This window comes from Natator depressus, chromosome 25, assembly GCF_965152275.1.
Source record: "Natator depressus isolate rNatDep1 chromosome 25, rNatDep2.hap1, whole genome shotgun sequence".
In the NCBI taxonomy this organism is placed as follows: domain Eukaryota; kingdom Metazoa; phylum Chordata; order Testudines; family Cheloniidae; genus Natator; species Natator depressus.
Window position 1 is genome coordinate 7,656,081 of NC_134258.1, and position 142,745 is coordinate 7,798,825.

The 142,745-nt window shown below is 50.3% G+C and overlaps 2 protein-coding genes across 3 annotated transcripts; one reads left to right on the plus strand and one right to left on the minus strand.

Annotated features, from left to right (window-relative positions):
• The first annotated feature begins 8,279 nt into the window (after window positions 1-8,279).
• NRTN (neurturin) lies at window positions 8,280-84,568 on the plus strand. 2 transcript variants are annotated; one of them, XM_074939722.1, is made up of 3 exons: window positions 8,280-8,663; window positions 72,530-72,764; window positions 83,135-84,568. In XM_074939722.1, exons 2-3 carry the CDS (start codon window positions 72,557-72,559, stop codon window positions 83,581-83,583), a joined length of 657 nt encoding a protein of 218 aa, XP_074795823.1. In that variant the 5' UTR covers window positions 8,280-8,663; window positions 72,530-72,556; the 3' UTR covers window positions 83,584-84,568. The 2 variants fall into 2 exon arrangements, with proteins under 2 accessions (XP_074795823.1, XP_074795822.1); XM_074939721.1 differs by lacking the exon at window positions 8,280-8,663 and adding an exon at window positions 71,707-71,840.
• A 41,636-nt stretch (window positions 84,569-126,204) lies between these two features.
• Window positions 126,205-127,293, minus strand: LOC141977761 (3-galactosyl-N-acetylglucosaminide 4-alpha-L-fucosyltransferase FUT3-like). Its single transcript, XM_074939423.1, has one exon. It carries the CDS (start codon window positions 127,291-127,293, stop codon window positions 126,205-126,207), a length of 1,089 nt encoding a protein of 362 aa, XP_074795524.1.
• Between the last annotated feature and the right edge of the window lie 15,452 nt (window positions 127,294-142,745).

Consider the following 142,745-nt stretch of genomic DNA (forward strand, 5'->3'; position numbering starts at 1 on the left):
TGACCATGGGCCTTCAAGACACAGGGGTTCCATTCCCAGCCTTGCACCTCACCTGCTGGGTAACTGTGGCCTAATCATTTTTGCTCTTGGTGCCTCTGTTTCCCCTCCCACCTCTTCTCTGTCTTGTCCATTTACACTGTAAGTTCTTTAGGGCAGAGATGTCTTCTTCTATGTGTATGTATGGAGCCCAGCCCAAGGGGTCTCTGAGCTCAGGATGGGGTAGTCTGGACATTCTGAAATAGTTTCATCCAAACTTTAAAATCCGAGTTTTCTCTTTAATTAAATAAGAACATGAATAACGCAGTCAGGACAGTAGCCGCTGATATTTATTTTGACATGCATCAGAAGTATTCTAACAGAGCTGATTATATCCCCTAGCAGTGCCCAAAGCACGGTGAAAAGCAGAGAGGTATATTTAGAGGTGTAGGGTGGGTTTGTGGCTGGAGCGCTACTGTAGCACTTGAGAGTGCTAGGTTCTAGCCTGCTCTTGAAAGATTAAGCCCGTCTAACTTTTATGGATGCAAATATAACCTTCAACATTCAAGCCAGTTAGGGCTGGTCAACATTTTTCTCCTTATGTTTGTGACAAATTTAAAAAAAATACAAAAATGTTTCGATTTCAAAGTTCTTGAAACAAATATCTTTTTGGGGTTTTTAGGATTTTTTTTTTCATGGTTGCCAAAAACCCCCCCCCCAAACTTTCCAACCTACAAAGAGACTCCTCTGTGAGACACGGGTGGAGGTGAGTGTACCAAGTATTTTTGTGAACACTCATGAAATCAGGAAAACATCACATGGCGACCCTGTACCCAATCAAAAATGTTAACCACGGCAAACCAAAAGGGAAAATAATTTGGGGAAAAAAAGGGCAATTTTTTTTGGAGAAAAAGAAAGCAGCAACAACATCTTGGGATCATTTTTGATGAGAGTTTTTGCACAACTGAAAAGATTTGTAAAAGCAAAAAAAAATTTTTTTTGCATTTTTGGGGGTGTTTTTAAGTATATATATTTTTTTCATTTGAATTTTGTCTGAAAAATGTTGGCCAGCTCAAAAACTGATGCAGCAATGTCTCTCTGCAGCTACAGACACCTGAAACAGAGGCATGAGCTGCCACCACATAAAGACCTGTTAACTCTGAAGCCTAATGTGATATATGTAAACATTGACACTAACTATTTCACTTCTGCTCAAAGCACGAAATGAAGAAAAATCAGCTATGATTTCCACTCCTCTTTGGACACAGAATCTCTTTGAACTAGAAAGTTTGTTCCTGTTGCTTGTTCAGCTCTTCAGTCAAGTCCTCCTAATCCATCCTACCTGCTTGTTTTGGGGAGAGGTAAGGGCTTTGACAACAGTAAAGGTCTTGTTTCCAGGCAGCATTAGAAAAATGGATCTTCTCATGTGACTCTCTTAATATTAAACATTTAGGTTGAGGCCAGTAGCTGCTACTGCAATCAGTTTGAGGCCCCATGATGGGACTTAACCCCCATCACCTGCATGGCTGGCAAATACACCAAATTAGTCATGTTTTCTGCCTGGAGAGGTGAGTAGTTAACTGGCTCCTGGCCAGAGGGGGCGGAGCTATTCTGTAATAAGAAGACTGAAGGAGCTCAGTTGGGGAAGAGACTGCAGGGGAGACAGGTCTGTGTTAGAGAGGAGCCCAGAGCTAGGGTTTAACAGGCAGACAAAGGGAGCAGTCCACTACTGGGGCAGGGTGGGCTCCTACTGGGGAAGCCCTGAGGTAGGGTTTGCGAGTAAAGAGGGAGGAGTTCAGTAGCTGAAAGGGGCAGAAGGATTATTCAGGTTCATTTGGTCTTGTTGGCAATCCCCTGAAAGGAGTTTGAACTTTGAGACCTGCCTGGCAGGCTGAGCCACAGAAGGTCTGGAGCCAGAGGCAGACAGCCAGCAGGAGGCACTGATGCTGAGACCTGTGACACTATGCCTGGAGGCAAGGGAGTGCTCCAGAGGTGAGTGTGTCCCACCACAGGCCCCATTGTGCTAGGGGCTGTACAAACTTATTGTAGATGACTGTACTCTCCCCAAAGAGCTCCTGATCTAAGATGAGAGACGACAGGTGGGTGAGACGGACAGGGTTACGAAAGTAGGATGTTTCAGCGCAAACTAGCTGTGTGCACTGGACTGAGACTTGGAGATCTGGATTCATCTCCCAGCACTGCCCCGAACTTCCTGTGGGGCCTTGGGCAAGTGCTCTGTGACTCAGTTTCCCTGTCTATGCAGTGGGGATAATGGTACTTCCCTGCCTCATGGGTGTTTTGTGAGGAGCTGGGACTCTCTGGTGCTGGGATGGGGGCATAGAAGAACCCCAGTAGAATTAGCTGGGTTTTAGCAAAGAGCAATCAAGGGGATTTGCCTGTCCCTAATTGTCTTCGGGGGGCTGACGCTCATTTATGGCTCATCTAGTAGCACTACCATCTAGAACCCACTAAGCTCCTGGCTGGAGTTGCAGGGTGCACAGGCAGACACAGCAAAGCCGGTCCCTAGACACAGGAAGTCCCACAAAAGAATTAAGTCCCCTCTGGAACCTGGCCACCATTTAGCAAATGCAGCTGGAACAACCCACGCCCTTTGAACTACTCTAAACCAACAGGGTCTGTCAGATTTCAAGAGGCCCAGATCCGACTTAAATTAAAAGTTGCTTCTTGCAGGATTTAAATTCCTTGACATCGGTCTGTACAGAGCTGACCTGGATGATTTATTATGAAAAATAACTTCTCCCAGCAGCGTGTCTTTGCCATATTAGAGCATCGTCGCAGTCTTGGTTTGGAGACCTGGAAAAATCTCTCAAGCTAGCATTTTGTACATGTCTGTCACCCTGGTATTTAGCATCATCTGACTTGGTCTTGCCCAAGCTGTGCCGTGGAAAGAGACTGTGAGGAGCTCTTGCTGCTAGAGACATTAATAAAACTGAGAACACACGGAGCTGCACATCGGGATTGAAAGTGCGAGCGGATTCCTGACCACTTCCTCTGTAATAGGCTAGCTCAGTTCATGGATTCATTCATATATATATATATATAAGGCCAGAAGGGATCACTGGATCATCTTGTCTGACCTTCTCCAGCTAGCGCAGGCCAGCAAACTTTACCCAGTTACTCCTGCACTGAGCCCAGTCACTTGTCTGACTAAAGCTCATCTTCCAGAAAAGCAGCCAGTTTTGATGGGAAGCCTTCAAGAGATGAAGACATCACCACTTGGGTTAAGGCACAAGCCTGGGACTTGAGAGGGCTGGGTTCAATTCCCTGCTCTGCCACAGATTACTGCTATGACCTTGGGCCCTACCAAATTCAGCGTCAATTTCACTGTCATAGGATTTTTTAAATAGTCAATTTCACGGTTTCAGATGTTTACATCCGAAATGTAATGGTGGTGTAACCGTGGGGGTCCCGACCCAAACGGGAGTTGTGGGGGGTGGCAAAGCTGTCGTAAGGGCGGGGTTGTGGGATTGCTCTGAAGGCTGCAGCTACGGAGCGTCCTGCAGCTGGGGGAGGTTCCCAGACGTGGGTCTGATCTCTTTCCCGCCCCCCCCTCCACAAAAGCGGCTGTGCAGGGGAAGAGGATGCCCCATCCTCCTCCAAGCATATGTTCATCAGCCACCTATGACTTGGGCCCAGATCCTCAAAAGCACTGAGGCTCCTAACTTCCATTGATTTCAATGGGACTTAGCCTCCTACATACGTCTGAGGATCTGGGGCTTTGTGTCTTAGTTCCCATCTCTACAATGGGGATAAAAGCATCTCCCTACCTGGCAGGGCTGTTGCAAGTCTAAGATTGTGAGACTCATGGGTACTTATCTGGCCCCTTACCATAATATCAGAGAGAATGGGGTGTTTGGTTTTTTTTTTTAAAGTAGCACTCTCCTTGGTAGTTTGTTCCAATCATTAATTGCCCTCTGTTCAAAGTTTGGGCCTTATTTCTAATTGCTATTTGGCTTTAATTTCCAGAAAATAGTAGACCATAAGGGCAGTTTTGCGCTGTGCACTGTCCCCCACTCCAATCACAATTCTGCATTTTTTTTCCCCCTTCCCTTCAAAGCTGCCCACAAAAACATCATGCCAAGAAAGATCACAACAGCCTCTCTCAGAGAGTTATGTGCTAAAGTGGCTCACAGGTTTGGTTCGGTTTGGATGAGTCTGCCAAACTGGGCTGGAAGAACAGGTTCTGCAGGGATGCTTCTAATCCTTCCACCTGTGCCAGTGATACCCTCTGAGCAGCCCACCACATGGTATTTTGATTGTGCCCCATGCTAAGGGCTAGGGTGTAACTTGAGCAACACGTCTGCACAAAGGATAAGAACCCCCCCACCCTTACCCAGCCATGTAAGGGTAACGGGCTACTGGCCTGCTTAGTGTTTCTTTGGAGAGACAGAGAGTGTGTAAGGCAGGAAATGGGTAGGCACATATCTGCAACCCTTACTCACCTGCCAGAGGAGCTGAGCCAGCATTGGGGGATGTAGGCCAGCAGTAATTACTATCCCCTGGGAGCACAGAGGAAGCAGGGAGGTGGTGTGACTCAAAAGGGGCATCTCTGAGTCATGGGGCCTGCTGAAGTGGAACAGTTCATGCACCACCCTTTGCTCAGGGCTGCCCCATCAAGCCAAAATGCCAGCAGAGTGGGAGAGCAGATGGAATACATGCTTGACACAAGGGGGAGCTGCAGGCGGGAGTCGGAAAGGAAAGCCAGGAGAGAGCTAGTGGATGCTTTAGACAACAAACTCCCCTGACTGCAACAGCGCCATTTCAACCCAACTGATTGCCTGCTTCCTTCGGAGAAAGGACCACAACGTCTGGCACTTCAGCTTCTGGCGCTGCTGGCTGCCAAGAAGAGCAGGGCCTGGAGCACAATGTGAAGTCCAATGTACGCAAATGTTCTCGACAGATTTCTTGAACTTCTAAGAGGCCGAAGGTTCGGCTCTGTTTTGAGTTTTGACCCCTGGTTCGGTTCAGTTTTGAGTCTGGCTGTCTACTTTGCTCCCAGTGAGACGTAGGACGTCAGCCAATGCCTGCTTCTCACAGCCCCTCACTTCCAGTACTCCAGAGAGGAGAAAGCAGCAGCCACCCCCCTTCCCACCTTGTCTCTCCTTTATCCCACTTCCACTGCTTACTTCCTTCACCTTTCACACCCATCACCTGGGCCTGGTAAGGTACCTGCCCCCATCTCCCTCCTTTAAGCAATATACACCTAAACATGGATGGCATCGAGGCCGAGTTTCAAATTTCAGCAATTTCTGCTGTTGACCTGTTTAAAAAAGTGTGGCAAGAATTTTAAAATATGTTCACTGCTCCTCACTTTTATTTAAAACAAAATAACCTGTGGGCAGATAAATCAAGACCCTACACCTGCAAACACTTGTACCCAGGAGTAACTTTAGGCATGTAAGGTAGCCTCATTGAAGTCAATGAGTAGGAACATATGAATTGCCAGACTGGATCAGAACCAGGGTCCACCCAGCCTTGAATCCTGCCAATTCTGACATTGACCAGCATCGGTGGAAGGTGTCAGAACCCCACAGTAGCAGATGTGGGATAAATCCGCCCCTCACATTCTGTCTCATCCTGATTGGCTTAAACCCTGAGGCATGACTCTGGATATTCTTTGTATTCATAAGTGTCCTGTCCTTTTAAAAATATTAAGTTTGTGGCCTCAATGACTTCCTGTGGCAGTGAGTTCCACAGTCTAATCATAAATTGTGTGAAAGGGCATGTCCTTTCATCACTCTTGAATTTCTCTCCTTTGGTTCTTGGGTCATGTGACAGGGAAAACAGAAGCTCCTGGTCTCCCTTCCCTATCCCATCCATTATTTTATACATTTTCATCATGTCCTTTCTTATTCATCTCCTGTCTAATGTAACCATCCCAATCTTTTCAGCCTCCCTCCACAGGAGGTTTTCCAGGCCCTTGATCATCCTCACTGCTCCCTTTGAACCACCTTTCATTCCGTAATATCATACAAGAACAGCCAGACTGGGTCAGTCCAATGGTCCATCTAGCCCAGTATCCTGGGCAATGGCAGTTGCTTCAGAGGGAATGAACAGAACAGGGAATCATCCAGTGATCCCTCCTCTGTCGTCCACGCCCAGCTTCTGGTAATGGGGTGCGGTGGCCAGCACTGCACCTGATATTCCAGCCTGATTCTCCACTGCCCTGAGCCTTGCTGTCATCAACACCTGTGCAAAATGGGCATCAAACGCTACCCAATCACAACGTTTGTATTCTGCATCCCCTGGCACAAGTGACTGCTCAGAGCACAGGGCCCCAGAGAATCAGGCCAGATGGAACTATTTATGAGCATACATCAAGTTAATCATCTTAAGCAGCGGGGGGAAGGATAGCTCAGTGGTTTGAGCAGTGGCCTGCTAAACTCAGGGTTGTGAGCTCAATCCTTGAGGGGGCCATTTGGGATCTGGGGCAAAAATTGGCGATTGGCCCTGCTTGGAGCAGGAGGTTGGACTAGATGACGTCCTGAGGTCCCTTCCAAGCCTGGTATTCTGTTTGTTAGACTGGGACCCCAAATATGGGAAATTTCAGGCCAACCACAGAAAGCACCTTCCAGACACTGCTGCTCCTCCATCTTTGTGGTTTTCAAACTTTTTGTACTGGTGACCCCCTGCACACAGCAAGCCTCTGCCTGTGACTCCCTCCCCCCTTATACATTAAAAATGGCAGGGCAATTTCATTTAATGGGGGCTCAGGGCTGTCAACCCCAGGGAGCTGGCAGCTCCTGACCCCCATGTAACCACCCTGCGACCCGCCGAGGGGTCCCAACCCCCGGTCTGAGAACCCCTTTATTCCAAAAAAACCTGTTTCCAAGTCTGCACGGAAATCAGAGGTCCAGAGAGACTGGACTGCATTTTTTTACGTCGATGAGCGAGTTATGAGGGCGGGAGGAAATGGGGGTGAGAAATAGGGCTCTCGCAACAGAATCGCTTTCCCTGAGAAGGCCTGGGGTGATCTCAGCTCCCCTAGTTTGCATCAGGCCTTTCGCACCTTTGCATTGCCCGGGGGTGGGGGGACGACCCTCGCTCCCTTCCCAGCCGTGAGCCGTGAGCAGTCAGACCAATACCCAGCCTGGGAAGAGATGGCAGGAGTGAAACACCCCAGCATGGCCCGGAAGCACCCGCGGGCTTGGCTAATCCACCTTGCTGGCAGATTGCCGCGGCCGCCGCGCTCCGGCTGGGAGCTGCGTCCGGACCAAGCCCAGCGCGTGGTTTCGGGGCTGGTTGCGGCAGGACGGGCTCAGCCGAGCTCCCCGCAGAGCGCTCTCCCTCGGCCCGGCGGCCCGGCGCTGCCCGGAGCCGTGCTGGGAGCTGCCCCGAGGACACGTTCCGGGGCTCGGCGGCGCTTTCCCGGGCGATGCGCCCTGCGCGCACGGCGCAACCGGGGCGCCAGCCTGCGGTGGCTGCGCGGCAGCAGGGGGAAGGCTGGAGCCGGCGCAGGGGGGCGGCCGGCTTGAGAGCGATGATCGCAGATAATCCCCCCTGGCTCTCCAGCGGGGGCCTGCGACTGGCTCCTCGCATTGCCCGTCTCGGTCCCTGCCTGGCTCTCCGAGCCCGCCCGCCCCGCAGCCAGGGCCCCATTAACCTATTTGGCAGATCGGGTAACCCGAGCCTGGGAGGAGCCCGCCCCAAACCCGCCACCCGGCTGCCTCCTTCGCTCCGGGCCCCGCCCCAGCCCGGCTCCTCCCTTCGCATCTTCTGCCGAGCCCGGAGAGTCGCTGTACCTTTCCCCAGTGCGCTCCCCCTCCTCCGTGCCCAGCGCAGCCACCGCACTTGGAGGGTCCTGCTCGGGGCGCAGAAGGGCAGGCGGGGGGTGCGGGGCAGAGGCTGCGGGGTCCGCCAGGGACTGAGCCGGGCCAGGAGGATCTGCCCGCAGGAAGAACTGGATCTGGAAGTGGGAGCCCAAGGAGGAGGCGCTCGGGGATCGCCTGCCGCTGTTGGGCTCCGGAGGGGAATTAGCCGGGCGGAGGGTAGGGCAGCTGCCCCGCTCCTAGGCAAGGAGGCGCCTGCGAAATCCGGGCAGAGCTAACCAGATCCCTGGGGCATCACCCCCCGCACCCAGGGGGCGAGGGGTCGGAGCGGCTGCCTGCGCTCGCCTCCCCCGGGGAGCCCTTCTGCCCAGCGGCCGCGGGGCTGGAGAGGGGTGGGTTGGATTTGCAGGGCAGCCAAGGGCACCGGAGAGCCGCCTGCCACCCTCTGGGTCTCCGCCTGGGCGGGGAGGGAGAGGCAGCCGGCTCCCAGCCACGTGCGCGGTGTTTGGGGTGCAGGACTCCGGGGGCCCCTCTCCCAGCCAGCCCGACCCTAGTCCGGGGAGGCGGGCGCCGGTCCCTGCCCTTGGCGGGCGGCTGCGATGCTCCTGACGCCTCTTGGATACTTGGAGCCCGGACGGGGCCGCGATGGGACTTCCCGGTGAGGATGCGCTGGACCCGAGCAGGAGGCCAGCCGGAGCCTGCCCGCTGCTCCAGCCTGGCGTGAGGAGTTAATCGGCCGTGTGGGGACTGGTCCTTGCGCTGCCTGGCTCCTTCGATGGAGGGCGTGGACCCGGGGGACTTGACCCTGCTCTTCATGGCTCGGGAGCGGAGAGATTTCTCTCCCTCGGGACCCAGCAGGAGACGCAATTGAGGAGTCTGGACTGGCCGGGCTTAAAGGTAGGGATAGCCTGCCTCCCTGGGCTGCTCCTTCAGCCCCAGTCTGGGGGGGGGGGGGGCATTGGAGGGATACATCCCCCCCGCTCTGAGCCCCTCCCTAGGCAAGCACAGGGTGGGTCCACCTGGACAGTCAAGGTTTGATTGACTAAGTCCGTCTGGCGAGGCTGCTTCTCATCCCCCCTCCCGCCTTTGAAAGATCATAAAGAAGCCAAAGGGATCTTAGCCCAGTTTCCCAGTTATGGGTGTTCCGGAGAGCAGGCTGGTAAATCAGAAGTTTCTGCTGCTTTTACATATGCGTGAAATAAACCATTCCCCTCTGGTCGCTTGGCTCAGCTGGTTTCCCTGGTGGCTCTTTTTAACCTCAGATCTCCAGATGGCTAGAAAATGTTTTATGCTTTTGGTTCATTGAAAGGGAAAGGGGGTGGATTTGTCCTGGGATCACTAGCCACTGTAAGGGCAGGTGGTGACCCTGCGGCAGGGGTGGGGGAACTGCTGGCTGCTTTTCCCGTGTTTCTACCTTTGCTTCGGGGGAGGGTGTGAGGGAGGGGTGTATTTATTTTTAAAAATACAAATGGGCGGGTGGTGTTGTCCCGGATCCGATCTCCGCTAGGTCCTAGTAGAGCAGGAGGAAAACCATCACAAGTCGTCCCTGTAAGAGTGCTGACCTGGGGCAAGGGGCCGGTGTCTGCCCCCTTTACTCAGGTGTGCCTGTCCTCCAGAGGAGGCCCCTTACAGTAGAACCTCAGAGTCGTGGACCCCTCGGGACTGGAGCTTGTTCGTACCTCTGAACCAACCATTAACGGTTGTGCTTTCAAATGTTGATACCTGAGCATTGGCTTAATACAGCTTCGAAACCGTTCTGGGCAGAAGAAAAAACTGCTGTTTTTCCTTTTCGCGTCCGAGTAGCTTACATTTTACACAGCACGGCACTGTGTTTGCTTTATTTTTTGGTCTCCGCTCCTGCCTGGTTGTGTGCTTCCGGTTCCCAATGGGGTTGACTGGCCAGGTCGTTACTCTGGTGTCCCTAACTCTCAGGTTCTTCTGTATCTTCGCGGACTTTGGATCTGGTCCCTAGCAAGATGCTGCTCAATGCGGGCAAAGGCAGCAGAGTTGGGCCTGTAACTTGGGGGCCAAATCCTGCAGCTCTTACTTGGGCAAAACCCGTATTGAAGTCAATGGGTCAAATTCAGGCCTTTCAGTTACACTTGCTGCATCCTCGGGGGACAGAATGTGGCCCGCTCAGAGCTTGGACTCAGGATCGTGCTCCCGTCTGTCTGCTGGAGCCTGTCCAGAATGAAGGACTCCTCTGTAGTGAAGTTTGGTAGAGAACGTTTCAAGTTTCCCAATCCACCATGGCTGGCTCTGACACCCCCTGAAGTCGATGGAGTCGATTCTCCCTCGCCCGGCACCCAGCATCAAGGGGGTGCAGCATGTCCCTAAATGGAGATGATCTTGTCATTTCATTAAGCGGGTTTATCACAAGAAGGTTTTACGGTGGGAGCCAGACCCATGCCTAGCACAGCTTCCCTTCCCACGTGTCCCCAGTACACACACGTCTCCCGCTTCCTATCATGCTGGAGGAAAACCCCCGTGCACGCGGCTGGGTTGGTGTCAAGAAGTCCTTTCCGTCTAGAGAGGGGAGTTTGTCTCCAAGTATGAAGCAATCCCATTGCACAGAAACACAAACACAGCCAGAGCTGGTCATGGCAGGGTTTGTTCGTGTTAGGGGGGAAAATGTGTCCTGTCTAAATATTATTTTAAGAAACGGAAGAATCTGCATCTGCACTTTGCCTGCCTTTGCAAACCTGTCACCTTCTTGCAAGTTTTATTAGCCAGTACTAAGCCCCCTCTGAATTCTCCTCATTGTATCCAGAGAGCTTAGCAGGGGCCGTCAGGTCAGTTTTACCTCTGCACGAAGGGAAGGGAAATTCCCAGTATTGCTGGGGCTGGGTGAAGGTTTAAAAATGTGAACCAGGGAAGTTTTTAAAGGCGTATGGTTGCAGTGATTCCTTACTAATTAATAGGCAGCAGGTTTAAAACAACCAGAAGCAAGTACTTCTTCAAACGATGCACAGTCAACCTCTGGAACTCATTGCCAGGGGATGCTGTGAAGGCCGAAAGTATGATAGGGTTCAAAAAAGAACTCGATATGTTCATGGCGAATAGGTCCATCAATGGCTATTAGCCAGGACGGGCAGGGATGCAACCCCATACCCTGAGAGTCCCTAAGCTCTGTTTGCCAGAAGCTGGGAGTGGATGACAGGGAATGGATCGCTCAATAAATTGCCCTGTTCTGTTCATTCCCTCTGATGCACCTGGCATTGGCCACTGTCGGAAGACAGGACACTGGGCTAGATGGACCATTGGTCTGACCCACTATGGCAGTTCTTATGTTCTTACCTATATATGGTAGTTGGTAGCCAAGGTGGGTTTAAATCATATTTTTGCTTCTGGATCCAACCCTCAATTAGAAAATGGGCTGAGTAGATATCCAATTTCCTTGTGATAAACTGACTACCAAGGAAACCGAAGTGGCAGTGAAGTGAGATTAGTCACAAATTGAAGCCTAGAAGTCGGCAGGTGGGAAGTTCTTTTCCCTGCTCCATCACTGCCTGCCTGGGTGACATTGGGTGAGTTGTTTATGGCCTGCTTTTTCAGAGGCCCAGGGCACCCGCAGTTCCCCTTATTCGGGCATCTAAATGTTCACAGATGGAAAGATTTTAAGGTCTGAAGGGACCATTATGATCATCTAGTTGGACCTCCTGCAAGACACAGGCCAGAGAATCTCATCCAGTGATTCCTGCCTCCAGCACTTGTGGTTTTAGGAGACTCCTGCTCCTACTTTTAGCCACCTACTTCACTAAAACATGGGAGTTGCAAAACATCTCTGAAAACCAGGCCTTGATCTTTGCTGAGTCTCTGGTTCCCTGTCTGTAAAATGGGGTTAGTGGGACCCACCACACAAGCAAGACCTGATTCACTAACTATTCACTGGAGCACTCCGTAACCAGCAGCTGGGAAGCTGTAGCAGAAGCCAGTTTTACTACTGCTACTATTCCAGTGTTAAATAAATGGCAGAACCTGAGGCCCTCGTTCCATTCTCAACTCATGCAAAATCCTGTTCGCGTCCGTGGCCCTCTTGCCTTGAATAAGGGCTGGGAAAAGACAGAGCAGAGAACTCAGAATATGATCCCCTTGGTCAGTAACTGGCAATTAGTATTCCAGCCTGATGAGCGTGGGTGGCTGAGGGCACCTGGCGGGTTTGACATTCCCAACCCCCTCTACAGAATGATCCCAGCAGAATGAAATGACTGAGTCGCCTTCAGAGTGACCCAGAGAGTCGGCTTATCTAAGGAAGGGCTTGATCCTGCAAATGTTTCGGACCGAGGACTGTGTTGTCCTCTGATGTGGAAGAAGCAGGGCCTGATTCTATAGTGGCCCTGTGCATTATGCAGCCATTTACACCAGGGAGCCTAAATCACTCCCCTTCTGCTCTGATGGCATTTCACACCCACTTTGCACAAGTGTAAATGACTTCATGAGGCTCAGGACCGTGAAGAATTAGGCTCAGTATGCTGTGAGCTTTATTCGCTAAAGCTCCAGTCTCTAGTCTAATCCTTTAGTCTGTAGGACGGTCGTCTTGTCAGAAAGGGTGTGTGTGATTGTGGCGGAATGTGAGATTCACATAAACTGTGATTTGTCTCTTCTTCCTCCCTTCCCTTGGGACAGAGACTCAGCCCTGCTGGTTCATCTCCACTGCAGGCAGGTGGATTGGCTGGTTGATTGATTGAACTCACCGTGAGTCAGAGGTTTTTTTGACTCTCTGGTTTTATTATATTTCTTTCAAGCAGCCCTGCTGAAACTGACCTTCCTAATACAACAATACCTCCCCGTTAAGCAAGGAGTAGGTTCTGGGAGATGGAATGACAAGCACAAAGAACTGGTATCAAGGAGCTGCTTCCTATCTCAGTGTGCTTCATGCTAGTGCCCGCTCTCACAGGTAATATGCACCACAGACGGTGATTGCAAGTGGCAGGCGTTTTGGTTACTTAACGTTTACAGTTAGGAAATGCCATCAGCATTAGGCACTGGGGCTGACTCACAGGGCAAGTGCCAAAGCTGATGGCTTTACGAGACCTGCAGGGTTCGGCATTTCAGGAGAAAGGTTTAAGGGGACAGTTGATCCAAAGCAGGGGGGTTTGAAGTCTGAGGGCCATATGCTCAGCCGGTGTAAATCAGCCTCGCTCCACTGACTTCATGGAGCTGTGTCAACCTCACGCCACCTGAAAAACTGTTCCCAAATCTCTCAGTGCATTGTAGTCATAAAGGGTCGGACAGATTATTTTCTAGCAGCTTTCCCAGGGTCAGCCAAGGAGAGCAAAGTCTTTTTATTGCATCTCAATCGATATTTCACTACCCCTGAGTGATCTGAGTGCCACACGTGTAATGGATCGTATGCGGCCTCGGTCGGGCAACCGGCAGTTCCAAAGCCTTGTAAGGTCTTCGGGGGTGGGGAGAGTCTTTTTCTTCTGTAATGACAGGTTTCAGAGTAACAGCCATGTTAGTCTGTATTCACAAAAAGAAAAGGAGGACTTGTGGCACCTTAGAGACTAACCAATTTATTTGAGCATAAGCTTTCGTGAGCCACAGCTCACTTCATCGGATGCATGCTGTGGAAAGTGTAGAAGATCTTATTATATACACACAAAAAGCATGAAAAAATACCTCCTCCCACCCCACTCTCCTGCTGGTAATAGCTTATCTAAAGTGATCACTCTCCTTACAATGTGTATGATAATCAAGTTGGGCCATTTCCAGCACAAATCCAGGTTTTCTCCCCCCCACACACACAAACTCACTCTCCTGCCACAAGTACTCCTTCTCTTTTTGCATGAAGTGAGCTGTAGCTCACGAAAGCTTATGCTCAAATAAATTGGTTAGTCTCTAAGGTGCCACAAGTCCTCCTTTTCTTTTTTCTTCTGTGTTTGTACTGCACCTAGCACAGTGGGGTCCTGGTCCATGACGGGCTCCTAGACGCTGCAATAATACACAAAATAAATCGCAGCCAAGAGTTTCAGCTGTATCCCCTTCTCTGGCTAGCCAGCTGAATGCTCTACAAAGTGAATCAGTCAGGCTACACTCGATATTTATCTCCAGCCGTGTCCGCAATGTGGAGAGGAAGAAAAGAGGGATTCCATAGAGGAGTGAGCCGGGGAGCGGAGCGAGTGCCGGGGAATGCCAGTAACTCACAGCCCAGATCCGAGCTGGGAGCAGGGCAGGAGGGAGCTGGCACAGACGGGGCCGTGCCTTGCAGCATAGGTGTGGTCAGACCTGCTATCTTAGTGCACTGCGGTCTCAGGACTTCCTGCCTAATTCTCTGAATGGGTTACAGAAATGGGGAGCGGGTTATGGATGTTCATAGGCTTTTCTATGATGCTCATCACCCCAGTATTGTGTGTGTTGATGTGTTTAGTCTCACACCGTCCCCTGCAGGGGCGGGGAACGTTATCCCCATTTCACAGGTGTGGAAACTGAGGCATGAAGAAGTGAAGCAGCTTGTTGTCTAGCAAGTCCGTGGGAGAGCCGAGAACAGACCCCCCAGTCATGACTTTCTGCCCAGGGCCCTAAGCACATGACCAACCTGCTTCCTTTTACCTATACGCTTTGGCCAAGGTTGCTGGGAGTGTCTAGTGCAGGGGTGGCCAACCTGAGTCGAGAAGGAGCCAGAATTTACCAATGTACATTGCCAAAGAGCCACAGTAACATGTCAGCAGCCCCCCATCAGCTCCCCCACTCCCCCTGCCTCCCACCCACTGACAGCCCCACCGATCAGCACCTCCCCCTCCCTCCCTGCACCTCCCGATCAGCTGTTTCATGGTGTGCAGGAGGATCGGAAGGGGAGGAGCGAGGGCACGGCAGGCTCAGGGGAGGGGGCGGAAAGGGGTGGAGTGGGGGCAGGGCAAAGCCAGGGGTTGAGCAGTGAGCGCCCCCCGGCACATTGGAAAGTTGGCACCTGTAGCTCCAGCCCCGGAGTCGGTGCCTAGACCAGGAGCCGCATCTTAACCTCTGAAGAGCCGCATGGGGCTCCGGAGCCACCGGTTGGCCGCCCCTGGTTTTGCGATTTGGAGTACCCAACCCGAGGCTCTTAAAGGGGCCTGACTTTCAGAAAGTGAGCTACAAGCCCCTCTGAAAATCTGTTCTCTTCAAATGTCTCCGATGAGGCACCCCAAACCACGAGCCCCTCCTGAGAATCCCGGCCCCCGTTGGCACTTATAACACAGATGCTGTCAGTGGGCTAAATTAACTGATTTCTGACGTCACCAGCTCCAGCCTCCTGTGCTAACGAGCATTCTTCATACTCTTTTGACCTCCTCATCTGCCTTTTGCCCACTAATCCACTCCTGCCACGGCTGCCTCTAACCTTCCAGCCCCCTGAGCGATTTTCAAACAGCTGCCGTTGTGAAAGCCTCATTAAAAATGCGTTTTTCTTTCCTCATAGTGCAATCCAGCCGAGAAAGACGTAAGGCGAACCAATGGCTGGAAGTTGAAGCGAGGCAAAGTCAGACTGGGAATAAGGTGTACATTTTGAACCAGGAGGGTAATTAACCATTAGCGCAATTTACCGAGGGTTGTGGTGGAGTCTCCATCTCTGGCAATTTTTAGATCAAGATTGGATGTTTCTTCTAAAAGATCTGCTCTGGGAATTATTGTGGGGCAGTTCTGTGGCTGGTGTTAGGCAGGAGGTCTTGAGCATCGTGATGGTTCCTTCTGGTCTAGCTTATGCCCAAATAAAGTTGTTAGTCTCTAAAGTGCCACAAGGACTCCTCCTTGTTTTTGCTGCTACAGACTAACATGGCTACCACTCTGAAACCTTCTGGTCTTGGCATCGGTGTCTCGGCCTCTGGATTGAAAACCGTACTTGTCCCATTCAGTGCTGGGCCTTGTCTATGTTGCATTCCCCAGCTAGCTTTGATCTAGCTAGCTTGGGCGCCAACAGCTGTGACAGTGGCGGCCTGCAGACCAGCTAGCTGCCCAAATACAAGCCCAGCGGGGAGCCTGGGTACCTACTAGAGAGAGTCTGGAGCTCTGAATGCTCAGCGCCCGGTGCCTGTGTCAGACAGAGAATGGGAGGAATATTATACCCAGGTGTAGAGATTTGGCTTGGGAAGCTGCCTCCAGCTTTAAGCCCCCTTTGGATTGGGTTTCTCTGTCTACCCCATACAAGGGAAGGGCCCCTGCATCTCAGTCCCTCTCATGAATACATCCCACTGTCCTGCTTCTGGCCCGCCTCAGTGAACAGCTAGCCCAAGGTCAGATTGGAAATGCAATTCCCATTTTCTCCTTCTCTTTGAGCAAAACGCTCCATTGAAACATACACCCAGGACACGGGTATCCACACCTTCTCCTCCTCCTAAGAATTCCAGCACAGATGGGCACCTATTTAACATTTAATTTCTAGATTGCACGAGATAGGACCTTAAATCTGCAAGCCCTTGTTGCCTATTGTTGTTATCTGGATTCTGGCCGTGCTTAGGGGCCCCAACTGAGATCAGGGCCCCATTGTGCTAGACGCTGTACGGAGACTTGGCCTGTTTGGATTTTGCACGCTTTTGGGGCTCTCCTACGGGTCTGTACAACCGGGCCCCTGATCTCAGTGGAGAGTTCCCGACGCTCCGGCGGTATAAATAAATAATTTGGGCAAAAAACATTTGAGGCCAACCGTCGGGATATTTAGTCTTTCTGTCTCACCCGGCGTATGCTGCTGGTTGAGGCTGGGGCGAGGAGAACGAAAGAGGTAAACAGTAGGACTCCACTGTTGACAAAGTCTCTGACACAGGGATTTGGGGCTACTGATGCACAATCCACAACAGTTGTGGTTTTGTCTCCCCCCCCCCCCCCCGTCCAGTGGCTGCAGGCTTTCATTACTTGTCTAACCCAAAACACATGTGCCGAATCCTTGCAGCCTGTTCCCATGTGGCCTGGCAGCATGTGTCCCTCAGCTCTGAGCCCTCCAATCTGCTTCAAAGCCACACACCAAGGGGAGGGTGCCAGGGGAAATCTGGCCAAGGGCTTCTCCTCCCTTTGCAGCAATGCTGGGCTCAGCTTGTTCATCTAAATAAACTTAATCCTTGGAGTGCTGCTGTCATTAATCAGGCTCCGTTTTTGAGACGCGGGACCTCCTTGCTTCTCTGCAAGGCAGTGCTGGAGGCTTTTGATATGCTAGTGCCATGCCGGAGACAGGGAAGAGAGGAGCAGGATTAGCCCTGACATGAAGGAGTTCCATGTTTAGGCTTGTAAGGATTAGATTTGTATCAGGAAATGTCAGTCAATGTCAATTTCATCCCCCCTCCATTGGCAATCATGGAAATTTACAGGCAGGCAAAAGAGGAAAAATGCTGTTTCGGAGATAATTACAGTCAAAATCCCGCCCTGAAGAAGATCTCTGTGTATCTCGAAAGCTTGTCTCTCTCACCAACAGAAGTCAGTGCACCTAGCTCGTCTCGCTAATATCCTAGTACGGACACAGCAACAAGACGGCAGACAGTCAAATTCCAGTGATTTTGAGTTTTGAATTTGGCTCGTTCCAAATGGACCGATGAATGACTAGGAAAAACAGGCATGGTTTATTGTTTTAGGGATATTTGCTTTGTCTAGTTTAACACGGGATGTTGACAGTTTGTGTTTTAACGCCTTATACAGCTTTAACTTTTTGAATCTCAGGGGCTACTGCCATTAAATAATTGTTCTCCCGCACCTAATTCTGTGCGACTGTGGAAAATTTAAATAGGTCTAAAAAGGCTGAAAAATAAACTTCGATATCTGTTAGGGTGACCAGACAGCAAATGTGAAAAATCGGGATGGGGGGGGCAATAGGAGCCTATATAAGAAAAAGACCCAAAAATCGGGGCTGTCCCCATAAAATCGGGACATCTGGTCACCCTAATATCTGTTGAAATTTTAAAAGATATATATCAAATTCTGCCAAGCCTACCCATGTTGTATTTTCTTGTGGCCACACAGTATCCACGAATTTGCACTTAATTATTACCAAAGAGCTGCCAAGCTTGGAATGATTTCTGGGAGGAGAATTAGCAAAGAAGGCACCTGTGCATCTAACGGTGGAGATAATTATTCGTGATGCTTGCCCGAGAAAACGGTGGGAGCCCAAATATATTTTGAAGTGGATTGATGGCTAGTGAAGGGCTCTGATTTTCCAGCCCTGAATGTAACATAATGAATCATTTGTGGATGGGATCAAGCCGCGGAGTTCCTTGTCCACCACATTCCTCTGTCACACTGGAGAAGGTGCCCACTGTGTTAACGGGTAGATCCTGGCCTCACCTTTGGGTACCGAGCACCTGAAAAAGACGTCCTGAGCAATTTTGAAAATCTATTCCTAGATTATAAGCAATTCTGGGCAGCGTCTGTCCTTTTCTATATGCTTGTACAGCAGGCAGCCCAGTGGGACCCAGCCTGGCTGCTTTCTAGGCGCTATAGCAATATATAGATAATATGTCTCATCCTTGTTCTGGATGGATCCCCATCTCCGAGCGAGAGTGGTAGCTAAGCAAACAGTGCCAAAGACACTCCTCTTGTGTCTGCTCGGCTGTCGAAATTCATTGATGACTGACGTTTCACTCCAGGGTGTGGAATCATGAACAGGGTTTTTAACAGTGGCTTAAAGTGTATGGAAAGGCTTAAAGATGGCTCTGATATTTTTTTAAAAAGTCGTCTAGCTAACAGGAAGCAGTGTTGCTGGTCCATGCAGGGTTGTTTTGTGAGTCTCATGATATTTAGTGGTTTCATTCAAGTCCCAGCTCCTGGAGTCCTGTGATTGGACAGATCTCTGATTTAATTTTGTAAAAAAAAAGGAAGTTTCTAGCCCTTCTGGTGCAGGGAAAAGCTTGGAAACATGCCCGTTTAAGGCTCAAAAGCCAGAAGGTGAATAAAAAGAATGTAGCAATTATTATTCTTTAAAATCTTATGGCTTTTTGGGGCAGTGGGTGGTGTCTAGCTTATGAGTTTTGGACACTTGTGGGTTGGCAGGGCTGGGGAAGGGGTAGAAGAATCCCACAAAGTCGAGGTTGGCACAAGAAGGTATTTATTTTTTCATTAGACATTTTCACTCTCTCTGACTTCTTGTCCTTCTCCCCATCTTTGTTTTGCACTTTGCTCTGTTTTATTCTCTATTTTTCAGTCTATTTCCCCCCCTCTTTCACTTTCTCTGCTCCTCCCACCCCAGCCTCTCTCTCTCTCTCTCTCTCTGTGGCATGAATCGAACTATCACACTCAAAGTGCGGGTGAAATTCATTCCTGTGCAGAGGGGGCCGGGACAAGAACCAGGTACTTCTTAAATTCTAGGCTTCCTAGGGTCTTTTCATTCTATGTTTGTACAGCACCTACCACAATGGAGCCTTGCTGCATGACTCCTAGAGACTACAGCAATTTACATCGTAATAATTTTCAAGATTTACTGGGGCCTTGTGATGGCCCTCTGCTCAGGTGTCAATTTCATTTTGTCTGAGAGTTGGCTTGAAAATGGATCAAGCCAAGTTCTCCCACCACTGATTTGGAAAGGAAATGGCCCCCAGTTCTCAGCTGGTGTACATCATTGTTATTTTCATGGCATCTGCATAGATAAGTTAGATGGAAAACAATCTGGAAGGTGGCAATGCGATGCTATTTTATTTCTTAGAATCCAGAATCCTAACTCACAGAAAACAAAACCAGACAGAGACAAAGCAGGCTGCTCTCTACAGCAAAAAGGCACAACTCACCCCACCTTGCTCTAGACTGGCTCTTTGCAAGCTAACTGCAGAAGACCCAGATCACACACTTCCCTACAGAGCCCCTTAGCCTGCCAGAAGGCCCAGAAGAGTCCTAACTCTTAAAGAGGGAGCTTGTCATGTTAGCACAGGTTTCCATACACTATGATCATTGAGTGTGAATTCAGTGGAGCTGTACAGATTTACAACTGAGGATCTATTCCAGGAAATATAACAAATTCAGTTATACAGTTCAGCGGATGAGAGAATACCCACCCCTTCTTGCCCAGATCTGTTTCCACTGGGCCAGCGTGCCTGGCTGTGACGTTCCTGCTTGTGCTGAGCTGGGGCGTGCACAGCGAGGCTGTCTGGAAAGGGAGCAAGGGCTTGAATCTCCAGGCAGGAACTGAGCATCTGCACAGCGTTGGGTGGCTTCTTTGCCTTTATTTATGTTGTTCTCGGCTGTGGCCGCCTCAGGCTTGTTGGAAAGGATATTTATTGCCGGCTGGTGTTTTAGTTGGGCCGGAGCTCCAATGTTGGGCAACAAGCTCTAACGAGGGCTGGAGAACAGCCCCTGCTCGTTTGTGTTCTCACAGATTTTTGGGTGCATCTTTTAATCCCTCTGCTCTGTGTTCCCAGTAACTTTAACGCCCCTGTAAACCTGAAGCTAGATCCTAGAGGGGCTGGGTACGGGGGAAATGCAAATGGGAGGATTTCTCCAAATCAGGCCACAGAAAGTATGTCTACCCTGCAGCGGGGAGGCGTGATTGCAGCATGTGTAGACGTACTGCGCTGGCATGGGCTAGCCCCACGCTGCGACCCCTCTGCTATTTGTAGCATGCTAGCTCAAGCAGTTTTCCATACGCTATGATCATCGAGTGCTAGCATGGGCACCTCCGCCCACGCTGGGAATCACACCACCCAGCTGCAACGTGGACAGACCCTAAGCCCTTCCACAGCCCTACGGCTTCCTCTTTGCAATGGAAGTTGCACGTTCCAGTGAAGCAGGAGCTCTGCTCTAGTTAAGGCGGAGACCGAGAATTCTTCGGCACCAGCCCTGGGTCGGGGAACCTCCACAGAGCTGAGTTCCCTCCAAGTGCCCCAGAACCATTGCTCCCAGCTGCGTCTGCACACTCCCGGAGGTTGTGAGGGAGGATTTGTCTCCTCGCCATGATTTCTGGGATCGTTATTTCTGTTACAGGAGCGTTTGGAGGACCCAGCTGAGATCAGAGCGCCTAGGTGCCATGTAAACTCCCAGTAAGAGATGGGCCCTTGATAGACAGAGGCTGGGAGGGGAAGCAAAAAGAAAGCAATTTCCACAGCACCCTGAGACATAGAGACAGGTGGTGATGACAGAGGACCCAGCATTGTCTTGTCTTAGAGCCGGGCTCTCTTCTTGCGTTTGCTGCCGCGTATTCGCTCTCCGTTGTGCATGCTGCTTTTGCAACTTCTCTTGACGTCACAGCCGAATACACCCACTACGCCATGCTGCAGAGTGCGGCTGTGCTGCTCAGAGAGGAATATTTGGGCCTAACTGGATCTTAAATAACCTTTAGAAAAGCATCACAGTTCCTATCGAGCTACATGTTGTGGGGACGTAGGAGGGGCACTGCCCTCTCCCAGGGTTCCTTGTGCAATGGTGGGGAAAGGCAGAGGGGATCTTTGATGGACAGGACATGGCAATGGTGCAGGGCTATCTCTCTGGCACATGGGCACCCCTCTCTGAGGGTGCTGCCGGGCTGCACTGCCCACGCATCTCAGCTGTCCTTCGGTTTCCACCTGCCCTGCAGGGTGAAGTCCATCGATTGACACTGGATTCCTGTTAAAAAAAATACACTGCCCTACTGTACCAGAGGTGAGGCAACTGGAAAGACTCAGCCTGTACCCAACACATACCATGTCCCATTCGCACCCACGTATGCAAAACCAGTGCAAAACCCAGCCCTGTGCTCATGGGGCCCAATTCTCCATTACCCTGCATCTCGAGTGGTCCTTTACATCAGTGCAAAGCAAGTTCAGAGCGCTGCCCAGTCAGGGTGGGAGAATTTTACACCCACTTTGCACTTGCTCTGCAGTCGTGCAAATGGCTGCACAAGGGGCAGGGCCACGGAGAGTCTGGCCCCATTAGCCTGGGCCATTGACCCTCCCCAGGTCTGAGCAGCCAGGTTAGCTTAGCCCCTGGGTGTGAACATCCCCACGGCAAAGCCATACCCGCGCTACTGTGCCCTCACTTTCTGCACTTGCCCATGTGTGTCTGAGGACGGAGCCCTGGTTCTTTGGGCTGAGATGCTCAAGGATTCTTTCCAAATCAGCTGTGGGGAGAATATATCAGTCTAAGTTAAAGCAGAGCCTGGTTTCTAACCCACCCCATAACCAGGTCAGGAAGCATGGGTTTAATGTACCTCCCCTTGGGGAGGGAAGGTTGACACACACATGTGGGTAAGAGCCTGGGTTAAGAGGGCCATGTAGACGTACTATAAAGATCAGTGTTGACCACTGAGCCAATCGATGATGGCGCCACCAGTAGATGGTGCTGTATCTTTATCTTAGTGGTGGTTGTATGTTGCTGTAACTGATCAGGATATGGGGTTCAGAGGAAGCTAGGGGAACATGGAGGAGGCTAGGAGGAAGTAAAGTCCTGCCTGTGTGTGCTGGAGTTGATACTTGCAGCGTTCCAAGAAAGCCTTCGATTGCTATAAGCAAATATCACAATCCCCTTAGAGCAGGCCATGATGGGAGCCCCTTCCAGGGTATAAAGCAGAACATTCCCCGAAGGAGCTCAGAGTGTACACCCCCCATCTGCAGAGCGGGCTCACTGCATCTTGTGTACGTTCATGCGTTCGGTCTCCCCCCGCTGGCACACCGCACCGTCTCCTACACATGCACGCAACAGACAGCATGGCTTCAGTAGCTTCCCTGAATGTCAGCCCCGAGTCAGTGCTAGACTCCAATCTGGTAGGGCAGCTGCTGCCTTAGCTAAGTGGCACTTGCTTAGTAAGAGCACATTTCTGAGGCTTAGCAGCTTTGCAGGGCTGGCTGGAAGGGATGGTGCCAAGAGAGAGGATGCGGCATGCGGCAAAGGAATGCAAGAGGCCATAAACAGCTTGTGCCCAAGCGAGGATGACACCCTCGTGCCAGGGACGTTATCCCTGCCGCACCAACGGAGAAGAGAGGATTCGACAAACCACATCTGTCTGTGGCTGTTCCTCGCCGGGTGAGAGAGGCCTTGTTTGCTGGTGCTGTCCGGCTGCTGCGGCCTTTAGAAGCTAAGTCACTTTGTGGGCGGGGCCTACGGGAGTAACGGCTTGAGGGCGGGGCTTAAAAAGTATCATTGCTGGAGAAAGTAACCTGTGCAAGAAGGGAGGTGCTGGCTAGTGTCGATTCTGGCAGGCAGGGGTAACACATGCCTGCCCTGTTGTCGAGAAGGAGCCCGCTGCTCTTGGGAGGATCAAGTTGGATTTCTCTGAGTTGAATGTCTGAACCGTCTTCCTCGTTCTGTAACGAGACGTGTTCGGTATCAGGTTGGCAAGACAGGGACTGGCCCATCGCCTTGGTTGCAAGCAGGCCCTGGAAATGGGCTCTTGGGGACCGTGGGAGAACTTCCCTGGGGCAGAAGCATAGGGTAGGTGTCATCAGTCTTTGGAACCTGCTTTAGGGGGTGCGGTATGGAACTCCAGCCCCGAAGCTTTGGCTTGGTTGACCTACAATGGGATCAAGGGAGCAGCAATTCTCATCTCACCAATGAAACGCACACAGTCTGCTAAGGACCATTACACTAGAGCAGTGGTTCCCAAACTCATTCCACCACTGGCTCAGGGAAAGCTCCTGCCGGGCCGGGCCGGGCCGGTTCATTTACCTGCCACGTCCGCAGGTTCGGCCGATCGCGGCTCCCACTGGCTGCGGTTTGCTGCTCCAGGCCAATGGGAGCTGCTGGAAGCGGCGCGGGCCGTGGGACGTACTGGCCACAGTGACTACGATTGAGGATGTCGCACCAGGCATTATGTCGTGAAGTTCCCAGATCTGGGCCAATCCACGGATCTCCGGGGCAGCCCCGTGGGCAGTGCGAGGTAGGGTCAGAGCAGGCACCCCTTTGCATGTTGATGGAGAACTTGAGGGCGTGGTGTGTTGGGGTGTTTTTGTCCATCCAGGTGACATGCAACTCTGCTTTCCAATATAATGAATGACTAAAAGAAGAGAAGGTCTTTCCAAAGCTCTGACATTTTGCACAAAGTCCAGGCACTTCATGCTCAGGAACTGGCGCTGACCCCGCATATGGAATGCCTCTAGCCCCATGTGGAATGCCTGTAAGAGGGGGCCAGGTTTCTGACCCATATAGTAAGACAGGTAGCACACAGGTTTGGGAGAACCCAGTGCAAAGACATTCTTGTGTCCATAAGCCAAACATGGACATCATGCAGGAGGTGGCGAGATTTATTAGTTGAAGAATGTCGGTTTTCTGTGACCATTTGAACTCTGTCTGCAGCCTAGGTAGATGAACTGGTCCATGCTCTCCACGGCACTCAACCCCACCTGCCCTGGGGGTTCTGGTAGCCCAGAGCCAACATTCTGGATCTTGGTCTTCTGCCACGAGATGCTCAATCCCATAGTGTGAGCGGCATGTTGGAGACCTTAAGAGTGGGGCTGAATTCTCCTAGGCGCATGCCCCGGTTGAGTGGCAGATTGTGGTACACCCTCATGCAGGTGTTATAACACTCTTATAACATGTACCTGAGCGATACGGATGGGCTTATTAGATAAGACTCACACGTGATGCAAGTCATTTCAACACTGTGCACGGAGGGCTGTATTCAGCAAGCATGGGCCTACCTTCAACCAAGGGTTGCCACCTGGCCGGTTTGTAACCAGCCTGGCCAGTTCTTGTACTGCCTTGCCAGTTGCTGGTGCAAAAATTTTGTGTGCTGAGGTTGTTTTACACTTGGGACCAACGTTTCCCTGTAAGCTGCGTGCACGTGCGGCCGTGCAGCGATCTGGGAACTACCACACACGTCGCATGGCTAGGAGTTGGTTGGCATCTGGGTACCACTCTGCATGCCAGGTCCACCATCTGCTGAAACTAGTGCAGCTTTTCTTGGTGCTGGGGACCGGTACGTGGGATGGACCCAAGCCTTGCCAGCAGGCAGGGGTAAGGAGCTGGGTCGGAGAGTCAGAAGCTCCTAGGAGGGGACAGTAGGAGGCTCCCTCGAAGGCTGAAGCTCCTGGATGGGTGGCTGTAAGGGCTCCTGTGTGTCTAGGTGACCTGGCAAGCATGGAGGGCTGCATTAGCTGCAGTCAACGCTAGGACCCTTTCTGTTGGTGGGGAGGTGGCCAAGGGCCAGTTTCTCTGCATCTCAGAGGTGGCAGCCCGACTTCAACTTGTGAGTAGCCCCCAACGAAGTGCTTAAAGCTAGGCACGTGCGTAAGTACCTTGATGAACGGGGGTCCGAGCCCTGACAGCAGAGGTTCCCTTAGTGCAGGGCCCTGCTGTTTCTATGCAAAGGGCCGCTGGGTGTATCAGAGGGGAGTTAGGTCCGTCTCAACAGGAGCACCTAAACCAGCTGGGGCGGGCGGGTGTTGCTGGTTTGCTGGCACAGATCCAGTGGTTAGTAGTTGGTGTTCGGGTTCCTTCCCCACTCTGAACTCTAGGGTACAGATGTGGGGACCTGCATGAAAGACCCCCTAAGCTTATTCTTACCACCTTAGGTTAAAAATTCCCCAAGGTACAAAATCTTTGCCCTTGGATTAGATAAAACACTGCCACCACCAAGTGATTTAACAAACAATCAGGGAAAGGACCACCTGGAGTTCCTATTTCCCCAAAATATCCCCCCAAGCCCTTACACCCCCTTTCTTGGGGAGGCTTGAGAATAAACAAGATGAGCACAGACCAGCCTTGGATTTTTAAGACCCAAAAAACCCAATTAGATTCTTAAAAAACAGAACAGAAGAACTAAAAAAGATAAGAGAACAACTCTGTAAGATCAGAATGGAAGATAATCTTACAGGCAGTCAGATTCAAAACATAGAGAATCCCTCTAGGCAAAACCTTAAGTTACAAAAAGACACAAAAACAGGAATACACATTCCTTCCAGCACAGCGAATGTCACAAGCCAAAACAAAAAAAACCTAACGCATTTTCTAACTAGATTACTTACTACCTTTACAGGAGTTGGAAGGCTTGCATCCTTGATCTGTTCCCGGCAAAGGTATCACATAGACAGACAAAAGCCTTCCCCCCCCCCCCTCCAGATTTGAAAGTATCTTGTCCCCTCATTGGTCATTTTGGGTCAGTGCCAGCCAGGTTACCTGAGCTACTTAACCGTTTACAAGTAAAAGGATTTTGCCCCTGGCCAAGAGGGATTTTATAGCACTGTATACAGAAAGGTGGTTACCCTTCCCTTTATATCTAGGACAGTTGGTATAAAGATTCTCCTCTGTCCCCAAGTCTCTGCTCCTGCCAGATGCCCTTGGCTAAGGTCTACTGGCCTTTGCCTCTGTGCCAGCTTCGTGTCCCCCGTGCCCTCCGCTCCCTGTCTTGGCCTTATGCTCACACAGCCCAGTGGCTAGAGTCTTAGACTGGGAGTCAGGACACCAGAATTCTCTTCCTGGCTCATCTCTCCAGGCCTCATTTTCCCCTCTGTAACATTGGAAAATATTACCCACCCTTTGTAAAGGGCTCTGAGATCAGTTACTGAAAACTGCTATGTAAGTCCTGTCTAGTAGTGTTTATTTGAATTTATGGCAGCACCTGGGAGCTCCAGTCAGAGACCAGAAAGGACCACATTATGCTAGGTGCTGTACAAACCCAGAAGAAAAATACAGTCCCTGCCCCAAAGAACTGACAAGAATAATTACTCTAAATATGTTCTGTTCGTTCTCCCCTGTCGGTTTTAACTCTCCGGGCAAAACTTTTGCTTCAGGCTTATATATATAGTTTGTACATGTAAACTCAAAGAGGGCAAAGGAACTGTCTCTCACTGGATGTCTGTGTAACATCTAACATAATGGGGCTTCCTTTAGAGCTGATTGCCTCTGGGCGCTACTGTAATACAAATAATAAATTCGGCCAAATTTACTTCAAGTATTTGTAGCATCTGCCTAACGTTAAAGCACCCGAGTCAGCCAATGGGGTGCCAGCGTTGCCAGCTTTTGTGGCATCTGGTGCTCTTCTCAAAGCCTCAGTGCCTGGAGTCATGTGATTAGGTGAGCCACTCCACTTTCATTTTCAAACAGAAGTACATTTCTTGCCCTCGTGGCTGCAGGGAAAAGCTTGTGACCCGAGGCTCCGTAACCAGCAGGCCATTAGAAAACCCAAATGTTATTGCTTTTTTTTTTTTAAAAAAAAAAGCCCAGTTATTTTAAGCCACTTTCATGATAGTGGGGGCCTGACTCATGATTTTAGGATGCACGGCTGGGGTGGGGGTGCAAGATTGAACTCCTCAGCTGCTGGAAGCCGGGGGGGGGGGGCGGTGGCTAAGTACCTTGCTGAATGGGGACCTGGAATTGCAAGATAAAACCAGAGCAAGGTGGGCTTGCTGCAGCGATTGTGGTGGTGTCTTTTTGCTGCCCCTCTCTGTGGTCAGCAGGCCTCTGCGAGGCCAGGCAGAGAAGCACATTTCTGAGGCGGAACCATTATTCCCCTGGCCTGGGAGATCTTTCTCGACCAGCTCCAACACCTTCTGCGGCTACTTGTGCTCCTGGCGTGCGAGGAAAAGCATCTGTGAAGCCCCAGGGGTCTCTCCCCTTTCCCTTGCAACTTTCACTTGGGTGACCAGATGTCCTGATTTGACAGGGACAGTCCTGATATTTGGGGCTTTATCGTATACAGCCGCCTGTTACACCCCTACCCCCGGTCCTGATTTTTCATACTTGCTATCTGGTCACCCGAGCTTTAATCCTCTGAGTCTTGTGCGGCTGAAGATAAATCCCGGGTTGTTTTAACTGGCAGGCGTCATAGTATTGCCATGGGTGTGTTCTTGATTCCCTGCTTTTGATTTTTAGCTCTGGTGAAAGGTGCGAGGTTGAGGACTATGTGTGGAGTGGGAAGGTCTCTCTCTAGCCGGCTAACAGGTGCAGCACTGGGAGCATCAGTGCAAACCGCACCCTAAGCTTGAGCGGTCACATGGGCCAGTGGATAGAGCCCTGCATTGCAGGAAGCGTGGGTTCTGTTCCCCGCTCCACCCTAGCCTGCTGCGTGACCTTGAGGAAGTTGGAATCATAGAATCATAGAATATCAGGGTTGGAAGGGACCTTGGGAGGTCACCTAGTCCAACCCCCTGCTCAAAGCAGGACCAATCCCCAATTAAATCATCCCAGCCAGGGCTTTGTCAAGCCTGACCGTAAAAACTTCTAAGGAAGGAGATTCCACCACCTCCCTAGGTAACCCATTCCAGTGCTTCACCACCCTCCTAGTGAAAAAGTTTTTCCTAATATCCAACCTAAACCTCCCGCACTGCAACTTGAGACCAATGCTCCTTGTTCTGTCATCTGCTACCACTGAGAACAGTCTAGATCCATCCTCTTTGGAACCCCCTTTCAGGTAGTTGAAAGCAGCTATCATTCTTCTCCCCCTCGTTCTTCTCTTCCGCAGACTAAACAATCCCAGTTCCCTCAGCCTCTCCTCATAAGTCATGTGTTCCAGTCCCCTAATCATTTTTGTTGCCCTCCGCTGGACATTTTCCAATTTTTCCACATCCTTCTTGTAGTGTGGGACCCAAAACTGGACACAGTACTCCAGATGAGGCCTCACCAATGTCGAATAGAGGGGAACGATCACGTCCCTTGATCTGCTGGCAATGCCCCTACTTATACATCCCAAAATGCCATTGGCCTTCTTGGCAACAAGGGCACACTGTTGACTCCTATCCAGCTTCTCGTCCACTGTAACCCCTAGGTCCTTTTCTGCAGAACTGCTGCTGAGCCATTCGGTCCCTAGTCTGTAACGGTGCATGGGATTCTGCCGTCCTAAGTGCAGGACTCTGCACTTGTCCTTGTTGAACCTCATCAGATTTCTTTTGGCCCAATCCTCTAATTTGTCTAGGGCCCTCTGTATCCTATCCCTGCCCTCCAGAGTATCTACCTCTCCTCCCAGTTTAGTGTCATCTGCAAACTTGCTGAGGGTGCAATCCACGCCATTCTCCAGTTCATTAATGAAGATATTGAACAAAACCGGCCCGAGGACCGACCCTTGGGGCACTCCACTTGATACTGGCTGCCAACTAGACATGGAGCCATTGATCACTACCTGTTGAGCCTGACAATCTAGCCAGCTTTCCATCCATCTTAAGTTCTGTGTCTCTGCTTTCATCAGTGGTCTAGTGAGCAATTCTGAGCGGGGACTGCCTCTCGCCGTGTGTATGTACAACGCCGAGCACTATTGGCCCGTAACCTTAGCTGGAAATTCTAGGTGCTCTAGTAATGCCGGGCCCATGAGAGATCTCCAATGGTCTGACAAGGCTTCAGCCTGCATGGTCCTGATGCCGACGTGATCATGGCTTTCCCTAGGTTGTCAATGAGACCTGCCAACTCTTTTCCCATGGGCCGGCGAAGAGCCGCCCGCTATTGATGCGTTTATTAACACATCGGGTTTATCGGGGTTGTATAATCTTGAAACAAGGAGAGCTGGGTCAAGGCGTGAAGCTCTGTGTACAAGCACAATTATCCCTGCACCTACGTTAGTTACTTTCTCTGGCACACCGCACATTGGTGTGTTGCCAGTTAATAGCTTTGTATTAAAGGCACTGGGGAGGCAGCTTATGAATGATCTGGAAGAGGGAGTAAACAGCATGCTGACGAGCTTTGCAGATGATAGTAATTTGGGAGGAGCGGGATGGAGAGAGAGATGAGCAACATGGGCAGAAAACAACCAGCTCCAATTCAGCTGGGAAAAATGTGGCCAGTACACGCGGTGAAAATTAATCCGTGAGGCACATAGCTGGTGCACGGTAGGAATCTGGGGAAACAGTGTAAAACCCTAAAATAAATTTTGGGACCCCCATTTAGCCGCGCATTCCTGTTCAGCAACGCACTGAACTAAGCACATGCTTCAAGTTAAGCATGTGTTTAAGTGTTTTGCTGATCAGGGACAGACGTGAGCATTGCTGGACTGGGGCCGAGGAGAGTATTTACAGGTTACAGTGCTCTGATATGAGCAGTGGGGATGCAATTAAGACGGAGGCCAGAAGCACATAAGGAACGTGTTTTGGAGCAGATGTGAAGGCACATTTCTCAGTTTGCTCCAGCACTTTCAAGTGAAGCTCTGCTCTGAAAAGGGCCTGTTTAAAAATAGCCCCTTCTTATTTATCAGAGCTCTCTCCTGTGTGCATCCAGGTCTGATCTGCTCGCTGCACTGACCAGAGACACCTCTTCGTTGCTCTCCACTCCTGGTATCGCTGCCGAGCTAAGAGAGAACCAGCTGGAGCCTGTGTCTTCTTATGCAGCATCTTCCATGTTGCTTACTGATGCCTTGATTCAGCATGTACTTAAGTCCCATTGACCTCAGTCCATGCTGAAATGCTTTAACGTCGGGCCAGACTTTTAAAGGTATTTCGGCACCTGCCAAAGATTGGTGCCCAATGGGATTTTCAAAAGCACCTAGGTGTCTAACCCCCAGAGGTATTTTGGAAATTCCAAGTAGGCCCCTCTCTGCACTTTAGGGTTCCTAAGGACCTTTAAAAATTTGGCACTTAGAGTCTGAATTCCAGTCAATCAATTACACCTGTGCAGACTGACTGGTGACTGCACAGGTGTCATTGAGGGCAAAATTTGACCCTCGGACTCTTGATTGCAGGTTACGAATGATATACCAGAAGGAAATCTGATCCCAGGCTGAACTGGCAGTGCTGGCAGTTAGGAAAAAACCTCATCCCTTGACCTGGAAACTACACATGTTTGATCCGGGGTCCCTGAGGGATAATAAACGTCATGGGAATTGTAATAATAATTAATATGGATCATAATAATACTTGGCATCTACGCCAGCCCCATGAGTTCATTGTGAAAGGGTCACTTTTCAGAGCTGATGAGCACTTTAGTTTTGCAATCTGGAAATTGCTGGAGCAGGGCTAACGGCACTCAGGAATGGCTTGGTGATGTATAAGGAGCCCTGTGGACAGAGACCACTGGGAACACGTTGAAACCCGCAGTGGTTCAGTTCACCTAACACTGATCAGGAGGTCATGTACCCTGACAACTCCTAACCCGAATAAGCCGACTCTCCAGAATACTGATTCATAGAATCATAGAATATCAGGGTTGGAAGTGACCTCAGGAGGTCATCTAGGCCAACCCCCTGCTCAAAGCAGGACCAATCCCCAATTTTTGATCCCTAAATGGCCCCCTCAAGGATTGAACTCACAACCTTGGGTTTAGCAGGCCAATGCTCAAACCACTGAGCTATCCCTCCCCCCTGATTCACACCAGCTGTGCTGTGGCTGGTTTGCCCACCTCCCATGTGGAACAAAGCCAGGTGTTGCAGATCAGACACACTCGTTGGGAGTGGGATCAGAACTCTGTCCCTTGAGCCCCAGCCCACAGGCCTGCTGTGGTAGCCGCAGAGCCCTTTGACTTCTCGGTGGGCTTGTCACTCAATGGCAGTGACTCACCCATGATGTTACGTTCTACTGGAAACCATGCCCGACTGGGGCTGACGTACCTGTAAAGCTCTATTGTTAGAAGAGCGGATGGCCGTGCCCCTTTGCATGGTTGGTGTCGTTGGGTGTAAAGGCAACGCAGGGCGCATGGTTGAGTTGGCCATTCTGGCATCCATGTGTCTTTGTCTCCCTCTTGTGGGTTGTCCGTGTCTAGAAGCCCGCGAGTTTGCTAGAGCCTTTGTATTAAGAAATGGGGTTCCTTCACTCAAGTAGTAGCAGTGTCTGCTTTTGGAGACCCAAAGGTCGTGGGTTTGATCCTTGCACTGTTGACCCATTTAGAGGGGTTGCGTTATGTTGTTTGTAGTCATGGATCCATGGGATAGATCTGAGAGTAAAGGGTCCATCTCCAAGGTATCATCAAACTTAACCCCCTCCCCCACAACATCTGTAGGCTGAGAACAAGCAGGAGAGACTTCAGCCCAAAGGGCTCTCTTGTAGTCAACTGCACATCCAATAGACAGCTGCCAGCAGCTCCTAGGTCACGTGAGAGAGGGAGTGATTGCTCAGAGAAGGGACTTTTGCAAAGCCTCATCCAGAGTGGTTCTTCGTAGAGACTCCAGAATGCATCACAGACTGGACGCAGGTAGGCAGTGCACAGGGGGGTCACGCTCCTTTCCTCGGATAGCTACCACCTCCTCCTCCCCAAACTTTTCTGACGCTCCATCCTCGTTAGTTATTTCTCGCCTCCCGACCTACCTTTCATGTTGCCATGGTCTCTCTTCAAGGCATTGTCCTATCGTGAGGTATTTCGCGTTTGTTTGCTCTCGCGTTGCTCTAAGTGGTTCAAGATGTCTCCACTTGCTTCCGGAGCAGGACGGTAAATGCTAACATGATATTGGGCTGCGCTCAGGCCAGAATCCACTGGAAGGGTTTAGGACAAATTGGATTTGCAAATCTCTAACGGGTCCCTCTGTCCTGAGCAGAGCCGAACAATTCAATCCTCGGCAGAAGCTTTCGTGAGCCAGCAACTTCTGTGCAGAAAGGATTAGGAGGGAAAGGGCAGAATTACAAATTGCTTTCCTTGTGGCATGCAAGCTGTAATCCCCCCAGCATGAAGGACATCCAAGGTACTGCCTTTAACCCTCCACATATATCGTCCTATCTGCATGTTTCCTATCTTAGGTCTGGTCTACATTTAAAAGTGAGGTTGATTGTAGCTATGGCGCTCAGGGGGTGTGAAAAATACATCCCCCCTGAGCACACTAGCTATGCTGACTTGACAGTGTAGATACGGCCAATTGATGGAAGAAATCTTCTGTCAATCCACCGCTCCGAGAAGTGGATTACCTGCCGTGATGGAAAAATCCTCTTGGTCTCTGCAGGAAGCATCTCTGCTACCGTGGTGTCACTGCAGCACAGTAGCTGTGCCACTGTAGGGTCCTGAGTGTAGACGTGACCGTAGATTCCTGGATATACTGGGAGAAAGGGGTTCCCCTTGCAACTCCCAGACGTCCTCTCTGCCAGCATTCCAAACTCCATCGCTGGCCTGGCTTGCCGGGGTGTCATAAGTACCTGCTTTGTTTTGTAACACGTACTTGTTACTACCTGCCTCTACCATTACACAGCGCTTACCTCTGGGACTGAACGATGTCCCAGGTCAGGCGTTCGGAGGCTGGTCGCAGCAGTGTTAGTGTGGGTTCTGCAGCTTTGCAGCGCGTTAAGGCCCAGATTTTAAAAAAAATAAAATTTCAAAGTCAGGCCCGTACATCCATTCCGTAGCCCCTAAATAAAGGCCTCAATGGCAGCTCTTGAGTTGGTAAATCAGCCACGTACTTAGGTGTCTAAATGCGAGTTGAGGAGCCCAATTTTAGGCATCGATTTTGGAGAAATTAGGAATTAATCTCTAGCGCCGAGTTTCTCAGCGAGGGGATTGGGAGCAGCTGGCAGGAGGTTGCAATCACCCTCTTTCTGTCCAGGGCTGGATCGGGGAGGAGGGCAGAATGTATGGGAGGAGGGGTCCGGGCACTTTTGTTATGTTGTAAGGTGCGGTCCTAGTGGGGAAAGGGCTGAGAGCCCCGCCAGCGGTGAACCAGGACAACTGGCCTTGTGTCTGGCCCAAGGCACTTTTGAGAGGCTGTCCAATGATGGGCAACCCAAGGTGTAGGACCCAGGCTTTAAAAGTGACCCACAAAGGGAAAACTGCTTCTTTCTGATGGATGAAGGCTCGGGAGGGAGCATGCTCTGGGGTGGTGGAAGGTTTTTTTATTTGTTTGTTTCACGCGTTAGAAATGTAGGTGTCGTCTGGGCCCAGTTCTCCCCTGCCTGACACCCTGGGCCATCACTTACCCCATGGGGGCAAAACACTCTGGAATGTTAATGGTTTACTCTCCCCTTGAATCAGCATAGGAAGAAGCCAGGCAGTGGAGACTGGCCCCAATAGGCAGGGCAGACCCCTGGAGATATTAAAGTAGGCGATTGACTGGTGAGTCCCTAGACTATCAGGTTGAGACGGGAGAGACCAGGAGGGCGAGGTGATATCTTTTATTGGACCAACTTCTGTTGACTGAAGGGACAAACTTTTGAGCTGCACGGAGCTCGTCTTCAGGACTGGGGAAGAAAGCAGGAGTTGAGACGGGGCAGTCAGAGGATGTTAGTGGTAGCAAAGGTGTAAGAACTGTTGTTGGTTTTTTTGCATCAGTTTTTCTCCTAGAAGTTGGGGAGGGTTTTTGCAGTCCCCTTTGGTGGGACATCTCGGCGCATAACTGTGCCAGAGAGGGAATTCTCTGTGGTGGGAGCTGCCAATGAACTTATGGAACTGGAGCATAAATCGTCAGGGCCAGATGTTATTCAGCTGAAAGAAACTAAGTGTCAAGTCCCAGGGGTGGAGATGCTCAGGAGTCACTTCTCACAAGTCAGTGGAGTTCTGACAGTGTGGAACCAGGATGGAGGAAACAAGAATTGGCACACAGCCCACGTAGTGTGCTTAAAACCAGTAACTTCTGCCCTGTTACCTACAAGAAGAGAATTAATTTACCATCAATGGAATAAAGCGATGGGACTGATTCTGATCTCACCTAACTTCCTTGATCTTACTCCTGCTTTACACCAGTGTAAGAGATGGCTCTGGCCCAATGGCTTAAATGGTCCCATCAAGATGCACACATACCATAACTCGGTAACCTTGACATAGTCCCCTTTAGTGGCTAGTCCATATAAAAGGGTAATGATCTACTACTGCTACTAGCTGTTTGAATTGCTTCTTTAGCTCAAGGGGCAGAGCCCTTTGCTGCAGTGCTGAAAGGTCTATGTTCAGTTCCCCAAGGAGAACTGCTTTGTCTCTTGCCCCTCTGTCCCTCCCAAACTCCAGTATCGTTGCTCTCACTTGTTGTGTCCCGTCTAAAATTAGATCGGACGTTCTTTGCATTTGCCCTGGAAATGCCTAGCACAATTTTGGTTGCCCTGTGAATAATATTTAGTAATACTTCCTGAAGATCAGGGAAGTTGCTTGTCAGGGGCCTAGTTTCAGAGAAGGAGCCAAGGAAAATGCCAGGCACAATTAGATGTGACGAGTCTAATCTTGGCGAGAGTGGAATGGGCAGGAAGCCCGAGGACAGAATGAGGATGTGCAACCCTGGGCCAAGTTTGGGCCAAACCACCCTGGCTTTTGTAAAGGGAAGCTCATGCTCTCTGAAATATTGGAGGAGACTGGAAGAGCTAGTCAAAGGTGGCCCAGTGTACTTAGTGCGCTTGGAATTGCAACAATTTATAAAGAGGTTAATAAGGAAAATAAATAACCATGGGGGACAGGGCATAGTCTCCTGGTTGATTTCAAATAATAACACCTCTTTACATCAGTAGATCTCAAAGCGCTTTCCAAAGGAGAAATGTGTCCCATTTTACAGAGGGGGAAATGAGCGGCCAAGTAGTTTGCCCACAGTTCCCCAGCAGGCGAGAGCCAGGAATAGAACCCAGGTTTCTAGAGTCTCAGTCTACATCCAGTAGGCCACACAACCTCAAAGTTGTTTCAGGATCAGGTCTGAACTTAAGTGGATTACAGAATCATAGTGTCTGGCAGCTCTAATGTGGACAGGAAGCAGAACGTTGTGGATCATCTCTGGACCAGGAGCTGGGCAACTGAAGGTAGTGAGAATGCCAGAGTAGGGCCGGACACAAGACAGTCAGATGAAAGATTCTAAGCTCCTCTTCCCCCTCTCTAGTACATGCTGCTCCCAATGGTCAGGTTATACACTGGAGTTATCCTTTTATTTCTTGGAGTATTTCAAAGCAGAGCTCCAACAAGTGAAGGAGTGAACGGAAATTCTTCCTTTGGGTCTGTACAGAGGCATTTCTAGCACTTATAGATCCCCTGGTTGATGGGGCCATTAAAATAAGTTTGGGAAATTTAATGGCCTGTTACTTTTGCCATTTTTTTTGTTCCATGAAAAATGACACTTTCCATGGAAAAAATGGTCCACCTGCCCCATGCGACACAGCTAAAATCGAGCTGGATGGCTTGTTTCTGCCGGGTCGGAGTCAGGAACATGTTGTAATATGTAGAAACATTGAGACGATGGAAAAGAGTATGAAATGTAATAATCTGACAGTCCTTGGCCCGGATGGACAGGGAAGGGCAACAAAGTGATTGGCGCTGTGGATGGGATGTGGCATCTAGGGTCCGATACTGGGGCCCCATTGTGCTCGGGGCTGTACAAATACAAAGGTTGCGTCTAGACGAGGCAAGTTGGTTATGCGTGAAAACGTTCGCTAATACGATTTTGCACGTGGCTTTGCACCTAATGTAGGCAAGTCTGCCACCTTTAATAGCATGTCGGCCAGTCATGGTTGACTCTAGTCTCCAACCATGACTGGTGAACACTTGTTAAAGTGCTGTATCTAAAATCATGGTCCCTAATGTGTTTTCAAACACAGCTGATTGCCCTCGTGTAGACAGGCCTCTGACTCTCATTTGAGCCCAAGCCTTCCTTCCGTCCACAGGCAGGTCAGTAAGCACTCAGGACCTAGGTCCTAGGACCTTGCTGGGGTGGATGGTTAGGGTAGGTCTACACTGCAAGGGAAAAACCCAGTAGCAACGAGTCTTTCAAACAAAAAGAGTCCGTTGACCCCGGATCCTGGTGCTAAAATAGCCCCGTAGACGATCTCGCTCAGGCTGCAGCCTGGGTTCTGAGTCCCCACCCCCCATCAGGCTTCAGAGCTGGAACGTCGATGTGGCTTTTTTTAGCCCCGTCGCATGAGCCCAAGTCAGCTGACCTGGGCTCGAAGGTTCACTGCCCTAGATGTTTTTGTTCTGCAGTGTAGTCGTGCCTTCAGACCCCAGGTCCCGTTGCGTCTCAGGGCCAGACCCTGTCATTTTGCAATGTGGACACAGGTAAAGCCGCAACCCCCCATCAGAAGGTCCGCATAGCATGGACATGAGATCCAGCCCCAGCAATGGTCAGGTTTAGGGTTGAAGGGCAGTGTGACCAGGGCACTGGGCTGGAATTCAGAAGACAAGGGTCCCATTCCTGGCTTGGCCACTGATCTGCTGGGTGACAGTGGGCAAGTCACTTCCCACCCTGAGTCTGACTTGTCCATTTAGATTGTGGATGTAGAGCTCCCAGTATGACGGGGCTGTGATCTTAGTTGTGACCTCTCGGTGCTCCTGCCATGTAAATAATAATTGGGTCACCTTAACTATAGCCCGGTGACTTTAACACTTGGCTCACCTCACCTATAGGCTCCTAGTTCAACCTCCAACCTACAAGCACTCAGATGTGCATGGTCTTCCTCTTGCTGCAGACCCTCTGCCTGTCAACAGGGCCGCCAGACACCAGGAAGGGGGTTGTGCTTGCTGGCTCCACCTCTTGGAACCCCCTGGGCTAGAGGATTTCTCCGAGCCTCACAGAATCATTTGGATAACAAGGTGGCTCTATGCTACTCACTCAGTTGACTGTTCCAGCTACCCAAGCCCCATTTCTCCAGACCCCTAGGATCCAGATGGCAGCCAGGCTGGTGTCTCCTCCTGCTTCAGCTGTGCCTGCCCAGGGTTCCTCAACCCTGCGGGATACAGAACCTTGAACCCTCCGATCTGGTGATAACCAGAGGACCAGCACCCAAGGGCACTCAACAGGCTTTTGTGGCTTATTATCTAGCAACCGAATAAAATCTTGCATAGCTAATTTGCTAAGTTCCTTTGTAAATAACACCATGCCAAAGCAGCAAGCCATTGTGTAACACCTGCTGGCACTGGATCTGATCTGTGTTTAAAGAATGCAGATGCCTGAGGGAGAGCATTCTCTCTAGCAACCTTCTTTGTGTTGGGCCATGCCCAGAGATTTCTGTTCTCTCCTCCCTCATTCTTTACTGGTGCTGACAAGTGAATAACAGCAGGATCTATATTGCCTTGGCCATTCTATTACTTATTCCGACACGGGGTGGGCATGATCCTCAGGGTCATTGCCACAGCAACCTGGTGGTGTGTGGTTAGGAAAGATGCCGTAGAGCAGCTGTGGACCAGCGGGGTGGGAAAGCAAAAGGAGTCGTGTCCCGTGGCTATGATGGAGTCTTCGTCCATCATGGTTGGCCAAGCCCACAGTTGACATGAGAGAGTTTAACTTCAAAGGCGGGGAGCTTGGTGTTTTTGCTTCCAGCCTTGAAATTTGCAAGACAAATGCCAGCATTCCTAACCCTTTCCTCGCCGATCACCCTCGTTACCTTCAGTGCTGGCCTTGCCTATCTATGGACCAGGGGCTGGACAGCCAAAGGGAGTGAGGGGTGCCACCAGCAGGGCTGGACGAAATGTGGAGGCAAAGGGAGGGCTATGGAAAGAAGACAGCATCACGTCTGTTTGTTATTTGCAATGCAGTAGTGCCTACGGGTCATCAACCAAGATTAGCCCATTGTGCTAGGCTGTGTACAGCTATTCAGCTGCCCCAAAGACCAGACAGACCTAATGTAGGCAAGTCTGACACCTTGTCTCCAACCATGATTGGTGAACACTTTTAAAGTGCTGTACCTAAAATCATGGTCCCTAACGTGTTTTCAAACACAGCTGATTGCCTTAGTGTAGACAGGCCTCTGACTCTCATTTGAGCCCAAGCCTTCCTCACTTGAGCCCAAGACCAAGGGTGAAAGGGGAAACCAGCTCCGAGAGGGGAAGTGACTTGCACAAGGTCACATAGCAGATCAGCGGGGATTAGAACCGACGCCTTCTGATTCCCAGCCTAGTACCCCTACCTATTGGGCCATACTGCCAGCATCCGAGCCTAGGTGCATCTTCTCCTCTTACGTGCAAGGACACAGACCGTGCACAGGGACGTTTCTCTTTGGCCATCAGGGCCCGGCAGCCTGATGATGGCGCAAGGCAGCCATGCAAGGAAATGGCCAAATAAAACGTGCCATCCACGTGGGTCCTTAGTGACACGAAGGAACGTTCCACACGGGGCCCTTCCCCTTCCCCTTCCTCTGCCCTCCTGCCAGTGCCATTCATTTCTTACGCTTTGTAAAGAAGGGCGGATATCACTTCCTAAACTGGCCTTCATGGAGGAAATCTAGCAGCATCAGGGGCGAGGACCCAGACAACAGAGTCTGCAAAGAGGTTCCCTCCCTAACTCTGTCAGCTGCATATTTTGCCTGATTAGCAAAATAAGAACCAGAACTGGACCTCCTGGAAAGGAATGCAAAGGCGACCCGGCTGCCTCCCAGATAGCGAGGCTGGGCCTCTGTGTAACAACCCCTTCTTCATGGTTAGGAGCTTGTCTGCTTTGCCAGGGGAACCGCTCATGGTCAAAAGATGTAAAATAGGAGGTCCCCCCTGCCCCCACACAGAGATCCCCCTTTGGGAGAAATGGAGAAATGTTCCGACCAGCTGGCTCCTCCCCAATATCCGGTGTGCAATTGTGAATTTAATATGATCCTAGTTCCAAAGTCGATCTGATTTGTGCTTCCTTCTCCCATGTGAACATCAGGACCCTGCCTGCGCCTCCTTATTCCCATGGGGCCTACATTCACTCCAAAGCAGAGGGGCCTGTGTACCACTCAAGTTCCACTTTGAAGGCTAAAGTGCGACTTGCAAGAAGTGGGGCCTAGGTCTTCTGCTGGTCCCCTCTGCCCAGGGGTAAATTTAACCCCAGTGGGGAGGAGGGTTGTACTCTGGACGAACTGGAAGATCAAATTGCTGATAAAATTTGCAGATGAGATGATTGGCAGAGTGTTGAATTGTGACAAGGGCAAGTCACTTGGGCAGGGCAATACGGATTGCTTGGGAAAGAGTCCAATACTGTGTATATACAGTCAAATATACATCGGTCTTAACATACATCTTACGAACTCTCACTGTGATGCTCTGGCAAAAAGGCCTTATGTGATCCTCGGATGTATGGACACTGGCATATGGAGTAGTGGTGATATCGTCTCTTTACATGGCATCTGTGAGCCCATTGCTGGGATACTGTATCCGTTTTTGGTGTCTGTAGTTCGAAACAGATGTTGCAAAATTGGAGAGGATTCCGAAAAGAAATACAGAAATGATCAGAGGTGTGGGAAACAGACCTGGCACTGAGATTTAAGGGACTCCGTCTGCTTAGTTTCTTGAAAAGGAGGTAAAAAGGTGGTTTCATCACAGTCTATAACTAGTTACGCAGGGAGCAGAGATCTGATACTAGAGGTCTTTGTAATCTAGCAGACAATGGCATAACAAACTCTGGGGCTACATGTAAAATCAGCATTGGTTGATAAAGAACCAGATTAGCTCAATTGATATAAACCAAGTTTAAAGCAAATTAAGTTTCCACACTCTATTCTGCACCAGTATCACTAAATTGGTTTTTTAGGCCAACTTAAGGTTAAACCAATGCAACTTTGAGTATAGACGTGGCCTGATTTAGGAGATGAATGGGTTGTGACTATACCAGGCTGGGTTCTGCAGATCAGGGTGTGAATTTAGCTCACGTAAGCTTATGCTCAAATAAATTTGTTAGTCTCTAAGGTGCCACAAGTCCTCCTTTTCTTTTTACAAATTTCTTGCTTTACTCTTTATCCTACATTATTTGCCAGACTGTTTTTGCGTTTCTTGACCCATCGCTCATGATATCATGTATTCAAATAAGCGCATTTTTGATTGGGCACATGGGTCACGTGATATGTTTCTGTTCCATGATTGGATAAGTCTGCCTCTCCATCCCCTGCACCTTGTATATTCATTTACCCTGGTGCAAAAAATGTAACCACTGCCTATCATGCTCCTCAGTGTCGTCTGGTTGGGCTCCCCACTCTCTGTATCCACCTGTCGTCTCTTGTCTTAGATTGGAAACTCTTTGGGGCAGGGACTGTCTTTTTGTTCTGTGTTTGCACGTGCCTAGCACAGTGGGGCTTCTAGGTGCAATCCAAATAATAAATGATGATGATACCTGTAACAGGGTGGCTTGACCCTTGAGGGCTGGGGCTAGGCAACTCTGATTACATTGCGGAATGAGTCCCACCTGAGAGCGAGATGGGTGATTGCCCTATAAAGAGCATCAGGAGGCTGCCATGAAGGGAGGGAAAGTTCAGAAAATGGTAGAGACACTGCAGAGAATGTGAGAGCTCCTGCAGTGTGGCAGAGGGACCCAGGGAGGGAGAGGCTCCACTGAGGAAACCCAGATGGAGTTTGGGCCTAGAGGCCAGAGACAGGAAGCTGAGCTCCAGCCAGGAAGAGCTGGGAGGACGGGCTGTGAGAACAGAGTGGGCCAGAAGGAGAGCTCTGGCAGTGAGAGAAGACACCAGAGCTGTTGTTTTGCCATGAACTTCGTTTTGGGGCCCTGAGGATTAAGAACTGTTGTGTCATTAAGCCAGCCCCAGGCAAGGGGTGTGTGTGTTGTTATCCATGTGAAAGCCTGTGTGCAGTTCTTGGGGGGACCGCAGGAGAGGGCCAAAAGGGGCAGGGTGCCTGAAAGGTGACCCCTGGCCACAAGGGGGTGCTCAGCAAATGGCTACCCCGCTCCAGTACCAAATCAGAACAGTAGCATTTCACGCCCCTTTGTATCGGTGCAAATGACCGCACCAGGTGCAAGGTGGCCGTTGAGCCAGCTTTCCCAGGCAATGGTTGCGACTGCAAATTTGAGACTTACTTTTTTTGCAAAATTGGCTTAAAATGTCCTGCTTCTGCCAATGCTTCTGCTCATAAACTCACTTGCGAGGTGCTAACGCCGGCGGGGCAAGGACGGAGTCGCGGCACATCCATTTCAACATCCAGACAACCGTTTGCTGGGAGGGAGGCTGGTACTAGGTGCATGCTGCAGACCATGGAGGCATCGACCGGTGCTTCTGGACGGAGCCACCTTCTCCTGTGTCGCAGGGACCTGGTTGCATTTGCACAGCTGTTCCCAGACATTAAACCATCCCAACTGCAATTCACGACGCATGTAAATTTCATGTCAGGGTAGGGAAGGGCACAGCTTGCCGCTGGTTAGCATGTCCTGCCGGTGGTGTTTCCATCCTGCCTGGAATGCTAGAAATCCCCTAACATAGTTGCGGTCTTCTTCTTGTCTGTGATCCTGCAAATCTGGGATGCGTTTAGCTGCTGTGGTTTCGTGCCTTCACTAGATACAAGGAGGCGGAATATCCACTGGGGCTCTGCAGAAAGGCTTTTATTGTCATCCAAAAGGCTTCTCCAGAGAAGGGGTGGGGGAGCGAGGGAAAAGGGGTCAGTCTTAGGGAGGCTGGCCTCTGAGGAGGGGCACTAGGGAAAAGTGGGGGTTGGGAGGAAAAGGCTTTTGTGTTTGCTTTCACATTGGATGGTTTTCACTTACGACAGGAGGGAAAGCGGAACCATCTGTGGTGCACCGAAGCTCTGGTTTTGCTTAGGCTCGGGTGGAGATGGCCCGAGAAGAACGAGAAAAAAACAATAACAAGTCACCATGTGCGTGCGTCTAAAATATTCTTTCCAAGAACGTGTAGCAGTATGGCAAGCCCCAGGTGATCAAGTCATGGGTTGGGCCCCTCCGTGATCCTGAGATGGCCTTAAAAATCATGCAGTTTAAAGAATAGTACATTTGGGGTTCTTTTTGTGTCTGATTTATAAACCTTTAGGGGGTCACACTCTGTTCTCATTTACAAGCTAGTCCTCCAAGGGCTAGAAACTTACTTTTTGTTTTTCAATGGGAGCTGAGGTTGATGTATAATCCCGGGACTCCGGCAGCTGGAGCTTCAAGAAAAAACACTAAATATGATGCATTTCGCGATTAAAAAAAGAGTTGGTACCACTGGGGTAGCCTTGATTCCCTCTGGCCACCTCCTCCCATCCTGCAAACACCGCTGCTGTTGTGTCGGCAACCTCTCTTTGCTAGGGCTGGGTAGGGTCATGTATGGGGATGGTGGCCATTCCCGACGTCCATCCTGAGAGGAGCCTCCAGGCCGGAGGACGCGGGAAGAGGCTGCTGTAGGGGATTCCAGGCAGAGGAGCCATGACTAGGCCTCACCGACTCCTGCCTGTCTGCTTCTACCTCCTGGGCTGGGAGATCCGGTGTGTGGGGGGGAAATCTTGCTGTGTGCCTCTGGGTTGGAGGAGATGTCTGGGGTTGGGGTGCGGGAGTGGGAGGCATGTCCCTATGTATCGTGTATCTTGGAAGGTTTCTCTGTTTGCATCTGGGGAAGCTTTGGGGGATAATCTGGGGTGGCTTGGCAGGTGAGGAAGACGGCTTTGCCCTGGACAGATCTGGGCTGGTGGAACAGGCTTGGTATCAGTGTTGGGGCGGAGAATTAATTGCTGGGCTGGGGTGTGGGCAGATGTGGGGGTGAGAGCTCCAGCTGTGGAAGGGCCAAAATCACCGTCCTCAATAAATATGGTTTTCGACCAGAAAGTCAGGTCGAAAAGGGGACCTGGCAGTGTCCAGTCAGATGTGCTGACCGGACACCAACAGTCCGGTTACCACGGGTGGGTGGGGGGGAGTGGCAGCCTGGCGCCTGGCCCTGAAGCAGCGGCTTCTGTGGCAAGACACAAACACCGGCTCGGGAGGCCCCTCTGAGGAGGATGGTTTGCAGGGCTGTGGCAGAGGACAGCGTGCAGGGGTGGGGGCATGGCGAGCAGGGTAAAGGGCTCCCAGCGGGCACGGAGCATTCCCCGGGATGGAAGGAACGTGAGCTGCCCCACCAGCCAGTGCTTCCCCTGCCCATGCTCTCAGGCAGCTCCGGGGCAGGGAGAGCTCGAGCGGGCGGGGATGGGCGCTGCTGGGCAGGCAGCTCAGAGGGGGGTGGGAAGGTGCCAGGCAGGAAGGGGCGCATCCGAGCTCGCCAGGGGGGCTGCCTGGTTGCTCGCTCTGCTGACGTGCCCTCCCAGGTGGCCTGCTGGAGCTGGGGTTTGCAACTCATGCTGGAGCGGAGGGGGAGAGCACCAAGGGATGGGCAGAGGAGCGAGTGTGGGGAGTCTTGGGGGAGAGGCAGGGCAGGGTGGGCCCTTGGCAGAAGGGGTGGGGTGGGGTGGGGGGGTGGGGGTGGACACACACACACACACACACACACACACAGAGTAGGACAAAATCAAAAGTCCGAGCAAAACACCTACTATAACCTTATAAAAAAACTCATGCTTTTTTGGGGCGGGGGGGGAGGGGGGATTCCTGATTTTTGAACATGTGAATTTGGCTTTACGCTGCAGCAGGCGCTAGCTCACTGTGTGGGTCTTGTTTCACTTTGGGCAGCTTTTGCCTCGTTCTGGGATTTGCTTGGTTCTCCTTTCAATTCGGGGGGGGTTTATAAGCAATTAATTTCCCAGAAGTGGGTCAGTAACTTGAGAGTTTAGTTTCTTTCGCGCGCCTTTCTTCCCCCTTCTTCCTTTCCCTCCTCCCCCCAGTTTTCCCGAAGGAACTTTTTTTCCCCTCATTCCTGGTAATGTATTTCTTTGAACTGCATACAGCCCCCATCTGGGAGGCCAGGCCATCCACCCGAGCGTTGGCACTTTGCTGCGTTTGGATTATTGGCTGACAGACTTTCTCTACTCTCTTGGTATTGTCTTTGCGAGCTGTTAATTCAGGCGGCTTTTCGGACGGGATCATTACTGCGTCAATCTGCTCATCCTCAATTGCGAGGCCACGCCGTACAGGAGTCGGGTTTTGCTGTAGGGGCTGCAGCTCGGAGGAGCCACCTCGCAGCAAATGCTGGAGTTATTTTACTAGTATGTTGATCCTGAGTGGAAATTGTTTAATGCCACTTGAGTGAGTCATGAAGGGCCAGGATTTCAAAGCAGCTCAGCTCCCATTTAAGGCACTAAAATAAATAGGGTGGCAGGTGGAAATTCTCTTTGATGTTCCAGTAAGGCCTTGATCTTGAGAGAGGCTGTTGGCACCATGAGAGTGGTAACTTTTTGTCCTTATGAATTATTACAGTATGGCGTTCAAAAATCATGCCAAGCCCCAAAATTATGAGCTTGGCTTAAAAATCAGGAGATATAAAAAATATAATACATGCTGGGTTTCTGTTTGCCTTTGGTTTTGTAAGCCTTTCGCAGTCTTGTTCTCAAGCTGTTTTCCCCCTATTGCTGAGGCCTAGAAAGTTACTTTCCCCCCCTTTAATTAGAAGCTGAGAAACTCACATAATCAGACTCCAGGAGCTTGGGCTTTAAGAAAAACATTCGATGTCATAAGACTTTCAATAAACATCTGTTGACAAAATGGAAAATGGTTTGGAAAAGAAGTACGAGGATGATCTGAAGTCTGGAAAGCCTGCCTGAAAGTAAGAGAGATGCTCAATTTGTTTAGTGGATCCAAGAGAAGGTAAAGAGGTGATTTGATCATGGTCTATTAATGCCTACACAGGGAAGAGAATTCTATTAGTAGATGTCTTTTTAGTATAGCAGGAAAAGACATAAGGAGATCCAGTGGTTGGAAGCTAAAGGTTGACAAATCCAGACTAGAAATAAGGCATAATTTTTTTTGAACAGTGAGGATAATTAACCATTGGAGCAATTTACCAAGGAATACGGTGGATTTTATGTCACCTGAGGTCTTTAAACAGGGCTGGATCTCTTTTTAAAAGATTCTACCCTTTAGAAATGTTTCTTTTTGGCTCTTCGGTTTGAAACAGTGTTTTGATTTTAAATTTGGTCATTTTAAAAAACATACACACACAAGAAGGGGTGAAAAACATCTGAATGCAAATAAAAACCTTGGGAGGGGGCGGGGGAATAGTTTCAGTTGACTTGAATTGATTAAAAAAACAAAAACAAAATATTTGTTTCGGGTCTATTCAAAATGTTGGTCATTTCAAAATTAAATTTTTTTGATAGGACAAAAATAAATTTGAAAAAAGTTGTTTGAGTGCAAATCAAACTGGATTTTCTTTTGAATATTTTGGTTTGGCCCCTGAACCGTAAATAACATTATTCATTCAGATCTAGTACTTGTTGGAGCTGGGCAAAATACCTTCAGCCAAGAGTAAATTTGCTGGGAAATCCATTTGGGGGCACTGAACTTTTCATTTAGTCTAGTTGAATTCGGTGACTGTTTCCTCCAAAAAACAAACAAACAAGCCCCCTGAAAACAAACACTTTGGAAACATCAAACCGGTTTGTTTTGAAAATGTCGTTTTGAATTAACATTCTAAACGTTTCATTCGACCTGAACATTTTTTGTCAGTTTCTTGTTTCAGCAAGAAAAACTGAAAAAACTCCAGTTTTGGTTTGAAACCGATTTTTTTTTTCAGGACAGCCACCAACTTGAAAAATCAATTATTAACTTAGCTCTAGATCTAATTTAAAAAAGCAACTTGGAGCAATCACATTGTGAGGGTCCATATTCATGGAAGTGAATGTGTAGTTGAAATAATTAGTTAGAAAATATTCCCCGTGTTGGCCCTTCCGATTTGTCCCCATTCCTGGATGTCATGGTTACCAGACTAGCTGCACCTCTGACCCTCTCTCTGTTCTCCCTGTGTGCACCCCATCAGGTCCGAGCCTTTGTGCCTTTACCTCCCTTGGATGGAATGAAGTGATCCTTCCATTTAGACTCAGGGTGCTGTATTCTGGGACCTGGTATCAACCATTTTATCCCTAACAGATCTGGCTGCGTTTGGATACCTGTGGGTCTTCCCTTCAGGAACTTGTAACTAGTTTTTAAGGCAGGTGACCAGGCAGCTTTCTCTTATGAAAGTATTGTTTAATCTGAACAGCAGGAACAAAGCAAAGCATAAGATAAAAGGAAGTTTAAAACAATTAACAGTCCCTATGCAGGTCTCTTACCTTTGGGTCACCATCCCCCTGGAAAGCTATGAAGGAGTGACTTCAAAGTCACACGCAGCTGTCTGTGTCAGTCTGTTCTCCATGAACAGCTATGGAACAACTGGTCCCACCTCAGATCGGAGAGTTTTTAGCTGTTTGTCCTTTCGATGTGTTCATTCTCAGCCTTGGCAAAATGAGGTTTGTAACGTGGCTGGGGGCTGAAAGGAATATCTTCCCTTTTAATAGCTCAGGCATTGTCTCTTTCTGACCCTGGATGTGTTTCCCGAAAGCTCTGCCTTCCTGCTTTTGTCCCCAAAGCTCTGCCGTTAAACTGAACCAGGTGTTCAGACAGTAATTGCTCCAGTGACCCAATCACATACAGAAATCCGACAGTGTTACACAGCAGTCCCACATCCGTCACGCTTGCATCATTCTGTCCAATATTTCCTAGGCCAGAGCTACTCAGTTTACAAGCAGAAAGATGATTTTTCTCTAAAGGCCAGTGCTGAAAATTCCCTCTGGGATCTGAGAGTCAATCTGGGTGCTTCCTGGATTGCATATTGCACTTGACAATGGCAAGGCAGCTGGTGTGCTCAGACCCCGGCCTATACTACTGCACAGCAGCACTGTGTCCTCATGCTCTGCCATCTGTATCCACCTGTTGTCTTGTGTCTTCTACTTCAACTGTAAGCTCTCTGGGGCAGAGACTGGCTTTTGTTCTGTGTTGCCGCAGAACCTAGCCCAGTGCTGGCCTACGACTGGGGCGCGTAGGTGCTACTTCCACAATACCCATGACGATAATACCCTTGCCATTCACTCTGATTTTGCAGTCACTATGTGGCTCATTATCTTATTGCTGGTACCTGAGCCAGAATGGTAGCTAGCTGGCTCCCCCGTGGCTGCAGATTCACTCGCATTATTCGTTGAATTACAGTAGGGCCTAGAAGTCCATTGGACTAGGCCCTACACAAACATCCACTGCAGTCTAGACAAGACTGACAGTGGAAACAGAGACCTACTCATGGTTACACAGCAGAGGTGAGACTAGAACCCAAGTCTGTCAGGGCCCAGGTCAGTGCTGCTAGCCAATAGACCACACGGCTTCTCTATAGAAGCAAAGCAGTCTTTGCCTGTATAGTAGAGTTACAGCTCTTGCCCTGGTCTAAATGACTGCCTGAAGTCAAGGGCAATGGAAAAGTAGGCTCGCAGCATCTTTAGAACAATATTTTTAGCACTCTTTTACAGCTATGACACATACGATAAGACAATTCATCTCCTAGGCACGGTCCAACATTCTGTATTCATCATGCTACCTTTTGAAACAGGTATAAAGTATACGTGGCTATTCTGGCCCTATAACCGATAAGCCAAAGTTCTGTTAGAACTGAGCTCTCTTCCTATTTTGGCAGTCTGGTCTGCTTTGAAGATTCCTGTGTAATTAGGCTTGGAAAGATTTGATTTTTATCAGTAAATGTTGATTTCACCGGACCCTCAGAAACTGACGGAAAAACGTTTGCCATTGATGTTAATCGAAATGTGCAGATAGGTGAAGAAAGAGAAATACTGCTTGAGAACTTATTAGGGTTTAAGGATATTTACATTGTTTACTGTGACGTGTGATGTTGGCCAGTTGTGTTTTACAGTTCTAAAGCTTTACCTTTTTGAAGTTAAAGCATTAGCGCCGTTAAAAAAATTATTTCCCACAACTGTGAAAACTGACCCCGCTAGCCGTAAAAAAGATGCACAAACCCCATCCCTTTGCGCAATGGTGAACATTTAAATAGAAAAAAGTGCCTCAAAATAAACATTGACATTACCTGTCAAAATGATTTTAAAAAATCGAATTCTGCTAAGCCTGTGTAATTCAGGAAACTGGAGCGGGATGGGGATTGTCTTCTGAAGTCCCATATCTGATATATGTACCTCTACAGCAGTGCTCTGATCCCTGGCAGGGCAGCATGGTACAGTGGGTAAGGTGGCTTAGCAGCAGAAGAGCTGGGTTCGAATCCCCAAGGTGTCTCTGATCAAAACTCCTGGGCAAGCCACGTTCCCCACTCTGCGTGTTGGTTCCCGCACCTGTATGATGGGGCTAATGATCAACCCACAGTGCCAGCCTCCATAACCCAGTTGTCGAATCGGCAGACAAGTGCCCCTCGTGCTTGGGAGGAGCTCCCACAAAGCCATTTTGCTGTGCTTCAAATCTCTCCTTTGCTGCGATGCGTACAAAGGTCTTGAGATTGGTTAGGATGCTGCTATGCTGAGACCATGTCCCATCACATGTACGTGGGCTGTCTCATAGTTTCCTTGCACTCCCCTGTCTCTCTATATCCACCTGCCGTGTCTTGTCTTAAACTTGGCTTGGAAGCTTTTTGGAGGATGGAATGTCTTTTGTTCTGTTTGTACAGCACCTTGCACAGCGGGGTCCTGCTCCGTGAGTAGGGCTCATAGAGGTTATGGTAATACAAATAATTAATAATAATTAATCAATTGCTTTGCGATCTAGGCATATGCGTGCTAATTGTATGTATTAAAAACAACGAGGAGTCCTTGTGGTACCTTAGAAACTAACAAATTTATTTGGGCATAAGCTTTCGTGGGCTAAAAAGCATGCATCTGATGAAGTGGGTTTTAGCCCATGAAAGCTTATGCCCAATTAAATTTGTTAATCTCTAAAGTGCCACAAGGACTCCTCATTGTTTCGCTGATACAGACTAACATGGCTACCACTCTGAAACCTGTAGTTATCAAGGAATCCCTAGAGCAATCTCCCTTTCAGACTGCTAGGTTCCGGCCGGATACTAGATACAAACTTTCAAAAGCAACCCCAGAACAAATCGGCTGCTACAACACACAGCATCTTTCATCTAAAGCAGCTAGTGGCCAAGTTCAAGCGCGTGTCTAAAGGACAGGGTGAAGGGCTGGCTGGTCGCTTGACATTTCCTCACCAGCAGGTGTGGCTGTGCCAGGAGGATCGAGACTTCACATTAGCTTTTGTCGCTATTTATGATGTGAAATATCCAGTTGCCGAGAAGCCTGGTTCAGCCTGTCAGTGCAGCTTAGCAGGCTAATGCTGAGGGCTTTCTGATCTTTGCCCCCGGGATATTTTGTTTTTTTTTTCCTTTTGATGCTAGCTCTGTATCCGCTTGAGTGAGACATCGCTGGTGGCAGCCAGCACTCAGGGGTTTGGTTCTGGAGCGAGGAAAGGGGAGGAGGCGGAGTGGGAGAGAGACTAACCCATGCAGCCCCCTGGGGAATTCGGAGAGCAGAAACGTGCTGTGAGCCTGATATGACGGCTGGATCAGTTTGGCAGTGGGGCTCCTCATTCTCCATACTGAAGCTCTGTTGGCCAGAACTGTTGGCTCCTGAAGGCCCACATAGAATAAGTTGGTGGGTCTCTGAGCGGGAGCTAATGGATAGAACATCCCGCCCACTAGCTGGCTGTTTCATTGTCAATCTCAACAGAAAGGCCAAGGAGCCTGCAGTCATGACCTCCTCTCTCAACCTCACAGCTCAGCTATAAATTCTGGGCAACATGGCAGCTGCTAAACTGGCGGGGCCCTCTCCTATAGGACACCAGACAGCTCAGTTCTGCCACTTCTTGTATTCAGCACCTATGGGGAGATATTAAGGCTGAGGGTCTTGGGGTGGCCGTCTGTGCAGTGGTCCAGATTTCCGAAAGTTCTCAACAACTAGTAGCTCCCATGAACCACGAAGGTGATGGGGAGGGTTGCCAGCCCTCCAGGATTGCCCTGGACTCTCCAGGAACGTAAAGATGAATCTTTCATGAAAGATTATGTCATGTGAGGAAACTTCCAAGCACACGTCCCACCAAAATTGGCAACCCTGGCTGGGGGACTCTCCATTGTTAATGGCAGGTGCTGGGCACTTAATTTCGGTGCCTAAACGGGAGCCTAGTTCTTTAGAAGATCTGGGCTGATGCCTTCTGTTTTTATCAGCTGTCAGTTAACACAATGCCTGCCTGGGACTGGGGCTTGGATTGACAGGGAGGTGGCTGAGACTCAATCCATAGAAGATGAAGGCAGGCCGTTGAGCTGCAGGAGTCAACGAGGAGAGGAAGCAGCTATGCAGAGCTCTGTCAGTTCCAAGTGTGAGATTGGCCGTGGGCAGGGGTGCGTTCGGGCTGTTTGGAGATAAACAGTCAGCTTTGTTGGCACCCGTCATTTTTGTGATCTTTCTGGATTCTCTTGGCAACGGCACCTCCCAACCAGACACATGCTTTGTTGGTTAAGTAACCGAGGCCCTACCATTCTTATTATTTATCGTTATCAAAAACGGTTTTGCAAGTTGCAAATGGCAATGAAAAGCCCGAGAGCACAGTTCAAACAAAGGCTGGGTGAGTCATGGGCTGTAATTTGTTTTTCTGTGAATTTCAGATCCCCCGTTGGCTGGCACACACTTTGTGGTTTGACCAGTGCAAGAAAATCCCAAAGAAAGGAACAGGAGCGTTATGTAATTTTGTCATCTTGCGCACTTGCAGCAGGGAGCTGTTTTTTAAAAGCGCTTTAGGCCAGTGATTCCGGCTTCATAAGTAGAAACATTTCTTTTTTACAGAACCCGGTATTGATAGATGATTGATTTGCACAGTGGAGATTAGGGGCCACTGCGGTAGATCTTTTACTTATGAACTAATACGGACCTCTTGGGAGCGGGCTCAGGAAGCTACTGATATGGACATGGTGGTGTTTAACATCTCTGGGGCAGGCCTATGCTCGCACTCTCAGCGCTGCGTACGGAACCAGGCCTGGTTATCGGTATTACAAGATAACCGAGACGCCCCGGCCGGGATGGGGCTGTGTGTGGTGCTAAGCACGGTACGAACACATGGCGAGAGACGGCGAACTCACAGTCTCAGTAGACAAAGGGTGGGAGGGGAAACAGGTTCAAAGAAGAAGCAACTCCCTTCAGGGCATGCTGCAGGTCAGTGGCACAGCTAGGAATAGAACCCAGCTGTCCTGTCTCCCAGGCCAGCACTAGCCATTAGACCAGGCTGCCTCACCGTGGGCGCAAGTTGATCTGACAGCCTTTTGAGCCCACGGTTGGATAATGTTCCTTTCAGCTGTTTGTTATCTGTCAGGACAAGGAATTAGCGGTCCAAAATAATTTGGAAGGTGGCATGAAAACGCCTCTGCAATGCTACAACCTCTCGCTGCCCCAGATGGGAAGAAGACCAAGGGCCCAGATTCGGCAGCGTTTATGCAAACAGTCCTCTCGACCTGGCTGCGAGGAAGGCTTGCAGAATTGGGAGCTAAGTTGTTACTACTGCTCTCTGCATGTATCCTGGCTTCAATAACTAATAACAATGACTATATAAAAAGAAACTCTCCCCCCGTCCCGTGATGCTGCTGCCAGTTTTTAAAACAAGGAGATGTCAGAATCTAATTGACTTTCTCCCACACAGGCGCTCACTTTCATTTTTCTGGGTAGATGCTCCACCCCTGCTTCGACCTGAGGCCCTGCCCCCATCCCGCCCCTTCCCCCGAGGCCCCACACTCGCCCCTTGCTCCACCTCCCGAGTCCCACCCACCGCAAAACAGCTGATCGGCAGGTGGGTGCTGAAAACCCACTTTGTCTTTCCATGGGTGCTCCAGCCCCCGAGCATCCCCGATGTTGATGCCTATGTTCTCCCATTGCTCTTGCCCTTTGCTCAGCTTGGAGAATGAATTTCAGATGTGATCTTGTAACCCACACACCTCCTGGGGGTGGTGCGCTGTCCCATCGAGTGGCCCCGAGACCACTTAGAGAGAGATGAATGAGTCTGCTCTACAGCCTTAGCTAAGAGCCACGTGGCTTTTAGCTCATGCAATAGAGGCTCATGCATATAGCTCCAGAGGTCCCCGGTTCGATCCTGCCCGCCGACCGGGGTCTGTCAACATTACACTTTCACAGTGGTCCTGACAGTTTGGTCGATGGAGACCCAGGAATATGCAGAGATCTTCCATAATATCTACTTATCACAGTCATTACTTTAAAAAAACTAGTGGTGGGAGGGAGATAAAACCTCATGCTTCAGAGACTTCCATGGGGGCGGTTTAATCCATCAAGCCCTGCAAGGTATCTTACATCTTCTTCTGGAGAGTCTGGCACTGGCCACTGTCAGAGAGACGCTACTGGGCTAGATGGACCTTGGGTCTGCTCCAGTCTGCCAGTTCCTGTGGCCCACAGAAATAGGGGTTTGGCAGAGAAGCAGGATCCATGAGAAGTATCTGCTTTCTGAAATGCTCCAGAGCAGTGTTTCTCAACGACCGGTCCGTGGACTAGCACCGGTCCCTGAGATCTCCCTGACACAGTTTAGGAAGGCAGCAAGCCTGTCCCTGGTATCAAAAAGGTTGACAAACACTGGTCTATAGGATGAGAGTTGGAGGCACGCTGCACTAGCCTGGCATTCCCGGGGACCTCACGGGGACGTCTCCACCCCTCAAACAACTATTTTCCCTTAAATATTAAGACATAAAATAATGAAAACAATTCTTTTGATATTAGGCTTTGCAAAACTGTTTAAGGGCATGCGGAACAAAGCAAAAAACCAGATCCTTCCCCGCAGCACTGCTGCTTGGCTGCAATATTTCTCCTAAAATTTTATGGATGTGAACTAAAACAGGGGCCTTTACCTTCCAGCTTCCCAAATGGTCAGATCAAGGGTACATCCACACTGCAAAAAGACCTGGGGCCGTGAGTCTCAGATCCCGGGTCAGCTGACTTGTGCTCACAGGCCTCGCACTATGGGGCTAAAAATACAGCAGTGTGGGCTTTGGGGCTCAGGCTGGAGCCCGGGCTCCGAGGTCGTCCCCCTCCCACCCCGGATTTCAGAATCCAGGCTCCAGCCCAAACCCGAACATCTACACTTCTTTTTTTAGCCCGGTAGCGCGAGACCTGCAAGCGCAAGTCAGTGGACCCAGGCTCTGAGATTGGCTATTGTGGCTTTTTTATTTTTCTCGCAGTGTCTCCCGCATGTTTTGCTTCTGTCTGGCCGTGCATCTCAAAAACAAAAAAAATCTTTGTGCACGGGCAGGAATTATTTTGCGTTTGCCATGTGCCGCCCGCGCGGTGGGCGAGGTCAGGGATGGAGCCAAAGTTCTGCCAGCAGGTAGAACCAGAGGTTGCAAGTCAGAGCGCTCAAGCTCTCCTCTGCTTTCTATGGCCCGAGGTCAGAACGGAGCGTGACCGGTTCTGGAGACCCACGCCGGAGCGACTGGAGGTTTACAACAGCTGCCTTGGCACAACTTCTTGAGGGAACTTCAAACGGACGGCAGTGTTCTGGTTAGTGTCACTGCCTCCCGCTTTCCCCAGCACCACCTGGGCTGTTTATACTCCAGAATCACATCTCTCTTGCCTTGCAGTGCAGCCCGGTGCCCAGTGCTCTGTTAACACATTTGTCACATTCTGTGCCTCTCCAGGATTCCTTTCCCAGCTAGGAAGCCTTTTTATAGACGAGCAGTTTGGAATCAAAAAGCCTCCGTGGCCCTGCTGCTCGTTTCACGATGGGGTTTTTAATTAGGAGTCCCCGTCATCCCCACAGAGCTGCTCCCACGCCAGACTCTCCCCGCTTTGCCCCCGCAAGCAGCGTCTGGATTGACTCTGGATCTCGGAACAGACCTGCCCTTGCTTCCCAGCCTCAGAAAGGGTTAGTTCCCCAGCTTGACTCCTTCTCCTTCCCTAAGGAGATAGCCAGGGCCGTCAGAGGAACAAGGAGTTGAACGGGGGTCTCCCTCTTGAATGCCCTCGCCACCAGGCCATAGGCCATTCTGCTCTCAAGCGCTCCTGCTGGTCAACTTTTCATAACTATTTACCTATTCAGTGGGCCAGTGAACGAATCTGTAGCCTGATGATGGAGCTGCTCATCTGGGAGGTAGAAGCTGTGGGTTCCAGTCTTCTCTGTCTGATTCAGAGGAGGGATTTGACCACAGTGCCTACTTCCCAGGTGAATGCTTTAATCACCAGGTTAAAGAGTGGTGCTGGCTGGCCCGGTGGCTATTTAAGGATATATTCACACTGGAACAGCTTTGACAGGAGAGCGAGAGCACCCTCCCCCTGAACAGCCCGTGGCCTGGGGCTTAGACCCCACACATGGCAGGGGGATGATCTCACTTTCCAGCCCTTGCTCCTGAGTGGGGATTCAAGTCTGGCTGTCCCGCATTGCAGGCAAGCATCCTACCTACTTGGCTGACAGTCACATGGGGGATGCTCTTCACTACAGTAGAAGACCCTGTGGCTGGCCTGGGTCGGCTGGCTCGGGCTGCAGGACTAAAACTTTTAGTGGAGACATTTGGGCTCAGGCTGGGCTGTGAAACCTTGGGAGGGGTGTGGGTCTCAGAACCTGGGCTCCAGCCCAAGCCCAAATGTCTCCACTGCAGTTTTTAGCCCTGCATGCCCAAGTCGATTGACCCGGGCTCTGAGACTCGGCGCCGCAGGTGTTTTATTGCAGTGCAGACACATCCAAGAGGTTCGCTGGCTTGACGTGGACTTTTCCAGTTTGTTGATGTGCACCAAACATTTTTGGACCCCAACCGAATATTCAGTTTGCTGGCCAAAGTGAAAAATCAGTAACTCGCCCATCTCCGCTTAGGTATCCCGATCCATTGGAATTCAGTGAAAGTTCAGCGCCTAACACCCTTAGGCACCTTTGAAATCCCAGCCTGTGTGCCTGATGCCCTTCTGCCTCCAGACCTTTCTGAGATATACTGAGGTTTTCCCCACAGTGGCCGTCCCTGCCTGTGATGCAGATTGGATGGAAGACGGGTCCCAAGATGAAAAGGAGATGTGATGCCTGCCGATTTGTGGCACCAGAACTGTATTCATGTAATTAAAGAGATCTCAGCTCCTCGATGCAAAAGGTAAAACATACGAGAATGTTCAGCTAGTGGGATCTGGACTAAACTGACTGGACATTCTGACTAGTGATGGACAAACCACACGGAACATGGCTACGCTGAAGATCAGCTGTTTACTCAGGGACTTTCAGAAGCTCACTCGTCTTGAAATTGGCCTGGAAATCTCCTGAGTACTTTGGTTTCTCTTGGCCAGGATGAACCAGAAATTACTACGCACACAGTGGTGCCTTTTCCCTTGTTCCAGATTTGCTTCATAAATTCTTGGTGGCCTTGCTTTGTGGGAAATCAGACTGAAAGAAGGGCTTGTCTACACGGGGACACTTCAGAGAGTTAATCCAAATAAACCGAAGGAGTGAATTCAAAGCAGATTAGTAACTAATCTGCTTCGAATTCGCACCTTCAGTTAATTTGGATTAATTTTCCTAAAGCCACTTTAATTCCAAATGAGAATGTCCAGACAGGGGTTTGAGGTTTAATTAATCCACGTTGAAAATTAATCTGAATTAATTTTTACTGAGTGTCCCCATGTAGACAAGACTGAGGGTCTTCTTAGGAACTAGACGTGCTTCGCTCTATGCAGAGATGGTGAGGCTGCAGGCCAAAGTGCTGTGTCCTTGGAATTTACCTGCTTGGTAATGAAGAACCACCAGAGAGAGACACTCACACAGATTCTCATCTCAGACACTCCTATGTAAACCCAGAGCGAACCCTTTTTGACTTCCATGCAGTTGCCCCAGATTACATTGGCATAAACCACAGCAAACTCCAGCCCGAAGGGCGTTCTCAGTTTACCTGTGCTGTGGAGGAATGAAGGTGAAGCCCTGTCACGGCTGCTCTGGCTGTGCATGGACATCGGGGCGGGGAAGAGAGCCGCTTGCCTGCTTTGTCCGCTTAGAGTCAAAGCGTGAGGCACTGGGACACCCTTCTCTGAGTCCGTCATAATGTTACTGGAGTGTGCTGGAGAGAAGAGTGTGTGATGGAGTTGCGTGGGGTCCCGCATTGCTAGCAGTGTCACAAGCTCAGATCCCACGGTGACAAGAATCTTACACTGTAAGATCTGTGGGGCAGGGGCTGCCTGTTTGTTCGGTGTTTGTACAGTACCAAGCACATGACTGGCACTACTAGGCGCTACTGCCGTACTCCTCCTCTTACTAACCTGAATAGAAAAGCTAGACTGAAACGCCTGCCTCGAGTGTCTGTAAAGCTACCCGAGTACATTCCCGCTGTGTGGGGCTGCTGGCTGATTTCCTGAAGCTAGGGTGCTCAGGTTACCTCTACAAAGGCTTTCCATTCCCCGGAGCCCTGACTTGTTACAGAGGGGGAAATTAGCTGCCTTTCTGCAGAGCAGCCTCTGCAAATAGCTGACTCTTTCATCTCCCTTCCTTCTGTTCTTGCTGAAGAACTCCGTCCCTTTGATGGTGACCCCCCCGGGGGCTCATCCACTTCTGCCAGCATTCCGATTCCTGGTGCAAATCCCACCGCAAGCCTTTAAACAAGCAGTTTATCCTCGCCCGAAAGGGACACTTGCCTCCCTTTGTCTATTTCTGGGCCTATGAGTTGCTGACAGTTTACTAGTTCCTGTTCTGGAAAAAGTATTTTGAGATCGTCTCTTTGCAAACATTCACGTGGCCCGCAGCCATGCCCCCTTGTGCTGTAATCGGGCCAGCTTTCCCAAGCTAAAAGCTGCCAGGCAGGGCCTAGAAGCTGCATGAGAGACCTCCACGGAACAAGGCGGCGGCGCAGGAAGCAGTTCTGGGGATCCAGCAGGGGGCGCTCTTCCTCTGCGCCCGAACCGACCCCATGTGCTCGGCCGTGCTCTGCAGCTGCTGTCAGAGGAAATGTGAATCTGAGGCCCTGGTAGGGTGGCCAGGTGCCTGGTTTTCAACCAGAATGTCCAGTCGAAAAGGGGACCTGACAGTGTCCGATCACATCTACTGACTGGACACCAAAGCAGGCAGGGAAGGTGGGGAGGCACCGAGTCATCACCCGCGCCAGCATCTGCTCAGCCGGGGCCGCCTCCTGCTTGCACCGGGTGGCTGCTGCTCCCAGTCCCGGCTCCACGGGCGAGATCCTCCTGTCCCGGGCAGAGCGTGGGGAGAGAGGAGAAAAGCCGCCAGCAATGAGGGGAGGGGGAAAGTGGAGCCAATGGGGGGAGGAGCCCTGGGGAAGAGGCGGGGAGGGAAGGGGCAGAGGTGGGGCTTTCGGGGAAGGGGCGGGGTCTTGGGGGAAGAGGTAGGGCGGGGCCTTGGAGGCAGGGTGTCCGATTTTAAAATATTACAAAGTTGGCAACCTTAGGCCCTAATCATTATTAGTCTTTATAGATCCTGTCTCGCTTATCCCAAGCAAGGGGCTGTTAATTAATGCTGCGTTTACCAAATTCCAAATCAGCCAACTATCCGTCTAGAATCTGCTCACAATAGACCACAATTCACAGGCCCACCTCTGATTTTCACTCAGGCCCTCAAGAAGCAAATTCCCATCACCTTCCATGGGAGTGCGTCTGAGTAGCAGCCTCCGTTCGAATGCAATAATCTTCTTGGCATCTTGTTCTAAACCTTTCGCTCACGTTGCTGCCCTGTTAGCTGCTTCCTGAGTTTCCCTGCACTGATGGAAGACCCAGATCCGTGTCTATCAGTTTATAAAGTACAAGCAACAATCCTTGATTCGTATGACGTGGTCTCCAGCAATGTTCACAATTGTACAGTGCAGTTTGATTTAAAGCGTGCGGCGGGCACGTGACCTTTACGGAAGCCAGGACCATCTCTCTGGAGGGCCGTAGAATAGCTGATGCTAGAAATGTACGTCCTGCGTTTAGCTCATTCCGTCTCCACATCGAGTCTGAAACCGACATACCGATCCCCCATGGCTTTGTGCTCCTAGAGTGCCTTTCATCGAAAGCCCTGAAAGGCTCCAGGCCTGATTCGCCGCACACTTACACCAATTTAACCCTTGCGTAATGCCAGGAACTTAACCCTTGTGTAATGCCAGGAACTTCAGGGAAGTTGCTCCTGATTCAGACAGAGAGGGAGAGCCAAGCCTTCAAACACTAATAAAGCTTTAAAATACCCCTGTGAGGTAAAGACTATTATTATGGATTTTATAGATGCAAGTAGACCGGCAAAAGTGCAGGTTTTTGTATAACATATTTCGCTCAGGGGGTGTGGTGGGGCAGGGAGTCTGGAACAAGCTAGACCAGCAAAAGTGCAGGTTTTTGCTAGTATAAGCTGCAGCCACAGTAGAAGTGCTTTGTCAAAAAGGCATCCTTTCAAATCTGGAAGTCAAATCCCAGTGAGGAAAAGAGAACGGCTCATAAACCCTAGCAAGTCATATGTAAAAATATAATAAGGCAGGCCAAGAAAGAATTTGAAAGCAGCTAGTTAAAGCCACAAAAACTAACAGCAAATATTTTTTTAAGTACATCAGAAACAGGAAGCCTGCCCAGCAGTCAGTGGGGCTAGTGGATGTTTGAGGAGCTAAAGGAGCACTCAAGGAAGACAAGGCCATTGCAGAGACGCGAAATTAATTCTTGGCTTTGGTCTTTACTGCAGAGGATGTGGGGAGATGCCCACACCTGAGCCTTTCTTTTTCCATGACAAATCTGAGGAACTGTCCCAGACTGATGTGTCAGTAGAGAGGTTTTGGAACAAACACATAAATTAAACAGTAATATGTGACCAGGGTCAGATGGTATTTACCCAAGAATTCTGAAGGAACTCAAATACGAAATTCCAGAACTGCTAACTGTGGTTTGTAACCCATCACTTAAATCGGCCTCTATACTAGATGACTGGAGGATGGCCAATGTAATACAGATTTTTTTTTAAAAGGCTCCAGAGGGGGCCCTGGCAGTTACAGGCTGGTAAGTCTAACTTCAGTTCCAGGCCGTTTGTTGAAACGATAGTAAAGAACAGAATTATGAGATGCACAGATGAACACGATATGTTGGGGAAGAGTCAATGTGGCTTCTGTAAAGGGAAATCGTGCCTCACCAATCTATTAGAGTTCTTTGAGGGTGTCAGACATGTGGACAAGCGGGATCCAGGAGATCTAGTGTATGAACTTTTCAGAAAACTTTTGACAAGGTCTCTCACCATAGGTGCCGACTTTTACTTTTCCCTGGGGGTGCTCCACCCCGTCCCCCAAAGCCCCACCTTCGCTCCGCCTCGTCCCTCCCCATTCTGCCCCTTCCCCCAAAGCCCCGCCCTCACTCCGCCCCTTCCCCAAGACCTCCGCCCTCCCCCAAGCCCTTCCCGCTGTTTGGCGGCGTTCCCGATCAGCTGTGGCTCGTGGGTGGTGAGCACCCATTACTTTTTCCCCATGGGTGCTCCAGTGCCAGGGCACCCACGGAGTCGGTGCCTATGTTTCTCACCAAAGGCTCTTAAACAAAGTAGGCAGTCATGGAATAAGAGGGAAGGTCCTTGCTTGGCTCAGTAACTGGTTAAAAGATAGGTAACAAAGGGAAGGAATAAATGGTCAGTTTTCACAATGGAGAGAAGCAGAGTTCCCTGTTAGCTACGCAGCCGTGCAACAGTCTTATTTAGCGCCGTGCGGGTGCTTAGGGAACCCTCCCGGGGACCTGCCACGGCTGGGATCAGGTCCATGCGTGGCCCCAGGCACGGTCCAAGCCAGCCCCAGCCATGGTGCGGCCCGGATGGACCCCGGAGCGGCCCGGACCTGGCCAGGGCAGCACAGCCCGGGCCGTCCCCAGGTGCAACCGGAGTGGCATGGCCCAGGCAGCCCAGACCTGCTGGGGCCCAGGGAGGGGTGCGTATCCTGCAGCCCCAGCCCCAGAGCTCCTGCGGCGGGGACAGGTGCCTCTCCCCCACGGCCCAGGTGCTGCTGCAGGGAGAGAGCGCTGGGGGGAGTCCTCTCTCCCCGCTGTAGCCCCGGAGCACCCCCCTGCACCCCAAATCCCTCATCCCTGGCCCCACCCCAGAACCTGCTCCCCCAGCCGGAGCCCTCACCCCCTGCACTCCAACCCAAAGAGATTGCACTGCAGCACTTGCATGAGGCGAATTGGAAAATACTATTTCTTTTCTTTGCCATTTTTACAGTGCAAATATTTATAATCAAATATAACATACACTGATTTCAATTACAACGCCGAATACAATATATATGAAAATGTAGAAAAACACCCCAAATATTTAATAAATTTCAATTGGTATTCTCTTGTTTAACAGTGCGATTAAAACTGCAATTAATGGCGATTCATTTTTTTTGAGTTAATCGCGTTGAGGTAACTGCGATTAATCGACAGTCCTAATGCAAAGTCATGCACGTTGGAAAAAAGAATCCCAACTAGATATCCAAAATGATGGGGTCTAAATTAGAAAGAGATCGTGGAGTCGTTGTGGACAGTTCTCTGCAAACATCCGCTCACAATGTGCAACAGCAGTCAAAAAATCGAACAGAATTTTAGGGACCGTTTGGAAAGGGATAGCTAATAAGACAGAAAATATCATAATGCCACTATATAAATCCATGGTACATCCACACCTTGAATACTGCGTGTATTTGCACTTGCCCCAATCGCAAAAAGAGATATATTAGAACTGGAAAAGTTGCAGAGAAGGGCATCAAAAATGATTTGGGGTATGGAACAGCTTCCATATGAGGCGAGATTAAAAAGAGTGGGACTTTTCAGCTTAGAAGAGAGACAACTAAGGGGGGGATATGAGAGAGGTCTATAAAATCATGACTGGTGTGGAGAAAGTGAATAAGGAAGTGTTATTTTCCCCTTCATATAACACAAGAACCAGGGATCACCCAATGAGATTAATAGGCGTCAAGTTTAAAACAAACAAAAGGAAGTACTTCTTCACACAACACACAGTCAACCTGTGGAACTCATTGCCAGGGGATGTTGTGAAGGCCAAAACTATAACCGGGTCCAAAAAAGAGCTAGATAAGTTTGTGGAGGATAGGTCAGTCAATGGCTATTAGCCAGGATGGTCAGGGATGCAACCTCATGCTCTGGGCATCCCATAACCTCTGACAGTCAGCAGCTGGGACTAGAAACAGCAGATGGATCACTCGATAATTTCTCTGTTTTGTTCATTCCCTCTGGGGCACCTGGCCCGGAAGACAGGATACTGGGCTAGATGGACCTTTGGTCTGACCTAGTATGGCCGATCTTATGTTCTTAACTGTAGCATGTCAGCCCCTCATAATCTTTCCTATATTAACCCCCGCAACACCCCTGTGTAGTAGGGCAATGCTGTCATCCCCACCGTGCAGCCGGAGCAATGAGACACAGCTCTCAGCCCAAAGCGACTTGCCCCACATCTAGTCTGGGCTAGAGCAGGGAATTGACCCCAGGTCTCCTGAGGGGCCTTTCCCGAGGCCACGCAGTAAAAACAGCTGGGAGTAGAACATGCATCTCTTGACGCAGCGGCCCCGCTCTAACCAGTACCCCCTACTGCCACTCTGTGTTGACTGTCTCAGACATAGGCATCCAGCAGCCCTTCCCCTGAACACTGTGCTGAAGTGACGTTTCATTTCTCTCCTGCCAAGGTTTAGGTTATTAGTCTGGCTGTAGACGCCAAGAGGCGATTGTGTGATGCACTAGCTTTGTGTGAATGAGTGGTTGCCACGCTGCCCTCTAGTGGCTGCAGCTTAGCCCTACCACAAAAGTGAGCTGAAGGAGCTCTCCGTTACCTCAAGGGCAGAGGCCTGCGTTTTGATGCGAAGGACCGGGGGTTCTAGGCTTGGCTCCCCACTTTTATGCCTGATTTACCTGGTAATTTTGTATTTTCCCTGCCATACGTGGGTTTGGTACCGTTGCTAGGTCGCAAGCTGTTTTGTTCCAGTTGGGGCAGCCACGGGGACTGGTAACTAGACAGCTGAGCAGCCACCTTGTCACTTACATCCCACCGCTGCGGGTCAAATGCACTCGCCGCTTTTCAGCGCTAAGAACGGAGCTTTTAGTCGTTGGCAGCAGTGCCAGCCCCACACCACAGCGGGGACCCAGACCTGTAACCTACAAGCCCAGGCTGTCTGCCGCTTGAGGTACAGATGACGGCGAGTCTGCACTGCAGCCGCTGGAGAGCACAGTTGAAATTGAGGTCCTTCATCTCTGAAACGCCATTCCCCAGGGCAGTCTGGGGTCTCGACCGATGGGAGAGGAAAGATGTTCCTATAGTGACGGCACAAGCCTAAAAGGCAGGAGAAATGGATTCTGCTCTGGAATGTGCCATGTACGCCCTTGTGGTCTCGGAGAAAGTCATGCGTCCCTCTAGGCCTCAGTTTACCCCATCTGTAGACTGGGGTTAATAATGCCTCTCTGCCTCACAGGGAGTGTTGTGATGCTTTTTCAGTTGTCAAAGTGCTTTGAGAGCCTCAGATGAAAGTGGAGCAAGTGAGGCACCGGGGGTTGGGGGGGTAGTGGTTAGGTGCCCTGGACTGTGAATCAGGAGAGCTGGGTAAAGGGCCCAGCTCTGCCCCTGACCTAATTGGCACTGGGCAAGTTGTTTCCCCTTCCCATCCTTTGTCCATTTAAATTGTGGGCTCTGTCTCTTACAAGAGGTACGTACAGGGCCTAGCGTAATGGGTTCTGATCTTGGTTGGGGCCTCTAGTTTCTACTGTAATGCTACTTACAATAAGGAATTAAAAGCGTTCTTGAGCATGGCCCGTGGTATGTGCTGAATTTCACCCCTTTCTCTTTTTTGGGGAGGGGAGAAGCAGTGAATTGTCTGTCCAAGAATATACAGCAATTTGCTCCATCTTTTGTTCTTCTAAGCTATTAGCTGAATCCTTCCTGTGAACCTGAGCCCTCGGGCAATTCATTGCATGGGGGGTTCCTCGTTCCAGCTGTTTGGACCGGACTCGCAGGTCACAGGGTGCGTTTCTGCTCCCTTCCTCTAGGAGCTTGCCGCTCGAAATCAGGTGTGACCGCTCGCCAGGGCGGATTTGATAGTCGTGCTGGGCGAAATTTGCCTCTCTGTAAAATGGGGAGAATAAACCTTCCTTTCTCCCACCCTGTGCTCTGCCTTGTCTAGTGAGATTGTCGGCTCTTTGGGACAGGAACTGTTTCTTACAGTGTGTAGCACGGTGGAGCCTGGATCTCAGCTGGGGACTACAGCTGCTGTTGTAATACAAACTTTGTGCAGAGAACCCACACTAGCCTTATACACCACTTACTTACTAAGCTCTCGAAATAGGACTTAAGTGGGTCCTATGTGATCTGTAGAATCCTTGCGCTATCCCTGTGCACGGATGCGAATTTCACTATTGTTGCCAGCCAGATCAGGTCCATACACAGCTAACCTGGGTGTCTTTAACAATCTCACCTCCTTATATGGCTAAACTATCCTTTTTTCTAACTTGGCTTTGTTTACAGTCCATTTAAAATATTTAGACTCTGGCTGGGTTAGACAATTATCCTGTAACCTGCAGGGCATATAATTACTGTCTTAGTTAACATGTCATTATTTACATCCTGTAATATAAAGTGGTATTGGCAAATAGCAGCTTCCTAGCTCCATTTTCATTATTTACTGTGGTAACATGAAAGAAGAATCTGTCATGTTCCATTTTACAATAAACATTTCTTTCCCCGGTTAAACTCACTTTTTTCCCACTTGGCAAATGTTCCTTTTCTGTTGCTGTGGCTCTAGATTGGAGAATTTGTTTAAAATGGAGACGTGTTTGGAGTTTGCAAGGAGCTGAAAGGAACAGGGAGGAAATCACAGGCTTTATGAAAACCTGCCTGGACAGGGAATTGAATGGCCAAGCTAAGTCAGACCGCTGGGCCACCTAGCCCTGTGTTCTGCCATTGCCAGTGGCTAGTGCCAGGTGCTTCAGACGACAATTATTGAGTGATCCATCCCTGTCATCCGCTCCCAGCTTCTGGCAGTCAGAGGTTTATGGACACCCAGAGCATGGGGTTGCAGCCCTAACTATTTTGGCTAATAGCCATGGGTGGACCTTTCCTCCCAGAACGTATCTAGCTCTTTTTTGAACCAAGTCAGACTTTTGGCCTCCACAACATCCCCTGGCAACGAGCTCCCAGGATGACTCTGCGTTGTGTGAAGAAATACTTCCTTCTGTTTGTTTCAAACCTGCTGCCTGTTAATTTCATTGGGTGATCCCTGGTTCTTGTGCTCTGTGAAGGAGTAACTAACGCTTCCTTATTCAGTTTCCCCTCGTGATTTTATAGACCACTATCCTATCCCCCCTCCATCTCATTTCTGAGCTGGACAGTCCCAGTCTTTCTAATCTCTCCTCAGACGGAAGCTGTTCCATCCCCCTGATGGTACAGGATCCACAGAACGTAAGGCCGTGGGTCAGTGGGATAGGAGGAGGAGCAAGGGGAGCTAGAGACCGGAGGAGAGCAGAGCCAGCTCCAAGCTGGGAAGGGGTTTCCCGGTAGTTTCTCCTGCCGTTCCCATGGCAGTTCCTCAGTGGCTGGTGCCCTGCGTGTTGATGCCCATCTGACCCCCGCCCAGCTGACAGTGCCCTGTCCTGTCCCCTACTCCACTCAAGCAGCTGGTGCACATGGTCCTGCCCCTCTCCGGGGCTGGGCGTCTGCGCTAGGACCTGGAGAGCAGTACCAGGCTGGTCAGGGGAGTCCTACCTGCTCCCCAGTGGCTGGCCTGATATTATGCACTGCAGTGGCTGCTCCAGCCTTCCTCCGGGTCCAACTCTTGTCGCTCCTCACCCCCAGCACATGTTCAGGACATCGCTGGGTCCCATTCTGCTCTCACCTCCGTAAGATGTTGGGGGGAGTAGAGATCTAGATCGGTCTCGCCCGCCCCGCCCCCTCCCGGGTCTGCTGCTTCTGCTTAAGGACTAATTCTTAGTTGCCCTACCCATTGGGCACTCATTTGCATCCATGCAAGCAGATTGTAGAGTGGGCGTGAAATATGCCACCAAATCAAACCAGCCTTGCAGCTGTATAAACTGTCTGTTGAATCTGACCCAAATCTATAAGTAGTTTTGGAGCCTCCCAAAAATGCATTTTTTCAGCCAAATTTCTATTCGCTGCAAAAAAAAAGGTCACCTGGCTCCACTTTGCAGGGCTGAGTCTCCTGCTGAGCCAGCAGAGGGCGCATGGGGCACTTGGTGTTCTGAATCCAACCTAAAAGGGGGGACGGGCACTTCAGGTCAGCTAACATTTATAATCAACCGACTCCGGCCTCCGGAGCAAGGATAATCACGTTCCTTGGTTTCATTGGGTCCGGCTGGAGACGGCGAGAACAAGGCAAGCGGGAGAGAAGTTAGCAAGTTGCCAGGTGCCCCAGGGCCTGGTGGTTGAAGGGAGGAGGGGCAGATAGCCACGGTAATTAACGTGAAATCCCACGGTTTGGGGAGACACGCGGAAGACCCACAAGAAGGCATCGCAGGGCCAGATGCTGTGAAACGATCTCCCGGGGGTGAGCGTGAGCGGCGGGGGCAACAGCCGGAGAAGCGGCTCGCTTAGAAAGAGCCAGCTGGACATTAACATCCGCACAGGGAGCATTTTCAAAAGAGCCTAAGTCCCTGCATCCCTACGCCGAAAAACCCACACCCTTGGGCGACACAGTTATGCCGAACTAACCCCCAGTGTAGACAGCGCTAGGTTGACAGAATAATTCTTCTGTCCCAAGGGAGGTGAACGAACTACAGCAACGGGAGAACCCCTCCCGTCACGGTAATGAGCATCTACACTGGAGTGTAGACACACAAAGCCTTCTCTCCTCCGGCTCCAAATCCCTTTTGAAAACATTGCCTTTCCTCCCTGAGGCATCTACGTCACGCTGAATGGTCTCGGGTCTGAGGCGCCTAAATGTTTGTCGCTTTTGAAAATGGGGCGGAGGTTCCTAAATCACTGAGGCGCTTGTGCAAATTTTGCCCCGCTCCAAAAAAAGCACAGAAGCAGCCACTTGACACAGGACTCCTCCTAAAGTCAAGTGCTTTGTTGGACAGGGGCTAATGCGGGGTGGAAATGACCGGGTTTGCTACTGATCAGCACTTGGGTCCAGCACCGCAATGTGCTACGCCCTTCTCCGAGGAGAGAAAGGTGTGATCCTTGTACCCGAGAGCTTTCAATCTACCCCGGTCCGCACGATGCTGGGGAAGACAAGAAGCAGGGAGGCTGGAGACATGCATGGAGAGTTGGCATGGGATGCCTTGGGCTGAAACAGTGAGCAGTTTATTCATTCCTAGTTGTTTGCTTTGTTTTGTTTTACATGATCGTTGGAAAGACGTGTAAGGGGAATACCCGGCAGGGTCACTGTCTGCGGGATGGTGGGGCAAGCTGGGGTTTTGAAAAGAAGGAGGAGTGGGAAGGTGTACTGAGCAGGGAGGACATTTTCAGGGGTCGGGAGCCCCACAGAACTTACCCCTTCACACTCTTAGGGTGTGTTTACACTGCAATTAGACACCCGCGGCTGGCCCGGGCCAGCTGACTCAGGCTTGGCAGGGCTGTTTAATTGTGGTGTCGATATTTGGGCTCAGGCACCAGCCTGAGCTCTGGGACGCTCCAGCCTGAGCCCAAACAACTACCCCTCAGTAAAACAGCCCCCGAGCCCCTTAGCCGGAGTCAGCTAGCATGGACCAGCCACAGGCTTTACATTGCAGTGTAGACCCCACCCCAGAGTACTTCTTGAGGGCCAGTGTTCAGGACAGAGGAATCTACAGTGTATGCCTAGATACCAGGGTGAGAGGCAGTATATAGCCGTCAGCAGATAGACAGGACATCAGACTCTGTTCCTGCTTCTGCCACTGGCTCGTTGGGGGGACCTGGAGGTGCTGGCTGCAGAAGGAGCGTGGAGGGGACTGGGGTGGAATTGGCAGAGCGCAGAGTCTGAGCCGGAGCGTGGTGGGTGACCGAGGTGCAGTGCCCGGGGAGGGCTTGGGGGAGGCAGAAGCAGGGAAGGCCTTGGAAAGCCAGAGGGAGGTGATGGGATTAGAACGACAGCGAAGATGGGGGGGATTCTGGAGGCTGCAGCTGAAGAGATGCCAGGCAGATACGGAGGGACATGTAGCCTCATAGAACCGCAGGGCTGGAAGGGACCTCGAGAGGTCAACTAGTCCAGTGCCCTGGACAGAAGCCGGACTAAGTGAACCTAGACCATCCATGGCAAGTGTCAGCAGGTGGCCCCTCATGCATCTCTTCTCTAGGCTAAGCATGCGGGCCATGACACCGGGGAGGCCCGGGAGAAGGCAGCGGCTGTGGTAATCCTAGTGGGAGCTGGGTCCTCACTCCTGGGGATCTGGGGTGGACTTGGCAGCCTCCAGAGTGTGCCCCTGGCCCAGATAACTGGCACTAGCACGAAATCAGATGCTCTCTGCTGGCCGACATCGCTTCAGTCCCCATCGTATCCACACCTCAGTGCTGTCGCTGGGCAGCACCTCCGCAGAGGAACTGGCTCACGACTCCAGCATGAACACCGTTTCCCTGCCATCCTGGTCATAGGCGCCGAGTCCGTGGGTGCTCCGGGGCTGGAGCACCCACGGGGAAAAATTAGTGGGTGCTCTGCACCCACCGGCAGCCAAGCGCCCCCCCCCGCCCCCCCGCCATGCCTCCATCTCCTCCCAGCGCGCCGCGTCCTCGCTCCTCCCCGCCAAAGAGCTGTAGCAAGCTCTGGGAGGGAAGGGGCAGGAGCGGGAATGTGGCGCGCTCAGGCGAGGAGGTGGGGAAGAGGTGGGGCAGGGGCTGGGATTTGGAGAAGGAGTCGAATAGGGGCAGGGAGGGAGCGGAGTTGGGGCGGGGACTTTGGGGAAGGGGTTGGAATGGGGACGGGGCAGGGGTGGACTCGGGGTGGGGCCAGGGGCAGAGGGCGGGTCAAGAACCCGCCGGGGCCAGAAGAAGTTGGCGCCTCTGATCCCGGTTAGTCCTGCCCCGCTGAGCTGCGGGTGTTTTCTGCGCCGCTTTAAGTTGTAAGTTGTGACGAGGTCACGTGGCCCTGCCGGAACCATGAAGTTGGTCGGATCCCTGCCGTGAACCCCGAGCTCGGCTCACAGCTGGGGCGGTCACCCTAGGGCAGGTGGGGGACTCCAGCCGTGAGCCCAGCCACCGCCCGGGCTCTCCATTCCCCGGTCCCTGCCGGGAGCCCCGGGGGGTAGTCAGATTCCTGGCAGGGAGCGCCACGCGGAGCTGAGTGTCCGGGTGGCAGCTGGGCTCCCAGCTGGCTCTCAGCCCCCCACACTGCCCCTCTTAAGTGAGCGGAAGCGCTCCTGGTGAGCACGCACGGCCCTGACAGGCGGAGGTTAGTGTGGACATGACCTAACATAGGTCGACTTAATTTGATAGTGTAGACGTGCCCTAAGACTTCATGTGGCATGTCAGCCAAACCGCTCTGTACTTGTCAGCTGAGCCCTGCTGGGCTCTGGGGTCGCTGGGAGACGATCGATGCAGAGCCGCCTTTCCAGTCGCTTTTCAGGACGCTCAGTGCCGTCGGCCTGGCCTGCGCCCGTGAGCGGGTGTGCTGCCCCACGGAGGCCTGCCAGGAGCTCGCAGCCAGAACAGCCTGGCGGGGAGAGAGTGCCGCTTGGGGCAACCTGGATGGCTTCTCGTCCTCTCTCTCCAGCTCGGCTCCCTCTCCCTGTATAAACAGGTCAGTCCGAGGGCAGAGGAGGCAGCCTCCTTGATTCGATTCAGGCAGTTCTTGCTGTGAGCGCCAGGCTGTCCTTTAAAGGCGTAGTACGCCCCTTCCCAGCCCTGTTCTGTGCCCCGGAATGGCAGCTCTGATCAGACGGGGTAGAGCTGCTGACTCTCTCCCTCTCGGCATATGCCCGGACCCTGGAGTCCGCCTCTTTCCCGAGCCAGGCTGAAGAGAGGTCTGGGTTCGGCACTAGCTTGCCATTGCTGTGGGGGAGGATTGGCTCTGGGTGGCGGCCGCGTGTGTGGCGGGGCGTGGGCGGAGGGCAGGAGGCCAGCTCAGGGGAGCGGCGTTCGTTTCTGCTCTCTCGATAGTTTATTGGCTCTGTGGCTTTTTAATGAGTCCTATTACTGCAGGCTAGGTGCTCGGAGACCTTGTGGGTTGGCACGGGGTGCCCAATATATAATTTATTGGTATTATTGGGCCAACTTCCTGTGGTTTGTGTAGACTTTGTGTAGGCAACACTCCTATTAAACTCAGTGGATCTGATTCTCATTGATGCAAAGGCCCATAGCCATATAAGAAGGCCTGGCTCTGGACCTGTTACATTTACACTCACTATTCAGGCCCCTTTCGCTGTCAGGTGTAAAGGGGAGTTAGGGTCAATGAAAATCAGGCCCATGTGAGGACTGTACGATTTGGCCCATAATTGTGACTTGGTTATTAAGAATTGTTGGTAACGAACGCAAGAATCTCCACTAGCTGGAGAACAGGGTGCAGGGCATTTGCCAGCTGGAATGTGGCATATCATAGAATCTCAGGGTTGGAAGGGGCCTCAGGAGGTCATCTAGTCCAACTCAAAGCAGGACCAATCCCCAGATTTTGCCCCAGATCCCTAAATGGCCCCCTCAAGGATTGAACTCACAACCCTGGGTGTTAGCAGGCCAATGCTCAAACCACTGAGCTATCCCTCCCCTGGCCAGGATATCTGGAAACTTCGCATTTTCCCTTTGAAATGAATGCATTCAATTGTGGAACGGCTCTGAAAAGGATGGTAAAAAACGATATTGTAGGGCTGTGTGTCATCTCTCCAAGACTCCTGTGACTTTTCCTCTGTTCCTTGTCAATTACCCCAGTGCAAAGAGCAGGTAAGCGCCTACCAGGTCAAAATGAGAGTGGGGCGAATAATAGATTTTGCAGTTTATTGGATGTTCCAAAAAATGGCGGGGGAGGGGAATTCATTTTGGATCAGGCCAAAAAACCGAAAATGTTTGCAATTTTTCAGCAGCTTGAAAAAGTCCAACATAAAAAAAGTCTCGGGTCGAACAAAATGTTTCAGTTTGAGAAAATCAGAATGGTTTTATTGTGACCGCTTTGAAACGCTTTTGCATTTTTAAAAAAATACACAGTGTGATTAAAGGACAGTTTGCGACCAAGTCATTTCACACCAGCAAATCAAAGCACTTCGTTGAGAGAACGCTGAACCGTTTCAAACTCTTTGGAATTATTTTTTGTTTGTTGTTCTAACCGATTTGTGAAAGGTTTCGCTGCGTTTTTCACCCCAAAAAGTTGCCTCCAAAATATCTCCCGGTTCTAATCAGGACGTGCGCTGCTTGCACCCCCTCTGTAAGGGTCCCTACTGTGGGTTGCAGCCCAAGCCTGAGTGTCTACATCACAATTTAACAGCTTCTTAGCTTGAGCTTGAGTCAGCTGACATGGGCCGGCCGGCCGCAGGTTTCTAATTGCAATGCAGACACACCCTGAGGTTCTTTCCTTCTCACGCATCAACACCACTAACAAATGGTTGGTGTGTCAAATTAGGCCGTCTGTTACCCATGGGCTTCCCCTGCTTTGAAACGTAGGCCCGCCGTGACTCTGCGGAACCCAAATGTCCTCAGGGAGTTTGCACAGGTGTGACTGCTTGGAACTTTGTAAACCATTCTCTTGACAGGGCCCGAGGAAGAACAGATTCCAGCTGACTTTCCCTTAGCTGAGCTGTTTTTGCCGGGCAAAGAATAAAGAGCAGCATAACTTGTGTAAGGGCAGGTTTACACTTAAAACTCTGCACCCAGGCAGGTGCGCCACTGTTGTACTTCAGTGAAGATACTCTACGCCGGCGGGAGAGAGCTCTCCCATTGGCGAAGTTAATCCACTTCTGCAAGAGGCTGGTGGGAGAAGTTCTCCTGCCAACCTCGTGCTGTCCATACTGGCGCTTAGGTCGGTGTAACTACGTCGGTGAGGGGGGTGGATTATTCACACCCCTGAGTGACATAGTTATACCAGAGTCATTCTCTGTTGTGTAGACCAAGGCTAAGTCTGGAATTTTTCAACAAGCTGTTTTTGGCTGAAAAAGGTCAATTTGTTGAGACCAAAACCGTTGGCGAAACAGGGTTGATTTTGCCAAATTTCCTGACCTGAGGAATTACTGGGAAAAAGTGTTCTGACACTGTCAAAATGTCCCACGTCCACATTTTTGACATGCAAAGGTCCGGTTGTTTGAGTTGAAACCGGTTTTCATCCTGAAATTTGAAGACACTCAGACTAGCGAGAGGTTTGAAAAAAGAAAAAAAGGTTGAAAACAAAATGTTTCAAAACTATCAAAACGAAATGTTCCAAAATTACATAAATAAAATCTTCTAATTGACCTAAACCAATTTTTTTTTGGGGGGGGGAGGGGGGAGGGGGATTTTCAGTTCTCCAAAATTTTTGAGATTTTGACTCTTCTTCCCAATTCGGGCTGGGGAATTTTTTTGATGTCTCAAAAACTCTCCTTCTAGGGGAAAATCATTTCCTGCCCAGCTCTAGTCACTGCTGTAAAGGGGCCGGGCTCGGAAGACTTTCTCTTTTCATTAGACTCCAGGGGCACCTTGTGTCACCATTGCTATCAGGGCAAAGTGGGCGTGAATGGCTCAGAATGGCATTTGCTTTGCACTGGAGGAAGTGACTCCCCAAGGCGCAGTGCAAAGGAAGGATCAGGCAAAAGGTCTTTGGAAAAGAAGCGAAGTGCGAATTGCTTCTGTGGGTGGTTGTTGGCAGCAGCTTCTAGACCCATCTTGTTCCGGAGGTAGTGCTTAGATTTAGCAATCCTACTCAGCACTCGCATCCTTGCTGCTCTGGCTGGGCTGAGTGCAGAATTATGGATATTTATCTGGAGGAGAAACATGCTGGCCCCTGGTTCTATTTTTTTTAAATGGATTTAAACTGATCAGACTAGACTGTGCATTGCCCGCAATGGGAAATGATCCATCACCTGCAATCCCAGGTAGAATCCTTCTCGCCTTATCCAGAATTCCTCTGGGGGAGCACCAGGGAGATCTCCTGCCTTTTGAAAGGTGCAGCTGAGGTTCCTCCAGCATCCAGGCGATTCTGCTGGTTGGGGTGAGGAGGGGGTCACCTGGCACACAGAAAGCCTGTGCATTGCACCACCTCTGCACAGCCTTCTCGCACTGGGCAGCTGAGCAGCGCCTGTGTCCTGGTCCCCACCCATTCCCAGGGCACATACGTGCATGCGTGTGCCCTACTTCCCCTGTCTGCCCTTGCTAGTGCCTGGTACAATCTGCTCCTCAGAGCTGATTCTCTGTAAATGTCCTCTGTCCCACAAACGGAGCAGCCATGATGGGAAAGTGATGGCACAAGTGAGGTCCGTCGTTGAGAGCATGGGGCTGCGAATCAGGACGCCTGGGTTCTGACTCACTGCTGGGCTCTGGGCGAGTCACTTCCCCTCTCTGTGCCTCAGTTTCCCATTATAAAATAGGGATGAGGATGATACTGACCCAAGGGAGTGGGAGAGTCCAATCGAAGGAATGCGTGTGATTGCTCTGAGATTCCCAGGGAAGGTTTCTCAGCAGCCCACGGCACGACCGTTATTACTGGGGACCTGTCCGCGGGGAGATGATGGGGGCCGGGGGCAGAGGCTTTGTAATAAGGATATTTGTTTTGCCTGTTTTGCAGAGTTTCAATGTTCTGACTTGGTCTAAGATGAAGGTATGGAAGTTTGCAGCCATTGCCTCGATGCTCCTCAGTTCCATGTTGTCCATTTTAGTTTGTAGAGACATGCTCAACAGAAGCCGGAAATACAGCCCCTTCCCTTCCTCGCCGTCAAGGTCAGCCTCCTCTTCTGCCTTGCCTGTAGGTCAGCGGAGATCCCCGCGAGCCCTGGAGCGCCGTGACCCGCTGATCTCTCAATGTAAGCTATAGCATGCTTTGCCTTGACTCCATCTGCTCAGAGCCATCTCGCTGCTGGCACTGCTGGGGGAGAGCGTTTCTTCCCCAGGCCCTGGTATACATGGAGCGGGTGGGGTAACGGAGAGCTACGGCTATGCCATGGGTTTTTGTTGCAGCGTAGACATACCCTGGAGGGTCTGAGCCTGAGTCAAGCCGAGACCCAGGGTTCAAGCCCCGTTGCTTTGCAGTGTAGACGTGCTCTGAGTCCTCCAAAGAGAGAGTAGAACTTCAGAGTTACGAACGCCGCGGGAATGGAGGCGGTTCGTAACTCGGAACAAAACGTTAGGATGGTTCTTTCAAAAGTTTTCAGCTGAACCGTGACTTAATTCAGCTTTGGAACTTTACTGGGCAGGAGAAAAATGCTGCTTTCCCTTTATCTTTTTTAGGCGTTTCCCTTTAACACGGCACTGTACTGTATTTGCTTTTGTTTTGGTCTCTGCTGCTGTCTGATTGTGCACTTCTGGTTCCAAATGAGGTGGGCGGCTGACTGGTCAGTTTGTAACTCTGGTGTTCCTAACGCTGAGGTTCTGCTGTATCCTGTCCCACAAGCTGACTTACTCTGTCATCTGGACCGTCAAGTTTTCTCACACTGCATCACGAACAACAGGCTCGAGCAGGCACATTTTGGGAGGGTGCTAGGAAGTCTGGGATATGGCTGGTTGGATTCATATCTGCATAATGTAGCGTAGACGCTGGCGCCCCAACTTGGGACCCGGGGTTCAACAATTCCTAACCTTGGGTTACAAGTGGGTGTAGATGCTCAAGTCCTAGGTTAACAAACCCAGGACCTGTTAACTCAAGTTCTCCTAACCCAGGGCTTCCATTGCAGTGTGGACAGACCCTGAGTGTCTGAGCTGGGCCACTACTAGGTTCTCAAGCTAATTAAGCTGCAGGGATCATTGTGTCCTCTGCTCATCCAAGACTGACCCCTCCAGACAAGGGGTTTTGTTCCTCTTTTGCTTTACCCGAGGCCTCCTTATCCATGGTGTGACAGCATGTGGTTTTGCTTATTCCGCATACGATGGACAGCATGCGATTAAAAACATGATCAAAACCAGCCCACTCTCTTTAGACCCGGGGCTGTGGGCCTGCAGCTGTAACCAGCTGTGCTCTGCTCCCTAAAGCATAGTCAGAGTTGGTGGGTACTTAGAGAGATGGTCTTTCCAGGAGCACTGACATGCTGGTAGGGCATTGCACAGAAGGTGGTGAGCCAGTGCCCCGGGATGGTGTTTGTGAGATGGCTGCTGCCCTTCGGAGGAGCAATGAAATTCTGGTTCTGACCTCTGGTGTTTACCACTTTCTGTTCAGGCTGAGGTTGCTAGGTCCTCACTGAATTCTAGGTGGGTTCACTGACAGGGAGTACGGCCTGGTGGTGAGAGCAGGGGATTGCGAGTCAGGAGATCTGGGTCAGCTCCTGACTCTGCCGATGAAAATATTATTTGTTGTATTACTCTAGCACCTAAAGGCGTCCTAATCATGCCCCACAACTGCATTGTGCCAGGCGCTGCACAGACACAGAACAAAAAGACCCTCTGTGCCCCAGAGCGTTCGCAGTCTAAGACAAGAGACAACAGAGGGATACAGACAGATGGGGTAGCACAAGGAAACAATGAGACAGGGTTGGTCACGATGGGCAGTGTCTCAGCACGTCAGCAGCCTGGCCGTTGTAAAGTTTTATATAGGTTTCGCAGTCAAGTAGAGATTTAAGGAGGGATTTAGAAACATAGAAGATTAGGGTTGGAAGAGACCTCAGGAGGTATCTAGTCCAACCCCCTGCTCAAAGCAGGACCAATCCCCAACTAAATCATCCCAGCCAGGGCTTTGTCAAGCCAGGCCTTAAAAACCTGTAAGGATAGAGATTCCACCACCTCCCTAGGGAACCCATTCCAGTGCTTCACCACCCTCCTAGTGAAATAGTATTCCCTAATATCCAACCTTGAAGGAGGACAGTCAGGTGTGGGTTTCTACACTAAGTTTGGCCCAGACGTGAGGGGAAGCCTTGCTGTGTTCTCTGTGTGTGTCTCTCACAGGGGTCTGTGCAGGTCCACGAATGGTTGAGAGCCTGGCTGAAAGGTGCTAAAGGAAACAAAAGTAAAAATAGAAAGTTAGTGGCAACGCTGAGAGTCAAGGGTGGCCTCGTACATCCCATTATCAGACAGCCCCTGGTTTCCGCTGGTTATAACTTTGCCAGACTTTAACCGTTGTGGCTGAAATATTCCATTCTTGCTCTCTGCACCTGGATGAATTGCTTTGGTCAGTTTCACTGAAAATGATTCAGCCCTTTCCAAGCTTGAGGCAAAAGGAAAGTCAGATCGTGTTGGTAACATTAAAGAGACTTTTCAGCTGTTTCTTTGCAGAGTTCTGGCGTGTCCATGCTTTGGAGCAGGGTCATGAAGTTTGCTGGGGCGATAACCTTTGGGTCACAGATACAACTTTTTGCTGTCCTTTATGCCTTCTTCTTGCTTCTTACACCCCAGCTCTGAATTGAGGTCTGTGTCTGGAAGGGTTAGATGCCGTCTGCTCTGAGGATTAGGTTGTGATTTTATTGAAGTAAGATGAGAGTCAGGCCCTGAGAGTTCGCACTGAGGGCAGAATAGCCAAGACTTGTTATAGTGTATAGTTTGATCCAGAGTGACAGCTGGCTTTAATGGTGTTAGAGCTTTTGGGTCTGATCTGAACTCACATCAGTTTAACTCCTATGGGCCAGTTTTTCCTCCCACTTATAGCTGTACAAATCAGGGGTCACGCCTTTGACTTATGTTGAGTTACGCCGGTGTGACACTGGAGTGAGATTGGAATCATCTCCTTTGATTCCAGCAGAGTCATTCCCGCTTTACCCGGCTGATTAGATCAGAACCGGGCCCTTTATAGCGACAGTTCAGCTGCCCAAGACCCAAGCGCTGTGGTCCCCATAGATTGGTGCCACATCTCTTTGCTTCCTGCCCTCTTCCCCATGCTTTGATTGCTTGTGACCCCTGCACGAGCGGGAGCACGCTGTGCCCGATCCGTTCACTGCAGCACAAGCTTGCCCGTTCCCCTCTCGCTGGAGGAAGCCGTGATTCCTCCCAGCGTCTCCGACGTGGCTGTGTGCAAGGCATCTGGAAGTCATGAACGCAACGGGAGTTCATTTTATTTATTCACCCAATGTTTGATTTTTTTTTTTTTTTAAGCATGCACTTTAAGTGTCATGCAGTGAGGGGCGGCCTGAGCTGCTGCAAGCTGTGAAAGTCTGGTAGGAAAATAAACAAGACAAAGTGAGGGGCGTGGAGACCAGGAGGCGTTCCAGCAGAACCCTGGAGCGGGATTGGAGTTAGCTTGGAAGAGATATTGACCCGATCTTTTCAAACCAAGGAGCAGGAAGGTGGGATGGGGGTGAGGGGACAACATTCCTTTAAAGGAGCCTTTTCCTTGTGGCTCAGCAGCGGAAGATCATCATTCAGTAGAACATCCCTGCCCGCCCTGGCTACGTCTCAGCCAGGGTGAACGAGAGCACCCAGCGATTTGCTTAGGCCTCTGTCATGGGCTGCTCCCTCAGCTACCCGGTGTGCCGTGGGCCTGGCCCGTTTGTGCGGTCTCTTATTCACAATATACACACAGTCTGTTTCTTTTCCCCACGTGTATCTGTAATCTCTAGATTCCCAGCATTTCAGGACATAGTACAGGAGGAACCTTCCACCCAGCGTTCCCCATCCCGCCCAGCCCAGTCTCGGAGCTCCCCTCTTACTTCCTGCCAATTCTCGCTCTTCCTGTATTGAGCTGACGACTTCATTAGCCTAATCCCTGCCCCGAGTGTCAACAATCTCCACCATAACAAGTTAATTGCCTCCGATTAAGCCTGTAACTGTCTCTGTTTCGTAGTTACCTCAGGGCATGTCTACGCTACAAACTTTTGCCAACTCAAGTGAGTATATCGCTTATGCACAAACATTTGGCTCCTTGTGTCGGCACTGTGTGTGCTCACCAGGAGTGCTTGTGTCGATGCCCAGTGCGTGCACCATGCAGGTATCCCAGGGTGCAACTCACCACCATCCAGTGCAATGGTGGGGCAGAAACAGGTGGTGCAGGGGTGACTGGGACCGCAGCGTCAAGGTCCCATCATGCAACTTTCTCCACCCCATAATGCTGTCTAGATCCCATAATTTTCACGCCTATTCAGAAAATCCCACAAACCAGCGTGGGACTTGTTGCTGTCCGTCACCTCTGCTCTGAACACCTCTGGACTATTGCCATGAGAGTTAGACGTGTAGACTTTAAGGCTAGAAGGGGATCATCGTGATCATCTAGTCTGACCTCCTGCATGTTGCAGGCCAAAGAAACGCACCCACCCCCTCCCATGTCAGACCCCTAACCTCTGGCTGAGTTACTGAAGTCCCCAAATCATGATTTAAAGACCTCGAGTTACAGAGAATCCACCATTGACACTAGTTTAAACCTGCAAGTGACCCATGCCCCGTGCTGCAGAGGAAGGTGAAAAACCCCAGGAAAGGCGAAAGCCCCCAGGACAAGCACAGGACTGGTGAGCCTCCAATATTTGAGAGCTATGAGAGGAGTCACGGGGAACATGATTCCTGAAGGGCGGATTGCTGTGGAACACAGCGAGAACGAAGTCGAGGTTTTTGGTGGCATTCACAGAGTAGCTACAACCAGTGACTGGTGGGATCTCATCGTAATGCAGGCGTGGGATGATGAGCCACGGCTGCAGAGCTTTCGGATGCTCCAAGCCACATTCCTGGATCTGTGCACCGACTCGCCCCAGCCCTCCAGTCCAGGGACACAAATGTGAGAGCGGAGCTGACAGTGGAGACGTGAGCGGCCATCGTGCTGTGGGAACTTGCCCCGGCAGATTGCTACCAGTCAGTGGGAAATCATTTTGGAGTTGGAAAATCCACTGGGGGGGTGGTTGTCATGCAGATGTGCAGGGCCATCTTCTGCTACGCAGGACTGTGACTCTCAGCAATGTGCAGGACATAAGGGATGGATTTGCAGCAATGAGGTTATCGAATGGATCACTAGACGGGACGCAAATCCCTATTTTGGCACCAGACCCCCTTGCCACAGACCACATCATCAGAAAGGGCTGTTTTCCTATGGTTATGAAAGAGCTGGTGGATCACCCGGGATGCTTCACTGACATCAGTGTTGACTAGTCAGGGAAGGTGCATGATGCCTACATGTCTAAGGAGACAGGACTGTTCAGAAAGCTACAAGGAGGGACTTTCTTTTTTTGGAACACAGCTTAAGGAAAGGGAAGGAACGTTCATGTCCATTTTAGCTACACGTACATCAACCATGGCTCTCCCAGGTCAGCGTAGGTGAAGCTGTGGTTTTTCTTCACGTCCCCCTGTGTAGAGGGGTAAGGTAGGGATGTGGCTCCTGATGCCACATGGAATGTCGCAGGGTGTCGGGAGCAGGGACCATGGAGTTCTCCAAGGTGAGCCTGGGATTTTTGAACCTGTCAGTCCACAAGCAGCTGCAGCCGCTGCGTTTGCTGCTGGAGAAGACCCATTATGTCCTGGTGCATCTCCCTCTCCTTTTCCTGCTGGGCCTCCTGCGCATTTCTCCTGTCCGTTCTTTCCTTCTACATGCACTCTGCTATACTCATTTGCCACCCCTCTGTTCCTGGTCTGATGCAACATTGGCTTGAAGAATCTCACTGAACAGGTCAACCTGGGTCCTCTTCTTTCTCCTTCTCTGACTCAGGTGTGGAGGGAGAACCCCTCAAGGCCGCAACGGCATCAGCTACAGATGAAACGCACAGAGGTACCGTGGACAGTAGAGTCATGATGGAAAGCGGAAGTTAAGATTCAGAAGTCCCTTCCCCTCCCACAGCTGTTGCTGGCGTCCCAAAGCCGCCCGGGCCCATAGGCTGCTAGCCCGTTTGCTTTGGCAGGCCCCCTGGCAGTAATTGCTGAGTGGCGTGGGAATGTGTCCTACCACAGAGGAAGAAATAAGGCTGCCATGCCTGGAGACCTTTGGGAGAGGATTGCAGAGGACTTCCATGAAAGTTTCATTGCAATCTCTCAGCAGGATTCAAGGGGCATCCCCGGGTACGTAAACAAACCGCTCCACACACACCCATCCCCTCGCCTAACTCTGGAGGGGCACGAACAGCAGATAACAGCCCGACCTCTCTTCCTAGTGCCACTACCTCTCCTAGTGCGAGTAAACTAATGAAAAGTTGATAGTCATGTCCTGCTCAGTTGTGAGCGCCATCGCGGTAATGGGGAATGAATTTGCACACTTGTCTGAGGATCCATCCCCTGCATCGGGCTCATCCATGCTCGAGTGCTGGCATCTACTAAAGTGGCGTCTCAAACAGGTCCTAGCTTGCAGGACAGCTGGACCTCCCTGGCTCTTCAGAGGTATCCATGCTAGTGTGTGGGGCCTTGGGTTCACAGCAGCTTCAAACTGTGATCTGCCTGTGGCCCACCAGCCATCCCTGGAGTCCCTTCCTCGCAGGGCATACAGCTGTGTAACTATGCAGTGTGGTGTTGGGAGGAGAGGGTGCCCCGTGAAAAGAATCTTCTCTAGCAACATGGGTTTCAGGTTGGCAAATTTGGAGCAGTATGTGTAATGTAATGTAAAAACACCCATGTGCATGTAAACATGCATGCCCACTCCAGTGTTACTAGTCCACAAAAAAGTAAATTTCCTTTTCCAAATCCTAGAAATAACCTGTAGATTAGAGCTGGTCAGGCATTTTTTGATAATGATTTTTCTTTGGAAAATGCTCCTTTATCTAGATGGTTTCCTCAGGTCTAGCATGTAACTGAAATAGACAACCAGTGCACAGTCCCAGAACAGACCCTAGCCCAGGGGTTAGGGCATTCATGCGGGCCGTGAGACAGGTGCAGGGCCTTACTCCGAATCAGGCAGAGTGGGGACTTGAACGGGGTTCTCTCACATCCTAGGTGAGCACCTAACCACAGGGTGTTGTGGAATGGGTCTTGCATGCTGGGGTTTTCCAAAAACGGTTCTGAAGGTCTCCGTTTCATCCCCAAAATGTTTGAAATCTACTTTTTGCAGATTGGGAAAACCATTTCCTGACCAATTCTACTGCACGTGGACTCAAGTCAACCGGAGCTGAAACAAATAGTTCTGATGTTTAAATAACATGGGACTGTGGCATTCTCTGATCGGTAGAAGAATTAGAATATTTTACTGCCAGTAGCAACAGTGGGCCAAACCCCGACGGCCTTACTAAGTTTTTACTCCTGCTCAAATCAAAGCGAGTAAGGACTGAATAAAACCAGGAACTGGCCCCACGAGAATGCTTGGAATTTCTAATGTGTCTTTCACCTGACGATCACAGATTGCAGGCATTCATTAATTAACTGACACCGAGATTAGGTCACCCACCCTTGAAACGTAGCTGCTTCTGGGTTAGGACACCGCAGCTGGTTATGCCCACCCAGCTACATCACCTAGCAGATCAAGACCCAATCCAAACTGTTGTATTCAAGTGAAACTGCAGAGGGAATTTCGCTAAACGGAATGTAATTGCCTGAACTGGAATTGGATGCCAGGGTTAACTCATCCCTAATTCTTACAGAAACTGCCACGAGTGGTCAGGACTGGAGTTTCACATGCAGCGGCACCGGAACAGGGGGGGCCAGAGGGTCACGGCGCTCCCACTTGTTGAAAATGGATAGGCCGCCTCTTCCCCCCAAGGCCCTGGCCAGGCTGGCAGCTGGAGCCTGGCCGGGGAGCCTGGGCCGCTGTGGGAACCCTCCACCTGCCTTGGAGGCAGTCCAGGGGGTGGGGACATGGGCTGGGGGCTGCTCTCAGCCCCACCCCCCACCTCGGGCAGGTGGAGGAGCCCACCCAGGCTCCCCGGCCCCGCTTTGGCTTCTGGCTTGGCCGGGGGTGGAGCCTCGGGGAGGGGGAAGAGGAGGGGCATGGGCGGGTCCACAGAGAAGACAGGGGCCCCTGGCCCCACCCCCTCACTTTTGGGAGGGCTTCACCGCCCCTGTTCACATGTCCTATAAAAGCAAGCCCCACGCTGGCCAATATTAACTCAAAGGGAAATTGCATTGGCCAAAGCATCTGGAGGTCTCCTGCCCAAACACCTACCCAACCACATGGTGCTTAGCTTAAGGAAAGCCATGGAAACACAACCCAAAGTGAGGTCGCTTTGGAAATGCTAGGACGTATAAGCTGCATCTGCACTGGGAGTTGGCTGAGGGGGTGAGGCGGGGAGGAGGGTGCGTCACTGGTATAGGTCAACCAGCCAATCCTTTCAAGTGTAGACAAGGCCTAAGGCAGCCTCACCTAGAGCATTCCTGTCTCTTGGACCCTGGCCACATCCTCCAAGCCAAGAGCATCTGTGCCACCTGGAGCCAGCTTGGCTCCTTAGGCTGAATTGGAAAGCTGTCGTTAAAGCCTCTCACTCTGAGGTTGAACGATTTTTCATCCTGTTTCAATAAGACGCTTCAGTCCTGACTCATTCTTGTATTTTTTTTTTAACTCTCTCACCCATTTTACATAGAGGGACCCCGTGGCCATGGAAAGGGGGTTCTGCCCCACCCAATCCAGTGGATCAATGAGCTCGAGCTGACTGCCTGGGGTGGTGAATCGGCATACAGGGCATTCGTTGATGCGCTGGCTTCTGGCTGCCTAGCAGGGTGACTCCCAGAGCTGGAGGACCCTGCCTCTGCAACCAACCCTCGGGGGGGGAGAACGGGCCCTTAATTCGTGCTGCCTTGTATTCTCGGGGGGGGCTGCTAGTGGGGACGGGGCCAGGAAAAGCATTTCCCCACCTATGGATCCTGGCCCCAGTGAACCCGCTCCCCCCGCACCAGGGACTGGGAAGGTGAGGGGGCCAAAGCTGACACCGAGCAGCTGACTTCCATAACCTCTTGCACAGCTCTGCTGGCTTTTCATCCCTTTCACCCCCACAGGCCAATGGGATGAGTGGCGCCGGGCCCTTTTCCAAAGGGCTTCTGCTATTGGCTGATTGAGACCAGTCATTAGAATGTGCATCCCCCCAAACCCACTCCCGCCCCGGGGGCCTGTACGTGTCGTAAGCCGCTCTGGGCATGCCGTTGTTTGCAGGCATTCGGAGAGGTTGTACACATCCGAAAGCTCAGTCTCCACAAAAGCCGTGGTCCCCATAAATACCGAGCTTCAGGTTAATTGCTCAACATGTGTTAGAGAGGCCAAGGTGCCGGTGGCCTCTCCTGGGATGAATTCGTTCACCCCTTAGGAAGAACTTCAGTAGGAAGCAAGTGGACTGGGGCACTAGCCGGCTCCAGGGCATCAGGCTGGTGGCATCTGAAAGTCATCGCTTTGCAGCTGCTTTTCCTGCATGAATCGGGTTCGCTCTGTCCGCCTGCAGCCCCACGAAAGGGGCGGATGCCCCCCCTCCCGTCCAACCGGGCTAGATGCACCGTGGTGTTGTAAACTGGTTTAGAACACACTCAGGCTCTGGCTACACTGGACCCAGGAGCACCTTTCTCAAGCGGGCGCCTCATTCTGAAGGATATGCCCCAGTTCAATGACAGGCGGGGGGCTCAGTGCAGGGCTTGCTGTGGGAGGGTCTCTGGCCTGTGTTGTGCAGGGGCCCGTACTAGACCATCAGAACAATCGCCATGAAGGTCAGGGTTCTGGCTTCCCTGGGTTAAACTGTACAATAGGCAGGGCCCAAACCCCACTTGCACTGGTGCTTAAACCACAATACTTGAACTGGTGATTTTTTTTCAGCCCTAGTGTAGATAAGGCCTCTGCTCTGCTAAATAAAGCCGGCCCATCTGACCTCTAAGGAGCCAGCAGGGTGGAGGAGAGGGGTGAATGTCAGCCTTTGATGGTGCTGGAGTTTGTCTGGGGCCAGTTTTCCGCAAGGCGGGTTAACCAAGCAGGAGCGCACCTGTTTCATTGTGCAGGCCAATTGCTTCGCAAGGGGAAATGCTCGGCAGGTAATTTGCTGACTTGAACGGAAGCTTAGATTTGGGTAGAACGTAGTCAACGTTTCAGAGGGGCTTCGCAAATGATTGGAGCCTTGATTTCCTAACGCCCATCACTTTCTCCTTTCCCTTTTACAGGCTCTTTCCTGCTTGTGCGTGCAGCCTGGGGACATGAAGATGGGGGGGACCTATGTGATTTAGGCGCTTAAGTCCCATTGTAAGTAAATGGGACTTAGGTTTCTAAGTCACTTAAGCATTTTTTCAAAGTTTACCCACAATCCGTAGAAATATTTGGGGCTGGGATTTTCAACGGAGTCTAAAGGAGTTCGGTGGCCAGACTCCATTGAGATCTGGGTGGCTAGCTCCCGGGGCTTGTGCTTGCCCTTCCCCGCTGCCTGGCTCGCTAACCCCTGTCCCTGTTCTGTTGCAGACAGTAACTTGTTTGAAAGCTACACGGAGGGTGAAATCCGGCAGCTGATCTCCACGCTGGTCGAGAGGTACAGCCAGTCCATGAACTCCGGGGGGCATGAGCTGCCGCTCTTCCCCAAGCCTGGCACCCGCATGAAGCGAGCCCGGGCCCGCCACAAACCCTGTGCCCTGAAGGAGCTGGAGGTGAGCGTCAGCGAGCTGGGCCTGGGCTACGAGTCAGACGAGATCGTGCTGTTCCGTTACTGCAGTGGCACGTGCGAGACAGCCGTCAGGAACTACGACCTCTCCCTGAAGAACATGAGGCTCAAGAAGAAGATCAGAAAGGAGAAGGTGAGAGCCCGGCCTTGCTGCAGGCCTCTCGCGTACGACGACGACGTCTCCTTCCTGGACACTTACAACCGCTACTACACCGTCAACGAGCTGTCGGCCAAGGAATGTGGCTGCGTGTGAAGTGGGGAAAGGGAACCTGGGAAGGCTGATGTCTGGAAGGCAGCGCCCAAAAGCCAAGAGGGCGAGGGCCTAAAGGGACATTGCTGCGTTCCGAGAGTGAAGGGAACTAAGAGGGGACCCAGGCTCCGAGAGAGTCAAGAAGGCAACTGTTTCCAAGTCTACCTCAGTCCTGTGGTTGGACTCTAGGGGCAACAGGGAAACTCTTGATGCCGGGTTGTGTTTTGAGAGAGATCGAGGGGCCTTTCGACACTTCGACAGGAGCCTCCGCGCTCCCCCCGCCAGCCCGGTGCCCCTGAGCGTTGGGATGCTCTAAGAAGGAGGAGCTGGGGAATGGAGAGGTAGGAGGAAACACCTGCTGATTTCCTCAGGGATGCCGGCATCAGTCTCACCACCAGCCTGGCATCCACATGGGCTTTTATTTTATTGCTCTCACGAAGGGGTTTAGCAGGAAAGCTTTGCTGGCCAAGTATTTTGAGTCCAAAAGGTGCCAGTCGCCCTTGTCTTTGGATGCATTTGGGCGGCCAGCTCTGGAACTGCAATCCAGTTGGAAAGGCGGAGTCAGATTGGCATTCCTAGTCCTACGAAAACTGAGGCCTCTTCTCAGAGGCTCCCCTCCGAGACGGATTGCGGCCTAAAGAGAATTGCACCAGGGCATGGAGTTCACGTGGATGGAACCTTTTTGGGTGCAGATAAATGACTGAGCGGTCAAGAAATATTCTTTTATATCCTAAGATCATATCTTACCCTTATTTTATTGTAGACATGCAGTATATTCATGCTCTGTAAATATACAGGAATATATATAGAGAGAGAGAGATAAATATTGGTGGCAATCGCAGAATACTATCATTCCTTCACAGCCATTCTGCCAACTTTCTACTGAGGTCAATGGACAACTATTGGATGCTTCCCTGGGCCAGGATAGTGATCTTAACAAACTGTCCAGTTGGTGGTTTTAACCAGAGAGAGGGGGAGGAAGAGGATTGGCGTGGGAACATGGGGCTGATGAGAATTTCAAAGCTGCCTTAATTTTTTAATAGGAACTGGGTGTTCTGATTTCCTAGGCAGCCTTGAACATCTCAACTTTACGCATCCGTCATATTGACATTCAGGATGCGGCACTGAGGCAGTCAGGAAATGTGATGGTTGAGAAAGAAGCCATAATTTCCCATGTTTCTACTGCTTTGAGCACCTCCTTTGCTTTCCATCTGGCAGGCCTTCTAGCTTGCTGAAATAAACCACCGTGCCCCTCCTGGGACTAGCTTTGCAGGGACACGGCAATAGAGTTACTGGTGCCCGTGCTCCAGCTCTACACTACAAACTTGCAGCTATCGCGCTTCCGGTGAAGACGCTCTCAGCGGACGACAGAGAGCTCTCCTGCTGGCTTAATAATTCCACCACTGCGAGAGACAGCAGCCATCCCTGTCTACACAGAGGGTTGTCAGTATAACCACGTTGCTCAGGACTGTGGATTTTTCACATCCCTGAGTGGTGACGTTGTACCGAAGTAAGCGTGTAGTGTAGACCTGGCCTAAGACCTGGGTTTGCAAAGGAGTCTCAGGGCATGGCTACACTTGCAGTTGTAGAGGGCTGGGAGCAAAAGCCGCCTTCGGAGACTGCAGCAGGGAAAACGCTGCCGAGTGTTTACACTCTCAGATGGAAGCGCACTGGCATGGCCACATTAGCAACTCTTGCAACGCCACAGAGAGCAGTGCATTGTGGAAGCTATCCCAGCATGCAAGTGGCTGCAACGTGCTTTTCAAATGGGGGGTGGAGTGTGACAGGGAGTGTTTTGTGTGTATGTGGGGGGGGAGAGAGTGGGTTTTGGGGGGGCTGAGAGCATGTCAGCATGCTGTCTTGTAAGTTCAGACAGCAGCAGACCTCCCACCCCCCGCCTCTCTCTCTCACTCGCTCAAAGCAAGCAGCATTCCTCAGTAATGGTTCCTTTGTCCCAGAGCAGATAAGCAGCCGGCTGTCAGAAACGGAGCTTTGAAAGGGCATATCCGCATTCCTACAGCGAGTTCAAAACAATGACAAAAGTGGCCACTTGACTTAAGAGGATTATGGGACGGTCAATCAGAGCGCAGTAATTCAACACCTCGTTCACGCTGGCACCATGGCGCTCCAGCGGGGGCGCAGCAAACGTTATTCCACGCGCCGAGGTGGAGTACCAGCAGCGCTGTAGCCGCGGAGTCAGAGCGCTCTATGTGCCTTGCCAGTGCAGACGGGTAGTGAGCTAGGGCGTCCAGGGCTCCTTTATTGCTCTGTAACTCGCAAGTGTAGCCAAGCCCTTTGGCCTTGTCTACACTTCAAGGTCATATCGCTTTAACTACACCAGTGTAATTAAAATGGTCCAACTTCCCTAGTGTGGAGACGCTTATACTGGTATAAAGGTGCTTATATTAGTATAGGGAAGGAGAATAAACTATAAAGCAGCTTTTATACTAGCATAACTGTGTCCACACTAGGAGCTGTACTGGTGTAACTATACTGGTCAAAAATCACACTCCTAACCCAAATAATTATACCAGTACAAAATCTGTGTATAGGCCACGCCTAGGGGAGTTAGGCACCCAAATTCCATGGAGTTTCGTGCAATGGGGATGATTAGCCAGTAAGGCTGAGAGTGTTGACGCTGCCTTGGGGCTTCCCGTTCATTTTGAATGGGATTTGGGCATCGAACGCCAAATACCAGCCTCAGACTCCGCTTTCTCAGAGACCGGGGTGGCTGTTGAGCCCAGCCTTCCACTTGGCTCTGCAAAAAATGGGGGCAGGAGGGCACTGCTCCAGCCTGGGCAGTCCTTTGAAAGGAAAAAGAGTTCCCTGGCATTCAAACACAACTTTACCTCAAATGGGACTTTTTAATGGACAAACGTTTGGTGTTTTCCCTCCCTTAGGGCCTGATCCAATTCCCACTGAGATCAGCAGAAAGCCCTCCCCATCTCACAAGAGCTGGTGTAGGCCTTCACATCCATTCTAATCACCTCTTGTTTGGCCACTCATTGGAACAAGCTCTTTCCCATCTTCCTTTTCATCCGCTTTTTGTCTTAAGGCTCATGCCAACCTACAGTAACTGGATCAAGTCTCCATTTCCTCCACCGTCACTGGTGTCAGGTGACCGGCTCACCCGACCAGGTTGTCCTCAGTGCACCTGGTAACATGATTTAGAAACACTCTGGAGTAGGAGAGATGGGTGTTGCCATAGGATGGCGTTTTAGTCTGAGGGCTAGGGATGCATTGGGTTGTGATACAGCGGAAAACCAGCGCGATAAAATTAGGATACATATCAGCAATAACATCCTAGCTGGAGCTGTAATAGAAGGTCAATGGCAGATCAAAAAGGCTGGATCCCAATCCAGAAGCATTGAAATCATCAGGTCCATTGGGAGCTGCATCTAGGGTTGCCAGCTTCATAATATTTAAAAACCGGACCCTCCAGCAGGAGTGCCAGCACCTCCCCTGCCCCGTCTGCAGTTGCCCAACACAGGTAGGAGGTGGCCCCGGCTGAGTAGGGGCTGGAGCGGGTGATGACTCGGCGCGTCCCTGCCTCCCGCGCCCGCAGTAACTGGATTTTGGGTGTCTGGTCAGTAGATCTGACTGAGCACTGTCATGCCCCCTTTTCGACTGGACTTTCCAGTCGAAAACCAGGCATCTGGCCACCCTAGAGCTTGCACCTCTGCAGATAAGATGGGGCTGAAATCCACAGGAGTCTTAAGAACCCAACTTACAGTGGCCTTTGAATGCAACGAGTGATTCCCATTCACTTCAGTAGGGTAGAGTAGCTTGTATCATGGGTGAGAGAAGAACCAGACCCTTTCTGTCTATGGTTAGCGTTTACAGCCTTGTCAGTGTTGTTTACTATGTGGGGAAATAAATGAGACTACAGACTTTTGCAGTCTCTGAACAGGCTATATTTGTCGCGTGGAGTAGCTGGTTTTCTCCTCTTGGCTCCTTTCCCAACTAATGCAAATGATAAACAGAAGGAGAATATTGGTGTCATGTACTGGGCATTCACCAAGACAATGGAAAGCTAACAGGCCTGGAATTCTTTGATTGTTATTGACTTCCCTCTCTTTTGCCCAACCGTGGGCCAGACTCTGATCCCAGATACAACTGATATAAATCGGAAGACACTCCACATTGGAGTAGCAGAGATCAGAATCTGGCCCGCTTGTTTCTTTTTCACAGCAGTCACGTAAAATGTGTTTCTTCCTTCCTGTTCGCATAGATAATTAGCAGCTTCGACTGGGATTTGCAAAGGAGCCAAAGGGAGTTAGGCACCCAATTCCCAACAAATGTCAAGGGGGAATTGGGAGCCTGACTTTGAAAATCCCACCCCATAATGTGAATGGGAACCAAAATACTTCTTGTGTGTCTCTCCTGCGAGACACGAAAAATGTAACATGGAGAGTAAATAGCATAGATTTCTGACCCCTGCCAAAGGTCAGGCTTTTTTGCGTAGGATCTAAAAGCTGCTCTTAGCTGAACGGAGCCAAGATGTATCAAAGCAATATAAACATCATCATTCAGCAGGCTTTGCCTCACTTGCACCCTGCTCCCATATAAAAGGGCTGCTGGGCTCTGAAACCCTAATCTTTACCCTCACCTTTGAAAGAGGAGCCCAGCTGTAGAAACTGGCCGGAGGAGAGGGGAATAAAGTCCACCTGTTGGATTTGTCGACACATGTAAGACCGCCGGTCAGTTTGCAAAAAGGCAGCTGTTTGCCACAATGCTTTGCTCCTACCGGGTTGACACATATCCAGCTTTACAGCCCATGTCTAAAGCTCTAATGGGGATGCGAACACGGTGCACTGTAAAGTCTCTTCAGCAGCAGGCTCGGCTAACCCAAGCTCCCGCTAGTTCAGAAGTGGCAAAAGCCAGTGTGCATATTTTCTAAAAAACAATACAGTGAATGTAGCAGAAGACGTTCCACCTCCTAATGCAGGCTGTGCACGAGAATTCAGCCTGAGGCTATGTGGTGGAAATCCCCTCTTTGGGCTTATTCTACAGTCACTTACACCATTTTTTACTCCCCCGCAAGTCTGTTGTTTAGTGGGGTTGCTGCTGATTTGCACTGTGGTCCATGAGAGGCGAATTGGTCCCTTTAATCCATTCCACCTGTGTCTCGGGCCTTTGCTTTTCATTTTATTTGATGTGCCAAATTCTGTGATGTCTTATGCCAGCCCCCGCAAGCCCTGATGCAACTCCAAGGCGCTAAGATTCTCCACTCACAGGAGCAACTGTGTTAAAGTCAGAGGAGTTGCATCAGTGTGAAATTGGTGTTAGTGACTGGAGAATCCAGTTTACAGGCTTCCTGGAGATTGCCCGAGGTATAAATCAGATCAGAATGTCACCCAGGTGCTAGGAAAATCAAAGACACGTGTGATTTTTATGACCGTTCACTGTAGACAAGTGTGATGAAGATTAGCACTTTGCCAGAATCAGCGTAGGGTGATATTTACGTCTGGGGGAAACCTGGGATGCTAGCATCGGTCAAGAGATTCCATGTGTACGTAAACTGAATGTCACTTTTGGAGACAAGAAACCAGATGGGGTGGACCACTGGAGCGTAGCACTTTGATAATCCCTGTGGTCCGTGGCAGAGCCCTAGGGAAGATCAGTGCTAATTTCTTTCTGGTTTTCATTTCCTTTAGGCATGCAGAAAAATTATGATGGACGAATTGATGCAATGTGAGAAGTGGCCATAGTGTTTGGGAGCGGTCGTTCAAGACCCGAATAGCTCTTTGTTTTCCTTTGCTCTTATCCCCCTGCTGTTACATCTGCTAGTCCTGGTTATTGGTAGGAACAAGGGTTTGGTTGGGGAATATCTCTTCTTCCTGCACCACCCTGCATTCGCTTGTGAACAATGGGGGTTTTCCCATGGAGTCAGTGGGTGCTCGATCGGGTCTGCAAAGTGCTATTACAGAGCTAAGTATTGTGAAAGGTAAATGCTTGTCAGTAATGATTGCAGGTGCAAAAAATCTGGATCAATTCATTGTGGGGGGGCCGAAAGCTGACAAATATTCAATGGATTTATTCCCCGCAAACAGTCTGACCAGCACTGCCTACACAATTACTGTTTAAATCATTGTTTCCAAGCATGGCTTGTGTCACAGCCCCAGTTCTGAATGAAAAAATCACCTCATACGGGTTCAGGCCGTGGGCCTGGCTGGCAGATGAAATAGCATTAAACTTGGGAGCTGGGATCACGGCATGTTCTATGTTCAAGAGATAACAGACGCGCTCTTCCGACTTCTAAAAAAACGGAAGATGAGTAAACGGCCTCTTGAGCATTTGGTTCCCATCCAACTCCACTCTAAAAGCAAACCTGGTTTTGTTTGCAGTCTCCGGTTTAAAAAGAAAAGATGATCTATGGCTGGGGCCAGAATGCCGCAGACAGGGAACAGGGGTTCTGTGGCTTGGTTTACTGGGGTAGGTCTTCATTGCAGAATTCACTCGGGCGGGAAACGGTTTTCCCATCCCGCCAAAATTTTTGAGATTTCGAAATGTTCCCTGTTCCACAGTGTGATGAAATCGAGACCTTTTGGAATTTGTCTTGGAAAACAAGAGAGAGAAACACCCAGAATAGCCAATAGCCCACTCATGGAATATGGGGAGAGCCACTGTCCTGGGTCTCCCCCAACCACCCCAGGACTATGCCCTGATCACTGGGCCGTTGGCTACTCTGGGAGATAGCGGGAGTAGGTGTCTCTCTTATTTTCTTGTGAGAAACCTTCCCGAAACTAACCCTTTCCTGGGAAAACTTTTGGTTTCAATGAATCAGCATCTTCTGACCAAAAAAACCCACTTTATTTTCCACCGAATGCATCCAATGAAGTGAGCTGTAGCTCACGAAAGCTTATGCTCAAATAAATTTGTTAGTCTCTCAGGTGCCACAAGTCCTCCTTTTCTTTTTGCGGATACAGACTAACATGGCTGCTACTCTGAAACTTTTTTTTTTTTTAATTCCCAACCAGCTCCACTTGAATTATCTGCATGCCAGTTGGCTCCTTTCATGCGAGCCAAGCTTGACTGAAAGCAGCCACACCACAAGGTAACACTCGAGCGGCCATGTCCTCACTGGTGCCGCACTCACACGTGTGTGGCACAAAGACTTCTGTGGATATTTATCCCATAATGCCTTGAGCCTGCACTAAGCAGAGCTGCTCTGACACTGATTTCCTAGTGAATTCTGGGAGAGCTTCCTGTCTGGCCGCACATGGGGAATTGTGGGAAGGCTCTGGAGGAGCAGAGGTGTGGGAGTGGCAGTACCCTGCGTCCACACTACGGAGTGGCTGTGTTAGCAACTGATGAGTTGTGCTCACTCGAGATGTGACTTATAACCCCGGACAGGCCAGCTGACTGCAGCTAAATGCACCGCCATACTCCAGTGAAGGCTGTCTGTGTGTGGCTGGGACTTGAGTTAGGGGCAACACTCAACTTATCTTTGCAGGGAAGACAAATTCTTACGGTCTGATCCAGTGGAAATTCTTCACATCGGGCTCCCATTGAAGTCAGTGGGAATTGGGGGGACGAGTTTGGTTTACACCGATGTCAGTGGGGGTCACACCTGTTTTAAGTGGTGTCAAAATCAGGCCCAAAGGCCAAGATTTTCAGAATGTCTCATAATTCTGGGTTCCTGACCTGAGTTATCTTAAACAACCCTGATTTTCAGCAAGAGCTGAGCTGCCCTCTTCTCCCCGCCCCGGAAATCAGGCCCCCTAAAGGTGTCTCGAGCGGGGCATTGAGGATTGCTGGTCATAACAGAAAATCTTGGCCTTTCGAGCTGGATTCTGAAATCACTTATGCTGGTGTAAAACAGGGTTGCCAGTTTTGGTTGGACATGTTCCTGGAGGTTTCATCACATGACAGCATCTTGAATTAAAGCGTCCTCCTTCATTCCTGGAGACTTCCAGACAGTCCTGGAGGAGGGCTGGCAACCCTTGTGTAAAACAGAAATGGGTCCAGTGAGCCAGCATTATAACCTGTGTGAGTCAGAATCAGGCCCTTTGAGTTTATTCATGGAGTACGACTGTTTCCTATATAGCAATCTAGCTCTTCTCCCTCTCATTCCAGAAACCCGCCCTGACACTAATGTAGAGATGGGCTAACTCACGGGTCAGTGAGAGCTACAGGTCCCGCTCTGGGCCTGATCCACAGAGGATATGTCTATTACTGCCCTGGCTAGGGAGTTTTAGCCCCAGCTGTAGCAGCTTGTGCTTCTGGCCTCTGTAGGTTCCCTGCTTCAGGTCCCCAGGGTACCAGCCAAGGTGGCAGGTATCACATACTTCTAGAAGAGGACGTGATGAATAGACATGTGGGAGACTTAGATTCATAGATACTAAGGTCAGAAGGGACCATTATGATCATCTAGTCCGACCTCCTGCACAGCGCAGGCCACAGACTCTCACCCACCCACTCCTGCGAAAAACCTCTCCCCTATGTCTGAGCTATTGAAGTCCTCAAATTGTGGTTTAAAGACTTCAAGGAGCAGTTGTAGTGAGAGGCATGGAAACAGGAGTGAGACAGGGAGCGAGATAGTTCCCGTTGGTTGGACCTTGGCTCTGATGTTGCAAAGGTGCCACGGAAGGAGGGACTGTGGAGTGACATCTCCTGAGCCGATCTCAGTTTCACCCCAGAGGAGGCTGAATTTTGGGGGGCAGAGTGGGAGTGAATCCTTGTGTACACTGGACCAAGTCCCATCCTCAGATACCTGCATGTCACTTGTATGTGTCCAAGGGCAGAATTTGGCCACCGTTTGTACAATGCGTTAGTGCAGTGCTTTGAGATCTGGCTGGCTAGCCGGCACTGAATCCTTGTGACAGGAGGGGTTGCCAAGGAAAAGTGAAGTTTCATTATATGGAGTGTTGAGGCCATCCATTAACTCGGAGCTACCGCTGCCCTGTTTGCCTCAGTTTTCCAGGCGATAGTTGAGGCCTGCTTTTTCTCATCTTGAAGCTGATGAAAATGTTCTGATCTATCCGAATGCCCAATAAAGCCTTTGAAAGCCTTGCTGGCTGCATTGTCATTCTGGCTACCAACCTGCTCTAGCCCAAGGCGATTCTGCCTGGCGTTTTCAGGCAAGGCCTCGGTTAGTAAAACCCCTTTCCAAAAATCACAGCCCCGTTGTTAGTGAACAACCAAGGAAATGATTCAGGAGCACAGCAGAGGGCACTCGAAGGCCTGATCTCTGCAGTGCTGTACCACAAATGTGGCCTGCTTAAATTGGTTTGGTTTGATTTCTTGTTTGAATGTGAGTGTTAAAGTTTGGGTTTCAGAATGAAAGCTCCCTCCCTTTGTTTATCGATGGATCCTCTCGCCAAAGGATTTTAATGTGTGTGTCTCTGTCCAGTGCTGTATTTGGGGCCATCACACAGAGGAACTGTAAGTCCCTCTGTTTGTGTTACATAATAATGTTGCTCAATCGGTCACATTCCGGGTGCTCCTCCATTACTTATTCACTGAAATCTGGTTTTAATAGGCTCTCTTTCTATTATTTGACAAATGCTTCTGCTTCTCCTTCTCGGCTGCAGTAAGAGATTTTAGGCCGCCCAAAGAATGTCTAAAATGCAGAAAGGGCAAAAGGATGGAAAATTCTCTACATGAAAGCAACATTCAAATCTGTCGCCTGGCTCTTTCTTCACCACCCCATGAATTATTTATTGTTAATAACAATAAACAGCGTGTAACATCTGTTATGAGGACGGGGGGGGGGGGGTTCCCTGCAACTTGCATATCTGTATGCTGCAGATCGGCCATTAGCTTTAAATACTACCCAGCAATAAAGGGCGGCAAAGATATTTCATAGCGTTTGAAAAATGACAAGCTTTCCAGGCACGACAAATTAGGAAAAAAAAAAAAATTCTGGCAGTTGTGATCAAGCATGAGCATTGGATTATTTTACCCTCTTCTGTCTGATAATGAGCTACAGCACAATTCACTGTGTTTTTACTACATATCCATAGCATTGGCCAGTGCAAGAAGGATTGTGAAGTTAGGAGACTAGTCCTTCTGTCATTTAGACCCGTTGCAACTCCACACTAGTGACAAGATGCAGTTTGTGAGGCTGCTGAGGATCACCTCCATATTTTTCATGATCTGAAGGCCATGGCTGAAATACTGAGGCTGGAATTCTTGACTTAGTAAATTTATGGCGAATCCATCCTGTCCAAGTCAGTGATTCCACGCTGCTTTTTGCCAGAGTTCTCCAGGGGGCTGAAATGGAGTCACCTCTGATTTGCATTGGTGTATGTGTGAGAAGCAGCCCTATTTCATTGTTTTCATTTGAGTGAAACCATTGGCAAATGGGCTATTCTTTATTTAAATAGTTCCAGAAACTTTTTGTTAAATCGGTTTGCCTAATTTATGAAGACAAATTATTTTTAGGGAGGGAAAAAAATCTGTTTTCTTAATAAACAGGGTTACTGAATACTTTCACTGTTGGTTGAGCAAGGGATACAGTTATGGCATAGTCCCAATTTCAAAGAGGAGAGTAGTTTCAGATTAATTGAAAGAAACACAATGGGAATGGGAACCAGCATTTCCTTTCTCTTTGTAAATTACACAGGATCAAGTTGTTTTACTGGGTTCCTCCTAGTAACCATGGTCCATTCTTCAGCACTGGTCAATTTCATTGGTTCAACCACTTCCATTCCCGCATTGTTGGGCTTGAATGACCAACTGCAAGAAGTTGATGCAATGCATCTGTATTTGAGATGATCTCTATTTATTCAAAGTAACTTATGTTATTTATTTAGATACTGTAGTGTGCAGTCTACATAAAGCATTCTTTCTTTCTTTTTTTTTTTATTTATTGAGCAAAAATGGTGCCAGTGCTGTTTACATTTATTACATTTTACCATTTTTTCTGAACAGTGAATAAAATGCAGTATGATTTTTTTTAAACCAACCTAAAGCCAGGTGTGATGCTGTTACATACTTAAGACAAGGTGAAAATAAAGTGAGGATTGTATTGATTTCTGTCTAGTTATTTTCTTTCACTTCTGTCTCTGTCTAATCAATGGCATTCATTTTTTGCTATTAACTTTGCAACGTCTAGAGCTGGGTAAAAAGCCAAACAAAGCTGCCCTTATGGGAGCCCTCCCTGTAGACTTTATTCACATGGACCTCACTTGGCCCATTGGGCAAAGGTTTCAGAGCAGGAGAGAACCTGGTCCTAATTTGTATTAGTGTTTAAGAAGTTCTTTCATTTGTTCCGTCTCAGTGCAGCCAGCTGTTCCCTTTGTTGTCTCTCTGGCTGCATCTTCCAGTGGATAGCATGTAAAACTAAGGCCTGGTCTGCACTTAAAAATTCGATCAACTTAGCTTCCTTGCACAGGGCTGTGAAAAATTTTTGCCCTGAGTGCCAGGTATAGGTCAACCTATCTCTGTAGCTGCAGGTATGTTAATGGAAGAATTCTCCCACTGACCTAGCTACCGCCTTTCAGAGAGATGGATTAACCACATCGACAGAAAATATCCCTTCCGTCCACGTAGGAATTGTCTACACTACAGCTCTACACCAGCTCAACTACAAAGTCTACGAGCTAGAACTCCTAGGGTCCATTTCTGACTCTGCCCCTGACTTGCCTGAGGTTACACAGCACGTCCAGGCATTTAAGCTCTCTGTCCTGCCTTTTCCCCATCTGTAAAATGAGGGTAATAATACTGGCCCTTCTGTGTAAAGCTCTTGGAGATCTATACCTGAAAATTACCACGTATTACTGTATTATTCAGGATTCTTTTCAGCAAGTCTTGAAAGAATCCGCTTCACTATTTGGCAGCCCCGGCGTTTTGGCGTTGTTGGCAGCAGAGCTGGACAAAGAACTGAGTTTCAGTTCACTGGCGGTTTTGAAATATTAGAAAAACTGTTCAGCCCAGTCGAATCGAAACCAGAGTTTTTCACAATTTTTCACAAATTGAAAAAGTCGGAACAGTTTTGCTTTGGGGTCAAATGGAATGTTTTATTCAACCTGAAATGAAACGATTCATTTAATTTTCAGGCATTTTAATCTTCTTTGAAATAAAAGCAAAGGAAATGAAGGGATGGGTCACAAAACCAAGGAGAAGGAGGGGGCGGCCCACTTCTACCCAATAGCTAGAGCACTACCATGGGGACTGGGACTTGAACACCCCCTTTGAGCAGGGACTTGGCGCCAGGATTTCTCTCCTCCAAGGAGGCGGCACTCACCACTAGGCTAGTCCAAGCAGAGTTGCTGTCAACCTTTCCTGTTGAAGCTGTTCCACTTAGTATAAATAATACTCCTGGGGGAATTCTGTGCCACTGTGCATGTGCAGAATTTATGCCTCCCACCGATTTCTTCACTTCTCCGCAGAAAAATGACTTTCTGATGGGAGGAAAAGGAAGGTACAAGAGCGGTCATGCAACTCTCCCCAGCAGTATGTTTCAGGTGCCCAGGGCAGCTGGCAGAGAGGTAAATCACTGTGGGGCATGGGGGCGGGACTGGGGAAGACCTGGATGGTGGCTCTTATGCTGCGCCAGGCTCAGCTGCTAGTCCCAGCTGGGCTGGGGAGGACGGGACTTACTCTTCCCCTGCACGGCATCCGGGGCCGTATGAGACCCACCCCTAGATTTCTCCCCCGGCTGTAGGAAGCTCTGCACACTCTCTTCCTTTCTATCCCCAACCCCCCCCCCCATGTGCTTCCTGCACCCATCATTCCTCAGCTGCAGGGGGAGGGATCTCTGTACAGGGAGCTGCTCCCCCATCCACCCAATCCCCGTGCATCCAGACCCCCTTGCACCCAGACCCTCCTGCCAAGCCTCACCCCCTCCTTGCACCTGGACCACCCCAACGAGCCACCCACATCTGGATCCTCACCCTACCGAGCTGCAACCAGCTGCACTTGGGGCCACACCCTAATGAGCCACACTCCCCCAACATCTGGATCCCCCCACTGAGCTCCCCACCCCCACACACCCCTGCCAAGCTCTATCCCCCCCACACCCTGACCCCTCTCTGCTAAGCCCCAACCACCTTCACCTGGACCCCACTGCAGAGTCCCATTACCATTGCACCCAGAACCCCACAACAAGCCCCTGTGTATCCAGATCCCCCCTGCACCCAGATTCGCAACTGAGCCGCCCGCACCCAGATTGCCACACACAGAACCCTCTCAACCTGCACCTGGACCCACACACTAAGCCCCTCCACACTTGGATCCTACCTTGCTGTGCCTGCCTGCCCACACCTGGTGCACCTGGCATGGAGGGGTAGGGCCCTGGGGTGTTTCTGGGGCAGGCCCAGTCTTTGTGCTGTGTTGGGGTTGGGCACAGCCTCATCATTGAGTCTGTGTTCTGGGGGGGAGCTGCACAATGATATCCCACCCCTGCGCAACCAGTGGCCTGTGTTCCCCAGTGCCATGCTGGAGCCTCCACATTTGTTTAACAAATACAATTTGCAGAATTTTAAAATATTGTGTGCAGAATTTTTATTTTTATTTTTTTGGTGCAGAATTTTTAATTTTTTGGCACAGAATGCCCTTGGGAGTAAATTAATTAACTAGTCCCTGGAGCGGGGATGGACCAGGCATCCCTGTGTTGGGAGAGTCCCCCCCCCAGCTGGCAAGTGATTCTTACCCTCTCTTTCTGGCCCAAAGTCAAAGAGCTTCAACAAGCGAGATCAAGTGAGCTCCCCGAGTAGCCAAACGCCGAGGTCACCCTCCTGTTAGGGGGTAGACCTGCACTCCTGCTTCAGAATAGGGACTAGAACCTGGGTCTCTGACATCTCAGGGGCGTGCCTGAACCACTGGGCTAGTGGTATAAAGGGAACAGTGCCTCTGGTGCTTTGGTGAATGGCACTTAAATCCCCTTCTGAATCTCTTCCCATCCCCCACCCCTCCTGTTTTTTTAGCCAAAACTATTCTGCAAATTTGACCCGAATTCGCAAATAGTTTCAGCCAACCCCCAAACTGCATTTTTGATGACTAAGCTATTCGTCCAGAATATTCCACCGAGCTCTACTTGTCAGCTAAATTCCAGGGCCAAGCTCTCCTTATTTCAGAGAGCGCTAACTCGGCTCCGGAATCCACACTTAGGTACCTAAATAGAAGTGTCGTGGTTTGCCAAGGTGCTGAGCAGCTGCTGCTCTCACTGAAAGCAAGGGGATGCGTGAGGGCTTAGCATTTGGGAAAAGATCTCTGGTTTGCATGTGATTCATCACACAAGCTGTTAAACTGAAATTAGTGAGCGTTTGAGAACTGACCTTGCGGCAGCTTCAGGGGGAGCGGCATATTTTGAAGCCTTTCTCTCCTGCCAAATGTCGCCAAACTCCCGTTTGCATGTGAGTTGTTCTTGTTGGGGATGTTGAGGATGCTTATGAGTGAGGGGAAAAAACCCTTCTTTATATTCTGATGGAGTGGCTGCACTAGGGTTTCTGCTACACTGGAGTTTTCTTTTGCTGATGGATGCTTTTCTAAGCCAAACAAGTCACCGGCCAAAGATCATACCCTACCGGCTGGTGTTTGGCATGAAGATCAACGAAACTACGGGCTGGAAGCAAAATAGGAAACCTTTAGTTCCATAAGACTTAGTCCTGCAGGAGCAGAACTGAGGGGAACCAGCTCTGAAGCCTCAAGGTGGCTGCTGAGAGCATTATGTGCTCTGTTATGCTATTAATTATAGCAAGGCGTCTTGACTTGGGGAACAAGCACGGCTCTGAGTCTCTGACACCCTTCACCCTGTGCAGTCATTGACACCTCTGCAAAGCAAGGGCACGAGTGGATGTAAAATCTCCCATATCAGTAGTATTTTGCACTGGTACAAACGACTGTACAAGGTGCAGAGGAGCTGAGGCTGGATATGCCTGAACCATCTTTGAGGCTGTTTACTCACCCTAATGTTTTCCCTTCCCAGTTCACCATTAAGTGTATGGGCCCTGACAAGGGCCTGTTTGCACCCCTGCCTGACATGTCTATGTCCCCCTTGTAACCCACATTATGTTAAGAGCAGGCATCCAGAGTTATTCATGTCTCTGCACTGCTGGGTGTAATTTACCAGGGTTTAGGGCCTGTGCACCGCTTCATCCCTACTGAGAAGGTTCCAATGGGTTTGAAATGGTACCTTGGCCTTGCTTTGGGGGGGAACTTCCCCCTAGTGCATGGAAACCTCCCTGAAAAGCAGGGCAAAAGCCGAGCGCTCAGAACCAATGCTTTGACTCTGCACCTCTTCCGTCAGCAACCAGCAAGCCCTTGTCTGCCGCAGGAGGCTTCACCCAGAGCATGGACTTCAGCCGCTGCCTGGAACGGGCCTTCTCCAAAACAGGTTTGTGGTGGGGTGTGGGCAAATACTTTTGTTTTCCCCTCCCTGTAACGAAAACCCAGGTGGGTCGTCTCTGGGGATTGAACCTGAGATGGCTGGATCTAAAGCATGAACCTCTGCTAAAAATCTAGGGACATGTCTATGTTACAGAGCCTGTGCCATCTTAGCATAGGCACTGCATATGGCAACACAAGGAGTTCTTCTGCCGACATAGTAACACCTCCTCTCCGAATGACATTAACTAAGCCAGCAGAAGTCCTCTTCTTTCAGCCTAGTTGCATCTGCACTGGGGGGTTTTGCCGGAAGAGCTTTATCACCTAACGGGTGATGACGTAGTGATGTTGGCAGGACTTTGTAGTGGAGACCAGGCCTAAGCCCTATTAAAAGTCAATGGAACTGAGGCTCCTACGGCCTTGTCTGCACACAAAAGTTGGATCCTTTTAACTACACCAGCATTGTTAATGTGGTACAACACCCCCTAGTGTGGATGCACTTATACCCATATAAGAGAGTTTAGCCCAGTATAGCTTACGGTATGGGAAGAGGAATGTGCTACATTGGTAGAAGGCACCTTTATACCACTATAACTGTGTCTACACTAGAGGTTGTCCCAGTATATCAGTAAAAATCACCCCCCTAACTATATTAATTATTTTTACCAGTACAATATTTGTGTATAGCGCAGACCTAACTCATTTAGGTGCATTTGAAAATGTTACCTTTTCTCTATTACCTTGCAATACTCAACAATCCCATCTTAGGCCTGGTCTACCCTTAAAACTTAAACCAGCATACCCGTGCTGGCTTTGGGGTGTGATTGTTTTACCGAGCCCTGGTTTACACTACAGGGTTAGGTCGACGCAAGGCAGCGTGCATCGATCTAACCAGGGAAGTGTCTACACTAAAATTTCGCTCCCATTGACATAACTGGCCCGCTGCACCGACTTAATAACCCTGCCTCCATGAGCAGCATAGAGTGGATGTAGTTAGCTCGATGCACCGTCCGTGTAGACACTGCACTGCTGATGTCGACTGTTGCTGGCTTTCAGAAGCTGTCCCACAATGCCCCACAGTTCAATGGGTGCTGTGCCCCTGGTGAGGACGTGCACCGCCGACCCAAGGACCAAAGTGTAGACACGCACAAGCAACTGACTTGTTGTTAGGTCGACTTACTTTTGTAGTGTAGCCGGGCCCTGCCATAGCTATGCTGGTATACACCCTAGTACAGATGCAGTTATACTGGCATATACTGTGTGCATGGGCAGCCAGCGACCTGGCCGCCCAGGGAGACTAACCCCTGGCCCCTCCCCGTGTGCCCAAGGTCCCGCCCCTCCCCTTCTGCCCCTTCTCCCTCCCTTTGTATCTCCCCCGCAGGAGCCCATAGCACCCCCACTACGGACCCCTGGCCCCAGCACCAGACAGCCATGGAGGGAGGCGAGGCCCTAGCCCCAGTGTTGCGGGCAGCCGGGCAGCGTGGTCTCCGTGTCCCCAGCCCTGGGGGTCAGACGGCCAGGCAGTGCGGTCGCCACGCCCGCAGCCCCGGGGCTCCGGGCGGCCCCCAGTCCCAGTGCTCGGGTGGGCAGCGCCAGGCAGGCAGAGTGGCACCAGCCACCCCAGTGGGCCCAAGTCGCGGCAGGAGGCATGCTGGCCTGGGCGCAGGGCGCCAGTAGGCTGTTTGGGGAGACACTGCCTCCCCTTGCCTACGATACCCATCGCCCATGACTGTGCATCTGCTGTTACGGCATGAGGGCTGGTCTACACCAGGAGATTCGATTGACCCAACTCTGTGGCTTGGGGCTGTGAAAAACCCACCCCCCTGAGCACCGTAGATAAGCTGACTGAAGTCCCTGTGTGGCTCGCACTAGGTTGGCGGACGAATTCTTCCATCAGCCTAGTTCCCGCCTCTCAGGGAGGTGGATGTACAACAATGCGGAAGCTGGGCCACTGTAGCATTTGAAATGTAGCCATAACCTATAATCTCTCGGGGAACTGGTGTAAACTAGGCTGGCAGAAATACTTTTATGCTGGTATAAATTGCATCTACACTAGGAGGGGTTGCCAGTAAAGCTATGCTAGCAAAAAAATGTCTAGCATAGGCATGTCCTAACTCTTTCCTGCAAAGGTGATTTAATTTACTGCTGCTCTAAAAATACCCAGCGCCTCGTGGGCGGGGGTAGATAAGCATCTTGGGGCCTGGTTGCCGAAAGCCCAATCTGAACGAAAGAGACTGATGACTGATCCGCCCCACGGTTTGCAGCTAAGCTGGGCTCTTTGGCCAGGAGGTGGGGGAATGGATTCTAGATGAAAAATAGGAAAAGCGGGAGGACCAGAAGATTTATAGCGTTTGGGGGGAATGGAAAAAGGTCTGTTTACTTTTCCCCACTTGCCACCCAGATTCCTGACCGCGGCGGCCGGTTTGTGGGGGATTCCATCACTCACATTCAAAGCTACACTCTGTAAATATTTTAGGAACCATCTTCGGAGACTCATAAATCTCTTTGTGTGTGTGTGTGTGCGTGCCTGAAGCAGGAAAAATTCTACACTCTCACTGCCAGCCTGTGTCAAAAACCAAGTGGGGCGGGGGGGGAGATTTGATTTTTAATGATCAAATTGGAAAAGGCTGCTGGAAAATCTGACAACAGTTTAAAGAAACGACAGTTGATGTGAGAGGCTCAGGCAGTAGTTCCCAGACTGCAGCCCCCTTGATGGGCCACGGGGGCTGCCCCGGAGGGCAGCGGCCTCCACACCACGGCCACCTCTGTGTTGTCAGGGCTCATGGAGCCAACTGCCAACATGGCTGTCTGAGGGGGCGAGAGGGTGGCTGCCAGCTCTGCCCCTTTTCAAGGTAAGGAAGGGTCGGGGGAGCTGAGAGCTGGATACTCCCCCACAGATGCACCACCCCTTCCTCATGTCCTTCCAATTAGGAGCCAGAAGAAGCGGAGCTGGGGGTTGGCCTTCCTCACCACTAAAGCACTGTCAGCAGCTATGACCACAGGGTCCTGGGCCTGCACTGAGCTCTGCCAGGGGACTTGAATTGGTGAGGAAAAATGGAGGAAGGGGGTGTTTTGCACAAAATTTTGATTTTTTGCAGTGAAAATTGGTTTACCACAATATTTTGCTTTGGAAGTGCTGCCGTGGTGGCTCGTGGGAGTTGTAGTTCGGGTACCCCATGCTCCCATTCTTTTCTATGGGCTGGGATCACTGGTTGGGCTACATTTCCCATGTTGCATCACTGCCTCCCCTCTTGAAGCAGGGAGGCAGTGCATCATGGGAGATGTAGTCCAGGTGGGGATCTCGGCCCATTGAGGAGAATGAGGATATGAGGCAACCAGACTACATCTCCCACGAGGCACTGCAGCATCATTTTCAAATACAAATATTTCCGATTTCGGACATTCCGTTTTTTGAAGAAAAATCAAATTTTTTTGTGGAAAGTGGTTACTTTCTGTGAAAAATTTCATTAAGTTGCAAAAAAACCCCAATTTTCCATCAAAAAAGCTGTTTAGATGGAGACGTGTCAGCCACCCTCCTTGGGAGCTCTATCTGTGGAATGGGAAAGAAGGGAGCCATGCACTCATAATTACTACTGTATGCCCAATGCATATGAGTGGCTGCACATCCCCCTCCACTCATCCAAGGTAAGTGCTAACAGCCAAAACTGTTCTTGCTCTGTAGCTCAGAGATACAGGCTGGCCTGTTGTAGGGATCTCAGCTACAGAACCCTGCCCAAAGACGTCAGCTGGAGTCTCTCTGGGGCAGGCCCCACCCAGTCTTTTAGTCATGTGATGAGAGATTTGATCACTGGGGCCTCCCTTTCTTCACTAGCTTTTTCCTTTCAGGGACATTTTTCTTGCTGACAGGTTTACTGGGCAATGATGTGAACTTGTCCTTGGGCCTCATTTTTCCGCTGGTGCTGTGCCTACAAAACGCCTGCTGAACTCACCTCTGAAAAAAGAAAAGGAGGACTTGTGGCACCTTAGAGACTGGCAAATTTATTAGAGCACAAGCTTTCGTGAGCTACAGCTCACTTCATCGGATGCATAGGGTGGAAAATACAGGGGGGAGATTTTATATACACAGAGAACATGAAACAATGGGTGTTACCATACAGACTGTAACAAGAGTGATCAGGAAAGGTGATCTATTACCAGCAGGAGACATTGACAGAGCCAGAAGAGTACCCAGAAGTTACCTACTACAGGACAGGCCCAACAAAGAAAATAACAGAACGCCACTAGCCATCACCTTCAGCCCCCAACTAAAACCTCTCCATCGCATCATCGAGGCTCTACAACCTATCCTGAAGGATGACCCATCACTCCACAGATCTTGGGAGACAGGCCAGTCGTTGCTTACAGACAGCCCCCCCAACCTGAAGCAAATACTCACCAGCAACCACACACCACACAACAGAACCACTAACCCAGGAACCTATCCTTGCAACAAAGCCCGTTGCCAACTGTGTCCACATATCTATTCAGGGGACACCATCATAGGGCCTAATCACATCAGCCTCACTATCAGAGGCTCGATCATCTGCACATCTACCAATGTGATATATGCCATCATGTGCCAGCAATGCCCCTCTGCCACGTATATTGGCCAAACTGGACATTGGCCAAACTGGACAGTCTCTACGTAAAAGAATAAACGGACACAAATCAGACGTCAAGAATTATAACATTCAAAAACCAGTTGGAGAACACTTTAATCTCTTTGGTCACTCGATTACAGACCTAAAAGTGTCAATTCTTCAACAAAAAAACTTCAAAAACAGACTCCAACGAGAGACTGCTGAATTGGAATTAATTTGCAAACTGGATACAATTAACTTAGGCTTGAATAAAGACTGGGAGTGGATGGGTCATTACACAAAGTAAAACTATTTCCCCTTGTTTATTTCCCCTTCTACTCTCCTGCTGGTAATAGCTCACCTTTCCTGATCACTCTTGTTACAGTCTGTATGGTAACACCCATTGTTTCATGTTCTCTGTGTACATAAAATCTCCCCACTGTATTTTCCACTGTATGCATCGGATGAAGTGAGCTGTAGCTCACGAAAGCTTATGCTCTAATAAATTTGTTAGTCTCTAAGGTGCCACAAGTCCTCCTTTCCTTTTTACGGATACAGACTAACACGGCTGCTACTCTGAAACCTGTCACCTCTGAAAATCAGCCTATTTGTGCCGGGTTGATCGTGTGCAACTATCCCAGCTGATACATAAAAACAAGGACACTAAAAATATCTGACACTAGACAGTGCTATAAGCTAACAGGCAACGAGCCAATGGTTGGAAGTTGAAGGCAGAAAAATTCAAATGATGTGCAAATGAGGGTAATGAGCCATTGGATATGATAGATCCACAAAGGGATGTGGCACATTCACCGTCACATTGTTGGGTTTCATGTAGGAACCACTGGATGAGATTGTCGGGTCTGCATTATGCAGGAGGGTGAACTGCAGTGTTGCCAGCGCTTGCAATTTTATCACGAGTCTCTTGACATTTGGTACTTTTCCTAAAGCCCCAGCTCCTGGCAGCATGTGATTAGCTGAGAATCTCAGCTGGCATTTAAATACAAAATACGTTTTTAACCCTTGTGGATGCAGAGAAAAGCTTGAAAACTCGAACTCCCTAAGCAATGACACCGGGCGACAAATAAAAAGCCCCCCCCCCCGAGTTTATTTTGGAAAAGGTTGTGATTTTTCCAGCCAATCTCACGATTTTTCCTGCCCTCATGGTTTCTAAGCAGTTGGTGTTTGTAGCACTGAGCCTGTATGATCGTGATGGTTTCTCTGGCCTTAAACATTGAGGCAAATGAAATCAAACGAGCCCCACCCCAAAGAGGTAGCAGGAGAAAGTTCGAAAGCACAAATGAGCGCAGAGTTGCTGTCTCTATGAGGCCAGGGACACCTCATTTTTCTTTTGAGTGTGATGTTCTGCTGGATTCTCCTCCTCTCTTGCACCATATAGATTCTGTTCCAGAACTGGAGGCTCAACCTCATCCTGGCATTTAACCAGCTGCAAAAGCCTCAGACGCAGCTCAGCCAGAAACGCGGATGCTATTGAAGGGCTGATGTCTCAGTCTTTGAAAAGCTGCTGTTGTCTGTTTCACATAGTCAGCGTTGGATTCCTGGGATTAATCAAACTGCAGTGGGTCTTGGACACCTCTTGGTTTGGTTTGTTCCCAGTGGTGCTCAACATGCCAGGTTTATGTTTATTATGTTAATACCGTGGGGCTTCATCCTAGATCAGGGCCCCAGTGTGCTAGACTCTGAACAGATACAGATGAGAGAGTCCCTGCACCACAGAGTTTACCATCTAAATAGGCAAGACAGACAAAGGGTGAGGGAGGAAACAGCGACAGTCAGAAACACCTCACCCGAGATCACGCAGCAGGTCACTGGCAGAGTCTGCCATAGAACCCAAGTGTCCTGCATTCCAGCATCTGGACTGTCTGCGGTGTATCTGGCACATCCCAAGTGACAGGAGTTGAACTCCTGCTGAGGAGCTATGCAACAGGGTAGCTGGCCCGGTAAATGAAATCGGGCCCAGCTCCCCAGTTCCAGTCCAGGTGCACCCTAGTTTGGTGTAATGAGTGGGTGGGGCTGGACCAGGGAGTTATAAATGGGAGACAGCCCAAAGGCAAGCGAAGAGTCCAGAGTGAAGAGCTGGGGGTGTCTAGAGAAGCAGAGAGAGCTCAGGAGAGCTGGGCTGAGAGTGTCAGGGAGGGGACACCCTCGGAGGAGGGAGCGGTCAGAGTTCCCTAGCAAGTAGTGGAGCCAGTTCAGGAGGGTGAAAGCGGTAGGCAGTCAGAGGCGGGGTCACCCACAGATTTCCCCAGGCCAGAGAGGGCTGAAGGCTGACAGCTGCAGAGGGAGATGCCTGCTGGCTCTCTGGGCGCTGAAGCCGAAGGGCCTGTGAGAGCTGAAGGCTGGGGAATGATAGAGGTGTGACCCCACTGGTGAAGAGCTAGAGCCTAACTTGAGCATGAGCTAGGCAGAGAAGCATCCCAGGGAGAGGGGCTGGGGTGAGGTGCAGTAAGAGACTCCAGATCCATACCTGAGAGGTGAGCATGGTAAGAAATGCCAGAGCTCTACTCGGGGGTGGGGGGGGGGGACTGCTGGGACTTGAAGATGGACTGTACTGTCTGGACTGTGCTGGGGAAATCTCAGTTGTGGTGGTGGGACTTCTGTAGTAAGTTAACCCCACAAAGGGCTATTTATACTCCAGAAACTGGCTGCGTATTATTGGGTTTTCTGCAGGAGGGAAACTGAGGCAGGGGGCTGCTTGCAGGCCTACCCTGAGGTCCGAATGGGTGTTCTGGAGGCAACCTCCCTATGACCAGCCTATAGCAAAAGGACTACACCTACCAGACAAAAGATGACCCAAGAGATGTGGGCAGGGTTATCAGATAGGTCCAGGGACAAGAGTCACCAAGAGGCTCAGAGACTTCCCGAGCAGTGGAAGAGTGAAACTTAGTGGTGCTGGATAGCAGCCGTGAAACTGACTGGTGTCTCGCACTGTTTGGCAAAGCTACGCGCAGCAACCTAACCAGGCGAGCTGTCTGACCACAAACTCCGGCAGACCGCACTGTCTTGGTTTGCCCAGGGATCATGTGTGGCAGGTTTTCGTCCTATCGAGGAGGGCTAGAAACCTAATGTGTTTATAAAAAGAAACCTTAAATTCTGCAGAAATTGGGACCATCGCTGGGTTCTGGGTTTGTACCAGACGGAGCACAATGGGGCCTTAGTCCTTACGGTGGCTTGATTTAGGCACCTTCACTCACCATGGGGAGCTTCCCACTTGCCACTGATGATGAGAATTCATTATTTATACTGCGGTAGCACCTAGGAGCCCCCCTTTATGGACCAGGCCTCCGTTGTGCTAAGCACTGTCCGAACACATAGCATAACGCTGGTTCCTGCCCCAAAGCCCCTACAGTTGTAGCTGTGATGCTGGCCGACCAGGTGCCAGCGCATGCCAAGGTCCCCATGCCTTAGTGGGACGCTGATGAATGCGTATCTGGAATCAGTCTGGCTCACCTGTGTGTTAGTATTGTTGAAACAGGTATTAAAATGATTAAAATACACTTAGCGTTTAGACCTTGTTGAACGCTTGGAAGTTGCTGCCTGCATTCATCTCACTTATAACATCTGTAACCCATAGTGTAAGGTAATATTTCAATGGATATATTATAAGCCTCTGTGATAGTGTAAGTCACCAGATAGGAGAGAGACATTAACTAGAGTGCTGATCTCCAACAGAAGGTTTTATGTTCTGGCCAACTAGGAAGGCCCATCGGTGCTAGACAAACTATTGTGGAACATTAAAGAAGACAAAAGACTTTATTGATTGCTCTTCCTCCCCCCACACCCTCCCCCCCACACAGATGAGTCATGCAAGTGAATTCCTCCCATCAGCTGAGTTTGCAGCTCAAAGTGAAAGCGGGAAGAGAATAAAAACCCCTAACAATAAGAAACTGTATCTCTAAGCTGCTTGGACTCTGGAGGTCAACATTTTCTAGGCATAAGCAAGAGGTCCCCAGCTGTTTATCCTGGGTTAGCCCTAAAGGACCTATTGAGTAAGCTTATTATAGAAGCTTCTATTACCTTTTGAACTTAAGATTGTAACTCATTTGTGTATCCATGTTCACCTGCTTTAACCTTGTAAACAACTCTTCTTTCCTTTTCCTATTAATAAATCTGTAGTTAGTTTATTATAGGATTGGCTAAAAGCATTGTCTTTGGTATGAGATCTAAGGTGCAATTGACCTGCGGTAAGTGACTGATCCTTTGGGACTGGGAGTAACCTGAATATTGCTGTGTACGGGACCATTTATCACAAAGGCAGGCTTACCTGGGTGGCAAGACAGATCGGAGTACACCAGGGGACTGACTGTGACTCCGTGTTAAAGCTGTCAGAGCACCTGAGATGTTTACACCGGCTAATTGGTTGGTGAAATCTAAGTACACCACTCACAACCAGTTTGGGGTTTGTGCCATGGTTCTAACCAGTCTGCCCTGAGGCTGGTGCTCATGTCGCTGCAGGACAGCTTGACAGGCGTAATCGACACCGAGGAGACAGTTGGATTTTCTCAGCATTCCAACGCAATTCAGAACGTGCTGCTGCAATAGACGGCAGTGTAGTAACGGTATCTGCTGCCTTCCTATTGCTTTGGCATCTTTACTTTTGCCCCTGTTGAAATCAAGGCGGGGTTGCTTTTGATTCCGACAGGAGCGGGATGGGGCCTTCGTTGTCAAATGGCAAATAACGTACAGCTGCCAATTCCTGACGGGTCTTTCCACTTGGTGGCATGTGACCATGGACAAAAATCACAAAAACAGGCCAAGGGCCAGATCCTTCCCACATTGGCCTAGCACCATTGAAGTCCATGATAATTTGCTGCTGAGTATCCAGCTCACTTTCTCCTAACACAGAATAAGAAATGTTATCAAAATAAGGAAATTCCTAATGCTACCGTCTCTTTCTGCTTCACTGCCTAGATCCCTTCCTGGTACCCTTCTGAAATAGATTTAAAGAATGTGGGGGGGGGGGAAGGAGAGGGGCGCCATTTCAGATTTTGGTGGGGTGGAGGGCAACTTTAACTGTGATTCCAGAGGCTACTTAGGCACTTGAAACCTCTAGTTTTTTTGGCAGATAACTTAGCAATTAGCTGGCAGGAGCACTGTAGCTAATTCCTATATAAAAGAAAGAAAATTAAAGAAATATTAGATCCACTCAGCTCTAATACTAACATGTTCTGACATCTTGTGGCAAGTCACTTAAGGGACACTGGTTAGGTTTAAGATTTTAATGTATTTTCTTACTTTGTTATTAACTCTGTCAGGAGAGAGACCCCGTCAGGACTTCTGGGTTGTATCTCAGTTCTGGGAGGGAAGTAGGGAGTAGTGGGTTACAGCAGGGGGCAGATACAGCTGGGTTCTATATAAGAACATAAGAACGGCCATACTGGGTTAGACCAATGGTCCATCCAGCCCAGTATCCTGTCTTCCGACAGTGGCCAATGCCAGGTGCCCCAGAGGGAATAAACAGAACAGGGAATCATCAAGTGATCCAACCCCTGTTGCCCATTCCCAGTTCCTGGCAAACAGAGGCTAGGAACACACAGAACATGGTGTTGGATCCCTGCCCACGCTGGCTAATAGCCATTGATGGACCTATCTTCAATGAACTTATCTAGTTCTTATTGGAGCCCTGTTACAGTTTCGGCCTTCACAACATCCCCTTCACAACATCCCCTTCCACGGGTTGACTGTGAAGAAATACTTTCTTTTGTTTGTTTTAAATCTACTGCCTATTAATTTCATTGGGTGACAACCAAGTTCTTCTGTAATGGGAAGGAGTAAAGAACATTTCCTTATTCAAGTTTTCCACACCATTCATGATTTCATGGACCTTTATCATATCTCCCCTTAGTCGTCTCTTTTCCAAGCTGAAAAATCCCAGTCGTTTTAATCTTTCCTCATAAGAAAACCGTTCCATACCCCTAATCATTTCTGTTGCCCTTCGCTGTACCTTTTCCAAATCCAATTTATCTTTTTTGAGATGGGGCAACCACATCTGCACGCAGTATTCAAGATGTGAGCGTACCATGGATTTATATGGAAGCAATATGACATGTTCTGTCTAATTATCTCTCCCTTTCCTAATGATTCCCAATATTCTGTTCGCTTTTTTGATTGCCACTGTACATTGAGCAAATGTTTTCAGAGAACTCTCCACAATGACTCCAAGATCTCTTCCTTGACAGGTAACAGCTAATTTAGACCCCATCATTTTGTATGTATAGTTGGGATTATATTTTGTCAGGTGCATTACTTTGTATTTATCACCATTGAATTTCATCAGCCATTGTGTTGCCCAGATTTGTGAGATCCCTTTGTAACTCTTCGCAGTCGGCTTTGGACTTAACTAGCTTGAGTAACTTTGTATCATCTGCAAATTTTGCCACCTCCCTGTTTACCCCTTTTCCCAGATCATTGATCATCGTTGAACAGCACAGGGCCCAGGACAGACCCCTGTGGGACACCACCATTTACCTCTCTCCATTCTGAAAAGTGACTGTTTATTCCCACGTTTTGTTTCCTATCTTTTACCTGGAATGCCTGGCAATGCTTTCAGGATCATTTTAGGATCCTTAATTTAATTTAATTTAATTTAATCACCCTGGCTCTGTTTATAGAATCATAGAATATTAGAGTTGGAAGGGACCTCAGGAGGTCATCTAGTCCAACCCCCTGCTCAAAGCAGGACCACTCCCCAATTTCTGCCCTAGATCCCTAAATGGCCCCCTCAAGGATTGAACTCATAACCCTGGGTTTAGCAGGCCAATGCACAAACCACTGAACTATTATAAACAAACTTCCTGCAGGGCAGAAGCTGGGAGCAGCGCAGAACTCGTCACATATCACACACAAGCTGTGTTGCTGTTAAGAGCCACGTCTGGGGCTAGGGCATGTGCTGTGAGCAGACCTCAGGTAAGAAACTTGGGGGGGGGGCAAGACCCCCCCCAGCACCCACTAAATGGCGCCCCTGAGGAAGGAACACAAACCAGGAACCAAAGGTGGGGGTACAATGGCAGGACACCTGACAAGCCAGTTGTATTGGCAGGAGAGAAGAACATAAGAACGGCCAGACCAATGGTCCATCTAGACCAGTATCCCATCTTCCGACAGTGGCCAGTTCCAGATGCATCAGAGGGAATGAAAGGAATAGAGCAATTATCACGTGATCCATCTGTGACTGGGTGTATAAACTCTGCTCTAGAACTGAAGGGTTTAGAGGGCAATTCTGGGCCCAAACGACCCCGCCCAGCCACACCTGCAAAGCATGCTCCAGGTGGAGGTGAAGCTTAAAAGGAAGCCAGACCACTAGGAAGGGGGCTGAGAAGGCAGGGAGAAGGACCTGCCTTGGGAGCTCCTGAAGAGGCATGCTACAAGAGCCTCCTTTTGGAGAAAAGGACCCTACCTGCTGGGCCCAGACAGACTGAAGGCACAGTGTGTGTGTTTTTCTATTACCTTTTCTCAACAGATTGTAAAACTTGGACAAGAGAGGGGTGGAAGTGGACCAGGGAGGGCAGCCTCAAGGTGCTCCTGGATGTTGGACCTTTGCTAACTCCTACAGGGTCCTGGGCCAGAGCCCAGTGGACTGGGAGGGCCTGGGCTCCCCTACCAAACCCTTTCCACATTAAGGAGGTCCTGACCCCCTAACCACTAGATGATGCTTCCAATGAGCACCTACCATCTCATCACCTCTTGTCATCCACTCCCAGCTTCTGGTAGCCAGAGGTTTAGGGACACCCAGAGTATGGGGCTGCATCCCTGATCATCTTGGCGAATAGCCATTGATGGACCGATCCTCCAGGAGCTTATCTCATTCGTTTTTTTAACTCAGTTATACTTTTGGCCTTCACAACATCCCCTGGCAATGAGTTCCACAGGTTGTCTGTGCATTATGTGAAGAAGTACTTCCTTTTTTGTTTTAAACCGGCAGCCTATTGATTTCATTGGGTGAAATGGGGTGGACCTCTATTATCTTGGGACAGAGGGTCTGGCACTCTGCACGGGTGTCCCAAGGCTCTATGGGATAAAGGCTTGGATTCCTCAGAGAACCCTGGGACTCTGCATGGTTAGCAGGTCATGACTAGATCTGTGCAAATAATGGGTTTGTCAAGTCAGAAAAATTAAAAATTGGGGTGAACTGAACAGAATTTTTAAAGATTTACAATTTAAAAAATTTAAGAAATTTTTGAACTAAAAAAAAAATCAAAATGTTTCATTTAGAAAACATTGAAACAATATATTTTGGGGTTTATTAACAACCAAAACAATTCCGTGAGACCGCCGCAAATTCATGAAACACTTTGATGTTGCCAAATTTGCATTGTTCACCCCTCCCCAAAAAAGCGTCTGTTCAAAAAATTTCACTCCGTTCTAGTCCCAACACCAGACCAATTTACATGAGACTGCTGCTCCCTTCTCCCAGAGGCTACGGATTATCTGTGCCAACTTTCATTTGAGTTACTTTCCACCCCCTTGCCTCACTCCACTAGCTTTTGCCCAGCAGGGTGGCATGATCCCTGATAAGCAGCACAGTTATCAGTCTCACGCTCTTGTCTCTCCTTATGTCTCTGGATAAGGCCTCTGTGAGGCCTTTTTCCTATCCCAGAAGAAGTTGCTTGGCCCTTAGCCCCTGGAGCCCTTGCCCCCATGTGCTCTGATTCTGCAGCATTTACAAATCTCCTGCAATCAGGGCTGCAGAGGGCCCCCTATCCCAGGGGTGATTATTTTATGGGATGTTTGAAATAGCTCACGGTTAATGAAGACTCCCTTGTCCCAGGCCATTTGGTTGTGCTCAGAGATGTAACAGGAGCCTATTGGATAACACAATGTGCCGGGTTCCCTGGGGTGCAACCTGGGACTGTGAGACCACTGTGCCCCCTTAACTCATTATCATGGGTTGTCTCTCACAATGCCTTACTGGTGACAAGCAGCAAACCCCTCCAGGTGCTATTACCACTCAGTACAATCGCATGTGGAGCCCAACACCCGGCTAGATTGCATGAATCCCAGAGACACTCACGAAGCACATAGAGAAAGGCACCAGCCAAATCCACCCCTGCTCCCAGCCTTGTACCTCAGGAATATACTATCTTGCACTGCTCAAGACTCTTTCTTGAGCAATGCAAGTTTGTTAATTGATTTATCTCTTCATCAATGGAAAGGCTGGACATACATCAGCCTTTGTAACCTGAGCAGGTTTACCAAGCACTTCAGTCAAACTCACTGGTAAGGATAAACATTAGAATAAGTTTGTTGATTACAAAAGATAGATTTTAAGTGATTATAAGTGATAGGGAAAAAGTCATAGTAGTCACCAAAAGAAAATAAAAGATAAGGACGCAGTCTAAATTCTCAACCTTATTAAATTAGACAATATCTGAACTAAGCAGTTTTTCTCACCCTACTGGATACTGCAGGTTTGTTACAGTCTTTCATATGCAGGCTCTCCCTGTTAGCCTGGGGACCAGTCTCCTCAGCTCCAGCGTTCTCATTGCCTTCAGCATGGGTAGGAGAGGAGAAAGGGGATGGAGGCCACATCGTTTTTGTCCTATTTTATATCCTCATTCCATGTGCATAGAGAACACAATTCCAGGTGTGTCTGGTAGGCATTGCTAAGTCACCCGGCAAGGTTGAGCAATTCCACTGGTGTGGCCTTGTGCAAGCAAGTCATTGAATTTTAACTCCCTTACTTGATAATAGCTGTTTTTTTAGTTGTTCAATCCCTGCCTGGGCATTGGTTACATCCCTTAGTGTTATTTCTGGGGAGCTAATATCTGGGCGATTCCCAAATTTACAGCATATTTTAGTGACAACCATACAACGCAATCTCATAACTTCATATGCATGAATGATATCCATATTTAGATGGAACAATGGGTTTCAGCAGATCATAACTTTTCCCATGGTACTTTACATGGGATGCTTCATATGAAATATCACAATTATATACGGGGGTTATAGGGCGCTCCCGCGAGGGACAGAGTGTCACACACATTCTTCCCTGCAACAAGGGGCCTGAAAGGAGACTGTGTCTTGGCCATAATCCCCAGCCTCTTCCTGACAGTTCCTTCCCAAACAGAGCAAAGCAACTTTGGAGAAGTTGGTGTCCATCATTAGCTTTGCCATGCCCAAGTCAATGAACAAAGGGGGAACGATTTTTTCCTTAGATATGCAGACATCCTCAGCTGAGTAGAGACGCATGGGGCCTGATTCTCCATGGCTCTGCATCTCTCCTAGTCATTTACACCAGTGAACAACATGGGCAGAGCACAGAGGCTGCATGGTCCAGTGGTTGGAGCATGAGCCTGGGACTTGGTTTCAATTCTGTGCTTTGCCACAGGCTTCCTCGGTGACCTTGGGCAAGTCCCTTAGGGCTGATCTACACTAGAAGTGCTAGAGCGGTGGGTGAAGACCCTCTATACTCCCGAGGTGTCGTGAGGATAAACATGTCAAAGATTATGAGGGGCTCAGACATGACGGGGACCAGATAAGTACCTTTGCTAGAATGTTACCAGATCCAAATGGTAGTGCGTGGCAGATCTGCAAGCAGTGCCCAGCCTCAGTTACCCTCTTCCAGAATTCCCATGCAGCAAGCTATAAATCCCCTGTGTGGGATTAATTTAGTCAATTTCCTGACTGCTGGAAGGAGCCCTTGTTATCTCTCCAGTCAGTTTGCTGGGAAAATGGGTGGTCTGCGTTACTTTCTCGGTTACCTGGCTCCCATCTGTGCAGTATCTGAGGGGTCCTGCATCGTGGCTCGTCAAAGGAGGCGAGTGCGAGGATGGTCCTCCTTCCCCCACAATGTCCATTCCGTGTTTCCCGTTATACGGGAAGGCCAGTATCCTCCTTCCCGCACATGTGTGAGTTCTCCCCATGTGCTCCAGGGCCATGCAGAGACAATGAGGACGCTGGGGCGATTGATACAGATGAACCATCTATTCTGGTTGCTTGAGGAAAGGCTATCAGGTCAGTAACATACGCTCCGGAATGTCTGACTCCCAGTCCCCATGCTGCAACCACTAGGCCCTACTCCCGAGCCTCATATACCACCAATCCCCTCACACATGGGGCGAGTCCCACCGGACACAGCCTCACCATCCAAACTATCTAACAGTCAGTCTCAAAAAGACAGTTCCCGCCCCAGGGGCTGCGAAACTGCACCTCCCTGCATGTTGCAATTTGGATGATGCTGTTCGGCCTAGTTCCATATGTTTGAAGGTGTCTTTTTTTTTTTCAACACCCACCAAAACAACCCTTGATTAAAAAACTCGTGCGCCCTCCGGGAAATCTACGGAAAGGAACCAAATTTGGGAACAGAATTTTCTCTCAAGCTCGTGGCACTGTTTGCATACACCCTGTGATTGCACTTGGGTGTATTCTTTTTGCTTTTCTGGACCACTGTTTTGTAAAACAAGAAGGCCTGTTTGAAAGGAGAGAGGGGGCTAAGCCACTGGAGAAACTGAGCACTTAGAAAGGGGAAGCAAGCATGCTGCTTCCTAGCAATGCTCCCCCGATCCTGCGCTCTTGTTTAATAAATGGGCCTGGCATTTACAGAGTAATTCTCCACTCCCTGGCAGCCAGTCCTCTGAAGTCCAGGAATCCAGATGTTTCACTCGCTCGAATTTCTTCATTACATCGTTTTTGGGCTGTGGTGTCGGTTTTCCCTTCCAATAATGAACTCAAACTCCGTGGCTCAGTGTTGCAAGCTCACTTCTCTTTTCTTTGAGTCAAGAAACTGGGAGCTGCCAGTTCTGGGAGCTTCGGGTTAATACAAGCTTGTTTTCCTGGTGGAAAGCACATGGCCCGTGTTTGTTTGTGCATGGGGCATTCATTACACCCTGCTTTATTCTCAGATCCCGTTGCTTATAGTGTCATTAAAATAAGAGGGTTCAGTTGATCCCTTGAAGGTTGCATTGCCATTTTGGGCATCCGTGCAGGGAGCTATATTGCTGTTGGACCAGCTAAGTCAATATTCATAAATCGTAACCTAGGGCATTTATTTTCCCTGCGCTCCTAAAGCCTTGGCAGCTGATGGAAAACCCAATCCAAAGGGCCAAATAATTCACTGTGCAGGTTCCTGAAAACTTCCAAAAATAGCCGGAGATGTTTCTAGCTGGTCCAATCAAACCCCCCACCCGATCCTGGTGAAAATCTCCTCCTGTGTCCCAACTTTCAGGGAAAGGGAAAAACCTCACACTTAGCAGGACTCCAATAATAAATGATAATACAAACTATCCCTCCTTAAAACTCCCTCTGTTGTGACGGCTCCATAAAACTTGACCATGGCTGTGGAGCTCAGCTGTTCTCAGTGGTGGCAGATGGCGGAACAAGAAGCAACGGTCTCAAGTTGCAGTGGGGGAGGTCTAGGCTGGAGATGAAGAAACACTATTTCACCAGGAGGGTGGTGAAGCACTGGACTGGGTTCCCTAGGGAGGTGGTGGACAAAGCCCTGGCTGGGATGATTTAGTTGGGGTTGGTCCTGCTTTGAGCAGGGGTTGGACTCGGTGACCTCCTGAGGTCCCTTCCAACCCTAATCTTCTATGATTCTATGCTGCTTATCACTCTGTTCACTGTTACCTGAGCTCCCTCCCCTGCCTGTCAGATCCAGTCTCTTGTATTAGTAATACAATAATAATCATGATCATTTATATTGCAGTAGCATCTAGAGGCCCCAACTCAGATGAGGATCCCATTCCTAAGGGAAAATAGAGCTAAACTTGCGTCCTGGAAGTAGTCCAATTGGACTGTGAACTTCTGTTAAGCAAGTCTTTGGGGCCTGAATATTTTAGAGTCCCGGGCCATACTGTGCACTCACACACCCTAATCGGAGCTATGCAGTGCTTGGTGCTGTACAAACATGGACAAACACATGGTCCATATTCTCAAGCACTTGCCTTTTGCACGGTGTCCTCCACACTGCATACCAGCCACTACGCCAGTATAAATAATATTGTTACCAGATCAGCTTAATGCACCGTGCAAATCGTAAGCACTTTGGAAATGGGGCTGCTTTCGAGAGTGAACTTGGAGAGGCCAGGTGTGCGCTGACAGTGTTGAAAGCAAACACTTACAGGCGGTTTTGAGTTATTCCATTAATTCCTTGGCAATTTTTTTTATTATTTCAGGGTATTTTTTTTATATATATATAGACTTGGAAGGATTAGATTTTTATCAGTAAATGTCAATAAATGTTGATTTCCCTGGACACACACAAACTGATGGAAAAAAAATATTTCCATCGATAATAATAGCAATGTACAGATAGGCAAAGTAAGAAAAATGCGGCTTGAGAATTGATTGAAGTTTGATTTATGACTAAAATTTTGATATATGAGGTTGACTGTTTGGTTTTAAACAGTTGTAAAGCTTTAATTTTTCCTGCAACTGTGAAAATGTAACTTGATAAAAAAGTTTGAAACATGCTTTAAAAGCCCCATGATTCTGCACAAGTGTGAGCATTTAACTAGATCAAAAGTGTTTTTAAAATGCTTAAAAATAAACACTGATGTTATCCGCTGAAATTCTAAAAAATGAAAATTGAATTCTGCCAAGCCTATTTTTACAGTCGCTGTTGAAATGATCATAGCACAGAGCTGGATTTATGAGAGAACAAAGTGAATTTCACTTGGGAAAATAGACAGTCTTTTGCATCTACATTTTGCCGTTGATTGACACGGAGGTTTGGCTTTGTGTCTGGTCTGGCTGCTTCAGACTCCATGGTCAGATACACCCTAGAGTCTTGGCCAGATACCCACTGGAATGGCTTGCTGAATGCATCGTGGCTCAGTGTATCATTGCCTGAATTGGCTGGCTGTAAGTGAAGCTGTTAAAAACCTGGTGGCTGGTGCCTATGCAGAAGGAGATCTGGAGTTTACAGCCAGGAGAATCACAGCTCTGCTTCTGCATAGAGAGCCTGTCTCACCATTTAAAAATAACCCGAGCCTGAGAGCAAAATGAGCCATCATTGGCGGGATTCTCCATCGCTCTGCACCTTGTGCCACAGTTTACATTGGACCCAAGCGGGTGTGAAATGCCACCACATCAGAATGGTGGCATCGTACACTCACTTTGCAGAGGTGTTAAATGACTCCATGAGCTGCAGGCAACAGGGAATCGGGCCATGGTGTTTGCAGCAGGACTCGACACGGGAAACGAGTTCAGGGGTTTTTTTCTCTCACGTCAGCACCATTTTTCAGACTAGACAGCTCCTGTAACGCTCAAAGTATCCCCAGGACAGTGGTGGTTGGTACCCATTTTGCAATGGTGTAAATAACTCAGTGGGCTAGATCGGCTGGTGTAGTTCCACTGAAATCAAGTCCCTGAGGATCTGGCCCAGCAATGTGGAACAACAGAGAAACAGGCCCCTCTGTGCACTGAAGTCTGAGAGACCTTTTCACTGCTCCTTGCTGTACTCTCCTAAGGAGTCTTATCACCATTACCACAGAAGCAGACCATTGGCCAAGCCCTGGCAATGGATGCACCATTCACTTGGACGTTTTCTTGCTTAGCTGTAGGCTTCACTTTTTAGGAGGTGGCATCAAACTCCCTCTGCGGAGCTCCCTTCTAAGTGTCACAGGTGAACCGCGTCAGGGAAAAACACTGGGCAGGGGACCCACCATGGCAGCGAATCACAGAGCCTGGGTCTACAGAGTCCAGCTTGCGCTATGGCATTAGAACCACCCATGTAGACGTTCCGGCTCTGGCTGGAGCTCGGGTTCTGAAACCCACCCCCTTCACTGGGCATCAGCTGCAGTCCAAGCTGGAGCGTCTTCCTGGCTATTTTTAGGGCCGTAGCACAAGCCCAAGTCTGTAGACCTGGGCTCTGAAACTCGTTGCCTCGCAGGGTGTTTTTTGCTGTCTAGATGTGCTCTAAGTCAAGGGTATGTCTCCACTGCCCACTAAGCCCAGGCTCTGTCTCGCGTTTGAGCCCAAGCCCCTCTTCCATCCACACACAAATCAGTCTGACTCAGATCAGCAAGCACGCAGGGCCCAGGTCGTAGGACCCTGCAGTGGGGTGGAGGGGTCAGAGCCTGAGTCCTGCTGTAACTTGGGTCCCAGCCCTGTCATTTTGCAGTATGGACACGGCTCAAGCCGCAGACCTGAGTTAGACGGTCGGTGTACTGACATATGGCTGGGGACTGACTGGCTAAGCAGCAGTTCTGCAGAAAAGGACCTGTGGATTACAGTGGATGAGAAGCCGGATATGAGTCAGCTGTGTGCCCTTGTTGCCAAGAAGGCTAACGGCATATTGGGCCGCATTAGTAGGAGCATTGCCAGCAGATGGAGGGAAGTGATTATTCTCCTCTATTCGGCACTGGTGAGGCCACATCTGGAGTATTGCGTCCAGTTTTGGGCCCCCCACTACAGAAGGGATGTGGACAAATTGGAGAGAGTCCAGCGGAGCACAATGAAAATGATTAGGGGGCTGGGGCACATGACTTACGAGGAGAGGCTGAGGGAACTGGGTTTGTTTAGTCTGCAGAAGAGAAGAGTAAGGGGGGATTTGATAGCAGCCTTCAACTACCTGAAGGGGGGTTCCAAAGAGGATGGAGCTCGGCTGTTCTCAGTGGTGGTAGATTACAGAACGAGGAGTAATGGTCTCAAGTTGCGTTGGGGAAGGTCTAGGTTGGATATTAGGAAAAACTTTTTCCCTAGGAGGGTGGTGAAGCACTGGAATGCGTTACTTAGGGAGGTGGTGGTATCTCCCTCCTTTGAAGTTTTTAAGGTCAGGCTTGACAAAGCCCTGGCTGGGATGATTTAGTTGAGGATTGGTCCTGCTTTGAGCAGGGGGTTGGACTAGATACCTCCTGAGGACTCTTCCAACCCTGATCTCCTATGATTCTATGGCCACATCAGCAAGGCTGTGAAACAAGGGTCCAGCAATTGTAAGCTTGGGTTTAAAATGCAGTGCGGAGGCTCAGGCGCGGGCTTGGAAACACCAAGTCCATGAGCCTGGGTCCCCCAGCCCCATGTTTCCAATGCAGTGTAGATATCCCCAACCACTGCCTGTTGTGGGCTCCTGTCCAGCCCCCAGGGCTCCGCTGGGCTGGCTGTTCCCATTGCGTCAGTCGAGAGGAGACCCCAGGCTGTAGCTTTGTATATTCCACTCCAAAATCGACCACTCAGTGCTGAGTGGGGTCTTCCTAGTTAGCACATACAGCTGGCCGTAAACAACCCTTTTCAATCGTAACCCATGCGGATTTGCCCAGAAGGCCTGAGGGTTGGTTACAGACTGAGCTTGCACAGGGGAAACTCACCGTTTCTAACCCAGGTAATAGCCCAGGGGCGGCTCTTCAGAGGTTAAGATGCGGCTCCTTGTACAGGCACCCACTCCGGGGCTGGAGCTGCCGGCGCCAACTTTCCAATGTGCGGGGGGGTGCTCACTGCTCAACCCCTGGCTCTGCCCCCACTCCACCCCTTCCCGCCCCCTCCCCTGAGCCTGCCATGCCCTCGCTCCTCCCCACTTCCCCCCAGAGCCTCCTGCGTGCCACAAAACAGATGAGCGGGAGGAGAGGGGAGGGAGAGGGAAGGCGCTGATCGGTGGGACTGCCGGTGGGCGGGAGGCGCTGGGAGTGGGGGGGAAGGGGGAACTGATGGGGGGCTGCTGACGTGTTACTGTGGCTCTTTGGCAATGTCCATTGGTAAATTCTGGCTCCTTCTCAGGCTCAGGTTGGCCACCCCTGGAATACCCCATCCAGCTGTCTGGGGATCTCCACAGCCCCGCGAGACTGATGTCATTGCAGGTCTCTTGCATGTACTTAACTGTATGCCTGTGTCCTGCCTTGGACGTGAAATCTGCAGTGTGGTTATGAAGGTAGACGAGGCACTGCCAGTGAGCCAAAGAGCTGCCACTGAAAGAGGGTCCTCCCGTCCTACGTGGGATTGCAGCCACTCTGCTAAGAACCGTCCAGGGGATGGGAGCAGAGCTCAGGTCTAGTATACTTACTGCTGCCACAGTGGGAGAATGGACTGCAGGATCCCTCACCTTCCTTCCTGCCCTACATGGTTGTGGCTCTATGCAACAAGGGTTCCTTTCCTGGCTCTGCCACCCACCTCCAGCTTCCCTTCTCTGTGCCTCAGTTTCCCACTAATGAGTCTCCCCTCCTTGGAAAAGCTGCATTTGTGACAAGAGCCACCTGTTAGTAGCGGGCATCTCCTCCTCCTCCCCGTAGTCTAATTAGACTGCCAGCTTTTCAAGGCATGGGCTGTTTGTTGCTATGTGTTTAGGAAGCAGCTCCTCTGGTCTGTATCTGCCCCTCTAGGTCCTACTGGAATACAAATACCAGTGGAGCTCCGTGGTGACAGCTACAAGGGGACGAGGTGTAGGGGACACCCAAGAAGGTGGCCGTGGGGAGACAAGCTAGCCGGTCTCTGGGATTAGAGGTGGTTTGTGCTGCTCTGGTCTTGCAGAGCAGTCCCTGTGCACCAACCCCCTGCAGAAACAGTTACCTTGGTACCACTGTGCTCTATGCCCCAGCTTTGCCTCCCCCTGTCCCCAGAGCACAGCCTAGGCTGTGAGGTTGAGAATCCCATCAGAGGAGGGTCTGATGTAACCCATACCGGGCAGGATGGATTCCCAGAGCCTCTACATCGAACAGCTCATGGGATCAAACTGAGCAAAATTCCAATATCCTGTCTGGGTTTCTCGATCCCGGCTAGAGGGTTTGGGGAAGCTTGGAGGATCCTGCAGAGAGAGAAACCCAGGATTCCTGCTGGGAAAGCAATTACATTTTTCGAGTGTCTGTTGTCTGGATTGCTGCAGTAAAATTTAGTTTATGGCCAATACGCTCCCATAACAACCCCTATCAAACGGCTGAAGTCCAGGCCCTATTCCTCCACAGTTCTCGCCTCTACCACACAAGCCGACAGAGTAACTCCATTCCCTGGCAGCAGTAGTCTGCCTTTACCCCCTATGTGGGCCAGCCGCTGGAGCGTGGCAAAACACACACTTTATGAGCAAGCTGCACTGTCCAGCCAGGCCCCCAAGTTTGCCAGAGGGCGTGCGTTTGAGAAGCTGATTTACACACCCAGAGGCCTTTTGCTGGCACCAAGAGTTGGGGGTGGGGGAACTGCAGGAGCTGATTTGAGAGGCTGTTTGTGAAAATACAGCCCACATCTCCGGGAGGGGGTGCGGGGGGGGCGTTTACAGGATCTACCGCTCGCAGAGTTTTAAACTGCCTCCCCTCACGGCAGGGTCTGAGGAGCCCCATGAGGAGGAGAACCCAGGAGACAGTGAGCGTCTCTTTGGTGGCCATTGGCAGGGGCCACACAGAAAGGGGGATCAATCCTGATCTTCCACATTTCCTCCTCTGGCTCCTGCAGCCTGAGCAAATCACAAAGCTGCCTCACATCTCGGCATTCCTTCCACTCTGCTCAGGCTTCCCCGGCCAAGCTGCGGGGGGGGTGCGCTTGTAAAAACTCCCCTTTCTTTCTCTCCTGGGTCTTCCCATCAGCAAGCTGCCTGCTGGAAAGAGGCAGAGAGGTGCTCAGACACTACTGACTCAAAGGTTTTACACACTTTTCCACTCAACCACAGTTTAAGCGCCGGTTGCCTCCACAGGGCTGCGGCTTAGTAGCTGGTGTGCTGCCCTGTGGCTGGCAGGAATATCCCGGGAGTGACTGTGCTTAGAAAAGAAGTCAGATGTTTTCAAAGCTGCTGCTTTTCTGCAGGTGCAGTTTGCTCCCATTGTGTTCTGTAGCGGGGTGGACATCCGGAGGGGTTTAAGATAGCCCTGGGAGAGAGCTGGGGCAGGGGAAGAGCTGGGCTGATTGGCAGAGCAGCTGCAACTGGGGGCCACGCCCCACACAGACCCCGCGCCCGTGGGCCTTATAAAAGCCAGGGAGGCAGGAGGAGGAGTGCACTCTCCCTAGCTTCTGAGAGGGAGGGACGGACGGACGGACGGACGGACGGGACGGGACGGGACGGGACGGGACGGGACGGACGGACGGACGGACGGACGGAGGGACGGACGGACGGACGGACCTGGCTGCAGGGGGTCTAAGCAGCGTACCTAGATTAGAGCAGGGCTGGGGAGGGCCAGCCAGGAAAGCCCAAAGCTGTGGCCTACCATTAGGCCCAATAGGTACTGGGGTTGCAGCCCAAGGTTAGACAGAGGCAGCAGGTCCAAGCCCAACCTTGCCGGTGATGAGTGGCTCATACTGCAGCCCGCCCCAGGGTGCGGGGGCTAGCTGGTGACTGGCAGGAGCCTACAACTGAGGTGAGGTAGGGATAGTGAGTGGGTGGGTGGGTTTCCCTGGGAGGGGGAGACCCAGAACTGTGGGGGTACTGCCAGGGGGCAGCCCCCAGTGGAAGGGGCACCAGGGTCCTGGGAGGGACATGGGAGCCAGGAGCAAGGTGAGACACCAGCCTGAAGAGGGTGCTCTGGAGGCTGGGATGGTAATTCCCGGAGATGACCAGCAGGGGGTGCCGCCGGTGAGTCTGCGCCCGTTTACAGTTGGTTTTTCTAGTATCTGAGCTCCTTCCAGTCGTGCGTTAAGTCAGGGGTTCTCAACCGTTTTCTTTCTGAGCCCCCCCCCCCCCACGTGCAATTAAAAATGCCATGGCCCCCCCCTGTGCCACAACAACTGGTTTTCGGCGCGTACAAGCCAGGGCTGGCGTTAGGGGCAGGGCAGTTCCCCGGGGCCCCACGCCACAGGGGCTTCCGTGAAGCTAAGCTGCTCAGACTTTGGCTTCAGCCCGGGTGGTGGGGCTCAGGGCCCGGGGCTTCAGCTCCATGCAGTCAGGCTATCTTTCTACCCTGGGCCACTGCGAGTCTAATGCTGGTCCTGCTTGGTGCTTCCCCTGCCCCCCTGAAATGGGCTCATGGCCCACAGGGGCCCCGGAACCCTGGTTGACAACCACTGCATTAAGCCATGTGACAACACCCCTAGTGCTGCCTACACGGGGTCTTAGGGGCGGTTTAACTGCATTGCCCAGGGGTGGGGATTTTTCACCGCCCTGAGCGATGTCGCTGGGTCACTTTAATGTAGACCTGCCCTGAGACCATGGACTGAACTCCCCCAGGAACAAGGGACCATCACAACCCTCCCCACTTTCCAGTCCCATGCACGAGGCTCATTTTTTTTGACCTTGCTTCTGAGCTCTAAACACAGAACAACAGGTGCATGGGCATACCAGATCATGGAGTGCTTTGAAGAGAAGGACTGAGACTTTGAACTTGATTCAATAGCTCAAAGGGCCAACCCCCTGCAGGGTGCTTGCAGGCTGGAGGCAAAACCAGGGTCCTGTTGGTTGGGGTGTTTTTTTTGGTTTGGTTTGGTTTTTCTTCTTTCAAGAGCTGGGCACGTTCCGATCGATATGTATTATATTCAGCCAGCCTGAAATCCACTAGCACAGCAAGGAGATGCATTCTGGCCTGAACCTTTTTAAAGTTCTGCTCTGTATAGGGTGACCAGATGTCCCAATTTTATAGGGACAGTCCCGATTTTGGGGTCTTTTTCTTATAGGCTCCTATTACCCCCCTGTCCCAATTTTTTTCACACTTGCTGTCTGGTCACCCTAGCTCTGTACAGTTCAAACATTGGTAATTTGCACCCCAGAGGTGGCTGCATTTCCCTGCTGGGCGAGGTGGTCCCTCTGAATGCAGCTTCTCATCACTTAATAAAGTGTGTTGGTGTTAGAGTTGCAAACTTTGGCATGAAAGGGGCTTTCGGTAATTTGGACGTTACCCTTGCATGGCTCTTGAGGTTATGTCCCATCTGGGCTCCCATTCCTATTAGCCCTAACGTTAGGGTCACCTGCTGCAGAAGATGAAGACCAAGTAAGGTCGTAGATGAGCCAAAATTATCTATCAATCTAATCATCTCAGGCTCTGCGCAACCAGGTGGGCAAAGAAGACCTTCCTTCACCCCCACACCAAATGAACTTCAAGGGGGCCCAAATTATTGTCAGGAAGGCCAAAATATGTAACATTATCCAGTGCTGGGCAGTGGAACAGCTGCAGATTGGAGAGTCTTCGTTCCTTAGTTAAATTATAGATCACAGCAAAATATTGACACACTTGTCTGATTTTTTTTCTTTATTAAACTGTTAAAATCCAAGCATTCCCAAAGATCTAACTAGCCCCTGGACTTCTGATTGGTTTATTTTTTAACTGCAATATCCAGGGGACCCAAAATACCCACTTGCCCCCTGCTCCACCATAAAAGGACCCTAGAACTGGCCTTGATCTATGTATCTGTCTAGCATCCACCTGCCCCTTAATAGTTCAACCAGGCCTAAAAATTGCTCAGCTTGGAAGCCACAATGCCCCATGAGCCCCTCATCCTTCTATTCACTACCCCATTATCTTCCCCCTCCAAGTAATCCACAAAGGGTTCTTTATTCCTAGCCCTCATCAGCTCATTTGCCTGCCCTCTGGTTCTTACAGTACCATTGTGTGTTGTCAGTCTCCAAGGGTGAAGCAGGTTTCAGAGTAGCAGCCATGTTAGTCTGTATTCGCAAAAAGAAAAGGAGGACTTGTGGCACCTTAGAGACTAACCAATTTATTTGAGCATGAGCTTTCGTGAGCTACAGCTCACTTCATCGGATGCATACTGTGGAAACTGCAGAAGACATTATATACACAGAGACCATGAAACAATACCTCCTCCCACCCCACTCTCCTGCTGGTAATAGCTTATCTAAAGTGATCATCAAGTTGGGCCCTTTCCAGCACAAATCCAGGTTTTCTCACCCTCCGCCCCCCCCACACAAACTCACTCTCCTGCTGGTAATAGCCCATCCAAAGTGACCACTGTCTTCACAATGTGTATGATAATCAAGGTGGGCCATTTCCAGCACAAATCCAGGTTCTCTCACCCCCCTACAAAAACCACACACACAACCTCACTCTCCTGCTGGTAATAGCCTATCCAAAGTGACCACTCTCCTTACAACGTGCATGAAGATCAAGGTGGGCCATTTCCAGCACAAATACAGGTTTTCTCACCCCCCCCCCTTTTTTTTCCAAAAAAACCCACACATTACCAGCAGGAGAGTGAGTTTGTGTGTGTGTGTGTGTGTGTGTTTTTTTGGAAAAAAAAGGGGGGGGTGAGAGAACCTGTATTTGTGCTGGAAATGGCCCACCTTGATTTTCATGCACATTGTGAAGAGAGTGGTCACTTTGGATGGGCTATTACCAGCAGGAGAGTGAGTTTGTGGGGGGGGGGGCGCGGAGGGTGAGAAAACCTGGATTTGTGCTGGAAAGGGCCCAACTTGATGATCACTTTAGATAAGCTATTACCAGCAGGAGAGTGGGGTGGGAGGAGGTATTGTTTCACGGTCTCTGTGTATATAATGTCTTCTGCAGTTTCCACAGTATGCATCCGATGAAGTGAGCTGTAGCTCACGAAAGCTCATGCTCAAATAAATTGGTTAGTCTCTAAGGTGCCATAAGGGTGAAGCAGATCTTTCCTGACTGTTTCAAACTAAGATTGAGTTCCTGCCAACATCCTAGACCGGCCATAACCACAGCTCCAACAAACTGGTCCCCTCCCTTCACTCCCAGAAGCTGCCTTTTGTTCTGCTACCTCTTCCTCATTCTGCATTTCACAGCTTCAGATTTTTGAAGCTAGTCAGCCGAGGACCGGCAGAGGGGTGTGGGGTGCATGGAACAGCCAATTCCTGGTGCAAAGTCTACGCAGCTTGTAACAAATGCAGGCATGTCTCTGTACAAAGAAAAGTAGCAGTCTTGGCTAATTGCAACTTAACCCGCAGGAAATGATCTGCACTAAACACAGCAAACTGAGCATGTAACTCCTAGCGGAACCACTTGGCCAAACCAGGCCTGGTCTGGTAGGTCTCTGTCATTTGCAAGGCCCGGCAGGCTTTGCAGAAGTGGATGGTCCAGGAACTTCGCTCGGACGGTTTTAGCCATGTTCGCCACTGGAAGTAGCGCTGGTAGCGTGCTGGGTCCTTGTCCAGCTCCTGGAGATGCTGGGCCAGCCCTTGAGCATTGGGAAAGTCATCAATGTGAATAAAGGCATCGGAGGGCAGAAAGCGCTCGTAGTTTTTTCGGGGGGGGCCGCAGACAACAGGCACAGCCCCTGAGCCCAGGGCATTGTTCCAGAGCTTCTCGGTGATGTAGTCCTCATGAAGCGAGTTCTCAAAGGCCAGGTAGAATTTGTACTGGGACAGGATGGAGAAGTGCTTGTCCCGGGGCAGAGACATGTGATGGCTGCCGTATATATCCACGTGGAGGTATTTCTTCAGCTCCTCATAGTACTGCACCCGGCGGGAGGCTGGGTTCCAGTTACTCACTGCCCAGGCCACCAGCTTGGACTTGGCTGGGATGCTGAAGTTCTGGGGCTGGCTAAGGACCTCCAGCCACCCGTAGGGGGTGAAGATATCAGAGTCCCTCCGGTAAGACATGGTCAGGTTGAAGAGGTTATCCATGAAGCCCAGGTTAGGGCTGTGGCTGGGGGACTCCAAGTTGAACCAGATCCAGTGCTGGGAAGGAGGCCGTGGGGCCTGGGGTAGTTTCTTTGGGCTGGAGCACACATCCCTGTGATGCACAATCACTGCATTGGCCTTGTGGTACCAGCTACGGTTGGCCGTGATGTGACAGTCCCGGATGCCAAAGAGCTCAGAGCATTTTTGCAGAGCAGCACGTTGCCCAAAGGGCCAGGTCCACAGGAGGATGGTCAGCTCCAAACCAGCCTCTGGAGCTGTGGAGTTGTTTCCAGGCTGGACTGTGACTGAAGAGGGATTGCCAGCCCAGGCCTCTGGGCCAGGGTCCCTGGAGGGCCGAAGGTAAAGAAACAAACAGAAGGCGGTTACCAATTGGGAGAGAATAAAGATTAGGAGGTGCTTGCAGGGTGGGTTTTTCTTCTGGTCGCTGAGCGGCATTGCTGGCCTGGGAATGCAGGAGACACCAATAATGGCATGATTAGTGATAGCAATAACTGAACATGGTGGGGGTGGGCGGGAAGGAACAATGCCAAGAACTGGCAAAGCATGTTAGAAAGTGTTCCCCCCAAATCTGAAGCAACGTGAAGCAGAATCACTCGCAGACTCACACCAAAGGCAGACAAGTTCTTTGGCGCCCCACACCAACCTGCCCCCGCTGAAATAACCTCATTTAGGTATGATGCTGCCCTTGTGGCTGGGAATTACCCAGAGCAAACTGGGTTGCCCAGAGAAAACTGAAATGGCTAGTCCTTTCCAACCACTTAGACCTCGTCTACACTACAGTTTACTTCGGTAGAACTTACATCTCTCAGGGGTGTGGATAATCCACACCCCGAGTGACACAAATTACCCCGACCTAAGCGCCGGTGTTGACTTAGCTTCCGCCTTTCGTGGAGGTGCAGTCATTAAGCTCTCTCCCGCCGGCTTAGGGTGTCACCCCCACAAGCGCTACAGTTGTGTAAATGGAGCCGGCGCCTCAGGACAGAAAATGGAGATGGCCACCTCCAGCTGGCAGGAGGGATTTAGGGAGGCATCAGGTAATTCCAGGTTGCAGTTTCACCCGGTTCCTCATTCAAAGTACAGTGGGAACACCCACCAGTTTAGATGTGACTGCCACCCCTTTGGCTGACACACCAGGAACTCCCAGAGCTAAAAGCGTGAGCTGAGGATACCAGGCGCCATAGCTGTCTGCTGTAATACAGACTCGCCGGTGGGTTACATAGGATCTTCCAAAGGCCTTGGGGTTTCCTTCACCGCCGCCCACCTCAGTTATTCCTCAGCCTTTTACTCCACTTTTCACCTGTCCCTTTTTTAGAAATTCATTTGCATAACAGTACAGCAGCAAGGAGTCCAGGATTCATGGTGCTATCTACTCAGCCCTGCCATAGTCCCGTCCCCGAAGAGCTCACACCAACACAGATGCAGCAGAGGAGAGGAAACAGCTTGCCCAAGGTCATAGACCAGATGGCTGGCAGAAGTGGGAATAGGACCCAGGGATCCTGCCACCTCAGCCAGTGCCCCTAGACCCTGGACCAGACTGCCTATGATTAGAGAATTTACCTCCCAAACAGCATTCCAGACAGCAGTGAAGAAAGCAACTCACCTCTGGCTTCCGTCCTGACAAGTTCCTGAAATGACTACAAGTGCTCTGGTGAGATGAGTTGAAGCGGCAAGTGGGATAAGAGAAAGCAAGTGACGCAAAACAGAATGAGGAGGGCAAAGTTACAGGGAGTGGATTTCATGTATCTCTGGGCCAATTGTTTACTGTATGCCGATCAGCTGCAGCCAGAACAAGGTCCCCAAGAAATAAGTCCTGCCCTCTTTGAACATCCACACCCCAAGCCCTTTCGTAACAATTGTGCCCAAGACTGATTTGTTTAAAGTTAATTGAGCGCTGATGCCAAAGAAGAGGGAAGCAATTGGACTGGAAACAGCATTCGAAGAGGGGCGATACAAGATTGAAACATATCAGATTGGCCTTCCTGGTTGGATGTGACGCTCCACCTTTCCCTGTGAATGGGATGGGCGGAGCAATGTGTGTGTGCTGGGATTCCAGATCTTCTTGAGCTCGCAAGGGCTCTTTGCAGTGCAAGCAAGCAGGGGATGGATGGAACAGTTCTCAGAGCTCTGCCCGGTACGGACATCAGCTGCAGAGATGGCCCAAATGCCCTGCAGAACACGGGAGTGTGTGCAGACCTGTCACTCTCCACCCTCCATTTCTCCTTTGCCATAGAGGCGTTGCCTAGGCTGATAAGGACTTTATTAATCACCACGAGTTTCAAAGCTAAAGAGAAGATTTAGCTGCACAGCTCCCATTGATTCCAATGTGCTGCCAAACCCCCTTTGAAAACCTCAGCCGGGGTCTCAGGCCTGGACGTGTCACCAAGGCCTTCAAGCTTTTGCCTTCTGACTCCTTCATCCCCTCGTGATTCACAGCACTTGAGAGGTGAGCTGCACAGGGACATGGAGCGATACCAACTCTGCTTGGGGAAGACCAGCTGGGCCCTGTCCTGCTACAAAGCTCGCCAGGCCCTGCCTTGGGCTCCCTTCCCCCACCCCACCCCACCCCCCGGCAGCCCAGATGAGTTGGTCTTGTGTATCTTAGTCACTGGGGTGAGCCATGCTTTTCAGTTGCTGCAACTGGGGTGAATTGTTTTTTTGTGCACCTGCCGGGCTGCAAGTGGCTGGCATGAAAAGGCTGTTCATGCATTAAATCAGGATGAAATGTATTTAAATGGAAGCGCGGGCTTTTGACTTGAATTACAGTTTCTGGATGGAGGCTGTACCTGGAAGGGGGGGCAGGAATCAGGCATGGGATGTTCAGGAATTTGCTGTGAAGGGCTTTTAAATTCTTCTAATCCCTATGTGCCAGGCACAAGGGTCAGGTCTAGAGGTGCCTTTTATCCCCTAGGCTTGCCCCCAGGTACATCCTCCAGACTGGAGCTGCTTTTAAGGGTAGGGTTCTAACAGGGAGGAATATGAAAAATGTCATCGAGCAAAGGGGAGCGATATACTTGGGTTTGGTTGCCCAGAGCGCCTGAGGTCACAGACTCCAATTCCTGACTGGGAAAAGCTGTGTCAGACCTGGGGCTGATCCACCCTGCGTTCCAGGAACGCTACCCAGGAAAGGCAGTGGGTTCTCTGGTTTATTTCACTGGGAGACAGACACAGGCACTGGCTGGGTTTTCTGGGGTTCAACACTTGGGCTGGTGCAACATCACAGGGCAGAAGGAGCCTTTTATTAAAACCATCATGACTGGGGTTTTCCAAAGCGTTTAAGGGTCTGAAACCACTGCACTTTCTGGGAGTCCGTCACTGGTCATTGGATGCAGAAGTCCAGGGGTAGTCAATTTATTTTTTTGTCAAGGTCCAAATTTCTTGGTCAAAGTAGAGTCAGGGTCCAGATTCCAGAGAAGTTTTTTTAAAAAAACAATGATAAGTAAATACAAAAATTGGGGGTCCCTGCAAAAGCATCTGGAGGTCTGGATTTGGCCCACGGTCTGCCTATTGACTATCCCTCAGGGTCTGAAAATCCCAGCTCATGTGGGGTATTCTGTGTACGGCACCTTTAAATGGGTAAGGAACTGCCATTTTGTGAGACAGAGCCACAGGACAGACGCACTCTGCTCTCTCCTGAAGACTTTACTTTTCTTTTCTTCTTGTTTGCTTGTGGCATCTTAGAGAATAACCGATTTATTTGAGCATAAGCTTTCGTGAGCTACAGCTCACTTCATTAGTCTCTAAGGTGCCACAAGTACTCCTTTTCTTTTTGCGAATACAGACTAACACGGCTGTTACTCTGAAACTTGTTTGCTTGTGTCCCTTTATGTATAACATATGTTGCTGGTGCCAAGCGGATCCGGAATTTCTCTGGTGTTGGGCGACTCCCCAGGAGGCTGTAGAACTGGTGTAGCAGCTCTGCAGAATTCCTCCTCCTCCAGCAGCCCACAGTTTAGGGGGGTGCATAGGGGATGTGGCTAAGGAAAAAGGGGTATCCTCATAACTCTGTGCTCTGCCTATTCCCAGTTGCTGGAACAACCCCTCGACTGCATAGGCAGCTGGATGCAAACTACAGAGGCCTTCAGGCTGCTCTAAACTTGCACTGGCCCCAGAATACAGGGCACCTAAATGTGAGACAAAACCACCTTCTCCCTCTCCTCCTGCCCCAAAGCCTCTGGGTGCTCTTTGGGTATCAGAAAATATCAGAATTCCTTCTTCTCACAGGCTCCAGGTGAACCCCCACCTTTGGGGAGTCTAGCCCCATGACCCCACCCCTTTTGCCCAAGGCCCTGCCCCCCCACCCCCGCCTGCCAGAGTCCTGAGTCCACCACCCCACCCCCGCGGCCACAGGAGCCCTAGCCAGCCTGCCCCAGCTATGCCAGCTCGGCCAGGGGGCCCCAGGGCCGGGCAGCGGCGGGGCCAGAAGCTTGGCCCTGCCGGCTCCTGCTGCAGGCTTCGCCCCCACCGGCAGCCAAGCTCCCTTCTCCCCCACCTCCTCCCCCAAGTGTGTCGCTTTCCCCACTGCCGAACAGCTGTTTGCCGGCACTCATAGAATCATAAAATCTCAGGGTTGGAAAGGACCTCAGGAGGTCATCTAGTCCAACCCCCTGCTCAAAGCAGGACCAATCCCCAATTCTTGCCCCAGATCCCAAATGGCCCCCTCAAGGATTGAACTCACAACCCTGGGTTTAGCAGGCCAATGCTCAAATCACTGAGCTATCCCTCCCCCCCAAAAGGAACAGGTTCCACTCAGGTCGCTCCGGGAGGGAGGGGGAGGAGCAGGGCCACAGCGCACTCGGGGGAGGAGGCAGGGAAGAGGCAGCAGCGGGGCCTTGGGGAAGGGGGTGGAATCGGGGCAGGGCGGAGCAAAGGCGGGGCCCCCGCATTCCCCCTACACATGCCCAGCCCCCTGCCCTCCCTGACTCCTGCACCCCCCACACATACCCCCACCCTGAGCACCAAATGGGAGCTTCTGCACCCCCCCCACATTCCCACCTGCACCCCTTGCACCAAATTGGAGCTGCCCCAGTTAAGCGCTCCACACCCCAACCTCCTGCCCCAACCCTGAGCCCCCTCCTGCATCCTAACTCCTGGCCAGATCCTGCACCCCAACCTCCAGCCCAATCCTGCACCCTAATTCCCACCCAGACTCTGCACCCCCCCAGCCCTGAGCCCCCTCCCACACCCCGAAGTCCTGGCCAGACCCCACACCCCCAACTTTTTTTACTTTATAAAGCACTCTTATCCAAAGCGCTTTACAATAGTTAGTGAACGGTACAAACAATGTTTGGAAAGAGCATTAAGTGGTCCGCCAAGACCCTCAGCGATTTTTCAAGTGGTCTGTGGAAAAATAAGTTAGACTACAAAAAAACAATCAAAGTACCTCCCTTTATATTCATTTACTTCCTATGACTTATAGGAGGAGGATGGAGGAAAAAAGAATGAAAAACGGGGGTGGGGGGGAGATAAGAGAGAATGTTCTTGGCCGGGTCCCAAGGAGGGGCCCCAAAAATGAAGCTGAGCACAGGGCCCCACTATAAATCCACCACTGTGTTAAACGTCACCAAACCAGACTCTTAAAAATCAGAGCAGGCTTCTTATCAGGCCTAAAATATGCCTTTGCTCCCAACGCTCATGACCTTGGGATCATCCCTGATCCTGACCACTCTCTCGTGTCTCAAATCCCCTATAGGTGACCCTTCAGTGGGTGCCTAGCTGCTCTTTGTGCCTATAAAAATAATCTCCCCATAATCCACCTCCAGACACTGTGTAACCCACTTCACACCGGCTCCACTCTTCCTCTGCTGAAACTCTCTCCCCTGGATTTGTTGCACCTACTCTCCAGCTGGCCTCCTCAAATCTCCACTCTCCAGGCACCAGCATCTGCAGAATGCTACTCCCCTCCATGCTGAGAAACCTCCCCCGCTACACTGCCTCCCTCCATCCTCAAACTTCACTGGCTTTCCCACTTCTTTCAGGGCTGCTGTCCTTGGTTTTGGAAGCCATGCTGGAGCCTGATCCGCTAACCACCCCTGTTCATGCAGACTCCCTGCTGAAGTGAAGCATGGAGGTTTAGTCAGAGCAGTCCCAAGAAAGAGCTCTTAACAGCGCTGGTGTGAGCATCCATGGGTCCAGAACATGTGGCTGCTGGTCCCTGCGTGTCTGCTCCATCCACATCTCCACCGCATAGCTCTGGGGAAGCAGGTGCCATGGGCTGAAAGGCGCTGCTGCCCACAAAGGGTCTGATTGGCAGTGCTTCCCAGTTCCCTGACTGATCCAGGTGCTCTATTTAAGCCTGGAGGGCACAGAAGAAAATTTTCTGTACAACTGGGTGGATACTCAGCTGGCTGCTTTGACACAGCCTGCTCCTTTGCATTGCTTTGGCTCCTGATCTCCGACTCCAGCTCTGACCCTTAGCTCAGGTCCCAGGCACCTAACTCCAGCTCCACCCACTAAGCCGGAGCACCCATGCCCTGTCCATGACAGCTGGTAGCTGTGGCAAGATTGAAATGCAATGCATGTTTTATGTTCCTGAGACAGGTCTTTGATTTCCTCGTTGCTGTGTGTGTCAGATGCTTATTGTAAAATATAGGCTTCTACCATATGGCTTCTTGACCCTGAATACTGGAGCCAGGTAATAAACGCTTGTGTTTTCTCTGCTCTTTATTGCATTTGCCAAAATGATGTTGCCCCATTTTAAACAAGAGATGTTGAAACTTGACATTTCCAGTTGATGGGGAAATTCTGATGTTTTTAAAATTTGGTTTTAGTCCAAATTGGAACGAAAACAAAGATTTTTGAAATTTCAGAACATCTGAAAAATTTCAGGTTTGGACAACTCTTTTTGAAATTTGGCTATTCTATTTTCTCCCCCGTTTTTAATATTTTCATTATTTTTACATTATTTTGTGTCCGTAATAGTCATGCATTATATGCATGACTACTAGGACTTGCCATAATATAACATAATAGTTAAAATATTCTATTTTATTTTAAAAACCATTATGGGCAGAATCAAACTGCTGCCTTTAGATACATTAAGGGAAACAGTTTGATACTTTGACCCGAAAATGGCATTTTTCATCCAAAAAAAAAATTTGACAAATGTCCAACCAGCTCTAACATAAACCTTCTCTTGGTTTCTAACTCTGCCTTTGAGTCTGTGTAGCCGGGTTCTCATTTTATTAGGATACAGAGCGTATAGTATGTTTCACTTTTGTAAAGCTTCGGGTCTGATTCTCTCTTGCCTGCACCTTGGGCCTCATTCTCATTTGGGGCCCCTTGAAGATTGTTTGGGAGGGCAAATGTACCCCTTCAGTCCCCTGGCAGCACCAGCCCTGCCCCCAGGAGTCCCCCATGCCAAAGAAATTCCCAACTAGAGGGTTACTCCTTTACGGTCTCTTTTTGCCAGTGGAGCAGTGCAAAGGAACTGCGTCACAACAGAAAACCAGGCCTTCTGTGTCTGATAACTTCCACTGTGGGTTAAAGGGAGCAACAAAGAACGAAAGTAAAGTTCTCCTAGAAGAGCAGAGTGTGTATCTCCTCTGGCATAGGTTGCATCTGCTCTGTCTGACAAAATGGCAGCCGCGTGGGCTCCTTAGCCATTTAAAGGTGTCAGACCCAGAAAACAAAGGGGCAGGTTGCGATACCCTTGACAAGTATCACCCTGAACCATGGGGTGACTTGATGGGGCGACATAGGAGCAGGGTGAGTCAGAGTAATTGTTCCCCCACAACGTAAGAGTCCAACCAGGTAGATTTTTAAAAGAAAAGTTCTGAAATTCTGCTCTGTGATGGCCCCTGCTGTTGGGAAGCCCGGTCTGAAGGCTCCGCTCAAGGTGCTCAGTATCTGGAAACTCAACCAATGACTGGGCTTCACTTCATGAAAAGAGGAGAACCATATCCCTTCTTGACTGCAGTTCCTGGCAGATGCTTAATGCAATTGTAACCCTTCTGCCCATCAGAGTTGGCAGCAACAAGGGCCGGGTTCAATATCTAGGGGATCCATTCCAATAACACAATGCAAACCGGCTCGAGCCCCCACCCAGTGACCTGGGACAAATATATACCACCCCCGCTGGGCACCTCCAAGAGGCAATACTTCCCCTCTCGCAAGCACATAGTCTGAGTGTAGCAAAAAGCCTTTTAATAACAGAGAGAAACAATGTGGCATTATGTTGGGGAAACACCACCAACAGGATTCATAACACAACCCATGAGCAAAAAACCACCCCAAGCAAATTGGGGCATGCCCCTTTCCCTCGGGTTCTTGAGTCCCAGCACCCAAACGTCTCTTGAGTCCAGCAATCCACAAATCACCCAAAGTCCAAAAAGTCCAGCCCCAGAGTTCAAAAGTTCATCTGCATAGTGTTACTCCCCAGTCTGGCTAAAATGTGCCTGTGTGTGGGGAAAAGGGGCAAGGGGCACCTTACGTGTCCTGAAGCTGACTGCCCCACAGGGCTCTGCTCTGCTCTGCTGTCTCACGAACGGCTCTGCTCCACCACGACCGACTCCGCTCTGCACCGCTCGCCGTCTCACAAACAGCTCTGCTCAGCTCGCCGTCTCACGAACACACCGCTGTCTCACGAACGGCTCCACTCCACCACGACCGGCTCTGCTCTGCACCGCTCGCTGTCTCAAGAACAGCTCTGCTCAGCTGGCTGTCTCATGAATGGCTCCGCTCTGCACAGCTCGCCGTCTCACGAACACACCGCTGTCTCACAGACAGCTCCGCTCCACCACGACCGGCTCCACTCCGCACAGCTCGCCGTCTCACGAACAGTTCTGCTCAGCTCGCCGTCTCACAAACACACCGCTGCACTCTAGATCTTCCGGCTCCCCACTACTTGACACAGTGCTCAGTGATTTCAGCTCATAGTAGTGGGGGCCTTAGTGCTGGTGCACCTTAAGGCCAAAGTGAATGCAGCATAGTACCTGTAGCAAGACTCTTAATAGACCCAAAATTAGCTCTGACATTCCACAGTGGAGAGAGACAGAGGTGCAATTGGTGCTTCAGGCCCTCACAAAGGGGCCCACACCACCAGGTACTAATACCTGTCTCTCTCAATTCACACAGTTTTGGAACCCATGACCCTTGCCTAGCGAGTGCTACTTAGTTGATGGTGAGTCCCTCCATCATAGCAAAAGGCCAAGTACAGTTCCAAGCACAGTTCCCATAATCAGGGTAATAACAATTTATTCTTCCTGCCCCAATAACAGAGACACTGGGGATCCCACAGCAGCCGAAGTGACCATTTGGGCAGCTATGGCCTCAGTCTAGGCGGCGTGGGTGTGCCTATGCAAATGAGATCAGCCCCTGAAGTTTTTTTTTCCACAACTTGCCACACCTCACCACCAGATGTCAGGGTGGAGCTCATCCTGACACTGCTTACATCCTCCCCCCAGCCGAGAATTTGTCGTCCCGACAAATCACACGCCCTTTATACCAACTCATTGGTTTCCTCCAAAGGGCCTCAGGAAGCCCACTTTAGCTTCCACAAGCCTGTGTGCTAAATGTATTGGCTCCTCACTAGTCACCCCAGGTGCATCATAAGTTAACCGTTTCACTGGTCTTATCACCCTGTCTCGTCTATTGAGACTCTCTGTTGCCGAGGTAGGGGGAACATCCTCTTGAGTGACGGATGGAGAGGCTTCCCTGGAGGGTCCCTCGGCTACTGGCGTAGGCCCCTGCACTCCTAGTTCTAACGCTGGAGGGTCCAAGGTGCCCAGGGCATCCTCTACCTGTGTGTCTCCATTGTCCAATAACCTGTGTGTCTCATCACAGGGGGGTCTCATCAGCGGCACCGGGGTGTCAGAAAGGGGCCTAAATAATTCCGCCATGGGGTTTAGGGCGGAAGAGGGAAAACTCTCGTTTAGTTCAGCTGATCGAGTCTGAAATCTTGTCTCCATCCCAGGATACACCAGGGTTGTGTCTTCCTCCTCAGACTCACTCTCAGATGTGCAGAATAGGGGTAAGTTAGCTGCAGGGGGCCCGCTGTCTGTGTTGGATGGCGGCTTTGGTCTAGCACCTCTGTTCTGCCCGGCTGCCCTGTTGTGGCCCGTCTCATAAGGGATGCTTACCAATTCCCCCACAGGGAGCAAAAGGTTTCTATGCACCGTCTTTATTTGCCCTGGGCCGTCTTCAGGTTTGATCTTGTAGACCGGCAGATCTCCCAGCTTTTCCATCACCAGGTAAGGTATTGCCTTCCATCTGTCAGCTATCTTGTGTTTGCCAGCAATACCCAAATTTCGCAGCAGGACTCTGTCCCCCGGCTGGAGCTCCTGCGAACGCACTCTAGCATCATATCGATGTTTGTTGCGGTCTGCGTTCTTCCGAGCCGCAGCGGTAGCTAAGCGATAAGCATCCCGCAGCTTTTCCCTTAGTCGGGATACATATTGCTGGTGAGTTTCATAGCTATCTCCATCCTCTGATACACCAAAGCACAAGTCTATGGGTAATCTTGGTTCTCGCCCAAACATCAAGAGATATGGGGTGACTCCCGTAGCATCGTTCTTGGTGGCATTGTAGGCATGCACCAGAAATGCGACATGCTGGCTCCAGGTTGCCTTCTGCTCTGGTCGCAAAGTTCCCAACATATCTAATAGGGTTCGGTTGAACCTCTCTGGCTGAGGATCACCTTGGGGGTGATAAGGCGTTGTCCTAGACTTTTTGATTCCTGCTATCTTCAGCACCTCCTTCAGAAGCTGACTCTCAAAATCCCGCCCCTGATCAGAGTGTATCCGAGCCGGGAATCCATAGACTGAGAAATATTTGTCCCACAATACTCGAGCGACGGTGGTGGCCCTCTGATCACGTGTGGGATATGCCTGTGCATACCGTGTAAAATGGTCAGTCACTACTAGAATGTTCCCAACCTTCCTCTTGTCTACCTCTACAGACAAGAAATCAATGCATACCAATTCCAAAGGTTTGTTGCTGGTGATGTTCTTGAGATATGCAGCCCTCGTGGGCAGAGTTTTCCTTTGAACACATCGAGCACAAGTCTCACATTTCCTGCGAACATCTTCAGCCATTCGGGGCCAATAGAACCTACTACGAATAAGTTCCAGGGTCCTCTCCATCCCTAAATGCCCAAAGTCATCATGCAGAGCCCTCATGGCCAGGGCTCTGTACTTTTTTGGCAGCACTAGTTGTGCTCGTTGTTTTTGTAAAGGGTCAGTGGTCATTCGGTGTAGCACTCCCTGAATCAGTTTTAGTTTGGTCCATTCTCTCAATAGTAGTTTACCCTCCGGGTTAGGTGGGACAACCGCAGCTGGGCTTCGCCCCTCCCTTTTGGCAAGTAGTGTATCACGAATGTCAATATCTTGCCGCTGGGCTTCTTGCCAGTCAGCTGCATTGAGCATGGGCAAAGGAGACTGGTCCAATGCAATATAGTTCACTGAAGCAGAAGGCATGCATTCAGGGGGCAGGCCTAAAGCTTCTGCAACACATACCTGAAGGCTCTCACGGGCCTCTGGCTCTCGGCGACTCACACTGCAAATAGCTCTCACTCCATCTGTGGGTATCACAGCAACTTCTGGAGCCTGTGGACGCCTGGACAATGCATCTGCATCTACATTGCTTCTCCCTGATCGGTACTGAATGCTGAACTCATAGCTAGCCAAGGCGGCCACCCATCTCTGCCCTGTAGCATCCAGCTTAGCACTTGTTAACACATAAGTCAGTGGATTGTTGTCTGTCCACACCTGGAACTGAGCACCATACAAGTAGTCTCGAAATTTCTCAGTGATGGCCCATTTCAGGGCCAAAAATTCCAGCTTGTGGGTGGGATAGCGAGTTTCACTATCAGACAATCCTCGGCTGGCAAAGGCTACAGGTTTACGTTTGCCTTCCACTTCCTGGTACAGGACTGCTCCCAGACCCTCCAAACTGGCATCAGTATGCAGGATAAAGGGTTTGCTTGGGTCAGCAAAAACTAGGACTGGAGCATGAGTTAGGCAAGTAATGATTTCTCGAAAAGCCCTTTCACATCTCTCATCCCACCGTGGCCCAAATGGTTCAAATGGGCCATAGTGTCTCTGCACAGGGGGCTTTGGAGACCTCCCCTTATTCTTGGACTTAGATTTGTTCTTGCTGGACTGATGTCCCCTGGTGAGATCGTTCAGAGGCTTTACAATCGTAGCATAGTTTTTCACAAATCTGCGGTAGTAGCCACTAAATCCGAGAAAGGTCTTGAGTTCTCTGTAGTTACTTGGACGTGGCCATGTAGTGAGTGCTTCTATTTTATCAGGATCAGTACTCACACCCTCTTGGGACACGATGTGACCCACATACTTCACTGAGGTTCTGCAGAACTGGCATTTGTCAATTGAAAGCTTCAGACCATAATCCTCCAACCTATCAAGCACTTTAAGAAGTCTTTCTTCATGCTCCTCTAAGGTTCTTCCAAACACAATCAGGTCATCCAAATAAACTAACACTTGCAGTAAATTCATGTCTCCCACAACTTTCTCCATGAGACGTTGAAAGGTGGCAGGTGCTCCAGAAATCCCTTGGGGCATGCGTTCGAACTGATAAAACCCTAATGGGCAGATGAAGGCTGTCTTCTCCTTATCTTCTTCTCCCAGAGGGATCTGGTAGTATCCACTTCGAAGATCCAACACAGAGAACCACTGGCTTCCCAACAAACAGTCTAAGGCATCTTGCACTCGAGGCATAGTGTACTGGTCGACCACAGTACGGCTGTTTAGGGTGCGGTAGTCAATACACATCCGAATTTTCCCATTCTTTTTACGGACTACCACAATGGGTGAGGCGTATGGGCTGCGGGACTCTGTAATGATGCCATTCGCAGCCAGCTCCTGAAGATGATGTCGCACATCTTCCATCTCAGAGAGAGCAATCTTCCTAGATCTCTCCCTGAAAGGTCGAGAGTCATGGAGTCTGATATTGTGCTCTACTCCTTTTGCACATCCCACATCCCACTCATGCAGTGAGAACACCTTGGATCTTTCACAAAGTTTCTTCCTCAGGCGATCTTTCCAGTCCTCGGACACTGGTGAATCTCCAAAGTCAAACTTTGCTGGGTCTATGGTGGGAACTTGAGTTTCACACTGGGGTTTTACAATCGACTCAGGCTCAAAGAGGTCTGCTATCTTTTGTCCTTGCTTCACAACAACATCACGACTCGTTTCATTAGCAATCAGTATAGTCACCCTTTCCTGGGCTTCAACGGGTAGAGTTATGACTCCACTGGGGACCAGCACTCCTTCAGGGAGCTCTCCTCCCATCGGCTGCTCTATCATTGCTAACGTCCGTTTACTGCCTTTCAGACAGGTACTCATGACAAGCACTTCTTGCTCCGTCCTTGCAGGCACTACTAAGGGGGTCATGCCCGCGTACTTCAGTGCCCCAAGCGGTAGCTCAGATGTCTCCCTTTTAGCGCTCTCAATTTTCCTATAGGCTTCAGCACAAAGCGTATGGATCATCAGGGTATTCAGGTACTGGTCCCCAGCCCGCCTTCTGCAGTAATCCGCGAGTACCTTGAAGAGACTGGAGTTGGTCCCTATCAGCACAGACATATCAGAGGTCCCTTTAGGGTCAGGGCATATTAAGGCAGCTGTGTCTACCTCTTCTCTTACCCCAGCAACCTCCTCTGGGAATTCCAGGTGCACTATGACATACCGTTGGTAGGGGTATTCATCCATGCTGAGGCCACACAGGCCAAGGCCAGTCAGTGGCTGTATAGGCAGGTGCCTAAGCATCTGCTGGTAGAATGACTGAAATATAATAGTCACTTGAGATCCAGTGTCAAGCACTGCTTTACACTCCACCCCTTCAATCCTCACCGTGACCTCTGCTCGAGGCCCTATCAGTCCTGCGGGGATCCCAGCTGGACAGTCTTTTCTGGGGGAATCTTCAAATCCTGCAGACCTGGGGGGTCCCCGTCCCCAGACCCTCTGGCAGCTACCGGATCTCTCCCAACTGATCCTCAGCTTTCCATACACTAAGGAGGGGTTTTCTTCATTACGGCACTTGGCAGCACTGTGTCCATCCTGACCACATTGGTAGCAGAAGAATTGACATTTCCCCCTTCGCCTGGGTTGGATGGTGGCTCTAAGTGTGGGCTTCTCAATTGCCACCGTTTGAGGCTTCTTATTCCTGGAAGTCTTAACTTGGTCAATGCTACTTTGCAGCTCAGCTATCCGTTCCGTCAGGACCTGCATTTGTTGGGCAAGTTCCTCTCTGGTGCTCACCATCAGTACACTGGCCGCTTGCAGTGGTGTTGTGCTGGCTGGATCCGATGTTTGGGCTTCCCAAAATTCACTGGCAGCCTGCCTTTCCTCCTCCTCTCTGACCTCTTTCATCAGCTGGGAGTAACTTGGGGGATGTTCCCGTCGTTCTCTAAGCTGGAGATGAAGTAGAATCGGGTTCTGATACTGAGTTCCTCTTACAATTTGAGCCAGTCTGGTCTGATCCATCTGCTCAGCAGTCACTGCTCCCCTCATGACAGCTCTCTGAAGCAGTCTCTCCAGTCTCTGTATGTAGGCTGAAGCCTTCTCGCCCTTTTGTTGTCGGGAATTAAGGAACTTACAGTAGCTGTCTTCAGGGTCCTCTACGCTCCCAAAGTTGTGTTCAAGGGCCTCTAGGCAGTCCTTCACACTGACCCCAGGGTCAGTGAGCTTCAGGGTGCGAATCACATCTAATGCTGGGCCGCCAAGGCTCTCTATGAGGCATCTTCGCTTTTCTGCATCTGGTACGGCCCACTCTTGCAGCATTTCAGTGGTATGCTCTAACCAGGGTTCAAACTCCTCCTCCCCAGCAAATAATCTTAACTTACGACAAGAGTTTGACGCAGCATGGGACAGCACAACCTTTTCCAATGTTTGCCCCAGAGCTTTTGTCCAATCATCAGCCAAGGCTGCAGCCTCTGAGCTAGAAGCTGCTGAGCCAGGGCCCAACAAACCTGACAAATTAGCCATTATACAACAGTAATTTCCTCAAAATATAAGCACAAACAAAAAAAATATAAATTGTTTTCCAATGTAGTGGATCACTCAACAGGTGCTTGCGAGGGGTACTGACCCAGGCATCCCGGACGAGCCCCCAAAAATGTAACCCTTCTGCCCATCAGAGTTGGCAGCAACAAGGGCCGGGTTCAATATCTAGGGGATCCATTCCAATAACACAATGCAAACCGGCTCGAGCCCCCACCCAGTGACCTGGGACAAATATATACCACCCCCGCTGGGCACCTCCAAGAGGCAATACTTCCCCTCTCGCAAGCACATAGTCTGAGTGTAGCAAAAAGCCTTTTAATAACAGAGAGAAACAATGTGGCATTATGTTGGGGAAACACCACCAACAGGATTCATAACACAACCCATGAGCAAAAAACCACCCCAAGCAAATTGGGGCATGCCCCTTTCCCTCGGGTTCTTGAGTCCCAGCACCCAAACGTCTCTTGAGTCCAGCAATCCACAAATCACCCAAAGTCCAAAAAGTCCAGCCCCAGAGTTCAAAAGTTCATCTGCATAGTGTTACTCCCCAGTCTGGCTAAAATGTGCCTGTGTGTGGGGAAAAGGGGCAAGGGGCACCTTACGTGTCCTGAAGCTGACTGCCCCACAGGGCTCTGCTCTGCTCTGCTGTCTCACGAACGGCTCTGCTCCACCACGACCGACTCCGCTCTGCACCGCTCGCCGTCTCACAAACAGCTCTGCTCAGCTCGCCGTCTCACGAACACACCGCTGTCTCACGAACGGCTCCACTCCACCACGACCGGCTCTGCTCTGCACCGCTCGCTGTCTCAAGAACAGCTCTGCTCAGCTGGCTGTCTCATGAATGGCTCCGCTCTGCACAGCTCGCCGTCTCACGAACACACCGCTGTCTCACAGACAGCTCCGCTCCACCACGACCGGCTCCACTCCGCA

Coding starts and splice junctions, on each gene's coding strand:
- NRTN (XM_074939721.1), top strand. CDS start 71,817: ATGATCCATCACCTGCAATCCCAG. Junction 71,841..72,529: donor TCCATCACCTGCAATCCCAG/GTAGAATCCTTC, acceptor CCTGTTTTGCAG/AGTTTCAATGTTCTGACTTG. Junction 72,765..83,134: donor TGACCCGCTGATCTCTCAAT/GTAAGCTATAGC, acceptor GTTCTGTTGCAG/ACAGTAACTTGTTTGAAAGC.
- LOC141977761 (XM_074939423.1), bottom strand. CDS start 127,293: ATGCCGCTCAGCGACCAGAAGAAAAACCCACCCTGCAAGCACCTCCTA.